Below are 122,146 nucleotides of genomic sequence, written 5' to 3' on the forward strand. Positions count from 1 at the left end.
GATTAATATGCGCGAGGGAGAGAGAGAGCAGGAGGACTGCGCTCGTGTTGTTTGAAGACGTGAGAGTGCGCGCGCGGCCGGGGCGCTCTCTCTCTCTCTCTGCTCGTTATAAGCCCTGTCAAGCGCAGCAGTCATTCTATTCTACATCACTCACCGACAGGGCCTGAAGTTAACTTTTTTGCCCACCAGCCACTGTGGCAGGTGGATATCAAAATTCACCTGCCACAGAGACTTTTTACCAGCCTTTTTTTTTTTTTTTTTTTTTGCCTCATAGCCTAAAGGTGAAAAACGGGAATTTCACAATATTGTTCTTTAACTTGTACACATTTAAGTGCTGTCAAGTTATTATCGAAATCAATATAAGTAATAATAACTCTTAGAATATATAAATTTAAAAAAAATATTTTTATTCATTGATTTTGACGCACACACGCACAACAGATCTATAACGTTAGACCTACCGCAGCTCGTATGTAAACAAATCACCCGCGGCTGTGTTGATGGCTGATTTAGTCACGTAGACAGCTAGGTCCTGACAGCTTTTATTTACAGCGTTCAGGAACCGTTAAGCAGAACTAAATTAATATTATTACTGGTAAAGTTACCGGGTAGGCCTACCGGACATTTTCTCACCGGTTCCCAACTCCCAACATGTACTACAGTTGCACACGCACACGCACACATCTGTGCAACTGTCATTGTTCTGGAGCCTACGTCAGCGTTACATTATCTCATCCCATCTCACCAACAGTTTAATACTCGCACATCCAAATGTAGTCAGAAAAGGGCCTCATCTTCTTTCTGATCGCATGAACGTTACGAAACAACAGTCGCTGTCATAAATCAGCCGCTCACGAACCTTGCCGTTGTCGCCAATTGACCACTTTGTATTAAAATGTCTTCTTTTACTTTTCTTTGACTCATCCTCATCTTTTTGTTGGTTGTTTGTTTCAGCTGGCCTTTTTACCCCAGTAATGTGCCGCCACATTATAGCTAAGGTCCAACGCAATGAAAATGAAAACGTAAAAAAAAAACCTAATGAATCACTCAATTCTCATTGGCTACCTGCCAATGTGGCAGGTAGATTGACAGTGTTACCCGCCAATAGCAAAATTCACCCGCATTTGGCAGGTGGTCGGGTGTTAATTTCAGGCCCTGCTCACCGATCAAAATAGGCTTTGGCGGGACAAAGCGGACGATTTGACGGTTTTAGAAGATTAACAACCCGAAACTAAAAAACAGACTAGAGTAGGCCAACTTTCTGGAGGTATACTGCCCCCATCTGGTATGGAATATGTGGATTTTGAATTGATTTTTTGACACAAGGCACCTTTAAAGGGAGTAGCTATAGTTCACCCAAAAATACGCGAGAGGCGTCAATGCTTACAGTACTCCTACATCTTACGTCATACATCGTGTAATACAAGAGTTACTCTTTTGGCGTCAGTCGACTTAAGTAGGCCGTCTGCCGGAAGCTAGTTATTTTAGTCTATAAAGTTTTAAATATGGATATTTTTCTTACACGAACACATCGCTTCAGAAGGCCTTTATTAACCCCCCGGAGTCGTGTGGATTACTTTTATCATGAATGGATGCACTTTATGGACTTCAAAACAGAAACGATCCATTCTGGCATTATAAAGCTTGGAAGAGCCAGGACATTTTTTTAATATAACTCAGATTGTATTCGTCTGAAAGAAGAATGTCATATACACCTAGGATGGCTTGAGGGTGAGTAAATCATGGGGTAATTTTCATTTTTGGGTGAACTATCCCTTTAAGAAAAACGCACAGAAAACTGAAGCGCACAGGAAAAACGGTATTGCGAGCACACACTTGACTGAAACGCAGAATAAAAGGAGTGTTGCAAATTAAACCACTTTATTTTTCTTTTGCAATTATTTTTGTTTGCGACTTTTTCTCTGAATACTTTATTCTTCTTTTATAATTCTTTCTTTTTGTTTGCAAAACAACAGTTTTTTGCTGAGTACTTTATTTTTCTTTTGTAAAACATATGCGGCATTATTTTGACTCCATATCCTACATCATTAAACTTTTAGTTTTACAAATCATCCTTAAAACTAAAGTAACATTAAAATTGGATAATATTTAGAGCTTTGAGGTGCAGAAAAAATGTGTGAAGCACTTAAAAGCCCTTGAAAAGTGCTTGAATTTCAGTCTCAAAGGGTTGTCCTGGTTTCCACGTCAGCGCTGTTTGATCTGATAGGCCTATCTATGGTTTATAATAGAATTCTGCACTGAACCTACGATTCAATAGGTGTCATCATCGTACAGTCTACATAATAGGTCGTACCCAAGATCCATATCGTACAATGTGATTTGTCAACACATTCTCATCCCAAGTCGTCATCTAACTGACACTTTTGACCATGCGTCAACATGCCGACGCACATGGTACCCTTTAAGCGTCAATATGAGACGCTCATCCTCGGGCGTCATCTAACTGACGTTTTTTGACCATGCGTCTAAATCCGACGCACATAGCACCCTTTAGCGTCAGTTAGATGACGCTTCCGTTATGGGTAGGTTTAGGTCTGGGGTAGGGTTAGGGTTAGACCACTGAAGGCGCGTCTTATATTGACGCTTAAAGGGTACCATGCGCGTTGGCATGTTGACGCATGGTCAAAAGCCAATAAGATGACGCCCGAGCATGAGCGTCTCATATTGACGCTTAAAGGGTACCATGTGCGTCGGCATGGTGACACATGGTCAAAAGCGTCAGTTAGCGTCAGTTATATGACGCCTTGGGATGAGAACGGGCTGACTACGCAGCAGTTCGCGCGAGTCTTCAAACGAGCAGCAGGTAACGTTAAAGCTAATACGGAAAATTACATTTATCCTACCATCACCATACTAGTCTAAAAGTTGCGGCAGCATGCGAGTTAATCTAAACTATAATAAAAGTATAACTCGATTTCAGACGCAAAGTGAGTGACAATGTCATTCGTTTTTATCCAAGGAATAAAAGTGCAAGGGGAAATTATGGAAGCTTGTTTCCGCCACTAAAAAAAAAAAAAAAATTGCGACTTTTTATCTCACAATTGCGAGATATGAAGTCAGAATTCAGAAGTCAGAGTTTACATCTCGCAATTCTGACTTTATAACACATAATTGCGAGTTTATGTCTCGAAATTCTGACATCTTTTCTCAGAATTGTGAGATATAAAGTCGCAACTGCGAGTTATCAGTCCAATTCTAAGGGGGAAAAAAGACTAACTTTTTTCCCCTCAGAATAGTTTATATCTCACAATTTTGACTTTATAACACGCAATTTCGACTTTATATCACGCAATTCTGACTTTATAACACGCAATTGCGACTTTATATCAATCAATTCTGACTTTACATCTCGCACTTCTGACTTTATATCTCGCAATTCTGACTTTATAACACGCAATTGCGACTTTATTTCACGCAATTCTGACTTTATAACACGCAATTGCGACTTTATATCACGCAATTCTGACTTTATAACCTGCAATTGCGACTTTATATCAATAAATTCTGACTTTATATCACGCAATTCTGACTTTATATCTCGCAATTCTGAGAAAAAAAGTCAGAATTGTGAGATAAAAAGTCGCAATTACCTTTTTTTATTTTTCATTCTGTGGCGGAAACAAGCTTCCATACATCTAGTTAAATGAAATCTTAAGTCCATGTCCAACTCTAAATGGTAAGGAACTTATATCTTTGATTTCATAGTAACGCTTTACAATAAGGTTCATTTGTTCACTCATGTATGAACTAACCATGAGCAACACATTTGTTACTGTATATCTTAGTTAATAATACAACTGTTAATTGTTTATTCATGTTATGTCACAGTCAGTGCATTAACTTATGATAACAAATTCAACTTTTGATTTGAATGTTTTAGTAAATGCTGAAATTAATATTAACTAAGATTAATAAATGCTGTAGAAGTGCAGTTCATTATTAGCTAATGTTAACTAATTTAACTAATGAAACCTTATTGTAAAGTGTTACTTGTTGGGGATTGCCCCACTGAATGCCGGTTCTTTAATGTTCGTAACCACTTCAGTACTCTGATCAGGGAGTAGGAGTCATCATATCTTTTCCACCTTTTATTTATGTGCAGGGTTTTACCATATAAACATATGAACTATGCATTGGAGGTAGTTTCTGCAATAAACAAGTAAACAGAAGTAAATAACTAAATGTTAAACATACATGCACACATACTGTTGTGATAAACAGTACATTACCAATTAAACTATTTCAACAGCTCTCTCAAAGTGTTTAGCAGAATAAGAAACAAGCAAACAGAATATAACAGAGCATATAAACAACTAAAGGTACATTATACAACGTCCTCGTTATGTTATTAAAGTATAATAAATATAGAATATCTTATACAGATGCATACATAGTTAAACGAAGTATGGCCAATATTAGCAGTGGGCAATTGATGTTGAAAAGACATCAAATTGATGTCAAAATCAACGTCAAGGAACAGGTCAAATATGCAAATCAAATTGACGTCAAAACCAATCCTTGACATTGATTTGATGTAAACTGAATGTCAAACATATTGACCTGCATATACATAAACCAATTTCAGTGTGGGTATTAACTTTCTCTTTTCATCTAATTACCACTGGAAGACATTTTCTTTTCAAACTGACCTTAAAATGATATACAATATCTTGATCAAGTCTTGACCAACTTTTGACGTCAAATTGATATCATGGTGCCCGCTGGGTTAAGCCACGATGCTAGCGGCACTTTCACGTGCGTTTCACATGTCAAACTAATATACATATAGTCGCGAAACACCCGCGACTTACAGGCTTAATGTTACAGATAATCTCAGCAGTATAAACATCAAGTATTACGAATATAAAGTCAGGAAATAAACTCACTTCGTCAATAACTTTTGTCCAGAGATACTGCACGGGTGGATAATTGCGTCATATTCTGACTGCTCCGTATGCAGGGTTCTAAATTAACTTTTTTGATCACCAGCCAACGTGGCTGGTAACTTTCTAAAGTTACCAGCCATTTAGAATTTCCACAAGCCACATTTTTTCCAGTGAAAATAAGAGAAATTATGAGTGCCACTGAATGCATTTGATCATTTTATTAACATTGTTGGCATGAAAAACACATATAAAGTACAATACAACACAGAAAGTGCAAACATTTCATTTCAAGTTTGGGATCTATCTATCTATCTATTAGGGATGTGCACGAATATTCGAATTTTCGATCTGTATACCGATATTTTTTCGCAGTTATAATTAAATGCACTGGGTGGAGCGTTTATCAAGTGGATTGTATTTGATCACATAATGTCGTTGTCTGCCTCGCGAAGTTTGGAATTACTTAGATGAAAATGATAGCCTATTACAAAATGGAATTACGTTTAATCAATTATTATTTAAACTGAGTTATCATAATATCACCACCACAATGAGAAATCACATGAAATCCAAAGAAACACCAGTCGACTGAGGAAGCAGCTGTCCATCACTGCATTACGACTGCAGGTCAGCAGCTGTACCCCGATATCTTCTGGTAGTAAAATGATTTTGAGACATATGCTTCCTTTAAGTTTCGTCGAGGGAGACAGGTTTAAGAACAGAAAAACGCACGCTGTTACTTCACTTTGCACACACACACACACTCACACACACGTGTCTCTGCAACGTATGTGTCAGCGCAGCGCGTTTTCTCACTCGAGCATGTGGATATTATGGTTTTTCTCAACATGAACGTGAAACAATATAAACACGATAATCATATGCTGACTCGATCATGTAGCTACGTTCTGTACGATAACTGCGCAGTCTGCTTTTCTTTTTTTCTTTTGCGTCTTTTCCCCGTTTGCGCTGCTTGAGCTTAAATGCTTTTGTTGTTAATATTTTTTGTTGTCTAATGTTTTCAACTAAAAGAAAACCTTAAGATATATAGTAAGCTTGTTGTGTATATTGCCTAATGTATAAGCTTGTTCAGAAATAATGACAAAAACCTTAAACTTAAAAAAAATAACGTATCTCTCGTTAAACGACATTTAAATTTAAACCCAGAAGTCTGTCCCAACCACCGCCGCATTTAGTTTAATCTTAACTTCTTACTTTACTTTACTAGCTCCCTCCTCTTTCAGTCTATGCTCCCTGCTCTGGCTCGTTCTTCATCTTCCTTGTGTTTTCTGGTGGACGGACGCGTTCGTTCGTTTCCAATTTCCATGATCATTTCTCGCGCTGGTTCTACGCGCAGCCAATGGGCGTATGAAACGCCATCACGTAGCATTACGGCACAGTGTTCATGGGAAATGTAGGAACGAAGTACTGCCAGGGGGATAAATGACCGAGAACAGAGCCTTATGCATCACCGGCCAAACTGGCTTGTAAGTTTTTATTAACACCCGCCAAAATGAATTTTAACCCGCATTTGGCGGGTTGGCGGGTGTTAATTTAGAACCCTGTCCGTATGCATAACTGAGAACGCGTCACTTACGCCAAAACAGCATCCAATAAAATTGCGCACTACGTACTTTCCACATGTATTAAGTATTCTACATAATACTTCCTTCAAGGATTCAAGGATATAGAATACAGTAGTAAATAATACTTAAAGACATAAATTGCAAAGAATTCACAACAGCCGCCCCCACATTTGAGCAGCAAATGTGCAATTTAGGAGAATTCTTTAAGAGTCTTTGTTGTCCTCTAAGGCTGGCAACAGAACAAGGCGAGCAACTGGCCTGGTGTACACCTTACCCTTGATAAGAACATCAGCTGTTCTCACACATCCATCTTTACTGACAACAATCTTAACCACTTTACCGATAGGCCACTGAGCTCTGGGAAGTTGTGGATCAACTATTAAGACTACTGAGTCTACTGTCAGAGTGTCTGATGGTTTGTGCCATTTCTGGCGTGTCTGGAGCGTAGGCAAGTAGTTCCTTGTAAATTGAGTCCAGAATTGGTCCACAAGATTTTGACAATGGCGCCATCTGCGCCGCCCCATTTCTCCTGAGGCATACGCCACCTGTGGAAGCGATGCATCCCGCCGCCCCATGAGGAGAAGGTTTGGTGTAATGGCGTCGAGGTCTGCAATGTCTGCTGAGACATATCCGAGGGGTTTCGAATTTAAAATGCCCTCTACCTCAACTAAGACAGTAGACAGGACATCTTCTGAGATGGACTGACTTCCAACTGCCACTTGGAGAGCAGCTTTAATGGAGCGGACCTCTCGCTCCCAGACGCCACCAAAATGAGGAGCATTAGGCGGATTGAACTTGAAGAGGATCTGGTAATTGGCTAACTGCTCTTTTAATTGGGAGTCCATAGCTGCAAAGGCTTCTCGCAGTTCTCGATTGGCACCACGGAAGTTTGTGCCACAATCTGACCTGATCTCCTTTGGTCTGCCACGTCTGGCTATGAATCGCCGAAGAGCAAGCAAAAAAGCATCCACATCCATGGAGTTGAGAAGCTCTATGTGGACAGCTCTTGTGGTGAGACATTTGAAAATGACACCCCAACGTTTCTCAATCCTTCTGCCTATTTTTACATGATAAGGGCCAAAACAGTCCACTCCTGTAGAATAAAATGGGGGAGAGAGAAGCCTGAGCCGCTCTGGTGGCAAATCTGCCATTCGTGGTACTTTAGGCTGAGCTCGCCATCGTTGACAGGATGAACAGTTAAGCTGGTGGTGTTTAATAGCTTGACGTCCCCGCAAGATCCAGTATTGCCTCCGTATTTCTGCATACACTCGTTCTGTACCTGGGTGCAACAAGCGCTCGTCGAAGTCTTTAATGAGAAGCTTTGTTGCTGGATGCTGCGGATCTAGCACTATCGGATGAATTTGCTCAACATTTGGGCTTTCCAGTCTCCTTAAACGTCCTCCAACTCTTAGTACATTAGTCACTGGATCCCATTCTGGAGCAAGACACATCAGTCGACTGTGGTTTGGTATAAGTTTTTGTGTTTTGAGGGCTGCTATTTCCTCAGGAAAACTCTGAGTTTGACACTCTCTCAATAGGACCAGTTCTGCTTCGTGATGATCAATGAGCTGGGTGTTTGTTGAATCATCTGTCGCTTTTTGACATGCTAGTCGAGTTGCCTCCACTAACTCTTTCCATGTGCTGAACTGAATGGCATGCGGAAGGGTTTGATCTGGTTGCGTAATGGTTAGGCAGCAGATAGTGAGACTCTTCAATTCAGGTAACCCTTCTGTCCTTGCCTGTTCAGGTCTCTTTGGCCAGTGTTCGGAACTCAGTTTTAGAAATGATGGTCCCTGACTCCACCGACCAGGCACAGTAAAACTTAAGAGAGGTTTACCTCTTGTGATATCGTCCGCTGGGTTCTGCTGCGTGTCCACGTACCGCCAAGCACTGTGCTCTGTCAACTCCTGTATTTCTGAGACTCGTGTTCCGACAAAGACTTTGAATCTACAAGAGTCTGACTGAAGCCACTCCAGCACAGTTGTAGAATCTGTCCAGAGAATTGTCTGCTGGATAGTGAGAGTGATCTCATCTTTCAAAAGTTTTACTAGCTGTGCTCCCGCTAATGCTGCACATAGTTCCAAGCGAGGCATGGACTGTTGCCTCTTGGGAGCAACTCGCGATCTAGCAATAACAAAGGAAGTATGGACGACATCTTCTTTGTACTCAACCAAGTAAGCTACTGCCCCATACGCCCTCTCGGACGCATCGCAAAACACATGGAGGTCATACTTCTGTTGTACATCATTAGGAACCGATGCGTAACAGCGAGGAATGGTTACGGCACTAAGATGCTGTAATTCACTTTCCCATGCGTTCCAGGCAGCACGAAGATCCGGAGGTAAGTTTGGGTCATCCCATTCTCTTTTTTTGGACCATAGCTGTTGAATGAGCACTTTTGCTCGTGTGGTGAAAGGCACAATGAACCCCAAGGGATCATACTGAGTTGCTAGCACTTGATAGGCTGTTCTCATGGTTAGTGCTGCATGTTCAATGGGACGATAGTGGTATCCTAATGTATCAGCAGCACAATTCCACCTGAGACCCAAAGTTGGCTCCATTGGATCAGTCCTGTTCTGCCCAAGCCATTGTTCTGCAGCCACAGACCTTGCTTCCGTGGGTAGATGCGATATCACTGATGGCTGGTTACTGGCCCATTGTCTGAGGTCAAATCCACCTTCTGACAGGAGATTGCGCAGTTGATTGCTTGTTAGCTTGGCCTCGGATGCGGTTGGAAAGCTTGCCAGATAGTTGTCCACATAAAAACTCTGTTGCACTGTTTGTAGAGCACCTGGGTAACTCTCTTGGTTATTCTGAGCATGCTGTTGTACAGCAAAAATGGCACAACATGGGCTGCTGGTTGTACCAAATGGCAAGACCTGCCATTCGTAAACGTCTGGGCAGTTCTCACAGTGTAAATCTCGCCAGATGAAGCGGAGTAGAGGTCTGTCCTCAGGCAACAGGCGAACCTGATGGAACATTCCACGAATGTCCGCACTTACAGCCACGTGGTGTTGTCTGAATCGCAAAAGGACCCCCAACAATGATGGGCCGAGTGCAGGCCCTGGCAGAAGCTGATCATCAGAGACAGACCTTGATACCTAAATGAGCAATTGAAGACCAGTCTTGGTTTATCATTGTGACACACCAGGTGGTGGGGAATGTACCAAGCTTCCTTTGACTTGGTAACTTCTTCAGGTTGGAGCATAGTAACATAGCCTGCCTTAATGAGCTTATTAATCTCACCAGAGTATAGAACAGCTTTCTCTGGGTCTCTCTGAAGTTTCCTCTCTGTGTTCCTCAGACTAGGCATAACTGATTGCATCGTGCTTATGGGTTTTGGAACACCTGGTCTGCGGAGCAGCGGGGTGGCATAACGTTGAACTTCTTCAACCTTAATCCTCTGCATTCGGCATTCAAGAAGTTTAATTGCCTCTTGATCTTCCTTGGATCGAACCACCAGTTTCTCATTCCGATAAGGCAGGACATCAAGTTGCCATAACTTCTCAACATTACGACAGAGCAAGTCATTGGGACAAGCAGTTGACACGAAAAGACACTGCTGCACTGAGTTGATGCTTGGTGTGCCCTCCTCGGCTCCTTGTAGGGCCCACCCCAGAGCTGTGTGCACTGCAACTGGACCACCTTTAGGTCCTTGGCGGACTGGCCTATCCGCTGTGAGAAGATGGACATTGTCTGATCCAATCAGTACCAGTGGACGCACGTTATGGAATGACTGTAACGGAAGCTCTCTGAGGTGAACATACCGTTTCTGAAGTCTCTCCACTGGATATGATTGCTCTACCAGGTCCAGACCCGAAGAACTGAAGGCCCCAAGTATCTGGAAGCGCCTCTTCGGTTCACTCTTTGGAGAGATTTCCAGGTTAACATTGGACCCGGAAAGGTGAGTGATATCGGATCTTACTGTGCGTAGAGCCAGTGTCTCAGGTTCACCCTCCAACTGAAGCTTGTGGACGGCCATTGGCAAGATCATGGTTCTCTGCGCTCCATCATCTAGTACAGCGTAAGTCTCCACTGACCTGAACTTGCTGTGTAGCAACACTGGAACCACTTTGAGAAGCACTCTGCAGGTCGCACTAGAAGGGGTGAGGTAAATGCGACTCTCTGATGTGCTTGATGTACTGTTTGTCGGATCATCACGGGCTATACGGTGAAGCACCTGGAGATGTATTCCACCACAGTCACTGCATGGCTTTTTAAGGTTGCATATATCAGGGACATGTAATCGAGCACATCGCCAGCATCGCTTTCCATCAGTAATCCATCTTTGTAGGTCAGCAACCGACTGCTCTCTGATGTTATCACAGCGAGTAATGTAGTGCTCTTTACTGTTACAAAAGAGGCAGTGTACCTTGAATGGTTTCTTCTGCTTGAGCTCTTTGGGACGCGTAGAAAGCATAGTTTCGGCGGGGGATGCACCGTGATAAACGACTAGACTTGGTCCCTTTGTTTTATATGGGGGTTTCTCTTTCCCGACTCCTGGGAGTTTCTCAAGCTGGTAGCGCTGTACTAACCGAATAGACAGTCTTTGCTGCTGTGCCTTGACTTGTAGCCATCCAGCGAAGTCCTGCAAATTATAAGGGTTAAGACTTATGGAGTTGAGCTTCCCCTGTTGTTGAAGGAACTCGATGAAGCCATCCCGTAGATACTTTGGCAGCTTGCTGAGTAGGCGGTCTACATGTGAGCAGCAATTAAGCTCCATCCCTCTGGGTCCTTCTAATGACAGCAGCATGCTGACCAGGAGATGAACTCGCAAAGCAAAGCTCTGAAAGCTGTGGTTATCATTGGGCTTGACATCTGATGATGTGAGGATGGCTGCTATCTCACTTTGAGCCAGTTGGTGTGGCTGACCATACTGTAATTGAAGTGCTTGCATAGCTGCGGAATATGGATATAAGTGATGCCGGCAAGACTGCGCGATCATCTGAGCTTCAGGCAGTTTAAGATGTTCCAACAGGACATGATATTTATATTTCTCTGTTAGTTCTGGGTAAGGCTCAAGCAAATTGTCCAATGCCAGCTTCATGTTAGCAAATTCCCTTTCACTGTCACATGTGAAGTCTGGAATTTTAGGTTTAGGGGGGCTATACAATGTCCGCTGAGGTATATTACCACCCGGTGGAGCTGCAGTCTGTGCTGGTATCAGCTGTGGAGGAGGAACAAATGCAGCAGGGCTCACTGAAGGGAGTAAACCAGGAATCATGTTTTGAGAGGGTAACGTTGACGTTCTCTGATAAGGAGGGCCATAACTGAATGAAGTAGATGCATTCACTGGCTGTATCTGCGAATGTGGTGCTGCAAGATAGCCGTAAGGTGTCATGGGATGCTGATAAACTGGTACTGGCGAAATCAGCTGCTGCTCAACGGGCTGGACTGATGGTGCAGCCTTATTCACTACAGTTTGTTCATGAAGGGGCAAAAATCTGGCAGAATGAGATGGAACTGGCTCAGATAGTGGTGGTAGTAACAGATGAGAGACTGGAGATACTGTACCAGAGGATATAGGAGAATACACTAAACCTGTAGTTCCTGATTGGTTTGGATGAAGTGGAGTGAATCCAAGGTTGCAACTCTCTACCTCTGCTCTAGGAACAGCACCTGTTCTATGTGACTTTTCCTCATGTCTCACTGATGTACATACAGTAGCCTGTTTGTCGACATGTAACACCATGTCATGTGAGCGTATAGGCGGAGGGCTTGATGAACCAGAAGGTGTCGGAGATGACTGTGGTGCTAATGTAATAGCCTGCTCTGGTTCATTGTCCTCATTTTCCTCTTCTTCTCTCAAGAATGATTTGATGTGTTCCATCATCACGTTTCGGCGGTGCTTACGTTTCTTAAGCCGCTCTAGTTTCATGAGAAGATCGTCCATTTCGAATGTCTCCTCTTTCTCCCTCTCATGCATGGATTCCATGAGTTTTGTCAATGAGTCCATACTCAGTACGTCCGCTTGACTCGGACTGGGCGTGTCTCGATGTCCACCTTGGCTGGAGGCTGCATCTGCTTGACTAGTATACACTGCGTCTGCTGCTCCTCTCTGCTCCTCTGACTCCCTCTGAACAGGACTGGAGGAAAGGGCAGGTCGGTGATGTAAGTCAAGGATGTAATCCTCAAGACGCTTGGGGGTTTGACGTCGACGTGACTGTCTCACTTGAACATCCGTATGGGGAAGTGATGCTGGTTTGTCATCTGATGACATTCTGAAGCAGTCAAGCTCCGGCTCGAAGGACCATTTGTTGGGGATTGCCCCACTGAATGCCGTTTCTTTAATGTTCGTAACCACTTCAGTACTCTGATCAGGGAGTAGGAGTCATCATATCTTTTCCACCTTTTATTTATGTGCAGGGTTTTACCATATAAACATATGAACTATGCATTGGAGGTAGTTTCTGCAATAAACAAGTAAACAGAAGTAAATAACTAAATGTTAAACATACATGCACACATACTGTTGTGATAAACAGTACATTACCAATTAAACAATTTCAACAGCTCTCTCAAAGTGTTTAGCAGAATAAGAAACAAGCAAACAGAATATAACAGAGCATATAAACAACTAAAGGTACATTATACAACGTCCTCGTTATGTTATTAAAGTATAATAAATATAGAATATCTTATACAGATGCATACATAGTTAAACGAAGTATGGCCAATATTAGCAAGATAAGCCACGATGCTAGCGGCACTTTCACGTGCGTTTCACATGTCAAACTAATATACATATAGTTGCGAAACACCCGCGACTTACAGGCTTAATGTTACAGATAATCTCATAAACATCCAGTATTACGAATATAAAGTCAGGAAATAAACTCACTTCGTCAATAACTTTTGTCCTGCACTCAGAGATACTGCACGGGTGGATAATTGCGTCATATTCTGACTGCTCCGTATGCATAACTGAGAACGCGTCACTTACGCCAAAACAGCATCCAATAAAATTGCGCACTACGTACTTTCCACATGTATTAAGTATTCTACATAATACTTCCTTCAAGGATTCAAGGATATAGAATACAGTAGTAAATAATACTTAAAGACATAAATTGCAAAGAATTCACAACATTACTGATTCATGATAGCTAACACTGTCTTTCATACATACATACATTAAATTTACAACATCAACAAAACTAAAAATTAATTTTCCATATTTACCTCCTTGATTCTCACTGTTTTGTTTGGTAAAGTAAATAATATTTAGTAATATTATCATCATTTCCCTATTTTCATTTGATGTGTTATACATTCTAATAATTGTATCAACATAATATTCTTAGAATGCCAAGGAAAGAAAAAGAAAGAAAGAAAGAAAGAAAAAATCAAGGAACTCTCTGATGCAGCCAAAGGAAGCATCCCTCTCACAAGTTGGCTGAAAAGAGAGAATAAAAATGCAGACTGTACTGTTAAATAAAATTTAAAAAAATTGAGGGCCCTTTTTGGTCCCTCCGCCCCTGCCCCTGAGGAGGTCTGTGCACGCCACTGCTCACATAACATACAAAGCTATGCACGAAATACCCCCTTCTTATATCTGTGACTTAGTCAACCTGTACGCGCCTTCCCGTTCCCTTCGGTCTACTGATTCTCTTCAGCACACTCCCTGTAGATTAAAATCTATGGGGGCGAGCGCTCTCTCTGTTGCTGCACGGTTATAGAATGCACTTCCTCTTATTGTTGGAGATGCTACATTAGCCAGTTTCAAGAAACTGTTAACTCATCATTTTAACATTGCTTATACTGTCATGATTACTGTGTTGTACGTACTGTAATGATTATTTTTGTATTACTCGTGTACTTCTGTATTTTATTTGTTTTTACTGTTTGTAGCGCTTTGGGTTTTAGAAAAGCGCATTATAAATAAAATGTTAATTCACAATCATTCTTTTAAATAGTAGCCTATATTATGCCTCACACGAAAAAAGTTAAATAATAATACAATGGCAAGCCATAGCATCCTGTCAGTAGTGCGTAAAATGTTTCGAAATAGTTGACTAACGATACTTTTCAGAAACTTCCATTATGCTTCGTGACTTTTTTTTATATGTTACTCCAGGCACTGAGTGGCTTTGTCCCAAAGATAAGTGGGTGATCTACGAAAAACGAAGCCTCACTTTCTTTTCAGTAATGCTTTGCCTGTGGTAATCTGGGAACCCAGACCGCTATTCTACGGGTTTAAGTTCGTCCATTTACAAACATTTTTTATCTAGCCTGTAGCCTATATTACATTATAAATTAACATTAAAATGTGAATTATCAGAAAACTAAACATATTTAGTAGGTACAGTATCTATCTATGTATCGTATCCATCTATCGAGATAGAATGAAAAATTAAAAAGCGCATACAAATGTTATAATTTATCATAGGTCATAATTATTTTTTATTAGTTAAGCAAGGTGCAAAGAAGAAAAAAGGTAAAAATAAATAGGCCTAAATAAAAACAACGTACAAAAAATAGGTTACCATGTAATATTTGTATATATTGCATTCATTCATGTTTAGGTTTCAGTATGAACATTTTCAACTAAAAAGACTTTTGTGGGCAGTCCTATTTTCAGAGGGAGGGGTTTGCCACCACTATATAAATGAGTCCGATATGGCAAAGTGGAAACACACAACCCCTGGCTCCGTCTTCAACAAGCATGTCTTCTCTGGGTCAAGCTCTTTCTCGAAGCAGGTTAAGTCGGCCTGATGCGTTTCAGGTGCAGAAATCTCACAGCCAGCCTCCTGAGGTGACTGTCCTGGTCATATACACCGGCGGAACCATTGGAATGATAAAGGGTGATGATGATGGAGGTAGGCTAGCGCTCACACACACCTGCCTGCATGAGGGTTCACATATGATATAACAATATTGTACACTAGGTAGTATATATTGTGTTATGTTGTTTGACACGTTTATGGGATTATTTGTTTGCTGATTAAGAGGGAGTCGTTTAAATGGTCGGTGCAAATATTAATGCATGGGTCTATGGAAAGTATAGCCTATCTTTAGGATGAACCTATAATGTAGGCTATTAACGCCATATGTGATACATTTCAAACCAATTGGCATCTGTATATGATGCTCTGCATCTCTAGTTCCAATTTAATTCCAATTTTCTGAGCATGTGCTATGACTTAACTAACCTGTACCAAGATTATTTTTCATTTATTACTGTATAACTAAAATATATTATATTTTACGCTTAACTTAAAGTGTTCATTCGTTCCACATTGCATTTGTACTCTAGTACCAGGCCTTCATTGTGGTATTCAGATGTATTGATATTTTTTTAACGAATGAAAAATAAAATAAAAAGCCAGCATTCCCATTTTTAATGTCGGGTCATAATGACCAGAAGTGTGAACTTTGAATTTTTATTTTATTTTACATAGCTACCTTTAGAACAACCGAATCAAGCCCAGTTTTTTTGTGTGCATGTGTATAGATAGATAATGTAGAAAAAGTGACAAAACGTTATGCAGCTGAGATGAAGGGAACCATGTATACGGAAAAGTCGATTGGGGTCATATAGACCCCAGGACCGATTGAGGGTTAAATTACAATTGTCAGTCTAATGATTTTAATGATTATCAATGGTAACATTTTTTTGTTTTATTTTTAAAATCTAAATAAACCATTTCTGCATCTTCGGTGGATGTATATTAAAATAATGTAGCCTATCATGACCACGTTTACATGCACAAGTACGCCAATAACTCGCCAATAATATTTTTAAATAACCTGTTGTCCGGGTTTACAAGCCCTTAAACAGTATTAATATGTCTTAAAATCAGATGGGTCTTAAATATTTTAGTCACATTATTTATTACCACTAAAATGTCTCCAGTCTGACAGACCCAATACAATCATTGGACAGATCGAAAAAAAATGTCTCCCCCAAATTATAGTGACTGCGTCATCAGAGAACTACAGTACAGGTGAAATGATGACATAAAGAATCGCATGCGCAGGGTAAGATTTGTGAAAGAGTACATGAGATTGCAAACGTAAAATAAATTTGCATGCGCAAGAGAAGATTTGTGAAGGTGTAAATCGCCCTTCAAGTGTAAGAAAAAATTATTTGCAGCATTAACTGTTATTCGTAAGTGTAATTCACGTGTTTTGAAGCTGCAGCTTCATGCTAACGCAAAATAAATAAGATCTGTATTCTTCAGACTTATTTCATTTTTCCGCGCTTACACTTTTGGCACGGTTTTTGCGCACAAATGCGGCCAAAAGCATTGCAGGCATGTGAACAGCAATTTGCAAGCAAAAACAACAGAGGCAGGAACTGCAAAACAGATTAATTGCGTAAAATCAAACTTTGTGTAAAAAAATAAACTGTTGCAAATGTCTAAATGACTTGTGTGCATGGGGTAAAAAAAAAGTTAATAACCCGATCTGGAGTGCGTTTCCCGAAAGCATCGTTATCCAACTATGATCGCAATTTCCATTGAACTCTATTGGTAACGACGGAACTTGCGACCATAGTTGGCTACGATGCTTTCGGGAAACGCACCCCTGGGCCGGGTTTCCCGATAACGATGTATCTTAAGAGCGCTCTCTACGTGCAAGGTTACGAACGCTCGCCGCAATTCCACGCACGTTTCACAAAAATGCGCTTAACATGAACGCGCGAGAACGCGTTCTACGTGCTACTTAAGCGTCGCTGTCCATTCGCGAAGTGCTGAAATATAACCTTATATGGAATCGTATTCTGAACGTTTAACCTAATAATTGTCATTTGTTGTGGATTCGAAATCAAGACAAGTATATGGATATAAAACACCTATACAGGCTGACAAAATTAAATGGCTGAACAAAAACAAAAAAACAAGAGAAGAGACCTTTCAAAAAGATAAAAATCAATGTCCTTTTAGAGGAGATAGAGGGAAACAAAGATTTTATTTTTAACAGATTTAAAGGACACCATATAAATAAGGAAAAACAAAACATCTGGAAGGACATCACATTGCAAATTAACAGCAACCGTGTTCAAAGATCAGGGAAGGAGGTCCGCAAGAAATGCCCAATACATGGCTGGTTTTCGTGCACGCAAGTCATTGACAGATTTTTTTTAATTCATCCCTATTTTGCCCGGTCTTTAAAGCATATTTCCCAGATTAGCCTACTTAATTTAAGTTTTTGGTTCATTCGTTTAATTTAGATGTGTATTTCTATTTTTTTCTTCCCTTTTTAATTATTTCATTTATTCATTTAAACAAACACGAGTAGTCTACAACAAAGTGTACAATAAAGTACAATCAAAACCTATATATTATACTTACGTTGCAGTGTAATCTGTTAAATCTAGATAAAAGTGTAATCTGCCGGTTGTCCTGCAGGTGACCTCATAACTCTGTCTTCTTACGATGCACTTGGGGATTTACGATTACTCCAGAGCACTCGTAGTTCTACGAAGATTTTCAAGTGCTACTTAAGTTACGATGCTTTTGGGAAACAGACCATAATATTAAGATCAGTCGTACGATCGTTTTTACGATCAACTTAGGCTTACGATGTTTTTGGGAAACGCAGCCCTGTACAGTTGCGTTTCTCTTTACCTGCGCTTCCAGTTTTGGCACGATTCTCTCACTCACTGAAGCTGCGTCCCAATGTGCATACTATGCCCTAAATAGTATTGAAAAGGATGGATAGTATGCACATTGGGACGCAGCTTGAGTTTTGCAAGCGCGAAGAGGAGGGCGGGTCCACTTTCATCATGTAGCCAATCAAATTCTCGCTGACACTCGATTTACTCTGATCTGATTGGTTCAATGAACACGCCATTCACCAGAACACATCTTTATCTTTATTTGGCTCAGAAATGTTCTCATTGCCGAAATAGTACGTTTAATGCACACATGTTAAATAAATAAATAAACGATAAATAAATAAATCATGATTGCTTAATAGGCTGTTCACCATTAGGCTGACTATATGAGCCAAAACTGAATTTCGAGCTTGTGTGTAAGTTTCTGTGTATTCGGTTCATGTATTCAGCTCATCAGGCCATATCAGTTTGTAATCTTGATGCTGCTGAATGTAGGCGTAGTATCTGCACTACTGTCTACTGATCAGGGGGGATTCCAGAATTAATTATTATAATTTTACTAAAATGAGTTAAAATAATATTTTTTCCCTTTAACATGTATTTTAAAGGGGTGGTTTATTATGATTTCACTTTTCTAACTTTAGCTAGTGTGTAATGTTGTTTGAGCATAAACAACATCTGCAAAGTTACAACTCTCAAAGTTCAAAGCAAAGGGAGATATTTGCTTTTAAAGAAATCGTTTTTTAATGACTACAACAAACGGCTGGTAGGAACTTTTGTTTTTATTTTTTTATGCAGTAATAATAACAAAAACAAATTAGGACAATAATAAACAATACACAGTACAAAGGGTTACATTACATAAACATAAATAACATTAAACTAGCTTAAATGATTGACACCATTTCAGAGTCTTACATGCAGTGGAGTTTTTAGAGTTCTTCAAAGAATTTAGATACATATCACAATCTTTCTTAAAAATGAAAAAAAGGTGTTTTCTTTGAAAATTTACACTTGTGAATATAAAATTTGGCAAGAAAAAGTAGCAAGTTAAGAACAAATTTAAAATGAAAGGGGTCTAATTTCAGAGTCACCAAAAAACTCTTTTTTTTTGGCTTATACAGAAGTTTAAAGATAGATAACTTTTAACAAAATTTGAGAAGTCAACCCAAAAGATTTTGCAATACACAAATTAATAATTGTCTCATCAAACTGATGACAAAAGGAGCACAAGGGGGAAATACTATTATTAGATTTAGCAAATTTATAATTAACTGGGTAGCAATTGTGAATAATTTTAATAGAGACTTTTTAATAGAGAAATTTTTTTTTTGCTGAAGGAGCCAGAAGTTCTCCCATACTATATCATCAAATGTATTATTCCAAAAGCTTACACAAGCAGTAAAGAAATCTGATCTCTGTTAAGAATTGAGTGAATTTTCTTGTTTGACAGGCTGCTGAGAAGACATTGATCAGCAAATAGATTAGTGTTGTCAGAAATAGGTGGAGAGCATAAAGGACCTTTAGGGCCAGGTGTAACTAAAGGTTTCACACAATCAGGAATTACACCAAAAACAATGGCATATTCTCTCTTGGGGGGACTGGAAAAGAGAATTCTTGCATAAAGTGTTCATAAGAGAGCAAGACACCCCTTTCATCCAAAAGTTGACTCACTAAAAGTATATTTTTATCAAACCAATTTAAAAAAAAGAGAGATTTATTTTTATATTTAATATTTTGATTGTTCCAAATAAAATAGCTATGTGGAGAAAAATTATAATTATATATTAGGGACCAGCATATTAAAGCCTGTTTATGAAAACTAAAGAGTTACCATAGTTGCAGTGCAACAAAAAATACAAATCTCCAACTGAACTGAAAATATAATTTGGGATAATATTCCAAAAATATGTATAGGGTTGTTCAAAAAATATTTTATCCACTTAATATTGAAAGAATTATTAAGAGTGGAAAAGTCCAATAAGTCAAAACCACCCATTGTCCGATCAGTTATCATAACACTTTTTTTAATTAAATGACTTTTAGATTTCCAAACAAAGTTAACTATCATTTTGTCCAGCATTCTACAAATCTCCACAGAAACATCCAGAGCCATTGCAGATAACCCGAGATGAGCCATTGCAGATAACCCGAGATAACCCATCTGCTTTGGAAAGCAACACTACCGGTTATAGACAGATCACGCTGTAACCAAGAATTAAATTTGCGTTGAATAGACAGAATAAGAGGTTCAAAGTTCAGTTTTGATCTTTTTTTCTGATCTTTACATATAATTATACCCAAGTATTTAACTTCTGATTTGACTGGAATGTCACAGACTTTAACATCAGTGGAATGTTTAATAGATACAAGTTTACATTTGTGAATATTAAGAACTAAAGCAGAAGCAAATGAAAAGAGATCAATTAAATTTAAAGCTACAGAAACTTGATCTTTATTTTTCAAAAACAGAGTTGTGTCATCAGCCGATTGGCTTATTAATATTGATCGGTTTGCAAGAGAGATACCTTTCAAATTACTACTTTGAATGTGGATGGCTAATAATTGCATAGGAAGCAGAAAAAGATACGGCGATATTGGGCAGCCTTGACGGATGCCTATGCCTATTAAATCTATGAGTACCATGCTGTAATTTAATTGAAGCATTGGCGTTATTGTACAAAGTTTGAATTGCATTGATAAAGTTGGGGCCAAAACCAAAAATATTCAAAGATTTAAGAATAAAAGGAAACTCAACGGAATCAAAAGCTTTATAAAAATCAAGAAAAAACAAGAAACCGTCATCAAGGATCAGATCCGAGTAATCTAAAATATCAAGAACAAGTCTAATATTTGAGATAAGTCTGTCTTTCATGAAACCTGACTGAAAGTGATCAATTATATTATCTAAAACACATTTAATTCTTTTAGCAAAAATCATGGCTAGTATTTTGTAATCATTATTTAACAAGCTTATAGGTCGCCAATTTTCAAGTTGAGTGGGGTCCTTTTGAGGCTTAGGGATCAGATTTATAACACCCTGGGCCCTATTTTAACGATCTGAAACGCAAATATCAAGCGCGAAGCGCAAGTAACTTTGTGGGCGGGTCTTGGGCGCTGTTGCTATTTTACCGGCGGGATAAATGACTCTTGCGCCCGACGCAAGTTTAAAAGGGGTTGGTCTGAAATAGCTTCATTATTCATAGGTGTGGTTTGGGCGTAACGTGAAATAAACCAATCAGAGCGTCATCCAACATACCCTTTAAGAGCAGGTGCGCATGTTGCATGGCGGATTGCTATTATAACGGCGGATTTACCAAGCGCGCGCCAGGAGCGGTTCACAGCCGAGGAGACCGACGTTCTTGTCAGGACCGTGAAAGACAGAGAAGTGACGTTGTATGGGGATGGGAGAAACCCACCCAAATCAGCGTCGGTTAAAACAGGCGTGGGAGGGAAAAAAACTACATTTTTTTTACATCTTCATGGACACCACAATGATTTCCCTCATGTGTTAATATTTTTCCTTGTTATAATGTATGATTTGCAAAAATAAAAACTCCTGCATCTGTGTTGATGAGAGAATCAAAGTGTATGCGCGTTGTGCACCCGCTACATTATGGCCAAGCATGCGCGCTTAAAATAGCATTATGAACAACGCGCCACTGACTTTAGACTAGGGGCCCTATCTTGCACTCAGCGCAATTGACTTTGTACACCGACGCATGTATCATTCCTATTTTGCACCCGCGCAAAGCGGACTTTTCCCTCCACAGACATACATCGGTTAACTAAGAAAAACACTTGCGCTCGCGGGGGCGGTTCAGCGCAAAGAGGAGGCGTGTTCCGGCGCAAACCTTCCATCATGCTATTTTGCTGTTCTATAAAACAATTGCGCCACTGACCAGAAAAAACCTAGTCTAAAGTCAGTGGCGCGTTGCGCATATATTCATATGCTATTTTAAGGGCGCGTGCTTGGTCATAATCAATGTAGCGTGTGCACAACGCGCATACACTTTGATTCTCCATCTACACAGAAGCAGCAATTTTCATTTTTGCAAATCATACATTATTACGATAGATAGATAGATAGATAGATAGATAGATAGATAGATAGATAGATAGATAGATAGATAGATAGATAGACAGTTTATTATAAAAGCATACATCTAGCTTACACATTAACCCAAATTACCATACGCCTGTTTAACCGAAGTTAATTTGGGTGTGTTTCTCCATCCCCAATGTCACTTCTCTGTGTTTTACGTCACTGACGAGAACGTCGGTCTCCTCGGCTGTGAACCGCGCCTGGCAAATCCGCCGTAATAATAGGAATCCGCTATAGAACAAGCGCGCCTGCTCTTAAAGGGAATGTGAGATGACGCTCTGATTGGTTTATTTCACGTTACGCCCAAACCACACCTATGAATAATGAAGCTACTTCAGACCAACCCCTTTTAGATTTGCGCCAGGCGCAAGAGGCATTTATCACGCCGGAAAATAGCAACAGCGCCGGGATCCGCCCACAAAGTCACTTGCGCTTTGCGCTTTGACACTTGCGTTTCAGATCGTGCGCTGGGTGCAAGATAGGGCCCTAGGTTTTTTTCTGGTCAGTGGCGCAATTGTTTTCTGGAACTGCAAAATAGTACTAGGGAATGTTTAAGCCGGCCGAAACACGCCTCCTTTTTGCGCCGACCCGCCCAGGGAGCGCAAGTTCATTTCCTAGTTTACCGACGTGCGTCTGTGGAGGGAAAAGCCCGCTTTGCGCGGGTGCAAAATAGGAATGATACATGCGTCAGTGTACAAAGTCATTTGCTCCGGGTGCAACATAGGGCCCCTGAGTCATAGAGCTTGGGAGAGTTCCCTTATGTAGGCTTTCTAAATACACTTGGAGAAGAAATGGAGAAAGAATATTTGAGAATTTCTTATAAAACTCTGTGGTCAGACCATTCCAGGAGATTTATTAGGTATCAGCTTATCGATTGCCTCAGAAATATCTTTAATTTGAGTAGGAGATTCACACAAACTTTTGCCAATATCATCAATTTTGGAAATACGGTCTGAGTCAAGAGAATTAAAAAATAAGTCTAAATTTTGTTGAGTGTCTAGAACGATAAAGATTTTTTATAAAATTCTTCACAACAATTAGAATGTCTTGTCACAAGAAATGTCTTTATGATCTTTTGAAACCACTCCATTTATGTTAAGACTATTTATAGAATTGAGATGATGTAGTATCCTCAGTACTAATAAATAAACAGCAGACATCGAGGTAGCTTATCTGGGAGTTTACTGAACACCAGGCATCAATACAAACAGTGCCAGCCAGTACAACACATGAGCCTGCAGATTCTTCCTCGGCTATATACCCCATACTCCTTTGACTGAGCTACTACTGCCACCTAGTGTACAATTCTAATATGAGAAAGATAACTCTCCCCATCTACCACATTCCTTCCCCCTTAAGCTATTGCCTTCGTCCAAACTCCCAACATCACCCTACCCCAAATCACTTTAACATGTGCTAGTCATAATTTAACTCTAACACCTTTTTTTTTTTTTTTTTTAACACTCATAGTCCTTCAAATAACTTGGTTTTGAAACAGTTCTCAGCGACCGGCGTACCAGTGCAATCGAGGCTAGTGACTGCCTTGGAGTACCTGGAGGTTGAAAGTCCATCACTACTGGTTTGGCCTTTTCTGAAACAGGTTTTCCCACACTCTGAGTATTTGTCTCTGGAACACCGCAGGTTTCCTCGGGAATGGATGTCTCTGATGCTGCAACAGCTGCCGCTGAAGATTCAGACAACCCCAAGGGTTCCATAATCTTTGGTTCCATAATCTTTGGTTCCATCCAGTCCTTATCCTCAGAACTGGCCAATATCTGGTCGACATGTCTGCGCACAATGTTGCCCCCTCCTAACATGACCTTATAAGAGACAGGACCTGTTATCTTGATAATGAACCCGGGAATCCACTTAGGTCCATGACTGAAATTCCTTGTGATCACTGCATCTCCCTCCTGGAAACTTCTCCCGGAACCTTGCTTGTCATGATGTTTCTTTTGAAAGCTCTGTTGCCGTTCCACCCTCCTTCTGCGGTCCGGATGAATAAAGTCTAATGTCGATCTCAACTTCCTGCCTTGTAACATTTCAGCAGGCGACAGCCCCGTAGTGGACTGTGGTGTAATGCGGTAACTAAACAACACCCTTGATACTTTAGTGGCTACGCTTCCCTCTCCTGCCTTCTTCATCATCGCCTTGAATGTCTGGACTGCGCGTTCAGAACAACCATTAGAGGAAGCATGATAAGGAGCAGAAGTGATGTGTTCGATCCCATTCTTCTGCATGAACTCTCGGAATTCTGTACTCACAAAACATGAGCCGTTATCGGACACCATTGTCTCCGGTATTCCTTGATTGCTAAAGCTCTTCCTTAGACATTCAATCGTGCTGGCTGAAGTTGAGGTATTTACAGGGTACACATCCATCCGTTTGGAATGCGCATCCATCAGCACCAAAAACATGTGTCCCATAAAAGGTCCTGCATAATCAACATGTAATCTTTGCCAGGGTTTGCTCGGCCACTCCCAGGGATGAAGAGGTGCGGGAGCTGGAGAATTACGATGTTCTTGGCATGCTACACATCGTTTAACGACCGCTTCAATGTCTGCATCTAACTTTGGCCACCAGAAGTAGCTTCGTGCTAATGCCTTCATTCTAGTGATGCCGATGTGACCGTGATGTAGCTGCTGTATCAAGGCGTTCCGGCCTGGCGGCGGCACCACTGCCCGTGAGCCCCACAGTACACATCCACCTTGCACACTTAACTCTGTTTTCCTCACAGCATATGGTTGGAAAACTGGGTTCCCGTCTGGTGGCGGCCAACCATGTTGGACGAATTGCGCCACTCTGGACAACACCGGATCTCTGCTTGTCCATCTGCTCATTTCTGCTGCTGAGACGAGGGTCACATTCTCCAACATCAGCATTCGCTCCTCCTGCTCTTTCTTGACAGGCGGCTGAGGTAGAGGAAGTCGACTCAACGCATCCGCATTGCCATGATGTTTTCCGGGCTTGTAAACAATCTCGTACTCATACGCTCTCAAGGCAACAGCCCAACGTTGTATACGAGGTGAAGCCATTTGAGGCACAGCCTTCATCTCATTAAAAAGAGCCAGTAGCGGTTTGTGGTCCGTGCAAATGACAAACCTTCTTCCATATAAATATTTGTGGAAACGCTGAATGCCAAATATCACCGCCAGACCTTCTTTGTCCAGTTGGGCGTAGTTTAATTCAGCTGACGTTAATGTCCTAGACAGGAAGCTGATTGGTCGTTCCTGCCCATTTGGCATGCGATGCGACAGCACCACACCCACCCCATAAGGAGAAGCATCGCAGGCTAGGATCAGATCTTTTTGGCTGTCATAATGTACTAACACATCAGACGACAGCATGAGTCGCTTGGACTCCTCAAAAGCGTGCTCCTGTTCGCCCTTCCATTTCCAAGTGGTTTCTTTCCTTAATAATTCATGTAAAGGCGACAACAATGTTGACAGGTGTGGCAGGAACCTGTTGTAATAGTTAAGCAGTCCTAGGTACGCTCTCAGTTCTGTGACATTAGTCGGTGCCGGTGCTTCTTGTATTGCCCTGACCTTATGTGGCAAAGGATGAAGTCCAGCTGCGTCTACCTTATGACCAAGGAACTCTGCTTCCTGTTCCATGAACACACATTTGTTGCGCTTCAAGCGAAGACCAGCTTCCTGGAGTCGTGTTAACACCTGGTTCAGCGTTGCAAGGTGACCCTTGTCACTCTGGCCCGTCAGCAAAATGTCGTCCAGATAGACGGCCACATTCGGGATGCCGGCCAACAGACTCTCCATCATTCGTTGGAATATGGCTGGACTGGAGGAAACACCAAATGGAAGACGATTCACCTGAAACAGACCCTTGTGCGTATTAATAGTGACATATGGCTTAGATGTCTCATCAAGTATATCTCTTGCTGATATGCATGGCTCAGATCCAGTTTACTGAACCTTTTTCCTCCTGACAACTTCTCAAATAAGTCCTCCAATTTCGGTATTGGATACTGCTCAAGCTTCGATACCTGGTTGACAGTGAGCTTATAGTCACCACAAATACGCACAGAATTATCAGCTTTTAACACAGGCACAATCGGTGCTGCCCACTCTGAGAACTTCACTGGCTCAATAACCCCCTGGTTTGTGAGTCTTTCTAACTCCACCTCCACCTTTTTCCTCATGGCATAGGGCACGGCCCGGGGTTTATAGAACTTTGGACTCACCCCTTCTGTAATGTAAATTTTTGCTGGTGGACCCCTCCAAGTACCCAGTTCCTCCTTGAACACATCTTCATTTTTCCGTAGCACATACTGCAATGTTAACTCTTGCTGCTCCATCTTATTTATACTGACACAGTTAATTCCCAGCTCCTTTATCCATGCCCTACCTAACAGGTTTGGACCTGGCCCGGTTACCACCACTACTGGTAGCTGTTTGACTTGGTCTTGGAACCTCACAGTCACCCTTGCCGCTCCTAGTGTTGGTACTTTTTCGCCCGTATAAGTTTTCAACGTCATTGAGCAGTCGTGCAACTCTTGGGTGTCCCCCACGGTCCATAACTTGTCATATTCAGCCTTTGACAAAATCGTCACGCTACAGCCAGTATCCACTTCGAATTCCACAATGTTCTCATTTATGTTAAGCTGCGCCGTAATGGGATCGATTTTCGTTAACTTTGGTTCTGTTATATTGTACATCGTAAATACATCTTCATCACTCGTGACATTCTCCACAGATTCACTTATGTGATGCGCCGACTGATTTTTATCGTTTCTAAACCTTCCAGACTGCTTGTGCTTCCCTCTTCCCTCCCCCTTAAGCCACTGGTCCGCCAGAGGCGAGGATTTGCACACTCTCTTCAAATGTCCCTTTTTACCACAGCCATGGCACTTTTCATTGACAAAACGACAGTCTCTTGCCATATGTTCCCCCCCACACCGGTAACATGTCAATGGTGTTGCTTTTCCTTGCCATTTATGGTTTGACTCCACATTATGCACTAGCAGTTGATTACTAACATTACTCCCGACACCCTCCACCATTTTCAATTGCAAATCACGGACATCCCTATTTGCTGTCTCAATGGCCAGTGCTACTTTCAACGCTTTTTCAAATGTGAGCTCAGGCTCCGCCAACAATCTCCTCTGCATGCGATCGTCCGCTATGCCACACACGAGCCTGTCGCGTAGCATCTCTTTTAACTTATCGCCATAGTTGCAATATTGCGCGAGCTCTCGCAGCACTGCCACGTACTCCATCACCGTTTCATTCACGGCTCTAGTCCGCGAATTAAACTTAAATCTTTGGACTATTTCACTGGGCTTTGGGTTATAATGCGACTGCAGCAGGTCCGTCAAATCTTTATATGATTTTTCACCAGGCCTGTTCGGGCTCAATAAGTTCCTCATTAAACTGTATGTCCGACTGCCAACAGAGCTCAACAATATTGCCCTCTTTTTTTCCTCATCCTCAATCCCATTCGCCACGAAAAAATGTCCCAATACCTCGACGTATTCCTCCCAAGTTTGGGTCTGACTGTCAAAAGCAGTAAGTGTTCCTACCATCGCCGTAGCCATCTCTACGTTTGGGTTAGCGTTAGCTGCCTCGTCAATCCACTTCCGTCAAATTTCCGCGTGATTGACTCACAAGCTTCTTCCGAGCTCAACCGCCATCCTCGTCGCCAAATGTAGTATCCTCAGTACTAATAATAGACAGCAGACATCGAGGTAGCTTTATCTGGGAAGTTTACTGAACACCGGACATCCATACAAACAGTGCCAGCCAGTACAACACATAAGCCTGCAGATTCTTCCTCGGCTATATACCCCATACTCCTTTGACTTAGCTACTACTGCCACCTAGTGTACAATTCTAATATGACAAAGATAACTCTCCCCACATCTACCACAAAAACATTAATGCCTAAATAATATATTTTTATAAAACAATTGTAGGCTATACAGGTCTATATAATTTACCTTATAAATATAATTTCATTTAATTTTAAAATTCATCCATATAATATTGTCTCAATGGTTTAATATGTTATATTCAAGTAATGATTAATAAAAAATAGTTTTTTAAATGGGCTCAGTTCTCTCCGCATTGGATTGTGGGAAATAGTGCTTCAGCAAGTGTACATCGAATGTACACTCGAATTCAGAGAGGATTGTGGGTAAAAGTAGTGAATGAATGTAGGGAATGATGTTGTTCACTCAGAATTCGGACACCACTACAAAATGGCTGACACCCGATATAGTGCACTATATAGTGGATAGGGAGCGGTTTCAGACACAGCTACTGTCTCCTCGTTTTCTCTCCTGTGTTACAGGTGGGTAAATGTATAAAAACACTTTAAAGTTGAATGTAACCATGCTGAAATGTGTTTAGAGAATAAGTGAATTGTTTTAGAGAAGTGATGCTCGTCAGAGGTTGTTTTTGAGTTTGATTTAAGCAAGAGAGAAAAGCTCGACCGATAGCGGCCTACTGAAAACGCACATGTAACGTTTGCGAGCGCGTCAGTTAAAAATATACATTTTTCCATATACAAATGCATGATGATATGGGAGGAAAAACGATGTATAAAATGTTTGTAAAAATTGTAAATAAAGGCAAACTAAGTGGGCGGACTGACACTCCTTGGAGAGCTCATCTAGGGCTTGACAATTAAGTCAGACCGGTGTGGAGAGCTCAGGGCCGGCCCGAGGCATAAGCGAACTAAGCGGCTGCTTGGGGCCCCCTCAATCGAGTTTTTTTTAAAAAAATCTTTTTTTTAGATGACTTAAACAAGTGACATAAATGAATGAATGAATATGACTGACTGAATGAATTATTCAAGACAAGAAAATTCTGATTTCATGATCAATATACCTACAACTGCTGCTGTGTCTGCCAGCGTTTAAATCATGCGCATAATCTAGACACCTCGCGCGTGCATAGACAATTCGTGCGCAACTGCGCATAGTCACGGTATAGACCTTATTCGCAAACACCGGAAGTAGCTAACCGCGGCCATATTGTTGACATGACATCTGTCCTGCTGCCCCTAACCGCGCGCAGATTTGAGTTGAGGGGAGCAGTAGCCTGGCTTCATCTCGTCGGTATCAAGAGAAGATAATGCTATTATTTGATGTGGGTCCACACCAATCAAGCTTAAGTAAAGATCCGTCCTTATTGCCACCCGTAACTTATCCGGATATTTATAACGATCTCGTTCATACAGTAGGCTATCCGCACAAACTACAATGCACCTCAACAAGGCAACATAATGAACGACACTCGTCTCATTCGTGGAGGTGAAAAAACAAATTCTTTGTGACATGCAAGATTTGTTGTATTAAAATGTAAATGCAAAAGAAAAGGCATGAGAGTCGGTTGTTTTTGTCAATTTTAAGTTTTCATTTAAAATGTTTGCGATTTTAATATAAGTACATGGTTACATATATTTACCACTTGCTTGAGCAACTTATATAGAAGTAATGCATGGAATAATTGGCTTACGTTGTTGAAATAGTGAGTATGTGTTAAAATAAAAATAGTGAGTACCAGGGTGTTTGTGGTACAGCCGCGGATCAGTTACGCACTGCAAACGCAGCATAAAGTATTGCGCGTCCTGCTTCTGTACTGTATACACACCGCACACGCATTGCACACGGATTATGTGTGAAACCTGTGGTAAAATGATGGGAACAGACTTTTCTATGGGGAGTTGGCTAAAAGTTTAGCCAATTTATCCTAGCTAGTCTCTCCTGCGCTGGCTCAACTCTGTCTCCTTCCCTTCACGCTTTCTGACAGTCGGTAACTTATCGCAATCATAAAAACTAACTCCGGGGTTCTTATTGCTGTTGTTAGAACAGCCGTGTATTACACAACACACCATCACGCTGTTTAAAAATAAAAAATACAGTGATAATACCATGGATAATACCGACGCTGCCTCGCTTGTCAATTGACAGACTGACAGTTGCCGTGGTTTCTATGTCAACAATATGGCCGCCGCAAACATTGATGACGCAGATCGAATAACATCTATTGGTTTAAGTTGGAGAAAACAGCCGCAGGGGAACTTAACCTTCTGCGTTTAAGGGTAGCAGTTTGAATAAATAATAAACATAGCAGTCTGAACTCTTCTCCACTTTATTATACCACATATCAGATCACTTACTCCAAAAACCCGCGACACTCCAGTACCAAGTGCGCGCGACCCATTCCTATCTACGGCATGCCCCGAGGGGAAAAATACATTGCATACACACATACAACGAGCGCCAGTACAACCGGTATTATAGTAACAGACTTTGTTGTTATTATAATAATAATAAAAAAGATTGAGGACAGTTACACTGTAGTGAGACAGTATAGACAGTATTGAAAAAGAATAATATTTGTACAGTGTTCAACAATAATTGTCATTGTTGAACCCTTGCTCTTTTTATGTTTCTGATTTCTCAGTTTTGTCATTATTTTAGCAAATAATTTATTTTATATATTTTGAGACAGTTTGTTTTAAGAAGTTTCAAAGAGTTAGTAAAAGAGTAAAGTAAAAGTTAAAACTTTTTTATTTAATTAGGCATTTATTTTTTATTAAGTATTTATTTTGTATTAATACATAACCTCACTGTATTAATTTATAATGTATCATTATTGCGTAACATTTGTTTCAATAATCGTCAAGCACAGGTGACTCCGCATAGTGGGAGGGGGCCCCCAAATCAAATTCTGCTTAGGGCCCCTAAAAGGCTCGGGCCGGCTCTGGGAGAGCTATATACAAACCACCATTGACCAAAAGGGTAGGGGACCTACAGTGGAGAATCCTACACGGTATTGTGGCTGTCAATGCTTTTATTTCCGTTATTAATCCTAATGTAAGTGAGGATTGCCCTTTTTGTTTGCAGAGGGAAACAGTTTATCATTGTTTTCTGGATTGTAGTAGATTGTGCTATTTTTTTCAGATGTTACAACAAATGTTTATGTCGTTTGGAGAGAATTTTTCTAAGAGTTTATTTATTATTGGTTTTAGTTACAGTCAGAAATGGAGAGTTAAATGTCAACTGTACCTCAGTTGACATCTAACATCTACCTCAGCAGAAGAAATAAGATTGACGAGTGCTTAGATTTCGATATAAACACCGTTTTTGTTAGAATGGTGAAAGTTAGATTGAAAGTTGATTTTGATTTTTACAGTACTACAAATAATGTAGAGGAGTTCATAAACATTTGGTGTTTAAAGAATGTTTTATGTTCTGTTGTGGACAATGGTTTGTGTTTTGGGACTCTTTTGAGTTAAGAATCAAAAACATGCTAAATTACTTAGTTTTTCCTGTGTTTTGGAAATAGAGTTTTTTTGTGTTGTAGAGAACTCCGTTATGAGAAAATAAAGAAGTTTTGAAATCTCAAAAAAAAAAAAAAAAATCTCACGTCATATTTTTATGGTTATACCTGGCCATACATTTGCACTTCATAGGGCAGATCAGAGTTAAACGCTTCTCTTTTAGTGGAAATAAAAAATACATTATCATGTGAAATATTGTAAGTATTTGTGGGTTCTATTAATTATATTTTCAAAATGCTCCTCCTCTCATGAACACTGAGTGAAGAAAAGAAACTACATGTTTGTAATGACGTGAAGTTGAGATGAACAAGATTTCAGTTCATATAATAGTGTAAAAATACATTCTGTATATTACAAAATGTTTTAAAATTACATTCATTTAGACAGTCAGTACAGTTGTAAAATCAAGAAATCAATGTCATTCACACTTTATACTGTGTTTTTTATGTTAATTTTATGTTTATTGTTTCAGCATATAACATGTTTAGTAAAGTGAATTAAATGTGTTCACATTTTCATATAAACACACTGACACTGGCACTGAGGGTTTGAATATTGAGTTTAATATTGAGAAATGAAACAGTTTTCAATAGTTCCTCTACTTTGCAGCTCATTTTGTGTCTGTTATTATATTATATCAGACAGACTATTTTCCACATGCGGTTGGAAGTTTTCCGAAGGGTTCCAGAGGGTGACTCTTGGATTTAGGGTACTGGACTCCTTTCACAGTTAGACATTTGTCAATGTCTTCATTCACTACACACACCACCATATGAACGTACTCATCTATTCCGACCTTCACCTGGAGAGAGAGAGAGAGAGAGAGAGAGAGAGAGAGAGAGAGAGAGAGAGAGAGAGAGAGAGAGAGAGAGAGAGAGAGAGACTTGAATTTTAAGTTATCTCTTCCATGTAAAAGCCTGTTCACATAAACACATTCATTTTCCATGACAGCAATCATATTTCTACGAGTTCTGCTACAGTGAGCATTGCGTGTCCAGCAACGCTACAAAGTTGAGAAGTTTTCTCTTATACAAATGCAGAGAAACTTTGTACTTGATTCACTTAACCTTTTCAGAGAGGACTGAAAAATTACTGGACACATCACATCCGTTTAGGACACACTGTCACAGTTGGCTTGTTGATACAGGAAACATACAAATTGTGCCAGAAGTATTCCATAAAAAAATCCATAAAACCCCCCAAAAATACTAATTTACCTTGACCAGATAGTGTCCACCACACTTTGGCTCAGACCTAAAGGTTTTAGGAATGAAAACATCAAAATGGACTCCAGTCTTCTTCTCTATGTCTGCCTTCATCTGAATAAACAAATGCACATTTCATATTCATCTATATTATTACTTTAAAAAGATTTCGTTTATTGGTGTACTGAGGTAAGTCTGTCATTCAGATATCAGAAAACTCATGTGAAATGTTTTGTGACTTTAATGGAAAAGTAAAACAGTTCTTTAAAAAATAACAAATAATTTCGCCAACACATTTTACAGCATCAAACTAGATCATTTTACTAGGCTGTGTTTGAAACAAACACAAAAACTGCATTTACTACAAGAGTGATTTTTAGTCTCCTACCTTAATGCACATGTTCTCCACCTCGTCAGTGGCAAACGCCTCTGTGCTCCATCCTTCAGCGATTTCTGCAGTCATTGTGCTGGTGATCAAAGCTGGATAATAAACAGTATTATCAGGCAGTCTGTCTCTCAGATTGATTCTGATCCTCTATTTATACTGCCAAAATCTCATGATGTCAGTCGTTATTGTACTTCCATGTAATTCCATAAAAGAGACTGAATGAATGAGGAGTGTCACTCTGGGGGTGTTGTGTAATATTCAGAAAAACTGTTCTTTCTTCTGTGGAACAGAAAAGAAGATATTCTGAAGAACATTGGGAACCAGTTGAACCAATATTGGTGCCCAGAGTCACACAACTTTGAAACAACATGAGTGCGACAGAATTGTTATTTTTGAATGAACTATCCCTTTCAAATTGACTCACAAAAGCATCATGTTTTTCTTTATTTAGTTAACAAAATACAGAGCAATGTTTAACAGTTTAGAGAATCTGAGATAGCATGTTTTCTATTTGAATATTTTGTAAAATGTAATGTATTCCTGTGATAAAAGCTGAAAGCGCAGCATCATTACACCAGTCTTCAAAGAATTGATGAATACAAAAATAAAGCAAACTTAAAAGAATCAGTATCTTCTACAGATCTAACATTTATAGAGTAAGAAATAAAATCATTAAAAACTGTTTGTTTGTTTTTTTGTTTTTTTTGTACAGATATAGTTTGTGTGCGGATCATCTGATCATGATCTCCTGAAAGTGCGTATCTATACGACGAATGTTATTTCTCGTGTCATTTACACGCCAAACATTTTTTGATACGCAGTTTTTGCGTGCATATGATATACGCACTTTATGGCGGATATGTGTCAAAACGTTTTTGTTTTGTTTTTCTGGAAAAACGAGAAAACCTATATAGCCTATATAAGATGTATTCATTCAATTTGGTTTTAGGCCTAAACGGTAAATTATCAAACGTCTTAGCAAACTTGCTGTTTTCCCCCAAGCTATACTGCAGTTTTCTCAATTGCTTTGGCACATTTGTCGAAACAGTCCTAATATTCTCTAAACTGTGAGTTTATTTGTCACAACGGTTTGCTGAACATCAGAACTCTATCGCATGTGTGCAGAACGCAGTAACACACAGTTGTCCTCACAGGTTACAGCACTGCAGTGTGTGTGACATTTAAGGGCCCTGCACACACACTATTATTAAAGATACATATAACATTATTATATTTTTATTTCTATGAATGCTGCGTTCGTCACGGTCAATGATTCACACTGATATACTGTGCAGGTTTGTTTAATTTGTACATTGATTATATATTCTACGGTAACAACAACATGTCTGTGTGTAAACAATTTCTATAAAATAAAGTGATGACAATGAGATGAAATGGAGCTATAAGGTTCAGAGTGTGTTTCCCGCACATCATTATGACGGTGAGACTCAAACACTCCTTTAAAACAAGCTTTTCCAGTAAAAAGCTTTTCCCAACAATTTCCATTTCAGATAAATACTGTTCTTTTGAACTGTCAAAGAATCCTGGAAAAAAAATGTACACACTGTTTTCAACATTGATAATAATCATAAATGCTTATTGATCAGCATATTAGAATGATCTCTAAAGCATCTGAAACATTTCGCAAATTATAACATCTTATACTCTTAAAAATAAAGCGTCATAATGTGTTTTTTTTTACTGTAATGCCAGAAAGAAGAACTATTTTTGTTCAGTCAAGAACCTTTTTTTCGAGTGAAGAAATTTAAAAAAAAATCTAAAGCACATTTTCAACTATAAATAACTTTGTGTTAATAGAAAGGTTCGTGGATGTTAAAGTTTCTTCATCAATCATCGATGACAATAATGAACCTTTATTTTTAAGAGTGTCGCTCTCCTGTTGACAGAGATCAAGAAAACCAGATTTGTATTTAATAATGTCATTTAAGCGACGAGACCAACACGATCTCACGAAAGTGCGTAGTATATCTGGCTGCGCTTGATGTTTCATCAGGCTACAGTTTGAAATCCACCAGTCGTGACTGTACATGTCAACCGGTAAATGCAATTCCAAAGAAACATATTAAACTGAAGATAGGCTACTGGGATATTGAAAACCGGAATTCTCATAAACAGCCTTTAACTCACAGGCTTTGCAGGTTTTTTTTTTTTTTTTTTAAATACAATTTGGGACTTTATGTTTTAGGAACATTTTGTTCCAATCTTCAAGCAGATCCTTGAAAAAGTAAAAAAGATTAAAGAAAAAAGATTAATAATTTCCTAACAATATTCAACACCTCTAAAAACATTGCTCAACATATTTTATGTTTTAAATAATATTTTTAAGTTCAACACATTTCACCACAGCAAACACCGAGACAGTAAATAAATAATAACAAAATCAAGTATGACAATAATATAAATATAAATATATTATATATAAATATATAAAAATTAAAAACAAAAAATTACAGGAAAAAATTTAAACAATTGTATGCCAACCTTTAAGAGAGGGTGACATCACTAATTCAAGATATCAAAATATTTTTACTAATAGTTAACAAGTAAAACACTTTTTAATTTACATCGGACTTTAAATGACAATATTTGACTCCTTTATTATGACAGTCTCATAAACAACAGGTGTATCCATACTTGCCAACCGTGAGACCTTGAGGGGGAGGGGAGATATTCAAAAGGAACAGGGGGGGGGTTGGCTCGGCAAAAGTGCGCATCAAGGGCGCAAATCGACCACTTCGGGGCGCTCGCGAGCACCCTTCTGAGATCTAAAAATGATAAATGGGACACACTGCGGTCTCACGGACTTAACGGACATGCGCACGCGGCAGCCATTGTAAGTCCGCAAGACCGAAAGTGCTCATGAAGTGTGCGATTTGGGACTGGGCCATCGCCGCGCTTGACTTCGAGGTGTAACTTTTATTATTGTTCGGTCTGAAACGGCGCCCAGTGACGGATGGTGTAGCAATATTGTTGTCCGGGTGGAAATCGGGAGAAATTCGGGAGAAAGGTCGGTCCGGGAGATTTTCGGGAGGGGCTTTGAAATTCGGGAGTCTCCCGGAAAAATCGGGAGGGTTGGCATGTATGGGTGTATCTCATGTTGCATTTGAAGAAGAGAATGAAGGGAATTTATAAGGTGTGATCACGACGTGACAGTTTTCCGTTATGGACGCGACCGCTCTGAAGCGGCACTAAAAAACTGTTTTAAAACTTTCACAGAGACCTCAAACAGAAGACACAAAGCCTTTCTTTAAAGTGAATTTCGATTTGTAATAATTGTATCTTAATTTTAATCGATGTTTCATCAACCGATTGCCTGTAGGCTAATCAGTACATGGACGCGCCGGCGCGATATAACTTGCATTGCTCGTGAACTGGAGCCAGTCTCATAAATGAACCGAAACTCAGAAATATATAGAAAGCTTGAAATGTCTACGTTTAAACAACATCGAAAAACAATTCAAAATGAAAAGAAACAGATAACTCTCTCTTATAGCCTAATCCGTATAAAGTGCATTAGCCTACTCCATAGGCGCGTTCACAATACTGCGAAGTGGCGAGTCAGCATCGTCAACTTCATCTTTTCAGTCAAGAATGACACAGAAAACACTAGTTTATTAATAAACAATTAAAATGTCTATATTTGACACATTCGTTACTTTTGCCAGTTCTTTGTGGCAAGCTTTCTGAGTCCGCCAACTAATCGAATATCGTGACTCCCTATTTTGTACCAGGCAATTTATGGTTGTTCAATAAAGGTAAAAAAGAACAAAAGAAAAGAAGCAACTGTGCCTAATATTATTGTATAGCCTAGTATTTATTTTACTGTCTATATAGTAGCCTACAGCGCGTAAGGTGTATTTCTATGGCAGAATTACAGCGCCACATACTGGTCTGGGATGTATACTACATCGTTTTGAGTCGGTTTCCGCCGCCGTGTTTACGGACTTTTTTTTTTGAACGAGGGAAAAAAAACATCGGATAGGGTAAGCTCTGGCTTCGTGTGGATGTGGCCTTAATCTATTGTACTTTTACCTGTTTTAGTGGTTGTTGCAAGCAGGACGAGGCCGAAAGCCGTGAGAACAGGCGATGCTGGTGGCGTGATTGATAATGAGCATCAGCTGCAAACCGCACTGTGTCTCACGGAGGAGTTTATCTATTAACAACTTTAATTATAAAATAAACAAACACAAAATTAAAGTAAAAAGGGGAAGCCCTTCACAGAAAGACTGCTGCACACAAATAAACAAAACATAAAATAAATAGTCCAGGCCTGGTCCTCTCTCGTGCTTCACTGTTGTCTCTCCTCCTTCTATGGTACTGTAACTCCTGAGTGTGACTCCAGGCCGGTGGGGTGCACAGGTGACGCTCATAAACAATCATGGCAACGGCCTCGTCCCGTTCTCTCATGGCCCTCGCCTAGTCCTTCTTGCCACAGTTATATTAATAGATTATGAAAAAACATTTGATTGAACATTTGATATAATTGTATCATATATTTTTTCAACTATTTTAAAATTATATACTTTGTATAAAAACACTTGTATTTAATTATTTTAAATTATATTATTTCTACGATAACAAATGTAGACATGGTTTTATGATTACATAGTGTTCTCTCACCCCGTAGCATGGCGTGCGACATGTAAAAAGACGGTATCAGTCATTGTATGCAGTCATGTGTGACGATCACAAAAGTATTGAAATTGTATTCAAAATTATTGGTTTTATTTTGAATATTGTGTTATTTTGGAAAAAGAAACATTCAGAAGGGTTTTATTCTAATGTGATTCCTTTAAAAGAAAAAGAGAGAAGTGTGCAAGGCTACTCCTGACCGTTAGGGGCAGAGTCGAGCGATGGGTGTTAAGCTGTGTGAGTCGTGAGTTTTTCATTACTTCAGAGAGCTTGAACTTGACACACTGTGTAGCTGTGTCCGAAACCGGTCACTCGTTCACTCATTCACTAATCCCTATATAGTGAATGGCAGTTGAGTGCACTATATCTGCAAGGAGTGAACGAAATGAAGTGGGTGAATTCGGACACTGACGTTTACACTGTGCGTCAGAGAGCTGGAGCTGTCGCAGAAAAGCCTTCGTCACACGTACTGATAAAACTCCTTTTTATCTTATGTTACTTACTTAATAAAATAATATTAACAACAATAACAATCATAATGACTTTATTTTATATACCTCAGTGCCAGCTTTGTAGTTTCATCGACTGAAATTGTAACTCTCACGCTCACAGATGACGTGGTCGTCGAGCGTCCTCAGGCGACCGTTATTATATTCGAATCAATACGCTTTCCTACAGATGATTAACGGATATTTTTAAATCATCCACCAAATGATCATCTCTCCCTTTACAGTTTAACGAGTTAACAACAATGCCACAAATGATCAAAACACCTGGCTGTTAGTAAAACATTAAATTGTGTTAATGCCTAAATAATATATTTTTATAAAACAATTGTAGGCTATACAGGTCTATATAATTTACCTTATAAATATAATTTCATTTAATTTTAAAATTCATCCATATAATATTGTCTCAATGGTTTAATATGTTATATTCAAGTAATGATTAATAAAAAATAGTTTTTTAAATGGGCTCAGTTCTCTCCGCATTGGATTGTGGGAAATAGTGCTTCAGCAAGTGTACATCGAATGTACACTCGAATTCAGAGAGGATTGTGGGTAAAAGTAGTGAATGAATGTAGGGAATGATGTTGTTCACTCAGAATTCGGACACCACTACAAAATGGCTGACACCCGATATAGTGCACTATATAGTGGATAGGGAGCGGTTTCAGACACAGCTACTGTCTCCTCGTTTTCTCTCCTGTGTTACAGGTGGGTAAATGTATAAAAACACTTTAAAGTTGAATGTAACCATGCTGAAATGTGTTTAGAGAATAAGTGAATTGTTTTAGAGAAGTGATGCTCGTCAGAGGTTGTTTTTGAGTTTGATTTAAGCAAGAGAGAAAAGCTCGACCGATAGCGGCCTACTGAAAACGCACATGTAACGTTTGCGAGCGCGTCAGTTAAAAATATACATTTTTCCATATACAAATGCATGATGATATGGGAGGAAAAACGATGTATAAAATGTTTGTAAAAATTGTAAATAAAGGCAAACTAAGTGGGCGGACTGACACTCCTTGGAGAGCTCATCTAGGGCTTGACAATGAAGTCAGACCGGTGTGGAGAGCTCAGGGCCGGCCCGAGGCATAAGCGAACTAAGCGGCTGCTTGGGGCCCCCTCAATCGAGTTTTTTTTAAAAAAATCTTTTTTTTAGATGACTTAAACAAGTGACATAAATGAATGAATGAATATGACTGACTGAATGAATTATTCAAGACAAGAAAATTCTGATTTCATGATCAATATACCTACAACTGCTGCTGTGTCTGCCAGCGTTTAAATCATGCGCATAATCTAGACACCTCGCGCGTGCATAGACAATTCGTGCGCAACTGCGCATAGTCACGGTATTGGTTTAAGTTGGAGAAAACAGCCGCAGGGGAACTTAACCTTCTGCGTTTAAGGGTAGCAGTTTGAATAAATAATAAACATAGCAGTCTGAACTCTTCTCCACTTTATTATACCACATATCAGATCACTTACTCCAAAAACCCGCGACACTCCAGTACCAAGTGCGCGCGACCCATTCCTATCTACGGCATGCCCCGAGGGGAAAAATACATTGCATACACACATACAACGAGCGCCAGTACAACCGGTATTATAGTAACAGACTTTGTTGTTATTATAATAATAATAAAAAAGATTGAGGACAGTTACACTGTAGTGAGACAGTATAGACAGTATTGAAAAAGAATAATATTTGTACAGTGTTCAACAATAATTGTCATTGTTGAACCCTTGCTCTTTTTATGTTTCTGATTTCTCAGTTTTGTCATTATTTTAGCAAATAATTTATTTTATATATTTTGAGACAGTTTGTTTTAAGAAGTTTCAAAGAGTTAGTAAAAGAGTAAAGTAAAAGTTAAAACTTTTTTATTTAATTAGGCATTTATTTTTTATTAAGTATTTATTTTGTATTAATACATAACCTCACTGTATTAATTTATAATGTATCATTATTGCGTAACATTTGTTTCAATAATCGTCAAGCACAGGTGACTCCGCATAGTGGGAGGGGGCCCCCAAATCAAATTCTGCTTAGGGCCCCTAAAAGGCTCGGGCCGGCTCTGGGAGAGCTATATACAAACCACCATTGACCAAAAGGGTAGGGGACCTACAGTGGAGAATCCTACACGGTATTGTGGCTGTCAATGCTTTTATTTCCGTTATTAATCCTAATGTAAGTGAGGATTGCCCTTTTTGTTTGCAGAGGGAAACAGTTTATCATTGTTTTCTGGATTGTAGTAGATTGTGCTATTTTTTTCAGATGTTACAACAAATGTTTATGTCGTTTGGAGAGAATTTTTCTAAGAGTTTATTTATTATTGGTTTTAGTTACAGTCAGAAATGGAGAGTTAAATGTCAACTGTACCTCAGTTGACATCTAACATCTACCTCAGCAGAAGAAATAAGATTGACGAGTGCTTAGATTTCGATATAAACACCGTTTTTGTTAGAATGGTGAAAGTTAGATTGAAAGTTGATTTTGATTTTTACAGTACTACAAATAATGTAGAGGAGTTCATAAACATTTGGTGTTTAAAGAATGTTTTATGTTCTGTTGTGGACAATGGTTTGTGTTTTGGGACTCTTTTGAGTTAAGAATCAAAAACATGCTAAATTACTTAGTTTTTCCTGTGTTTTGGAAATAGAGTTTTTTTGTGTTGTAGAGAACTCCGTTATGAGAAAATAAAGAAGTTTTGAAATCTCAAAAAAAAAAAAAAAAAATCTCACGTCATATTTTTATGGTTATACCTGGCCATACATTTGCACTTCATAGGGCAGATCAGAGTTAAACGCTTCTCTTTTAGTGGAAATAAAAAATACATTATCATGTGAAATATTGTAAGTATTTGTGGGTTCTATTAATTATATTTTCAAAATGCTCCTCCTCTCATGAACACTGAGTGAAGAAAAGAAACTACATGTTTGTAATGACGTGAAGTTGAGATGAACAAGATTTCAGTTCATATAATAGTGTAAAAATACATTCTGTATATTACAAAATGTTTTAAAATTACATTCATTTAGACAGTCAGTATAGTTGTAAAATCAAGAAATCAATGTCATTCACACTTTATACTGTGTTTTTTATGTTAATTTTATGTTTATTGTTTCAGCATATAACATGTTTAGTAAAGTGAATTAAATGTGTTCACATTTTCATATAAACACACTGACACTGGCACTGAGGGTTTGAATATTGAGTTTAATATTGAGAAATGAAACAGTTTTCAATAGTTCCTCTACTTTGCAGCTCATTTTGTGTCTGTTATTATATTATATCAGACAGACTATTTTCCACATGCGGTTGGAAGTTTTCCGAAGGGTTCCAGAGGGTGACTCTTGGATTTAGGGTACTGGACTCCTTTCACAGTTAGACATTTGTCAATGTCTTCATTCACTACACACACCACCATATGAACGTACTCATCTATTCCGACCTTCACCTGGGAGAGAGAGAGAGAGAGAGAGAGAGAGAGAGAGAGAGAGAGAGAGAGAGAGAGAGAGAGAGAGAGACTTGAATTTTAAGTTATCTCTTCCATGTAAAAGCCTGTTCACATAAACACATTCATTTTCCATGACAGCAATCATATTTCTACGAGTTCTGCTACAGTGAGCATTGCGTGTCCAGCAACGCTACAAAGTTGAGAAGTTTTCTCTTATACAAATGCAGAGAAACTTTGTACTTGATTCACTTAACCTTTTCAGAGAGGACTGAAAAATTACTGGACACATCACATCCGTTTAGGACACACTGTCACAGTTGGCTTGTTGATACAGGAAACATACAAATTGTGCCAGAAGTATTCCATAAAAAAATCCATAAAACCCCCCAAAAATACTAATTTACCTTGACCAGATAGTGTCCACCACACTTTGGCTCAGACCTAAAGGTTTTAGGAATGAAAACATCAAAATGGACTCCAGTCTTCTTCTCTATGTCTGCCTTCATCTGAATAAACAAATGCACATTTCATATTCATCTATATTATTACTTTAAAAAGATTTCGTTTATTGGTGTACTGAGGTAAGTCTGTCATTCAGATATCAGAAAACTCATGTGAAATGTTTTGTGACTTTAATGGAAAAGTAAAACAGTTCTTTAAAAAATAACAAATAATTTCGCCAACACATTTTACAGCATCAAACTAGATCATTTTACTAGGCTGTGTTTGAAACAAACACAAAAACTGCATTTACTACAAGAGTGATTTTTAGTCTCCTACCTTAATGCACATGTTCTCCACCTCGTCAGTGGCAAACGCCTCTGTGCTCCATCCTTCAGCGATTTCTGCAGTCATTGTGCTGGTGATCAAAGCTGGATAATAAACAGTATTATCAGGCAGTCTGTCTCTCAGATTGATTCTGATCCTCTATTTATACTGCCAAAATCTCATGATGTCAGTCGTTATTGTACTTCCATGTAATTCCATAAAAGAGACTGAATGAATGAGGAGTGTCACTCTGGGGGTGTTGTGTAATATTCAGAAAAACTGTTCTTTCTTCTGTGGAACAGAAAAGAAGATATTCTGAAGAACATTGGGAACCAGTTGAACCAATATTGGTGCCCAGAGTCACACAACTTTGAAACAACATGAGTGCGACAGAATTGTTATTTTTGAATGAACTATCCCTTTCAAATTGACTCACAAAAGCATCATGTTTTTCTTTATTTAGTTAACAAAATACAGAGCAATGTTTAACAGTTTAGAGAATCTGAGATAGCATGTTTTCTATTTGAATATTTTGTAAAATGTAATGTATTCCTGTGATAAAAGCTGAAAGCGCAGCATCATTACACCAGTCTTCAAAGAATTGATGAATACAAAAATAAAGCAAACTTAAAAGAATCAGTATCTTCTACAGATCTAACATTTATAGAGTAAGAAATAAAATCATTAAAAACTGTTTGTTTGTTTTTTTGTTTTTTTGTACAGATATAGTTTGTGTGCGGATCATCTGATCATGATCTCCTGAAAGTGCGTATCTATACGACGAATGTTATTTCTCGTGTCATTTACACGCCAAACATTTTTTGATACGCAGTTTTTGCGTGCATATGATATACGCACTTTATGGCGGATATGTGTCAAAACGTTTTTGTTTTGTTTTTCTGGAAAAACGAGAAAACCTATATAGCCTATATAAGATGTATTCATTCAATTTGGTTTTAGGCCTAAACGGTAAATTATCAAACGTCTTAGCAAACTTGCTGTTTTCCCCCAAGCTATACTGCAGTTTTCTCAATTGCTTTGGCACATTTGTCGAAACAGTCCTAATATTCTCTAAACTGTGAGTTTATTTGTCACAACGGTTTGCTGAACATCAGAACTCTATCGCATGTGTGCAGAACGCAGTAACACACAGTTGTCCTCACAGGTTACAGCACTGCAGTGTGTGTGACATTTAAGGGCCCTGCACACACACTATTATTAAAGATACATATAACATTATTATATTTTTATTTCTATGAATGCTGCGTTCGTCACGGTCAATGATTCACACTGATATACTGTGCAGGTTTGTTTAATTTGTACATTGATTATATATTCTACGGTAACAACAACATGTCTGTGTGTAAACAATTTCTATAAAATAAAGTGATGACAATGAGATGAAATGGAGCTATAAGGTTCAGAGTGTGTTTCCCGCACATCATTATGACGGTGAGACTCAAACACTCCTTTAAAACAAGCTTTTCCAGTAAAAAGCTTTTCCCAACAATTTCCATTTCAGATAAATACTGTTCTTTTGAACTGTCAAAGAATCCTGGAAAAAAAATGTACACACTGTTTTCAACATTGATAATAATCATAAATGCTTATTGATCAGCATATTAGAATGATCTCTAAAGCATCTGAAACATTTCGCAAATTATAACATCTTATACTCTTAAAAATAAAGCGTCATAATGTGTTTTTTTTTACTGTAATGCCAGAAAGAAGAACTATTTTTGTTCAGTCAAGAACCTTTTTTTCGAGTGAAGAAATTTTAAAAAAAAATCTAAAGCACATTTTCAACTATAAATAACTTTGTGTTAATAGAAAGGTTCGTGGATGTTAAAGTTTCTTCATCAATCATCGATGACAATAATGAACCTTTATTTTTAAGAGTGTCGCTCTCCTGTTGACAGAGATCAAGAAAACCAGATTTGTATTTAATAATGTCATTTAAGCGACGAGACCAACACGATCTCACGAAAGTGCGTAGTATATCTGGCTGCGCTTGATGTTTCATCAGGCTACAGTTTGAAATCCACCAGTCGTGACTGTACATGTCAACCGGTAAATGCAATTCCAAAGAAACATATTAAACTGAAGATAGGCTACTGGGATATTGAAAACCGGAATTCTCATAAACAGCCTTTAACTCACAGGCTTTGCAGGTTTTTTTTTTTTTTTTTTAAATACAATTTGGGACTTTATGTTTTAGGAACATTTTGTTCCAATCTTCAAGCAGATCCTTGAAAAAGTAAAAAAGATTAAAGAAAAAAGATTAATAATTTCCTAACAATATTCAACACCTCTAAAAACATTGCTCAACATATTTTATGTTTTAAATAATATTTTTAAGTTCAACACATTTCACCACAGCAAACACCGAGACAGTAAATAAATAATAACAAAATCAAGTATGACAATAATATAAATATAAATATATTATATATAAATATATAAAAATTAAAAACAAAAAATTACAGGAAAAAATTTAAACAATTGTATGCCAACCTTTAAGAGAGGGTGACATCACTAATTCAAGATATCAAAATATTTTTACTAATAGTTAACAAGTAAAACACTTTTTAATTTACATCGGACTTTAAATGACAATATTTGACTCCTTTATTATGACAGTCTCATAAACAACAGGTGTATCCATACTTGCCAACCGTGAGACCTTGAGGGGGAGGGGAGATATTCAAAAGGAACAGGGGGGGGGTTGGCTCGGCAAAAGTGCGCATCAAGGGCGCAAATCGACCACTTCGGGGCGCTCGCGAGCACCCTTCTGAGATCTAAAAATGATAAATGGGACACACTGCGGTCTCACGGACTTAACGGACATGCGCACGCGGCAGCCATTGTAAGTCCGCAAGACCGAAAGTGCTCATGAAGTGTGCGATTTGGGACTGGGCCATCGCCGCGCTTGACTTCGAGGTGTAACTTTTATTATTGTTCGGTCTGAAACGGCGCCCAGTGACGGATGGTGTAGCAATATTGTTGTCCGGGTGGAAATCGGGAGAAATTCGGGAGAAAGGTCGGTCCGGGAGATTTTCGGGAGGGGCTTTGAAATTCGGGAGTCTCCCGGAAAAATCGGGAGGGTTGGCATGTATGGGTGTATCTCATGTTGCATTTGAAGAAGAGAATGAAGGGAATTTATAAGGTGTGATCACGACGTGACAGTTTTCCGTTATGGACGCGACCGCTCTGAAGCGGCACTAAAAAACTGTTTTAAAACTTTCACAGAGACCTCAAACAGAAGACACAAAGCCTTTCTTTAAAGTGAATTTCGATTTGTAATAATTGTATCTTAATTTTAATCGATGTTTCATCAACCGATTGCCTGTAGGCTAATCAGTACATGGACGCGCCGGCGCGATATAACTTGCATTGCTCGTGAACTGGAGCCAGTCTCATAAATGAACCGAAACTCAGAAATATATAGAAAGCTTGAAATGTCTACGTTTAAACAACATCGAAAAACAATTCAAAATGAAAAGAAACAGATAACTCTCTCTTATAGCCTAATCCGTATAAAGTGCATTAGCCTACTCCATAGGCGCGTTCACAATACTGCGAAGTGGCGAGTCAGCATCGTCAACTTCATCTTTTCAGTCAAGAATGACACAGAAAACACTAGTTTATTAATAAACAATTAAAATGTCTATATTTGACACATTCGTTACTTTTGCCAGTTCTTTGTGGCAAGCTTTCTGAGTCCGCCAACTAATCGAATATCGTGACTCCCTATTTTGTACCAGGCAATTTATGGTTGTTCAATAAAGGTAAAAAAGAACAAAAGAAAAGAAGCAACTGTGCCTAATATTATTGTATAGCCTAGTATTTATTTTACTGTCTATATAGTAGCCTACAGCGCGTAAGGTGTATTTCTATGGCAGAATTACAGCGCCACATACTGGTCTGGGATGTATACTACATCGTTTTGAGTCGGTTTCCGCCGCCGTGTTTACGGACTTTTTTTTTTGAACGAGGGAAAAAAAACATCGGATAGGGTAAGCTCTGGCTTCGTGTGGATGTGGCCTTAATCTATTGTACTTTTACCTGTTTTAGTGGTTGTTGCAAGCAGGACGAGGCCGAAAGCCGTGAGAACAGGCGATGCTGGTGGCGTGATTGATAATGAGCATCAGCTGCAAACCGCACTGTGTCTCACGGAGGAGTTTATCTATTAACAACTTTAATTATAAAATAAACAAACACAAAATTAAAGTAAAAAGGGGAAGCCCTTCACAGAAAGACTGCTGCACACAAATAAACAAAACATAAAATAAATAGTCCAGGCCTGGTCCTCTCTCGTGCTTCACTGTTGTCTCTCCTCCTTCTATGGTACTGTAACTCCTGAGTGTGACTCCAGGCCGGTGGGGTGCACAGGTGACGCTCATAAACAATCATGGCAACGGCCTCGTCACGTTCTCTCATGGCCCTCGCCTAGTCCTTCTTGCCACAGTTATATTAATAGATTATGAAAAAACATTTGATTGAACATTTGATATAATTGTATCATATATTTTTTCAACTATTTTAAAATTATATACTTTGTATAAAAACACTTGTATTTAATTATTTTAAATTATATTATTTCTACGATAACAAATGTAGACATGGTTTTATGATTACATAGTGTTCTCTCACCCCGTAGCATGGCGTGCGACATGTAAAAAGACGGTATCAGTCATTGTATGCAGTCATGTGTGACGATCACAAAAGTATTGAAATTGTATTCAAAATTATTGGTTTTATTTTGAATATTGTGTTATTTTGGAAAAAGAAACATTCAGAAGGGTTTTATTCTAATGTGATTCCTTTAAAAGAAAAAGAGAGAAGTGTGCAAGGCTACTCCTGACCGTTAGGGGCAGAGTCGAGCGATGGGTGTTAAGCTGTGTGAGTCGTGAGTTTTTCATTACTTCAGAGAGCTTGAACTTGACACACTGTGTAGCTGTGTCCGAAACCGGTCACTCGTTCACTCATTCACTAATCCCTATATAGTGAATGGCAGTTGAGTGCACTATATCTGCAAGGAGTGAACGAAATGAAGTGGGTGAATTCGGACACTGACGTTTACACTGTGCGTCAGAGAGCTGGAGCTGTCGCAGAAAAGCCTTCGTCACACGTACTGATAAAACTCCTTTTTATCTTATGTTACTTACTTAATAAAATAATATTAACAACAATAACAATCATAATGACTTTATTTTATATACCTCAGTGCCAGCTTTGTAGTTTCATCGACTGAAATTGTAACTCTCACGCTCACAGATGACGTGGTCGTCGAGCGTCCTCAGGCGACCGTTATTATATTCGAATCAATACGCTTTCCTACAGATGATTAACGGATATTTTTAAATCATCCACCAAATGATCATCTCTCCCTTTACAGTTTAACGAGTTAACAACAATGCCACAAATGATCAAAACACCTGGCTGTTAGTAAAACATTAAATTGTGTTAATGCCTAAATAATATATTTTTATAAAACAATTGTAGGCTATACAGGTCTATATAATTTACCTTATAAATATAATTTCATTTAATTTTAAAATTCATCCATATAATATTGTCTCAATGGTTTAATATGTTATATTCAAGTAATGATTAATAAAAAATAGTTTTTTAAATGGGCTCAGTTCTCTCCGCATTGGATTGTGGGAAATAGTGCTTCAGCAAGTGTACATCGAATGTACACTCGAATTCAGAGAGGATTGTGGGTAAAAGTAGTGAATGAATGTAGGGAATGATTTAGGCCCTGTCCCAAATGGCACACTTCATATGCACTTTCGGTCTTGTGGACTTACAATGGCTGCCGCGTGCGCGTGTCCGTTAAGTCCGTGAGACCGTAGTGTGTCCCATTTGTCATTTTTAGATCTCAGAAGGGTGCTCGCGAGCGCCCCCTCTGCGGTCGATTTGCGCCCTTGATGCGCACTTTTGCCGAGCCCGCGCTGATGCGGACTCCACAGCAGACTTCTTCCCGACATTCAAAGCGGCGTTACGTCGCGAAAGTGCGGACTCAGAGGAAGACCGCGAGTGCTTAGGGTTCCATTTGGGACAGGGCAGTTGTTCACTCAGAATTCGGACACCACTACAAAATGGCTGACACCCGATATAGTGCACTATATAGTGGATAGGGAGCGGTTTCAGACACAGCTACTGTCTCCTCGTTTTCTCTCCTGTGTTACAGGTGGGTAAATGTATAAAAACACTTTAAAGTTGAATGTAACCATGCTGAAATGTGTTTAGAGAATAAGTGAATTGTTTTAGAGAAGTGATGCTCGTCAGAGGTTGTTTTTGAGTTTGATTTAAGCAAGAGAGAAAAGCTCGACCGATAGCGGCCTACTGAAAACGCACATGTAACGTTTGCGAGCGCGTCAGTTAAAAATATACATTTTTCCATATACAAATGCATGATGATATGGGAGGAAAAACGATGTATAAAATGTTTGTAAAAATTGTAAATAAAGGCAAACTAAGTGGGCGGACTGACACTCCTTGGAGAGCTCATCTAGGGCTTGACAATGAAGTCAGACCGGTGTGGAGAGCTCAGGGCCGGCCCGAGGCATAAGCGAACTAAGCGGCTGCTTGGGGCCCCCTCAATCGAGTTTTTTTTAAAAAAATCTTTTTTTTAGATGACTTAAACAAGTGACATAAATGAATGAATGAATATGACTGACTGAATGAATTATTCAAGACAAGAACATTCTGATTTCATGATCAATATACCTACAACTGCTGCTGTGTCTGCCAGCGTTTAAATCATGCGCATAATCTAGACACCTCGCGCGTGCATAGACAATTCGTGCGCAACTGCGCATAGTCACGGTATTGGTTTAAGTTGGAGAAAACAGCCGCAGGGGAACTTAACCTTCTGCGTTTAAGGGTAGCAGTTTGAATAAATAATAAACATAGCAGTCTGAACTCTTCTCCACTTTATTATACCACATATCAGATCACTTACTCCAAAAACCCGCGACACTCCAGTACCAAGTGCGCGCGACCCATTCCTATCTACGGCATGCCCCGAGGGGAAAAATACATTGCATACACACATACAACGAGCGCCAGTACAACCGGTATTATAGTAACAGACTTTGTTGTTATTATAATAATAATAAAAAAGATTGAGGACAGTTACACTGTAGTGAGACAGTATAGACAGTATTGAAAAAGAATAATATTTGTACAGTGTTCAACAATAATTGTCATTGTTGAACCCTTGCTCTTTTTATGTTTCTGATTTCTCAGTTTTGTCATTATTTTAGCAAATAATTTATTTTATATATTTTGAGACAGTTTGTTTTAAGAAGTTTCAAAGAGTTAGTAAAAGAGTAAAGTAAAAGTTAAAACTTTTTTATTTAATTAGGCATTTATTTTTTATTAAGTATTTATTTTGTATTAATACATAACCTCACTGTATTAATTTATAATGTATCATTATTGCGTAACATTTGTTTCAATAATCGTCAAGCACAGGTGACTCCGCATAGTGGGAGGGGGCCCCCAAATCAAATTCTGCTTAGGGCCCCTAAAAGGCTCGGGCCGGCTCTGGGAGAGCTATATACAAACCACCATTGACCAAAAGGGTAGGGGACCTACAGTGGAGAATCCTACACGGTATTGTGGCTGTCAATGCTTTTATTTCCGTTATTAATCCTAATGTAAGTGAGGATTGCCCTTTTTGTTTGCAGAGGGAAACAGTTTATCATTGTTTTCTGGATTGTAGTAGATTGTGCTATTTTTTTCAGATGTTACAACAAATGTTTATGTCGTTTGGAGAGAATTTTTCTAAGAGTTTATTTATTATTGGTTTTAGTTACAGTCAGAAATGGAGAGTTAAATGTCAACTGTACCTCAGTTGACATCTAACATCTACCTCAGCAGAAGAAATAAGATTGACGAGTGCTTAGATTTCGATATAAACACCGTTTTTGTTAGAATGGTGAAAGTTAGATTGAAAGTTGATTTTGATTTTTACAGTACTACAAATAATGTAGAGGAGTTCATAAACATTTGGTGTTTAAAGAATGTTTTATGTTCTGTTGTGGACAATGGTTTGTGTTTTGGGACTCTTTTGAGTTAAGAATCAAAAACATGCTAAATTACTTAGTTTTTCCTGTGTTTTGGAAATAGAGTTTTTTTGTGTTGTAGAGAACTCCGTTATGAGAAAATAAAGAAGTTTTGAAATCTCAAAAAAAAAAAAAAAAAATCTCACGTCATATTTTTATGGTTATACCTGGCCATACATTTGCACTTCATAGGGCAGATCAGAGTTAAACGCTTCTCTTTTAGTGGAAATAAAAAATACATTATCATGTGAAATATTGTAAGTATTTGTGGGTTCTATTAATTATATTTTCAAAATGCTCCTCCTCTCATGAACACTGAGTGAAGAAAAGAAACTACATGTTTGTAATGACGTGAAGTTGAGATGAACAAGATTTCAGTTCATATAATAGTGTAAAAATACATTCTGTATATTACAAAATGTTTTAAAATTACATTCATTTAGACAGTCAGTACAGTTGTAAAATCAAGAAATCAATGTCATTCACACTTTATACTGTGTTTTTTATGTTAATTTTATGTTTATTGTTTCAGCATATAACATGTTTAGTAAAGTGAATTAAATGTTCACATTTTCATATAAACACACTGACACTGGCACTGAGGGTTTGAATATTGAGTTTAATATTGAGAAATGAAACAGTTTTCAATAGTTCCTCTACTTTGCAGCTCATTTTGTGTCTGTTATTATATTATATCAGACAGACTATTTTCCACATGCGGTTGGAAGTTTTCCGAAGGGTTCCAGAGGGTGACTCTTGGATTTAGGGTACTGGACTCCTTTCACAGTTAGACATTTGTCAATGTCTTCATTCACTACACACACCACCATATGAACGTACTCATCTATTCCGACCTTCACCTGGGAGAGAGAGAGAGAGAGAGAGAGAGAGAGAGAGAGAGAGAGAGAGAGAGAGAGAGAGAGAGAGAGAGAGAGAGAGAGAGAGAGAGAGAGAGAGAGAGAGAGAGAGAGAGAGAGAGAGAGAGAGAGAGAGAGAGACTTGAATTTTAAGTTATCTCTTCCATGTAAAAGCCTGTTCACATAAACACATTCATTTTCCATGACAGCAATCATATTTCTACGAGTTCTGCTACAGTGAGCATTGCGTGTCCAGCAACGCTACAAAGTTGAGAAGTTTTCTCTTATACAAATGCAGAGAAACTTTGTACTTGATTCACTTAACCTTTTCAGAGAGGACTGAAAAATTACTGGACACATCACATCCGTTTAGGACACACTGTCACAGTTGGCTTGTTGATACAGGAAACATACAAATTGTGCCAGAAGTATTCCATAAAAAAATCCATAAAACCCCCCAAAAATACTAATTTACCTTGACCAGATAGTGTCCACCACACTTTGGCTCAGACCTAAAGGTTTTAGGAATGAAAACATCAAAATGGACTCCAGTCTTCTTCTCTATGTCTGCCTTCATCTGAATAAACAAATGCACATTTCATATTCATCTATATTATTACTTTAAAAAGATTTCGTTTATTGGTGTACTGAGGTAAGTCTGTCATTCAGATATCAGAAAACTCATGTGAAATGTTTTGTGACTTTAATGGAAAAGTAAAACAGTTATTTAAAAAATAACAAATAATTTCGCCAACACATTTTACAGCATCAAACTAGATCATTTTACTAGGCTGTGTTTGAAACAAACACAAAAACTGCATTTACTACAAGAGTGATTTTTAGTCTCCTACCTTAATGCACATGTTCTCCACCTCGTCAGTGGCAAACGCCTCTGTGCTCCATCCTTCAGCGATTTCTGCAGTCATTGTGCTGGTGATCAAAGCTGGATAATAAACAGTATTATCAGGCAGTCTGTCTCTCAGATTGATTCTGATCCTCTATTTATACTGCCAAAATCTCATGATGTCAGTCGTTATTGTACTTCCATGTAATTCCATAAAAGAGACTGAATGAATGAGGAGTGTCACTCTGGGGGTGTTGTGTAATATTCAGAAAAACTGTTCTTTCTTCTGTGGAACAGAAAAGAAGATATTCTGAAGAACATTGGGAACCAGTTGAACCAATATTGGTGCCCAGAGTCACACAACTTTGAAACAACATGAGTGCGACAGAATTGTTATTTTTGAATGAACTATCCCTTTCAAATTGACTCACAAAAGCATCATGTTTTTCTTTATTTAGTTAACAAAATACAGAGCAATGTTTAACAGTTTAGAGAATCTGAGATAGCATGTTTTCTATTTGAATATTTTGTAAAATGTAATGTATTCCTGTGATAAAAGCTGAAAGCGCAGCATCATTACACCAGTCTTCAAAGAATTGATGAATACAAAAATAAAGCAAACTTAAAAGAATCAGTATCTTCTACAGATCTAACATTTATAGAGTAAGAAATAAAATCATTAAAAACTGTTTGTTTGTTTTTTTGTTTTTTTGTACAGATATAGTTTGTGTGCGGATCATCTGATCATGATCTCCTGAAAGTGCGTATCTATACGACGAATGTTATTTCTCGTGTCATTTACACGCCAAACATTTTTTGATACGCAGTTTTTGCGTGCATATGATATACGCACTTTATGGCGGATATGTGTCAAAACGTTTTTGTTTTGTTTTTCTGGAAAAACGAGAAAACCTATATAGCCTATATAAGATGTATTCATTCAATTTGGTTTTAGGCCTAAACGGTAAATTATCAAACGTCTTAGCAAACTTGCTGTTTTCCCCCAAGCTATACTGCAGTTTTCTCAATTGCTTTGGCACATTTGTCGAAACAGTCCTAATATTCTCTAAACTGTGAGTTTATTTGTCACAACGGTTTGCTGAACATCAGAACTCTATCGCATGTGTGCAGAACGCAGTAACACACAGTTGTCCTCACAGGTTACAGCACTGCAGTGTGTGTGACATTTAAGGGCCCTGCACACACACTATTATTAAAGATACATATAACATTATTATATTTTTATTTCTATGAATGCTGCGTTCGTCACGGTCAATGATTCACACTGATATACTGTGCAGGTTTGTTTAATTTGTACATTGATTATATATTCTACGGTAACAACAACATGTCTGTGTGTAAACAATTTCTATAAAATAAAGTGATGACAATGAGATGAAATGGAGCTATAAGGTTCAGAGTGTGTTTCCCGCACATCATTATGACGGTGAGACTCAAACACTCCTTTAAAACAAGCTTTTCCAGTAAAAAGCTTTTCCCAACAATTTCCATTTCAGATAAATACTGTTCTTTTGAACTGTCAAAGAATCCTGGAAAAAAAATGTACACACTGTTTTCAACATTGATAATAATCATAAATGCTTATTGATCAGCATATTAGAATGATCTCTAAAGCATCTGAAACATTTCGCAAATTATAACATCTTATACTCTTAAAAATAAAGCGTCATAATGTGTTTTTTTTTACTGTAATGCCAGAAAGAAGAACTATTTTTGTTCAGTCAAGAACCTTTTTTTCGAGTGAAGAAATTTTAAAAAAAAATCTAAAGCACATTTTCAACTATAAATAACTTTGTGTTAATAGAAAGGTTCGTGGATGTTAAAGTTTCTTCATCAATCATCGATGACAATAATGAACCTTTATTTTTAAGAGTGTCGCTCTCCTGTTGACAGAGATCAAGAAAACCAGATTTGTATTTAATAATGTCATTTAAGCGACGAGACCAACACGATCTCACGAAAGTGCGTAGTATATCTGGCTGCGCTTGATGTTTCATCAGGCTACAGTTTGAAATCCACCAGTCGTGACTGTACATGTCAACCGGTAAATGCAATTCCAAAGAAACATATTAAACTGAAGATAGGCTACTGGGATATTGAAAACCGGAATTCTCATAAACAGCCTTTAACTCACAGGCTTTGCAGGTTTTTTTTTTTTTTTTTTAAATACAATTTGGGACTTTATGTTTTAGGAACATTTTGTTCCAATCTTCAAGCAGATCCTTGAAAAAGTAAAAAAGATTAAAGAAAAAAGATTAATAATTTCCTAACAATATTCAACACCTCTAAAAACATTGCTCAACATATTTTATGTTTTAAATAATATTTTTAAGTTCAACACATTTCACCACAGCAAACACCGAGACAGTAAATAAATAATAACAAAATCAAGTATGACAATAATATAAATATAAATATATTATATATAAATATATAAAAATTAAAAACAAAAAATTACAGGAAAAAATTTAAACAATTGTATGCCAACCTTTAAGAGAGGGTGACATCACTAATTCAAGATATCAAAATATTTTTACTAATAGTTAACAAGTAAAACACTTTTTAATTTACATCGGACTTTAAATGACAATATTTGACTCCTTTATTATGACAGTCTCATAAACAACAGGTGTATCCATACTTGCCAACCGTGAGACCTTGAGGGGGAGGGGAGATATTCAAAAGGAACAGGGGGGGGGTTGGCTCGGCAAAAGTGCGCATCAAGGGCGCAAATCGACCACTTCGGGGCGCTCGCGAGCACCCTTCTGAGATCTAAAAATGATAAATGGGACACACTGCGGTCTCACGGACTTAACGGACATGCGCACGCGGCAGCCATTGTAAGTCCGCAAGACCGAAAGTGCTCATGAAGTGTGCGATTTGGGACTGGGCCATCGCCGCGCTTGACTTCGAGGTGTAACTTTTATTATTGTTCGGTCTGAAACGGCGCCCAGTGACGGATGGTGTAGCAATATTGTTGTCCGGGTGGAAATCGGGAGAAATTCGGGAGAAAGGTCGGTCCGGGAGATTTTCGGGAGGGGCTTTGAAATTCGGGAGTCTCCCGGAAAAATCGGGAGGGTTGGCATGTATGGGTGTATCTCATGTTGCATTTGAAGAAGAGAATGAAGGGAATTTATAAGGTGTGATCACGACGTGACAGTTTTCCGTTATGGACGCGACCGCTCTGAAGCGGCACTAAAAAACTGTTTTAAAACTTTCACAGAGACCTCAAACAGAAGACACAAAGCCTTTCTTTAAAGTGAATTTCGATTTGTAATAATTGTATCTTAATTTTAATCGATGTTTCATCAACCGATTGCCTGTAGGCTAATCAGTACATGGACGCGCCGGCGCGATATAACTTGCATTGCTCGTGAACTGGAGCCAGTCTCATAAATGAACCGAAACTCAGAAATATATAGAAAGCTTGAAATGTCTACGTTTAAACAACATCGAAAAACAATTCAAAATGAAAAGAAACAGATAACTCTCTCTTATAGCCTAATCCGTATAAAGTGCATTAGCCTACTCCATAGGCGCGTTCACAATACTGCGAAGTGGCGAGTCAGCATCGTCAACTTCATCTTTTCAGTCAAGAATGACACAGAAAACACTAGTTTATTAATAAACAATTAAAATGTCTATATTTGACACATTCGTTACTTTTGCCAGTTCTTTGTGGCAAGCTTTCTGAGTCCGCCAACTAATCGAATATCGTGACTCCCTATTTTGTACCAGGCAATTTATGGTTGTTCAATAAAGGTAAAAAAGAACAAAAGAAAAGAAGCAACTGTGCCTAATATTATTGTATAGCCTAGTATTTATTTTACTGTCTATATAGTAGCCTACAGCGCGTAAGGTGTATTTCTATGGCAGAATTACAGCGCCACATACTGGTCTGGGATGTATACTACATCGTTTTGAGTCGGTTTCCGCCGCCGTGTTTACGGACTTTTTTTTTTGAACGAGGGAAAAAAAACATCGGATAGGGTAAGCTCTGGCTTCGTGTGGATGTGGCCTTAATCTATTGTACTTTTACCTGTTTTAGTGGTTGTTGCAAGCAGGACGAGGCCGAAAGCCGTGAGAACAGGCGATGCTGGTGGCGTGATTGATAATGAGCATCAGCTGCAAACCGCACTGTGTCTCACGGAGGAGTTTATCTATTAACAACTTTAATTATAAAATAAACAAACACAAAATTAAAGTAAAAAGGGGAAGCCCTTCACAGAAAGACTGCTGCACACAAATAAACAAAACATAAAATAAATAGTCCAGGCCTGGTCCTCTCTCGTGCTTCACTGTTGTCTCTCCTCCTTCTATGGTACTGTAACTCCTGAGTGTGACTCCAGGCCGGTGGGGTGCACAGGTGACGCTCATAAACAATCATGGCAACGGCCTCGTCCCGTTCTCTCATGGCCCTCGCCTAGTCCTTCTTGCCACAGTTATATTAATAGATTATGAAAAAACATTTGATTGAACATTTGATATAATTGTATCATATATTTTTTCAACTATTTTAAAATTATATACTTTGTATAAAAACACTTGTATTTAATTATTTTAAATTATATTATTTCTACGATAACAAATGTAGACATGGTTTTATGATTACATAGTGTTCTCTCACCCCGTAGCATGGCGTGCGACATGTAAAAAGACGGTATCAGTCATTGTATGCAGTCATGTGTGACGATCACAAAAGTATTGAAATTGTATTCAAAATTATTGGTTTTATTTTGAATATTGTGTTATTTTGGAAAAAGAAACATTCAGAAGGGTTTTATTCTAATGTGATTCCTTTAAAAGAAAAAGAGAGAAGTGTGCAAGGCTACTCCTGACCGTTAGGGGCAGAGTCGAGCGATGGGTGTTAAGCTGTGTGAGTCGTGAGTTTTTCATTACTTCAGAGAGCTTGAACTTGACACACTGTGTAGCTGTGTCCGAAACCGGTCACTCGTTCACTCATTCACTAATCCCTATATAGTGAATGGCAGTTGAGTGCACTATATCTGCAAGGAGTGAACGAAATGAAGTGGGTGAATTCGGACACTGACGTTTACACTGTGCGTCAGAGAGCTGGAGCTGTCGCAGAAAAGCCTTCGTCACACGTACTGATAAAACTCCTTTTATCTTATGTTACTTACTTAATAAAATAATATTAACAACAATAACAATCATAATGACTTTATTTTATATACTCAGTGCCAGCTTTGTAGTTTCATCGACTGAAATTGTAACTCTCACGCTCACAGATGACGTGGTCGTCGAGCGTCCTCAGGCGACCGTTATTATATTCGAATCAATACGCTTTCCTACAGATGATTAACGGATATTTTTAAATCATCCACCAAATGATCATCTCTCCCTTTACAGTTTAACGAGTTAACAACAATGCCACAAATGATCAAAACACCTGGCTGTTAGTAAAACATTAAATTGTGTTAATGCCTAAATAATATATTTTTATAAAACAATTGTAGGCTATACAGGTCTATATAATTTACCTTATAAATATAATTTCATTTAATTTTAAAATTCATCCATATAATATTGTCTCAATGGTTTAATATGTTATATTCAAGTAATGATTAATAAAAAATAGTTTTTTAAATGGGCTCAGTTCTCTCCGCATTGGATTGTGGGAAATAGTGCTTCAGCAAGTGTACATCGAATGTACACTCGAATTCAGAGAGGATTGTGGGTAAAAGTAGTGAATGAATGTAGGGAATGATGTTGTTCACTCAGAATTCGGACACCACTACAAAATGGCTGACACCCGATATAGTGCACTATATAGTGGATAGGGAGCGGTTTCAGACACAGCTACTGTCTCCTCGTTTTCTCTCCTGTGTTACAGGTGGGTAAATGTATAAAAACACTTTAAAGTTGAATGTAACCATGCTGAAATGTGTTTAGAGAATAAGTGAATTGTTTTAGAGAAGTGATGCTCGTCAGAGGTTGTTTTTGAGTTTGATTTAAGCAAGAAAGAAAAGCTCGACCGATTAGCGGCCTACTGAAAACGCACATGTAACGTTTGCGCGCGCGTCAGTTAAAAATATACATTTTTCCATATACAAATGCACATGAAGGTATTTTATAAGCTTTAAAGGTGAATAAGTATTGTTTAACGTACTATATGTGTGTTTGAAGATTGATTGATAATAGTTAATGTGTTAAATAAGGTTTAAAGTTATATTTGAAGTATATTAATAATTCTGAGAGTGATTTGCAGCATCGTATTAATGTAATACTGGTAAAATACTGTGAATGGAAATGATTAATCATTTAAGAGAAGTAATTAATCATTTAAGAGAAGTAATTGAAGTATATTACTTTGGTTTTTGTATTTCTTTTTTGATGAATAGTAGTGTGAAATATAAAAATACAGAGTCAGAGAACATGAATGTGAAATTGAAAAGTTAATTTTATTGCAGATTGTGAATTGACATGAACATTGAAAGTCATTATAATGTTAAGACGACATTGAAAATATGATATGTGAAGCATAATGTGACTCTGAGAAACAGAGATTTGTTTTAATGAACATATTGTGAATAAATTACTTCAGAGAGCTTGAACTTGACACACTGTCTCCTCGTTTTCTCTCCTGTGTTACAGGAGAATAATCTGTCCCTCACGGGTGCCGACGCCACGGTACCCGTTTCACATGCATGTTTACAACTCCAAAGCTTCTTCAAAAATCACACCAAAAACTAATGCAGCACAAGAGTTATTTCACACATCACAATGTACACACATTCTAATATAGCTATATTTAGATCAGGTCTCAAATCTATTTGAAAAATATATACACAAATATATTTGAAACTCCACATACTTTTCAGATAATAATAGTTCACTAACAGTGATTGTGATGAACATAAGTTCACTATCAGTGTTATTGAATAAATAGTGAATTGTCACAAATTAGAGTCCATTTTAATAAGCGGGTGACAGAGACCTCTGATTGTGAGATGAACATATTACACACTTAATTGGATTCACACACTCAATTGACCTTGAAACACCAAACCATCAAATCAACCATTCTTTAAGTCCTGCAACTTCACCTCTAAATCGTCTTTATTATGTGTATACTGTAAGGACTGGGCGAAGGGTGAATCTGAATAACTAAAGAAGTCCTTGCTAAAATCCCAAAGCCTTCAGACCCAAAAAGCCTGAAAGTAAATTAACACCCCCCCACACACACATACACCCACATTCCCTTAAACCAGGGGTTCTCAAAGTTTTGATAGGTGAGGGCCAATTTAGGAACCCAACATTGAACTGAGGGCCGCCAAAGTGGCGGGGGAGAAAACGAAGAAAAAAAAAACTGAAAAGAAAATCCCATTTGAAATTATTTTAATGACCAGGTTGCATCTCTACAGTTTACATTAGTTGCAATAAACACATTTTAATTCATAACTGAGGCTAAACCTGGCAAAACTTGTGAAAATTTTAGGGGGGAGAGAAAGAAACTTTTAAAATAGAAGCTTACCAAACAAGTCATCATCATCATTCATTTCTATCATTGCTTGTCAGTCGCGTTTTCCATTATTGCAGATTTGCATATTATTATCTATCTTTTTTAACCCGTAACTGAAAAACGAAAAATGAACGGTTGTTGTCTTTTTAAAACGCAAAGTTGAACAAAATTTTTATTTGAACTGGCTTCACCAACTGCTGCGCGAAAAAAGTAAATATCGACAGACTTTTTCAGATTTTTGTTTAAATTACTTTTGGCCCCTTTATTAAACATTTTAAATATTCACAAATTAATATGGAAAACATGTCGATTTTACTGGTTTTCTAAGGCCAAATTAGAACCTGGAATTTATATTTTTCCCGCAGTGATGAATGAGAAGAGCCATATAGCCTGTACGTGTCTGATCTAGCCTGATTTATGTGAGTTATAGGCTAATGATAATAAATGCGTCTGAAAAAACAGCGAGGCATTTTAATTGTTTATTAATAAACTATTGTTTTCTAAGTGTCGGCTAAAAACATATCTCCATCTCCGCTGTTAAGCAGATGCGCTTTTAGAGAGAAATCCACCTTTCATACGGATTACATAATCAGGTATTTGCTTTCGATTCGAGTTTGTTTGTTTAAAAGTGCACATTTTAAGCTTTAGCCTACATAGGCTATATTTTGTTTCAGTTCTCGCGCTCCAGTTCACGGAGATCATGAAAGCGCGTAGTAGCCTAGGCTACTGATTGTTTTATTTTATTTTACAAAAGCACGTTTTCTTGTTATGAGTTTACACAAATAAAAGTAGTTGCGAATAATGCATTATTATTTTCTGTATGACCAGAAATGATAGACTAGTTTAAGTTGTTTCCACTGTTGATAGGAAAATGCAAGTGTTCGCGCCCGCGAACATTTTGAAAGGTAATGGAAACGCGGCCATTAATAAGCTTGACTTTGTTAAGATTATTATTAAGTCACATTGAATATTGATTACTTGGTCAACATACCCTTTTAAATTGCAATGGGATTTGTGGTGCTGGTTTCGGTTGGCCACGATTCCTATTCCTGTGTAGACAACCACTGTTCCTGGTGGCCTTGGGAGTGAGGTCAAGTGCGATCGGTCGGTCGGACCATGTAATTACCGCTTATGCCTATGGATGCCGCTAAACACCACTAAACGGAGATATTCATTTTTTCAAAGCAATAGTTTTAACAGTTTTACAGATGTTATCGCGGGCCGCCAGAAATGTTTCGGCGGGCCGCCAATGGCCCGCGGGCCGCACTTTGAGAACCTATGCCTTAAACCAAGCTAACACGGTGTCAGCTTACAAGTTTACGACCTCAAAGGAATGTGCAGGGACTGAGTCCTGGGGGAGAAATGAAACCTTTGTACTCCTATATGTATATATATATATATATATCTCCTATGCATAACCATGCGATACATGTATCTAATCTCACGTTACGATTTGTCTTTTATGTGTGCGTGTTCGTCCATGTTACATTGGAAAGACTATGAAGTTATCATTATGCATTTTACATATAACTGTCTATTCCCAGAATTGTTATAAATCGTTCTTGGTCTTGTTTTAATTCTCAGAATCGGATGTGTGGCATATTTAGTCTTGGTACTGTGAAAAGGACTGTATACTGATATGTCAGTGGCAACAACACATTAGTGGCCAACAGCATCTTTCATAAGTTTCTTCACCAGCTAACACCCCCACCCCAGCGTGCACACGCCACGAACACTCTAGAGACAAAGGGCCATAAAACCAGAACTCCCGCCTGTGAGTCCGACCTTCTGATTGGCTGAGCCAACACGAAGAGGTTGTAACTCCCCCGAGACTATAAAAGGATCTTCCCTTCCTCCTCTCCGGCCCTCTTGTGTTCTCTCGATTTCCCGACATCACGTAACGTCCATATCTCCCCTACGGGGGGATTTATCGTTTCTTTTGTTTCTCTTGTTAAAGTTTGCCTACTTTGTTCAGCTTCCCGAAAAGGAAGTGAACTTAGCCGAACTTTCCCTGGAAAATTCACCTCACAGACTTTAACCCTTTCAAACAAGCGCGCACGCAGGACCACGCGAGCCATGGAGCGCGCACACGTACAACACAGGACCTCCTCTTGCGCACGCGGCCGAGAAGGGTCGCGTGCAGGAATGCAGCATCACAGAGAACGAGACAATTTGCAAGTATACATGTTCATCAAAGCTTCTAAGAAGCTTACCATGTTTTTCCATGTTGTCCAAAAAGGGATAGACTGTTCAGGTGAATTGTTCCTACTCTGTGATCTTTCGAGATTCTGCCGAACTCCTCTCAATCTCTCTCTCTCTGATCAATCTCTCTCTCTCTCTCTCCAACTCACTTACGCGTATCCACTGTCTAAACGCCCTGCGTCGTCTTAGTTTGTGTTTTAATGTTTGTAAATACATGTATCATTGTAACGTAGTAAATGTATAAGTAGTTTTGCCATTATTAAATGCAATATATATTAAAAGTCTTATACTCATTGTTGACTGAATCCCTGCTCATAAACTAGTCAATGAAATGTTGATCAAAAGCTACACGCTTTACATAATTGAAGATACCTAAAAAGGGTATTTGTTTATAGAGCGGGAAAACTAATTATTGTGGCCACAGAATTACTTTTCATAAACTCTATAACTAAATTGAGCTAATTAATTTTGCCTGTCTTGTAAAACGTGGTCCGTGTAATTAACTGCAATTAATTTGTGGTTAATTGCAGGGATGCACATGCATGCATTTCGGTAAAATTACAAAGGCTTCCCTCGATGGGAGATTTATTAACATGTAAGACCGATCTAATCCAAACATGTATGAATAATTATTAATTATCAATTATTGATTATGATATGCAAATTCCCCACGGATTAGATCCGCCCAGAGTCTTTACATGAATGGTGGAGAATGCGGGCATTTCAAACTTGTTTATGAGCTATCAGTTTCAATCTAATGTGTATATTGTTATTTAATAATGTTTATGTAATATTCAATATTACATGCGCGCCTCGAGGAGTGAGCGAACGCAATGCGAACTCACTGGCTGACTGATTAAAGGCAAAAGCCGTCTCAGTTCAGCAAACCTAAAAAGTAAACTGCAGTTTCATAGTATTAAATTTGTCTTACAAAAGACGAATAAACCTCTTTTGAATTATGACATTTTTAATGTTAAACTCCTTTTGACCGAACGACGTTCTTCGGAAAAAGTGAAGACAAGAGTTAGTGAAACGATGCTCTTTCACTATTCTTAAAAGGCCTGATATTATAATCGTTTGATCAACGATAAACTCCTGGTTAAAAACATTGACTTAGCTACTCAATTGTAAAACCTAAAGCATACTAAATCATAAGTGCTATTTGATTATGCCTATGGGAGCAGAAAGCAGACGAACAATTCCTGTTTTCTTTTGCACAGCGCAGCGAAGAAATCCTGCCAAATGTGTTTGTAAAATATAGCACCGGAAAGAAATCCGTCGAGATTTAAAATTCCGTAATATTCGTGATTATTCAGCAGGGAGGGGGTAACGCTCCACGCCCTCTAAATAAATCACAGGGGAGCAGGCGGGTGTAATTCTGCTGCCAAACACTAGGGCGCAGCCTTGAGTACTTTGCAGCATCAAATTACCACAGTGTCCTGGCTTTACCCCGGGTGAGCGCAATAGCGCCATCGTGTGGACACTAACAGCTAGGTCATCCTTTCCTCAAAATTCTCTTAGAAAAATCCTACTTTCTTACTGAATTTTGAGTTTCTCTAACTTTCAATGCATGTGCAATTTACAGCCTCGTTTTAATAACATGATTTTCCTTGCCTTGACTGTGTGCACTTGTTTTGAATCTGGTGCATACCACATTTGAACTTAAAATTCAAAATTAAGTCTTGGCAGCTTCTGATGACCACTTAGAGGGAAAGCGCCCCCTTGTGGCCTCCCCTTTGCTAAGTCATCATCACCTAACATCTCTGTTCTGAATGGCTCTCTCCTAGTTGGTTTTATTTTGGTTACTACCACCGACACCTCACTGTAGTCGTGATCGTAATCAAATATAAGGCCAACCTTTAATTTCCTACACTTCTTCAAATTTGGTTTGAAGCAAACAAATTTCAAGGTTAATTTGAATTAAGTCTCTCATTTCCCGTCGGGAATTGTTTTGTGGCTCTATTTCTATATTTCCTTTTCAAATTATTTTTAATAATTTTGATTTGGTTTTATTACAACTGTATCCTTACTAATCTAGAGGTTACCCAACACCTATGCATTTGCTCAATTTGAATTGTGTTTAAATCAGTTTGAATACAATTCAAATCAAGCTCCACATCCATAGTGGTCCAAACCCGCTACTACGGCTGGCTTCCTCCTGTGCTCTTCATTGCTGCACTTTATCCCTTTCCGGAATGGAGGCTAGGTTATTCTGATAATTAACATTGTCATAATTCCCTTTTTGTTTATACCATAATTTTTAGTAAAGCCATTGCCTTTGATTTTTCTACCAAAATAGACACTCAATTTTGATTTAGATAAAGGAGCTTTAATTCACATTGAAGTACACTTGTTCTTCATCCTTTTTTGTGTTTGCAAGTAGAAATCTCTCTCGTGCCGTGGTGATTTGACAGTCATCTCTGCTTGGGGTCCGGCAGGCTGGTTCATCTGATCTGCGTCACCAGCGATGACTGAGCGCGGGTCTCGGACTTTCCTGTATCTTTCCGTTGGTGCGCCCCGCAACACGACATCACCAATCTGGCACCGCCGGTTGTGTTCAAGGTCAAGTTGCTGGAGAGGGCGCACCTCGGTACAGATGCACCGAAAGGCCCGGGACACTGCTGTCATGTGTTGGGGGCGACAGAGGGACCAACCACGATGCTGACTCCAACCAGAATGACCCCATTTCACCCCAGGCAAACTAGAAAGGTATTAAACCCATACACTTAGTATTGGCCACAGAATCTAGAGATTCCCCTGGTCATTGAAGTGTTTGGCTCCCTCCTCTCCAAGCCACAAACTGCAGGCTTAGGCCTCCTCTTCCCTTGTAACACTTCCTGTGTCACTATTAATGCCATTTCATCACAGACCTTCTCATCCTTGTTAGATGCATGTTACTTCAAACCTTGCTATCTTGCCATTGCTCTTTTCAGTCCACCTAGAGACAGAACCTATCTGAGACACCAAGGAAAGCTGAAGAATAGTTTGACAATCAAGTCGTTAGCATCGACAGGTGACCCCTAAGCTAGCGCCCTGTCTAAAATCTTCATTACGACCCACGATGACCTAACCAAATTGTCCCACCAAACGGTTTAACTGTCTGCATCAGTTAACCAAAAGTTTCATACAAGGCTTAGCCTGTATTATAGCTCGTTAGACGTAGTCGAACTTGCATTGGTCTCTCTGTGTGTGTTGTGTTCCTCTCGCCCACAGTAAAGCCAGTATGTTCCGGTCCTACAGTCCCACAACCCGCTGGGACAACCTGGAGAAATGGCTGAGAGCCACGACACCTCCATTCCTGCCCCAGGTCGCCAGTGACTCAGAGCCCCGAGCCAAGAGCAGCTGGACTCAGACGTGGACAAGCTTGACAGCGCCCAAACTAAGCCAAAGCTTCCACGACACGACCAGGCCAGACACGTCAAAACCTCACTTGCCAGCTCATCGCACAAGCACGCCTTCACGAATGGAGCTGCATCGCCCTGGAGCACGAAGTTGCAACGCTAAGGATGCAAGCCGAGGATGACAACGACCCCGAGCTACAGAAGGAAGTACAAAGACTTCAAACTGCCCTGTCTATCTTCTACACAGACTGAAGAGAATAGTCAGAGAAAAGAACCAGAAACGAGAAACTCCGACAAGGCGAAGACTCTTGCAAAGAGCAGAGACTGAACTGAAAGAGACTCGAAAGCCACGTCCTGCGAAAGAAACGCGCAAGAGGCCCGTGCGACCATCCACAATCTCGTCCAGCAGAGACAAGATCCCGAACACGAACTTGACCCACAGAGTTGCAACACTCTTATAGACTGCAGCATGAACGGGAAAGGGGAAACACACACCACAAGTTCCCCCTGACCGGCCTGCACGTTTCAGCCAACACACAAGAGCTGAAAAAGGGGGTGGAAAAGCCCGCCTTCCACAGCATCTCTGACAATCTACAAGACATTGACTTTTCACCTGCGGTCTCCAACCGGTGAACACATGACACCGACACCCAGCAGGACAGACCCAGGAGGGCCTGTGCTATCACCACCAGGCTCCGAACGAGTTCGCTGTGGAACTTACAACGAACCTGTAACTGAGGAGGACGCCAGTTTCAAGAAACTTTTCCTCCAAAACCCGTCAGTCACCATAGTTCTCCTGCCCCCACGCAATGCCCACTCAACGATGCGCGAAGGCCCACTCAGTAAGAATTCCTAAAACCCCAAATTATTCTGAACTGCAAATCCAGAAGACACACTGCACGAACGCCGTGCAAGACTCTGCTAAAAGGTCCTTGATCAACATCGGACGTAGAACTTTTAAAAGTAGATGAAAATGTGTGCTCAAAGAGTTGCGAGACTCTGCTTTTGTAGAATTAGAATTTTACTAAGTTAAAGGAATCTTAGATAGACATGTAAGCCTCAACGGCCGACAGACTATGCACGACTCTTTTGAAACTAACAGTTTCTAGATGTTGTTTAAATCGGCACCGTTAAACATTAGGTTTCGTGACAGTGCAGAGTTACAGAACACACCAGCTCCAAATAGGGCATACCTTACCCTGATGACAGAGTGTAGTAAAATCACCCGAGTTGTAAACTACTGTTAACCCACAGGCGTGCACTTGATCATCGCGATCCAACTAAAACACAACGTGCAATACGCATTTTGATCGCTGGCTTGTCTAAATGCAGATAAAACGAATAGCTGAAATTGACGTCTCTACTTTAAGTAAAAAAAAAAAAAAGCCTTAGATTCCCAACTGGTATCAGGAACTTCAGCATTAAAGCGTAAGTCTGTGTAACAAAGGTACCCTCTCAGCAGCTTGTAATCTGTACCGATATCTATTCTGCTTTGGTTATAAAGAAATCCAAATCGCGGTATAACTAAACCTGTTTCTGACAAAGAAAGCTCAGGACAGAGTTAAATGTATGTAGACCTGGGTGACGCTCCCCTTTATACAAAGTAAAGGCCTTAATTTTATTGGTAGATTGTTGTAATTCACCTAAATTTTAGCTGCATCTACAAGCAGAAAGCCACTAAACGATCAAAACAAGCAACTCGCGGAAAAGTCAGCATTCATGCATGAGAGAGACGTAACTATATATGCTTAGACAAGCTTTGACTTAGCAGCGAATCTATTTCTTTACTCTGTAAACAAATAGAAAAGACAAGCTTTGACTTGCAGCAAATCTATTTCCTTACTCTGTAAACAAATAAGTAGACGTGTAGAGTAAAGAACAGAGTTCCATGAGAAAATTAGCAAATGCCAAAATACATTTGCGTTTTACTTAATGCAACCAAGTTCTTGAAAACCATAAAGTATAGGCGCCTCCTTTTAACCCGTTAAAACGTGCATGATTCATGTAAAATACACAGGCATTCTTCAGGTACTGTTGAATTGCTCTGACACGCTCTGGCTCCCATGACAATAACTTGTCACAGGAAGTGTTAACTCTTAATGTCCCTTTTGTAAACAAACCAGCCTGGGTGGCTAAGCTAACCTAGCCTAGCATCAAGCTAACTTAGGCTAAGCTAAACTAACCCATCACTAAGCTAACTTAGGCTAAGCTAACCTAGCTTAGCATCAAGCTAACTTAGGCTAAGCGAACCTAACCTAGCTCCCATCCAACGTAGGCTAAGCTGAATAACCTCCACAGTTAGCAGTTAGCATCATTTACTTGAACCCTTAATCACCGCTTGTGTTCCACAGTGCAAAGTATTCTAGAATACTTTCCTCAACACCAGTTAGGGTTTCTAATTATTCATTTTCCGTGTTTGCAATTCTTATTAGCTAAAGTTTACCTTCACTGGGTTAGGAATACTCCTTGCTAACCGTTGAAGACTAACTTCGCAGATGCCCTGTTAATTAACCTTAAGTTTAACTACATGTAAACTGCGTAACTAGCTACAGAAGATTTCATATAACCATAGGAATTTTCATCGGCATGTTAACTAAACCTTTGGAGGGACACACACGATGTGGTTTTGAACATACAACCGCTACAACCCACTATAGAGTGTTGATCAAAGCAAATCCAAAGTTTAGTCACTAATGCCACTGATTATTCTCGACTTCAGATCATTCCCGTGTTTTGATCATTTTATTTCCTTTTGCTTGAATTTTTATTTTATTTTTTCTCGTTAATTATTTCATTCCTTTGACCTTGATAATAATAGCAAGCAGCTATTCCCTTGTCTATTAAGTCATCTATATGATTTAATTTCTTTGCCTCTCTTGTCCGAGTGTGGTTCCATTTCCCATAGGGCCCAGAAAGGAAACAGACACCCTTATTTGTTATTTTGGCTTAATTTCAACCAGTGCACTCATTTTGTGACCCTTTAACACAAATAATTTCGACAAGTTACTAGGGCACTACTAGGGCACTACTAGAGTTCTGAGGATCGACAATAAGCAGAATTTAAATAAGAAAGCTGTCCTTTTCCCTATTATCGCTCACTTTGTCGAGCCATAGTGAACCACCAGCTAAGTCCAGAGAAATAATCTAGTCATAAGAACCACCTTACGTCATTTATTTCATCTCGGCTATGTCCTTTCCAGGAAATACCCTCGGACCACAAGACTTAGACCTAACATTCACAGCTAAGATTAGGACACAAGAGACACTTAGCTTTATGCTAAATACTTAACGAACCTATTAAGCAGTAGTTCTGAAGCTTTAGTAGTTTAGGGCCACGCATTAGTCACTCACAACAAGTGTGCCAGAATGCCACAAAGCCCCTGCTTAACCCGAGCCCAACCTTCCAAGGAACCACTGCCACAAACAACGGCATGGCTCCAAAAGGATTTAACAAAGCTAACCAGAAAAGCCACGACATGCAGACAAGACTGTCATTTGCAAACTGTCTAACCAACCTGACTGCATGAAACAGATTCTGCTTGATATGGATTACGTCCAGTCGTGAGCCGCACAGCTTCCTAGATCGTCAAACAAAGACTGTCAAAATGGACTATCAGCTGTTGCAATACGCTTTGATCGCTTAACTCCCTGATCCAGAATCAGACCAAGGGTTATCACCGCCGTGGACATCAAGCAAGCCCGACTTGAAACTCCACCGACTTCGACAAACCACCAGGTATGGAAAGGATGCCAATTTCAGAACTTTGGTCCTTCAAAACCTGCATCCCACAGTGAGTTATTCCGTAAGCACCCTGGCCTGTCCCCGTAGTATGTCTACCAAGCTACGAGACTGGGCCCACAAAGCTCACATTAAGCAAAGACTTTGTCCGAAAAGACTGTGTAAAAAAACCCTCAAACTAACCTGTCTCCGAGCACGACTCAGAGCCGCCTCTACAGGGCACCCCACACATCACAAAAACCTTCACTGAGAGTTAAACCGTTCCAGGCCAGCAAAGGGCAACACAACAGTCATGATGCTCATCTAACGCGCCAGAGCAAGAGCTCTGAAACGTTCTGAAAGCCAGCCGGCGACCCAGAACGAGCCGCACCCCCATCACCAAGAGACTCAAGCCCAACCAGCCCGGATCGGTACCCCTCTCAACACGCCACTGGTAAGCACAAGTCTGAGCACACATCAGACAACAACAGTGCAGCCACGTCAGAGACACCCAGAACACTGCTCGTCAGCATCAGACCACAGAGCTTACTGTCACATCACAAAGTGACAGCATCAAGCAGACACCACCGCTGACAGCTGCACAACCTGAGCATGACAGTCCGGTGTCCCACACAAGACCGGCCCTAACCGCTCAACAATCACAACACCAGCCCAGACGCCAAGACTTCTGGGAAGCCTAATCAAAAAGGGGGTGGCACGACAACTCTACCTAGCCACCACCAGAGACAATGATTTGAGCCTTGCAGGCCTGCCAGACACTAGCTCAAACATCACGTTAATGTCAGCCCAACTCTTTGAAAGACTCTAAGAAGCTAAGAGTCAAGAACGAACTCTCAAATCCCAAACATGTGAGCTGAAGGTGCAATCCTACAGCCAAAACAACATCTGGCTCAAAACAGGTAGCTCCCATTCACCCAACAATTGGCCTTTTGTGCCCGACACACCCACTCCTGATCGGACAAGATCTGTTAGATCGCTTTGAGCCTTTAATAAACTTCAAGCAACTTAATGTCGGTGCTCAAGTTCAAGAACCCATCCCCCTCCAGTCACACAGGTCATGAGAACCTGACTGGCAGGTCACAGAGGTTACAAGAACTCCCGCAGCCAGCCATGAAGGCACATCCTCAGCACCAAATGTAAATGTGAACTTGCTACCCTGCACCTTCCAGCTTACCAAAGACTTGACAAACCAATGGACACTATGAGAAACCACCTCTCATACCCCTCCAACCGCCCACGACCGCAGTATGCACCCACCGACAACCTGTGCCCCAGACACCTGCAGTCACCTTGCACATGCTGCGTGCACAAGACAACATTCTGCGTTCTGCACCTGATGCCACCACTGCGCAAAAGCTTGTGGTGCCACAGTGCAAAAGGGGGGTCAGGCCAATGTATGCCCACGCACCATGTGCTGCACACCGCAGCACCAGAGACACTTGCAAGACACCGAAGCAAGTGGCATACCGGCGTCCTAACCAAGGACAACACCTGCCAAAATTTTTCCTCCCTTTCTCTCTCTCTCTCCCTTTCACTTTACCAGGATGCTGTTGGTGTTCGCCGTCCGGTGCCTTCAGCCAACCAGAGGGCCGCCGCAATCGGACATCATCTCACCAGGACCGGCATCAGGCATCGTCCGAAGGGAACAACCAGGACTCCTCTTCTGCCGGACTCACACTCAGAGAGTGTATGTTCGTCACGACCCTCGCAACGTCTACAGAGCACACTACCCCAGTGCAACAACACAACACAGCTGAGCAAGTGCCCGATGGACAGAGGACTCCCTCACTCACGCTGAGGCCGATGTCGAACACATGCTCAACCAGCTTGAGAAAATGACTGTTAAGTGCCACAACCACCACTCCCAACGGCTTCTAGGAGCTTCCCTCGAAGCCGCCACTGCCGTCGGAACTCTGTTTAACACTGGTATGTCCAGTATCAATGCAGTGGACCTAGTCACCGTGAGGTGGCATGTAGCAGAAATTCAGACTGAGATCCCACAGATAAAGAGCCACTCACAACACAGAGTGCGTCCCTGCAAGACCATCGACAAGACACTAAAGGGAACTGTGGCAATCTTCAACATTCAGCGTTCTGCTGACCCTGACAGTGAACTCCATGAAACAGCTGTTTACTGTCTTCTAGAATGACTTTGCTCAAACTCAGCTGGTAACAGCCCTGATGACAGACATGCTGCGGGAGGTGAACTCCTCCACTGACAGCCTAACCATGGGGGCTGCACAGCGCAGCACCCGGACATCGCAGCAAGTGGCATATCGGCATCCTCAAAAGGCATCAGACTGTCCCAGCCGACAGCCGCTGAAATCTTTCCTCCCTTTTTCTCTCTCTCCCCTGTCTCTGTTACAGGATGCTGCTGTGGACGTCTTCCTGTGCCTCCAGCCAACCAGAGGACAGCTGCAGTCATCACCAGGTCCGACATCTAGCAGCATATGGTCGACTGTCACACAAGCAGAGCTAGATGGACACACAAGCCGCTGCTGTCAGAACGCAGTCAAACACCGGCATGTCCAGCAACAAAACGAACTGAAATCCCACAGCAAAAAGGTAACTCACAACACAGAGTGCCTCCTCACAGACCATCAAGAAATTGAAAGGAGCCGTGACAGATCCACAACGCTCACAGCATTCTACGGAACCAGACAAGTGAACTCCAGCGAGACAACTGTTCACTGCCTGCCAGAATGATTTTGCTAAAATTCAGCATCAAGCAGCCTTTGCTCCGAGACCCGAGCTACCCTGCTGCGACCGAACTTGAGTCAAGTCCCATCCTTTACGAAACCCACGATTTCACCCTGATTCCAGAACTGGAATTATGAACTGTGAAAGGGGGGGGGGGGGGGGGGGGGGTGCCCAGCTGAACTGAACTTGTTTTCAGCGACATAGCTCTCCTAGCTGTGTTTCAACTGCACACCTGCTGCTGCACTGCACTGCACAACTGCATCACCTGTTGTCCAATCCTGGACTGCAGCTGATTCTGCGCTGGGGTACCCCTACAGTAATCAACCACGCCCTGACACTTGACATTCACACTCCACAAGAGACTCAACAAACGCAAACCTCAGCTGCCACTGCCGTCAGAACTCTGTTTAACACTTGTATGCCCAGCATGAATGCAGTGAACGTGAGGCGGCATGTAGCCGAAAATTCAGACTGAGATTCCACAGATAAAAGAGTAACTCACAACACAGAGTGCGTCCCTGCAAGACAAGACGCTAAAGGGAACTGTGGTAATCTTCAACATTCAGCGTTCTGCTGACCCTGACAGTAAACCCCATGAAACAGCTGTTTACTGTCTTCTAGAATGACTTTGCTCAAACTCAGCTGGTAACAGCCCTGATGACAGCCTAGCCATGGGTAGAATTCCACTGCACCTGATACCCTTAAGCCTCGTGAAAACGTGCTGGCTTCCGCCATCACCACGCCAGCTGACTTTCTGCAAATACACCTCGCCTACTCTCTGGGTAGTGCCACCCCACTTTTCTCCTGAACTTACCCATCATGACCGAGCCGAATCCACCGGCTCAAGAACATTGTCAATGGCTGATTTTGAAAAGTAACACTCACATCAAGATCCGCACACCGGACGTGGTTGCCTTCCACGACAGCGACCCAAAGCTGTCCATAGCTCCTAATCCGCACGTGTGCACATTGATCAAAGACACTCACTATCTCTGCCCTAACAAACTTTTCCTCAGAGACAACACTGACGGAATCTGCGGGCTGCAGATCAGCGACACACGCTGCCCTGCTAAAGCCAAGCCTGGCACCCAAGTCACCGAGACCCAAGCCGAGATTGTAGGTGACAGGTGGCCTGTCAACACTCCTGTGCGCACCGCCGCACTCACGTACGACCGGAATGACACTGCCACCCGTGTCACCTTGCTCAACCCGAGCAGGTGAATCCAAGTACCAAAAGGTGCTACCCTCCACCATGACGACCTGGCATCGTACCCTCTTCCAAGTGAAGAGTACCAGTCAGAACTGGAAATCCCATCCTTCTTCAAGGACCACGACTTCACCCTAGATCCTGAACTGGAACTGCGAGATGCAAGCATCTACAGCCGAGCTTACGGGACCCTCAGGAAGAGGGTACCACACTGGAGGCTGCATCAAACCTCATCAAGCTGAGCCCTCAGCACTAACAGCCACCTGCTACCCGACCATCACGATTCACCTGTCATCCGTCCATTGTTATGATTGTCGTCCGATGATGTCCACACAGGGACATCATCTGACGAAAAGGGGGACTGTAAGGACTGGGCGAAGGGTGAATCTGAATAACTAAAGAAGTCCTTGCTAAAATCCCAAAGCCTTCAGACCCAAAAAGCCTGAAAGTAAATTAACACCCCCACACACACACATACACCCACATTCCCTTAAACCAAGCTAACACGGTGTCAGCTTACAAGTTTACGACCTCAAAGGAATGTGCAGGGACTGAGTCCTGGGGGAGAAATGAAACCTTTGTACTCCTATATGTATATATATATATATATCTCCTATGCATAACCATGCGATACATGTATCTAATCTCACGTTACGATTTGTCTTTTATGTGTGCGTGTTCGTCCATGTTACATTGGAAAGACTATGAAGTTATCATTATGCATTTTACATATAACTGTCTATTCCCAGAATTGTTATAAATCGTTCTTGGTCTTGTTTTAATTCTCAGAATCGGATGTGTGGCATATTTAGTCTTGGTACTGTGAAAAGGACTGTATACTGATATGTCAGTGGCAACAACACATTAGTGGCCAACAGCATCTTTCATAAGTTTCTTCACCAGCTAACACCCCCACCCCAGCGTGCACACGCCACGAACACTCTAGAGACAAAGGGCCATAAAACCAGAACTCCCGCCTGTGAGTCCGACCTTCTGATTGGCTGAGCCAACACGAAGAGGTTGTAACTCCCCCGAGACTATAAAAGGATCTTCCCTTCCTCCTCTCCGGCCCTCTTGTGTTCTCTCGATTTCCCGACATCACGTAACGTCCATATCTCCCCTACGGGGGGATTTATCGTTTCTTTTGTTTCTCTTGTTAAAGTTTGCCTACTTTGTTCAGCTTCCCGAAAAGGAAGTGAACTTAGCCGAACTTTCCCTGGAAAATTCACCTCACAGACTTTAACCCTTTCAAACAAGCGCGCACGCAGGACCACGCGAGCCATGGAGCGCGCACACGTACAACACAGGACCTCCTCTTGCGCACGCGGCCGAGAAGGGTCGCGTGCAGGAATGCAGCATCACAGAGAACGAGACAATTTGCAAGTATACATGTTCATCAAAGCTTCTAAGAAGCTTACCATGTTTTTCCATGTTGTCCAAAAAGGGATAGACTGTTCAGGTGAATTGTTCCTACTCTGTGATCTTTCGAGATTCTGCCGAACTCCTCTCAATCTCTCTCTCTCTGATCAATCTCTCTCTCTCTCTCTCCAACTCACTTACGCGTATCCACTGTCTAAACGCCCTGCGTCGTCTTAGTTTGTGTTTTAATGTTTGTAAATACATGTATCATTGTAACGTAGTAAATGTATAAGTAGTTTTGCCATTATTAAATGCAATATATATTAAAAGTCTTATACTCATTGTTGACTGAATCCCTGCTCATAAACTAGTCAATGAAATGTCGATCAAAAGCTACACGCTTTACATAATTGAAGATACCTAAAAAGGGTATTTGTTTATAGAGCAGGAAAACTAATTATTGTGGCCACAGAATTACTTTTCATAAACTCTATAACTAAATTGAGCTAATTAATTTTGCCTGTCTTGTAAAACGTGGTCCGTGTAATTAACTGCAATTAATTTGTGGTTAATTGCAGGGATGCACATGCATGCATTTCGGTAAAATTACAAAGGCTTCCCTCGATGGGAGATTTATTAACATGTAAGACCGATCTAATCCAAACATGTATGAATAATTATTAATTATCAATTATTGATTATGATATGCAAATTCCCCACGGATTAGATCCGCCCAGAGTCTTTACTATACATATTTGACATATTACTTATCAAACAGCTTTGACCCGTACTGAAGGATAAATTATATCTATTTTTTTTTTTTTTGAAAAATAGAATTTTATTGATAGAAAATGTTAGAAAATTATAATTTTCTATTAAATGACAAATTATTAGGAAGAAACAGGATAAAATACATAATTTGATGATAAAATTTCAGCTCATAATAATGTTGAGCTCAAGACATGAGCTGATCATTGAATGTTTTCAAACTCTACAACTATGAGAGATTCTCAAACTCTCCTGATCATTGAGTCTCTACAAAGACTAAATGTGACACGAGTTTGATCCACATCTTCAACTCATTTGTAATGAAGTGTGTTTAAAAGATGACCTCTGACCTGACCCTCAGTTACCATAGTAACAGAGCAAGCAGTTGCTAATAAACTATTTCCTGTGAGTAATAAACTAAATGTTCCTCCATGTGGCGCTCAGGGACTCAAAGACAAATCTCCTGTCTAGCCGCATTCAAATGTCTTAATAACACAATATAAGTAAGTCTGTGGTGTGTCTCGTTTAGACCGAAGTCAATGTGTGTGAGTTTCAATATACACACTGAAATTAAGATTTGAAGAGAGAAAGAGTTTACAGCTGTGTGAGTTAAAGAGAGAGATAATGTGAGTTTCTTTCACTCAACTGTGTCTCAGTTGTTTCTCACAGGAAGCGGTTTAATCTCACACAGAGACACTGAACCACCTAAATGAACCCCAAATCCAGCATAGAGAGGTTCGGTGAATGTGCTGTTGAATGTGTGTAAGTGTGTGAGTGTGTGTGTTTTAGAGACGCTGTAGAAGGACAGAGTGCCGGCCGGCCAGTCCAGATACACTCCTACTCTGTTAGAGGGATGTGAATGGGCAGATATACTCTCATTATTGTGTCTGACAGTGAAACTGTTAATAAAACAGTTCAGACTCCAGGACTTTTCATTGAGTCCAAACCCACAGTCATCACTGTGTCCTCTCCTGCAGATTCCTTTATACGTCACTGATATATCAGCCCACTTGCTCCATTCAGTCTCCCAGTAACAGCGTCCAGTCAGACTCTCTCTACACAGAACCTGAGGCCATTCATCAAATCTCTCTGGACGATCAGGAAACGGCTGCTCCTCTTCCACACGTGTCATTTTACTGTTCCTCTCAGACAGAGCGAGACGAGTGTTTGCCGTGTTTAAATCCAGGGTGAGATCACATGCATCTGAACACAAGAAGAGAGATTATAACTTTTATAACGCAACAAAACAACGATTAAGACTAAGTGTGTGACCTACATTTCTTTAGTCCTTTTGTAGTTCTGAACTTTCCGCCATGATCCAGACTATGAAAACAAGATGTCACAGTCAATTTACATAATAATGATTTTATATAAAAAAATAAAAGTGGGAATTACATTGAAAATTATTCTATCATCTCAATGCTCATGTAAGACTGAACTGAACTTATAATGAACATGTTAATAATGACTTAAATTTTGCTCTGTTCGTCACACAAAGTTATCGCATATCTTTAGAAGACCTGGAATATACACTCTGAAAACTGCTGGGTTGTTTCAACCCAACTTTGGGTCAAATATGGACAAACCAAGTCGTTGGGTTAAATTTTTAAATTACATTTTTAACACAAGGTTTGGGTTTGTCAATATTTGACCCAAAATTAGGTTAAAACAACCCAGCATTTTTTAGAGTGTAGTGAACTATATCTCCAAACTCAGGTCGATGTCTCTTCTGATGAGGATCATTTGAGATCCTCTGTTTGTCTTCCAGCATTTGATATAGTTCCTGATTCACAGCCTTTATCATTAGATAAGACCCTGAAGCCTTAAGCTACAGACTCACCTTTACATTCACTGATCATTTGTGTCTTTATCCTTTCATTTGTGCAAGTGTATTAATCAATAACTGATATTAATCTTCTAACTGATCTGCTTTATTCAGCATCATGAGGTCAATTCTTCATCATTCCTTCTCATTTAGACTGATCTCTGTCTGTATCTTGGATCTGTTTTTGCTTCATGTCTCTGACAGCAATGAGAATTTACTTTCTAGAGCAACAACAAGCTTTGAATTTATGTTTTGTGATCAGAGACATGAGTGTGTTTCTCAGATGCTGCTGCTATGAGTCACAAGCAGCTGTTGATCTTCTGAATCAAGATCATCTTCAGTCACAGAGTTCAAGACACGTCCTTATTTTACTCTGCAGTATATATGTGTGCAGGGATCATGTACAGAGTTTCCAATGACTTTATAATGCACACATGTCCAAACACACATGACAGGATGATTGTTAGTGTTGAACATACTTGAGTTTGTCCAGTCTGTAGTTTGGATCAGAGAGCAGATTGACTAATGATTGTCCTGGGTGATTGTAGCTCAGATCCAGCTCTCTCAGGTGTGAGGGGTTTGAACTCAGAGCTGAAGCCAGAAAACAACAGCCTCTCTCTGTCACCATACAACCAGACAATCTAAACACACACACACACACACACACACAGTCAAATATATTTGATCAGTTTTAGTGTCTTGAAAGTAAAAAAAAAACATTTGGCAATGTAGTTTAATTTGGATATGGGGAAAATTACCAAATCAGCTGTCTTTACACAGTTAAGGTGGAACAAGCTACATGTACATCTGGCATGGCATTTGTTTATGTACAAAGACTGTTTAATGCTGCTCAAATGTGGCATAAATGTATTTATTATTAATAACTGAATAATGCTATGAAATGAATTTAATTTTAAATACAAAGTATATGAATTATGAATAAATTATCAAAAAGCACAATCATGACAATTTAAGATGACAGCTAGATTTAATTTAATCATGACAACTACACTCACCGGCCACTTTATTAGGTACCCTATGCTAGTAACGGGTTGGAACCCCTTTTGCCTTCAGAACTGCCTCAATTCTTCGTGGCATAGATTCAACAAGGTGCTGGAAGCATTCCTCAGGGAGTTTGGTCCATATTGACATGATGGCATCACACAGTTGCCGCAGATTTGTCGGCTGCACATCCATGATGCGAATCTCCCGTTCCACCACATCCCGAAGATGCTCTATTGGGTTGAGATCTGGTGACTGTGGAGGCCATTTTAGTACAGTGAACTCATTGTCATGTTCAAGAAACCAATTTGAAATGATTAGAGCTTTGTGACATGGTGGAAGTAGCCATGGACAATGATCCAAGATGGCGCCGAGGCAGGGCGCCGTAGCAAGAGCTCTCATTTGTGCTGTTTGTTTTATGTTTGTTTTTATCTTTGATGCACTTGCCACTTTAAGCTATGGCCGCGAGAAACTTTTGAGGATTCGCGAGGAAGTGTGTGGACTCTCATATGTTAATATTGATCTGAGGTGTGCCGATTTTGAAGCGTGCCCCATTCGAGGCAAGCGAGGCCAGGAGTCGGGACACGGAGGTCGCGAGCACAGTGAAAAGGCCGGGAGCAGGCGTCGCTACACTCGCCGCTCATCTGAGCCCCTGAGTGGGGGTATCAGCACAGGCGACCAACGGCGGAGGCGCAGACACCGTGGGAAGCGAGGGGGGCTGCTTGTGAGGCTGTCAGTCGCGGATCCCGTTGCCGTCTATCTACTTGGCAAACGTCCAATCACTGCCGAACAAGACGGACGACCTGTTGAGCCGCATTAAGATCCAGCGCGAGGCCCGGGACTGCTCCGTGTTCTGTCTGACGGAGACGTGGCTGCACAGTGGCGTACCAGACTCTTCTTTCCAGCCGCCGGGCTTCTCCGTTCACCGTTTGGACAGGGTGAAAGAGCGCACCGGGAAATCGAAGGGTGGAGGTGTGTGTTTTTTAATTAACAAACTTTGGTGCACGGATTGTGTCATCGTGAACAAAACCTGCAACGCTAACTTGGAATGTCTTATTTTAAAATGCCGCCCCTTTTATCTCCCACGGGAGTTTTCGGTAATGCTCCTGTGTGGTGTTTACATACATCCGCGGGTGGACATTTCGGTTGCCTTGCGGGAGCTAAGTGATATTGTACACAAATTTGAGAACTCCTATGCTAATGCTGTGGTCATAGTAGCCGGTGATTTTAATAAGAGTAACTTCAAAACTGTTTTTCCTAACTACTATCAGCATGTTAAACAACCAACTAGAGGAGCACATATCCTGGATCACTGTTACAGTAATGTAAAATCTGCTTATAAATCTAGTCTCAGACCAGCCTTTGGAAAATCAGATCATTCCTCTGTGTTACTTCTTCCTGTATATATACAAAGGAGTAAACAACTAAAACCTTCATCATGTACTGTTCAGTGCTGGACGAAGGAGAGTGAAATGACATTACAGGGATGTTTTGATGCTACTGATTGGTCTGTGTTCCATTCAGACATAAATATAAACCGTATGTATGTACGTGTACGCGTATGTATGTGTGTGTATAAATATAAATATAAATATAAACCGGCTGGTTGAAGCGAGCACACAGGAAGAAACCGGCTCAACACGTAGGCTATAGAACCTAGCGAACGTGTTAGGTGTCGCCCAACCCGCAGCTCTACAGATATCTGTCAGCGAGGCGCCGTGTGCTAGCGCCCAAGAAGAAGCGACACCCCTAGTGGAGTGGGCTCTCAACCCGGGCGGACAAGGCACGCCTTGGGCTTCGTAAGCCAAGGCGATGGCATCCACTATCCAGTGGGCCATCCTCTGCTTGGAGACAGCCTTTCCCTTCTGCTGGCCTCCGTAACAGACGAAGAGCTGATCTGAGGTCCTGAGGCTTTGCGTTCTGTCCACGTACAAACGCAGAGCGCGGACGGGACAGAGAAAAGCCAGGGCTGGGTCTGCCTCCTCCAAAGGCAGCGCTTGCAGGTTCACCACCTGGTCCCGGAAGGGAGTGGTAGGAACCTTGGGCACGTATCCGGGCCGGGGTCTCAGGATCACGTGAGAGTTATCCGGGCCGAATTCCAGGCACGATTCGTCGACCGAAAATGCATGTAGGTCCCCTACCCTCTTGATAGAGGCCAATGCAACCAGGAGAACTGTCTTACAGGACAAGATTTTTAACTCAGCTGATTGCAGAGGCTCAAAGGGTGGACTCTGAAGAGCCGAAAGGACCAGAGACAAATCCCAAGAGGGTATAGAGAGTGGGCGAGGAGGATTCAGTCTCCTCGCTCCCCTCAGGAACCTAACGATCAGGTCGTGCTTCCCCAAGGACTTACCATCAACAGCATCGTGATGAGCGGCAATAGCGGCCACGTACACTTTAAGGGTGGAGGGAGACAGCCTTCGCTCCAACCCATCTTGCAGGAAGGAAAGCACGGCTCTGATCGAGCATGATCGGGGGTTCTCCTCGTGAGAAGAACACCATTCAACGAATAGGTTCCACTTCAATGCATAGAGGCGCCTCGTAGAGGGGGCTCTAGCGGAAGTGATGGTGTCAACTACCGCTGGGGGTAGGTCACCTAGAACCTCCGCGTCCCGTCCAGGGACCAGACATGAAGCTTCCAGAGGTCTGGACGCGGGTGCCACAGGGTGCCCCGTCTCTGAGAGAGCAGGTCCTCTCTCAGAGGGATGGGCCAGGGAGGGGCTGTCGCGAGGAGCACTAGTTCCGGGAACCAGGTCCGGTTGGGCCAATACGGCGCAACTAACAAGACCTGCTCCTCGTCCTCTCTGACTTTGCACAAAGTCTGTGCCAGAAGGCTCACTGGGGGAAACGCATACTTGCGAAGACCCCGGGGCCAGCTGTGTGCCAGAGCATCCGTGCCGAGGGTCCCCTCGGTCAGGGAATAGAACAACTGGCAGTGAGACGTGTCCGGGGCGGCAAACAGATCTATCTGTGCGGTCCCGAAGCGCCTGAAGATCAGCTGGACCACCTGGGGATGGAGTCGCCATTCTCCCGGTAGCACCTGCTGCCGTGAGAGCTCGTCGGCTGCACGGTTGAGCAGGCCCGGAATGTAAACGGCACGAAGCGACCTCAGATGCTTCTGACTCCAAAGGAGGAGATGGCGGGCGAGTTGTGACATGCGGCGGGAGCGTAGACCACCCTGACGGTTGATGTACGCAACAGTCGCAGTGTTGTCCGTACGGACCAGTACATGCTTGCCTTGTAGCGACGTTTTGAAGCGGCCCAGCGCAAGATGTACTGCTAACAACTCGAGGCAGTTGATGTGCCAATGCAGTTGAGGCCCCGTCCACAGACCTGAAGCTGCATGCCCGTTGTACGTGGCCCCCCAGCCGGTGGTAGAGGCATCCGTGGAGACCACAGAGTGCCTGGACACTTGTTCTAGGGGAACACCTGCCCGCAGGAACGAAGGGTCCGACCACAAGCTGAGAGTTTGGCGACAGTGCGGGGTTACTGGAACCCGGCACGAACCGCTCTGCCACGCCCATCTCGGGACTCGATCGTGAAGCCAGTGTTGGAGCGGTCTCATATGAAGCAATCCGAGCGGCGTTACCGCGGCTGCAGATGCCATATGCCCCAGGAGCCTCTGAAACAGTTTCAGTGGTGCCGCTGTTCTGCGTCTGAGCGTACTCACGCAGTTCAACACTGACTGGACGCGGGCCTCAGTGAGACGCGCTGTCATGTTGATCGAGTCCAACTCCATACCGAGAAAAGAGATCCTCTGCCCGGGGGTGAGTTTGCTCTTCTCCCAGTTGACCCGAAGCCCTAGGTGGCTGAGGTGACTGAGCACCAAATCCCTGTGTTCGCACAACTGCTCTCTCGACTGGGCGAGAATAAGCCAGTCGTCGAGATAGTTGAGAATGCGAACACCACGCTCGCACATGGGAGCAATGGCCGCCTCCGCAACTTTCGTGAAGACGCGGGGCGACAGGGCCAGCCCGAAGGGTAAGACTTTGTACTGATATGCCCGTCCCTCGAACGCAAAGCGAAGAAACGGTCTGTGTCGAGGGAGAATCGAGACATGAAAGTACGCGTCCTTCAGGTCGATCGCTGCAAACCAATCTTGGGGACGGATGCATTTGAAAATGCGTTTCTGCGTAAGCATCTTGAATGGTAGCCTGTGAAGGGACCGATTCAGGACGCGCAGGTCCAAGATTGGCCGTAACCCACCTCCTTTCTTGGGTACAATGAAGTACGGGCTGTAGAAGCCGGTCTTCATATCGGCTGGAGGGACCGGCTCGATTGCGTCCTTCGCCAGTAGGACTGCAATCTCCGCTCTGAGAACAGGGGCACTGTCCGCCAGAACACGGGTGAACAGGATGCCCCTGAAAACAGGGGGGCGCCGGGCGAACTGAATCGCATAGCCGAGTCTGACAGTACGGATGAGCCAGCGAGACGGACTGGGAAGCGTTAGCCAAGCTCCCAGAGACCGAGCAAGCGGGACCAACGGCACCACAGACGTACCCGGAGTGGGGCAGCGTGACGGAATGCAGGGACCCGACTCGGGCGGCATAGCGGCCCGGAGTGGGGTCTGAACGTGTGGTGCAAGACGTACCTGCTTCCGTCGGAGGGCAGAGTGAGTGTGCGGAGGCGATAGTGCGTCCAGGACACAGCCACTGCTGCCCGCTGGCGATGGAAGAGGGGCTCGGGAGTGACAAGGCATAGCGTCGTCGACTGCCAAGCGCGCCCTCTTGGGGCCCAGAGGTTTCAGAAATTGCTCTTTCTTTGAAAAGGTGGGTACCACTGACCCGTGGGTCAGTGGCGGAACAAAAAGAAAAGGAAACAAAGGATTCTCCACCCGGCCCTCCACCGGGGGAAGGAGTGGCACGTCCGCCATCTCCTGAAGAGCAACTTGATCCACCTCTGGGCCGCCCGTCTCAGGGATGCTTGCACCGGCACTTGCCTCCTGGCTTGGCAGCGGCCTGGACGGGCGGGGTCGACTTCCTGCGGCTTGCTGCACGCTGAGGCCTGGATGATGGCTGCTGCTGGGGCCTAGCGGGAGCGGAGGACGCCGCAGGAGGCCGACCTCGGCGACGAGTAGACGGAGGAGCTGCGGCCGGCGGGCGGGGGGTAGCAGCAGAGGTCCGCCGGGGCAGGATGTGTCGGATGGCCTCCGTCTGCTTCTGTGCGGCCGAGAACTGCTGGGCAAAGCTCTCGACCGCGTCGCCGAACAACCCAACCTGGGAGAGAGGGGCATCCAGGAACCGGTACTTATCGGTGTCCCTCATGTCCGCCAGGTTGAGCCAAAGGTGGCGCTCCTGGACCACCAAGGTGGACATCGCCTGACCGACTGAACGTGCGGTTTCCTTCGTCGCCCGGAGGGCGAGGTCGGTTGCCACACGGAGCTCCCGGAAGAGCTCTGGGTCAGAACCACCCTCGTTCATGTCCATGAGCGCCTGGGCCTGGTGGACCTGCAAGAGCGCCATGGCATGAAGAGCGGAAGCAGCCTGTCCACAGGCCTTGTAAGCCCTCGCCGTTAGACCGGACGAGAACTTACAGGCCTTGGACGGGAGGCGTGGGTCACCCCGCCAGGAGGAGGCGGACGCCGGACACAACTGCATCGCGACAGCCCGCTCCACTGGGGGGATCCCCACATACCCCTTAGCTGCCCCGCCGTCGAGGGTGGCGAGGGGAGAGGAGCCACTAGGACGGCTTCGGGCACTATACGGTGCCTTCCACGTCTTAGAAAGCTCCTCATGCACCTCCGGAAAGAAAGGTACCGGGGCGGCGCACTGAGAACCAGCACGGCCCGCCCCGAGAAACCAATCGTCCAGCCGAGAAGGTTCGGGACGTGGTGGAGGATTCCACGCAAGCCCGACCTTCTCGGCGGCCCGGGAAAGCATAGCGGCCCACTCTGGATCCGGCTCGGACAACGCTACACACCCCGAAGGGGGCAACGCAGCCGAGTCGTCATCTCCATCGGGGCATAGGCGAGGGGACTGCACCTCCCTTGAGGTAAGCGAGTCTCGATCTAAGTGCTGTGATAGTCATATTCCCGCAATGGGAACATGAACTATCCACAAAAGCTGCTTCAGCGTGCCGAATGCCCAAACACGAGATGCAGCTATTGTGGCCATCTGCTGGCGCCAGGGAACGACTGCATCCAGAAACGCACAAGCGGAATGACATCTTGAAAAAGACGCAGGGTCCGCTTGTGTTGCTCTTTTAGTAAAAATAAAAAAGGAAATTGCTCTCACAGTGCTGAGGCGCCCAGGGGTAGCCACTGTGTGGACACACACACACACACACACACAAACAAAAGTGCTGTGGGAACAGCAGTTGAGAGCTGCACTGCTCGCGGCCACCGCTGATCGCGCCGTCACACCAACACTGGAACAGAGATCTTCCTCGAGTCTTCAAAGGCGTTGAATCTCAGACACACAGTCACAGGAAACTCGCGCTCCGAAATGAAAGACGGTGGGTGCTCGCGCCGCTTCCTGTTTTATACCCGCGCTGCGGGGCGGGGGCGCGTGACGCGTGCACGCACGCCAACGTTCATTGGCTTGTTCTTAGATACTCGAAGTTGATAGGGCTCCCTGAAGTGATCCCCTAACGTCGTCACGTCGACGTCACGTCGAACGTGAGCGACTGAAGGGGAACCTGCAAAACCTGTGATTATGTGAGTTAAAGGCTGTTTATGAGAATTCCTGTTTTCAATATCTCAGTATCTTCAGTTTAATATTTTTCTTTGGAGTTGCATTTACCGGTTGACATGTACAGTCACGACTGATGGATTTCAAACTGTATCTGGAAACTGGATCTAATGAAGCGCAGCCCACACAAAATACGTTGAGAGATATATGTCAAAACGTTTTTGTTTTGTTTTTCCTGAAAAACGAGAAAACCTATATAGCCTATATATAAGATGTATTCTATTCACTCACTTTGGTTTTAGGCCTAAACGGTAAATTATCAAAAGTCTTAGCAAGAAACTTGCTGTTTTCCCCCAAACTACTGCAGTTTTTTCAATTGCTTTGGCACATTTGTCGAAACAGTCCTAATATTCTTTAAACTGTGAGTTCTATTTTCACAACGGTTTGCTGAACATCAGAACTCTATCGCATAGCTCTATCACTCTCTATCAGAACACAGTAACACACAGTTGTCCTCACAGGTTACAGCACTGCAGTGTGTGTGTCATAAGGGCCCTGCACACACAATATTATTAAAGATACATATAATACATACAATTTTTATTTTATCACACTGATAATACTGTGCAGGTTTGTTTAATTTGTGCATTGATTATTTATTCTACGGTAACAACAACATATGTGTGTGTAAACAGTTTCTATAAAATGAAGTGATGACAATGAAATTAAATGAAGCTATAAGGTTCAGAGTGTGTTTCCCGCACATCATTATGACGGTGAGACTTAAATACTCACAGTTTTGAGAAGAGCACTGCTTTAAACCAAGCTTTTCCAGTAAAAAGCTTTTCCCAACAATTTCTATTTCAGATAAATGCTGTTCTTTTGAACTTTCAAAGAATAAAAGAATCCTGGAAAAAAAAATGTACACACTGTTTTCAACATTGATAATACTCAACAATGCTTATTAGCATATTAGATTTCAGATATTAGAATATTAGAATGATTTCTGAAGCATCTGAAACATTTCTCAAATTATAACATCTTGTAGGCCTACTACGGCCTAATAAAGCTTCATAATTTTTTTGTAACGGCACTATATTGTTCAGTCAACAGTTTTAAAAATAAACTTCTTTTAGAGTGAAGAACATTTTAAAAAAATCTAAAGAACATGTTCCACTATAAATAACTTTTTGTTAATAGAAAGGTTCATGGATGTTAAAGTTTCTTCATGAATCATCGATGCCAATAATGAACCTTTATTTTTAAGAGTGTCGCGCTCCTTTTGACAGAGATCATGAAAACCAGATTTGTATTTGATAATGACATTTAAGCGACGAGACCAACACGATCTCACGAAAGTGCGTAACTATACAACGAATGTTATTTCTCGTGCCATTTATACGCCAAAAATGTTTTTTTTTTTTTTTTTGCGTGCATATGCTACGCACTGAAAACGCTTGGTTAGGATTAGGGGTGCGGAGTGCGTGCGTATTACACGCCATAAAGTGCGTATCATGCACGCAAAAACTGCGTATCAAAACTATTTTTGGCGTGTAAATGGCACGAGAAATAACATTCGTCGTATAGATACGCACTTTAAGGAGATCATGATCAGATGATCCGCACACATACTGTATCTGTACAAAAAAAAAGCAGTTTTTAATGTTTTTATTTCTTACTCTATATATGTATGATCTGTAGAAGATACTGATTCTTTTAAGTTTGCTTTATTTTATTTATCAGTTCTTTGAAGACTGGTGTAGCCTAATGATGCTGCACTTTCAGCTTTTATCACAGGAATAAATTACATTTTACAAAATATTCAAATAGAAAACGTTATCTCAGATTCTCTAAACTGTTAAACATTGCTCTGTATTTTGTTAACTAAATAAAGAAAACCATGATGCTTTTGTGGGTCAATTTGAAAGGGATAGTTCATTCAAAAATAACAAATCTATGCACTCATGTTGTTTCAAAGTTGTGTGACTCTGGGCACCAATATTGGGTCAACTGGTTCCCAATGTTCTTCAGAATATCTTCTCTTCTGTTCCACAGAAAAAAGAACAGTTTTTCTGAATATTACACAACACCCCAAAGTGACACTCCTCATTCATTCAGTCTCTTTTATGTGATGACATGGAATTACAATGACGACTGACGTCATGAGATTTTGGCAGCATAAATAGTGGATCAGAATCAATCTGTGAGACAGACTGCCTGATAATAGCCTACCGTTTATTATCCAGCTTTGATCACCAGCACAATGACTGCAGCAATCGCTGAAGGATGGAGCACAGAGGCGTCTGCCACTGAGGAGGTGGAGAACATGTGCATTAAGGTAGGAGACTGAAAATCACTCTTGTAGTAAATGCAGTTTTTATTCAAACACAGCCTGATCTAGTTTGATGCTGTAAAATGTGTTGGCGAAATTATTTGTTATTTTTTAAAGAACTTTTTTACTTTGTTTTACTTTTCACTTAAAGTCACAAAACATTTCACATGAGTTTTCGGATATCTGAATGATAGACGTACCTCACTAGACCAATAAACGAAATCTATTTAAAGTAATAATATAGATATAAAATGTGCATTTGTTTATTCAGATGAAGGCAGACACAGAGAAGAAGGCTGGAGTCCATTTTGATGTTTTCATTCCTAAAACCTTTAGGTCTGAGCCAAAGTGTGGTGGACACTATCTGGTCAAGGTAAATGAGTATTTTTTGGGGTTTTTATGGATTTTTTATGGAATACTTCTGGCACAATTTGTATGTTTCCTATATCAACAAGCCAACTGTGACAGTGTGTCCTAAACGGATGTGATGTGTCCAGTAATTTTTCAGTCCTCTCTGAAAAGGTTAAGTGAATCAAGTATAAAGTTTCTCTGCATTTGTATAAGAGAAAACTTCTCAACTTTGTAGCATTGCTGGACACTCAAATTTACTCTGCAATGGTCACTGTAGCAGAACTCGTAGAAATATGATTGTTGTCATGGAAAATGAATGTGTTTAGGTCTTTATGTGAACAGGCTTTTACATGGAAGAGATCACTTAAAATTCAAGTGTGAAAATCTCTCTCTCTCTCTCTCTCTCTCTCTCTCTCTCTCTCTCTCTCTCTCTCTCTCTCTCTCTCTCTCTCTCTCTCTCTCTCTCTCTCTCTCTCTCTCTCTCTCAGGTGAAGGTCGGAGTAGATGAGTACGTTCATATTAAGGTGTGTGGAGGAGTGTTTAAAGACATTGACAAATGTCTAACTCTGAAAGAAGTCCAGTACCCTAAATCCAAAAGTCACCCTCTGGAACCCTTCGGAAAACATTCAACCGCATGCGGAAAATAGTCTGTCTGATATAATAACAGACAAAAAATGAGCTGCCAAGTATAGAGGAACTATTGAAAACTGTTTCATTCCTCAATATTAAACTCAATATTCAAACCCTCAGTGCCTGTGTCAGTGTGTTTATATGAAGATGTGAACACCACATTGAATTCACTTTACTAAACATGTTTTATGCTGAAACAATAAACATAAAAAAATGAACATAAAAAAACAGTATAACGTGTGAATGACATTGATTTCTTAATTTTAAGACTGTACTGACTGTCTAAATGAATGTAATTGTAAAACATTTTGTATACAGAATGTATTTTTAATATTTAATTTAATTAATAAAACCCACAAATACTTACAATATTTCACATGATATTATATTTTTTATTTCCACTAAAAGAGAAGCGTTTAGCTCTGATCTGCCCTAGGAAGTGCAAATTTATGGCCAGGTATAACCATACAAATATGATATGTATTTTTATCTTACTGCATGACAGAGAGAGAGAGAGAATTGAATTTAAATACACATTTTATTACAATCAAAAATAAAACATTATTTCATTAGGCCTACATCATTCTACATTTTATAAAACAAAAAACAAAACCACACAAAAACAACAACAACTCTAAACTGCTATTCATACATAACATCATAAAAATACTCCTTTTACTGCAAACAAATAGCAAAAATTAGTGTCCCTTCATGAACAGAACATAATACCTCTCCACTACACCATTTCATTTCAAACAATGACAAATCATTCATAGCCTTGAAAAAATTTAAATCTGTGATTATTCTGGACTTGATCAGATTGGAAAAAAAACACCATTACATCTTGTCCAGAAATGTTTTCGATCTTATTCTTCCTACTCACATATTGCCATTTTTGATTGGCCAAAAACAAAACTTAACGACTGACACTCAGAAGCCTTTCTCTTTACATATTTAAACCCACAAATAAACATTTGCATAGAGAATTTTTCATTAAAAGTCTTAAAAAAAGACTCTACAACAATAAATAATGGTCTCAATCTATCACAAAACATAAAAGCATGAAAAATGGTTTCTCTCTGCAAGCAAAAAGGACAATCAGAACTAATCTCTGGGTTTATTACAGAAATAAAAGCATTCACAGCTATGACTCCATGTAAGATTCTCCACTGCATGTCACCCGCTCTCTTAGGTAACGGTGGCTTATATAGTGCTCTCCATTGTGGTCTAAAATCTCTACTAAGCCCAATGACATTACGCCAAGGTGTATCACTCCTGTTATGTAGAACTTTTCTGTTAAACACTTTCACACAATTTTTATACACATCTTTCACATTAAATGAACCAGCACTGAAACAGACATCTTTCTTCTCCAAAAAAGGACATTCATACTCATCCATTTTAGGTGACAGGCTTAAAATATGGAAAGGGTCATCCTCCTTTGGCTTTATGACACCTCTACAAAAGTCTTTGATGGTTTTCAACTCCTCTTCTTCAAGAACTGACCTCCACTTCATTAAAAGTTGCTGAACCAACCTTAAAGGGGTCATATAATGCCATTTTTGTACAAGCTAATATGATTCTTTAGGGTCTAAATTAAAAGTTTGTAATATACTTTAATTAAAAATTCTCATTAGTATTGTAAGAAAACACTTATTTTACCTGGTAAAAAACAGCTCTGTTTTCAGCACGCCGTTTCAGTGTATATGACTTTAAATGATAATGAGCTTTGCTCACCCCGCCTCTCTGTTCTGTGCGTACACCGTTTGTAACACAATAACACAATAACCATAACGCGTTGTTCAGTATAAACGTGGGATTATGAATTATATTGAGAACGTCATACATTGAAAACATGCCGTAATGTACCCTGAGTGTAAACCTTAGACGCATTCATTGTGAAGCGTGCAGCTAGCGATTTACAAGGGTTAATATAAATATTAATATAAAGTTTAATAAAACGTTACACTCACTTCGGTTCTTCTGGAGGTTCAGCAGGAACAGGAGCAGCTTCTTAGCAAAACCAGCTTTATACTGATCCTCGTTTATAAAGCAGTCTGGTGTGTGAAATGATTCGCGCAAACATGAGAGCATTGACGTTGCTCGTGGGGAATATTCCCTTCGAAAACAAACTCAGCCACTGCGTCTTCAGCGGTTCGGATTTAGGAACATTAAAATGACTGTGTTCGTTATTACACCCAAGAACAGAACACCACAATCGCTTAGACGCCATTCTGCTCATAGACAGTGCTCCAGCATATCAACAATGACTGCGCCGGACACTGCAGAACTTTTGGCCACCAGGGTGTACTCGACCTGAAATTTTCACGTCTAGTGCCCCTAGAGGCCACAAGCGCCGCAGCATTGTCGCAAAAGTCAACAAACAGTCAACCGGTCAACCTCCCGTGTATGTGTGTGCAGACGGCATTTGATTTGTATGTTGGAGAAAGTTAATCGATTCACTACTGACCAAAATAATAATATAAATATAAGATTAATAATATAAATCCTATAAAGAAAACAAATTGAATAAAAGTAGCTGTGGTGGCGATTTTATGATATTCATTGATCTTTAGTAAAATATAGATGATTCAAAGAATGTCACATGTGTGTCTCTCACTTGTAGTGAGAGAAGATTCTGTTTATGTACCTGGGGAGGCAGAAGGGGGAGACACTCCAGAGAACAGACGAACAAGGACCTCTGACCTAGATGTCAGAAGGCCATTTGGTGCAGGGGGGCTTAGTGGGCCAACTAGTGACGCCTATGGAAAACTACTGGGAAGAAGGCCTTGAAACTAGGATAAAAGCTGGTTCAGTCTGTCCGAGGGTGTGTCACTCTTCTGCACAGGGTAACAACTGTGTATTAGACTGCTCCTATTCTTGCAAGAATAAATACTTCTATTTTTATAATTTGACTCTGAGTGTCTCTTACGCAGTGATGTTTGTTTGATGAATTATTGCCACAACAGTTTTGGTGTCAGAAGTGATATTCCTTGACGTGCCTCCTGGACCTGAGATCGGACGGTGTTTGGCCACCTGGACTGAGTAAGTTCCAGCTCTACCTCGTAAACTTGAGAGAGAGGGGCCGACCGATATCAGGGCCGGGAGAATCGACCACTGGAATCTAAAGAACCCGCAAGTGGCATGAAACAACGTCTCTGGTAAGGGTCATTTAAATTCGGTTTAATTGGGGGAAGAGTGAAACTGAACCATATTGGCTGAGAGCTGTTTTTCTGTGGTACATAATCTGAGATTAATTGAGATCTATATAGATCAAAAGAATTTCAAACAGATACGAGAGAAAATAATCTGAGATTAATTGAGGTCTGTAACAGGTCAAGAGATTTCAAGCAGATAAATAATCTGGGATTAATTGAGAACTGTGACAGATCAAGAGATTTCAAACAGATAGGCAACCTGGAAATGAGTTGTTCCACGGACGGAGCAAATTGTTTTTAGGTGCTGAGGCTAATTAGGGGGAACCAGAATTTTTTTTGGAAACCATAATTAGGAGGGCACTAATAGTGCAACCCGACCGATTTGGGTTAAAAGAAAAGAATCGGATTTGCTGGGGACGCCCAACAGATTAAAGAAAACGCGCGTTGAAGAGAAATCCACAGAGAACAGAGAAGCAGCCAATATGGGGAAGTCTCAAGGTAAGCATGCAAAATTTGATACACCGGTTTTCTATCAAATGAGAAAATTATGGGGGAAAATTTATGTTTTAGATATTGGAAAAACTGAGAAAATACCATGGCACAAGAAGGACTGAAAGTAGTGCGAGAATCAGTTGAACAGGGCAGTGAGAAACAAAAAGGTTGTTATGGCTGTGGTCAACGTGTGTAAGCAATGTGGACAAACAATGGATTGTTGTCTTAAAGGGGCAGGTAAAAAAGTCGAACTGCCGAGAGAAATAAGGTTTTTACTTCTTCATCCAGTAAATGGATGCATGACATTAGATGTCTAGAGAACTTGAATTTATATGATAAGGATTGAAGTAGCAAGCAGCAATAAGGCTGTCTGTGTGGAATAGAGGGAACTGTAGGTGAGACACTTGATGAAATAGAGGAACTGGGGAAAAAACAAGGAGGTTGGTGTGTGAGATATGTTTGTGTTGGGATTGTATGTAAACAATCATGTACTGGTTAGATAATGAAGGAACTGGCATGTTTGAGAAAAGAAAGGAGAGGATACAGAAGGAACTGGGCATGTAGGGAAAGATTGAGAAGAAATATAGTAGAAAACTATGTGATGAAAATAAAATGTCTGACAGAATTTATGGAAGTCAAATTAACTGTTTAAATGATATGAAAAGTCAGTTTTAGAATAAAATAAGGCATTGTATGATTGACAGGGATTAACATGATATGAAGAATGTTTTGAGCAAAATGGGGAACAATTCTATATTTTTAATGGTAAAATAAAGATTGAAATGATGTTTAGTTTTAGTTTGACAATCATTGTGTTTTGAACCTAAAGGGTCTATAATGGGGTAGTGAAAGGAATGGATTTACCATCCATCTTCGTTTATTATAAAAGGAATTGGGAATTATAGTTTTATAAAAAACGAATGCGTATATCCTGGTATTTGTGATTGTAGACAATGTCTGTATCTAATATCTGAGGAGTGACTGAGGGTCCAGCTATGCTGGGAGTACAGCAACAGTGTTTGCTTATTCAGCCCGGCTTCACGGATGTCAGATATGTACTTGTTCTGTAATTAGTGTTGTTGATGATAATACCAAATTAGTAAGGTGTAAAGACAGCTATGTCCAAAGATTCTGGAAGCTCACAGTGATCAAATAGTCAAGGTGTCTGATGCTGTAGTTGAGGCTGACACATGAACCCACCAGATGACAGAGAGTGTCTTGATTGTGGTCAGTAACTGTAAATGCCCACCGAGAAGGTTTAAAAAATGTGATAGTGACACATTTCTGATAATAATGTGGGTTTGAAAGTAGATCAGTGTTTAAATGACGACATTAACATTTTGTCTGAGAAATAAGAGATAAAAAAAAACAAGGTTAAAAGATTGAAGTCTTAAAGTGAATCCTTTTGAAGAAAAGATCTATAATAGTAATTTTTATAGGTGAATTGATGAATACAGTTTGATGCAAAATGAATGACTCCAACAAATGTGAGTTGCAAAACATGTAAAGGTAACTAAAAGGATGATTGTTTTAATTAAACATTTTAAAAAGGGTTTAGATTATATAGAGAGACTAATCTCACAGATGATTTATAATAATTGCAACAGATGCATCAAGCAGAGAGTGCTAGCCTCGAAAAAGTTAGTGTGAATCCTAAATGGAGATTGATAATCTCCTAGAGAAAACATTGAAGTCAGGTGTGGAAACCATGGTAATTAAGAACCTGACAACTAAAATTGAGATGAAATTTGAAACGTTACTAAGAACTAGAATAATTATTTTTATGTAAGAACAAATAAGCAGAAGCAGTAGGATAATGGATTAACAGTTGTTAAATGTAAAATGTGTTTTGTTAGTGTTTTGACCATGAAAAGAACAGAGCTGATGTTTTAGTTTTTAAAAGATAAGCTTGTGATTTGGCTGAAACAGTTTGCTTATCTGGATTTGGTGTGTGTGCTGTGCCTGAAAGTGCCAGTGCGACAGAGACTCAATCTGAGTGGAAATTTGTAATGTCTTAATTCCCTGATGTGTGGGCAAAAGACAAATATAAATAATATGTTTATTTGAAACCGTATGTCATTTCTGGCAAAGATGCCTTAAGCTGGGATAGAGTTAAAAGATGGTAGATAAAAGTTTGATGTTAGAAGTATATGAGAGAGCAGTGTACCAGTCCTGAATGTCTCAGAGTCTCTCTCAGTCAGTGTTTCAGTTGAGAATCATAGACACAGAGATGTTAAAAGAAAGCATTGCCATTTAGAGGGCAATTTGTATTTTAAATGTTTTAAAAGTAAAACTGAAGGACTTTAAAGAAGTCTCTAAAATAATAATGCAGATCTTAAACGATAGAAGTGACATTTTAGTTTATTTTAGGACCAGTAACTTCTTTGTCTGATCTTAGTCCCCACCATGAAACAGAGGCAGGGCCGATGGCTCCGGCTACAGATGAAGTACACTGAATGTACGGTTGTGATCTAAATTCCCTGAGTATAGTGTAAGCAGCTAGGTTTCTGCTTTTAAGATGGTTAATGGATTTAAGTGATTAAATACTGTTGTTATTTACCTGTCTCCCTGAACACTATTAGGCAATCGGAATGGCTCTGGTGACTCTTGAACGTGCTTTTCTAAGCTCCAGAAAACAGCTGAGTTCTGTTGAAGCAAACAGTCTGTGATGGGAAAGAGCGGTCACCAGTGGGCACGAGTGACCATCTCTATGACGGGTAAGACCTTCTTTGGCCAGACAGGGGGCAACCTAAGCCAGAGTGGATCACGTAAAGTCATTGGGCAACTCCTGAATGGAGGTGTGTTATGTGAGACAGGTATGAGGGTTGAGCAGGAGCTGTGAGGCCAGCAGCGTCCTTATGCCGTTAAGGGGAGATGACGCGGTGACGAGTTACGGCACTGTCTCCCCAATAAAGCAAAGCTCCTCTATATATACCACTCGCCAGAAGAAACCGCATTAGTTGTATGGCTTGTTTTTATTGTGACAAGCGTCTGCAAATATGCCAGGGGAAAACACCCTGATGGAGATTATAGATAAAGGGCTAACAGAAATGGGCTTTGAAGGGCCAGCTGAGACCAGGAGGGGATTGCCATTAGTTGTTGTGGAGACAGTAGCAAAACTTTTATGTACTGGTTGCCTTATGGGCAAGGAAAATTATAGTGTTGATTTTGAACTAATATGTTATAACATAGTTTTAACTTCTGAAGGTCGTTAGACATGGTGGTGGCTAAAGATGAAGACAGCTTTTGATTTGAGAAAAGTCTGGATAAAGTTTAATGGTAAAAGGTTCTTGTTATGAATTTAAGATTACATTCCGTCTAAATTACAGGAGGCTGTGGGAAAGATTATTTATTTATAGTGAGAGAGACTGCTTGAGTGGAGGAAGGGATGGTAACTGTGTCTGTCTTTCTGTTATCGGCCTGCTAAAGCAAGCTGAAGTAAAATAATGATAATGAAACAAAACAACCCAGCTGACTTTGTTAAATTCAAATGAATAATGAACAAGACATGCTTTGAAACTGGTTTAGAGACCATGTAAAATTAGGTAAAGGCTACAAGAAAATGTGAAGTTTAAAATCTTATTTAAAATTTAAATATTTTAGCAATAATATAAAGAAAAGCAAACATTGAAAATGAGCAGTTAACATATGTGTGTCTAGTGTGAGTGTGTGTGATGGTGACAGCACTTTATATCTTGTATGTATTAGTTTGGGGTAATAATATTCCGCCTGAATAGTGAGTATATTGTGTCATTAACCATCTGGAATGAGTTTATCATTACAGATGGGTTAAGGCAAATGACAAATTTTAAAGAAGGCGACAATTCTGAGTGGATCTGATGAAAAGATGATAAAGAACATGGGACAAGCTTTAAGTTGATTGGCCATCAAGCTCCGTCTGGTAGTAATACTTTAGTCATACATGATGTAGATTTGAAGATCAGTTTAAGTATTGATGTAATTTGTAAATCGTAGATCGCCGTCCGTCATGGGTTGAGATAAACGAAAAGGTTATAGATTTGACGGCAACAACAAAGCGACACATTGGCTAAGTCAATTTCGAATTATCAAGAGAGCCCTTAACATTTATGATTATTGTGAACAAAGGGGGAGAAATGATTGACTGACATTGACCAAGTCTGTACAGCACGACCTGACCTGATAGAAACAATTGATGACTTTGGAAATGTTTGTAGATGACTGACTTGAGAGACCAAATACAGGCCTGAAAGCAGGATTCGCTGTGAGACTCAGGGCCGTTGCCCTTCAAATACTTCGATAAGAAGAGGAGTTTGGGCTTTACGTGTAGAATGTAATATTTTGTTTCAGAGGCAGAGAAAGATGTCTGGAGGAAATTTGGCTGAAGGACAACGTTTGGGTTAGTGTTGATGGCAAACTTTATAAAAAACACTATGTTAAATGTTATGTTAAATTGATGCTCGAGTTGTGTCGTGCATCAAGAGGGAGATGGTATAACAATTGCCAAATATGGTTTATTAAGGGGTTCACATTTGCTGAATAAATGTTGGGAGAACACTAGGGGTAATTGGATAAAAGCCCTGAAAGAAGCCATTTTTCTGCCTAACAAAATTGATGTCTGTGAGTGTGCCGCACACACCAATAACAAAGATTGTTTCAACAGGAAACGCCAGGGCATCGAAGGCCACGGGAGAACAGTAGACAAAAGAAACTACGTACTTTACTATCTGACAATAACCTCGAAATTTGTTTCTCTTTACAGAGAGCATGCAGGATTGGGAGACAGGGCAGAATGTGCCTAATAAAATAATAGCTATGGATGAATTTGACTAACTATCCTGGCCGGGGTTATTACTGTGGCGGAAAGGTGCCACACCTGCGCAGCGCATAACTTAAGATTTTTCCTTTTGCAGAATGTCAGGATGGATTGCAGCAAACAGAACTGATTCTGTTCCAAATGTATAAATATTGTGCTGTGGACATGAGCAAAGTGGGTTGAGTGTTTTCCAGGGGAAAGAGGAACCCTGTGCTATTGAGCAAGGAATTACTCTGTGATAATATGTTTCAGGTTGTTAATTCCACAGGTCACACCAAAAGGGACGAGCGGCTAGACAAGCAGTCACTAACAAAATACTTAAGGTCTCCATTCACAGGTGAAAGCAGGCAAGAAATGGTTCACTCCAGAGGGGGTGCGGTCGTGATCTAAGGGAAAACCTTGTAAGGATCAGAAAATGGTTGGAGAATGTGACACCTGGGTCCAAGCCTCTCACCTTAGACAACTCCAACAGGCCTCAACCATCCAATAGAGCATAAAGTGAGGTTTAAAGAAGACGGTGCTAGAAACTGTCTGCCTCACCTCCGGGGGAAGACCATTGCAACGGCACGCAAAGTGTCAACATGGTGAAGACGGAACGTCCGTGGGGGCGAACGAGATGATCAACACACCTGGAGGAACCAGCTGATGGTTTAAGTTTAACAGAAGAATCTGTTTTTGTGATGATTTGGATGATTTTGTTTGATTGAATCGAACTAGGTATTGATTTGATTGTAAATTTAGAAAATCTATTGATTGATGTGTCCGTACTAGAGATATTAGAGTTAATTTTGAACAACTAATTTGGTTAGAGGAATGGATAAAATTATAAGACTTATCTGGTTAGATTTGTTAAACAGTGCGTTCAATAGAGCTTACTAAATTGAATTAGAAGTGAATAAAATATGGAGATGGGCGTAGATTAATGGAAAAGGCTTAATGATAGGAGTTAGGATCGTGTGTGCTATTCTGATAACTTTGTTATTCATGGGTGAAAATGATTACAGAGACAGGTGAAAACCTGCTGTCTGTTCAATTGGATACAGGATATGTGTTAAATGTATGTTCTGTTTGTTTTTCTTCTATTTGTTTATTTTCTGAGAAAGATTAAGGGCAAAAGATTTAAAGAAGGTTACAAACAGCGGTCATCCGTGTTACGAGGTGGCGTACAAGGACAGGGTTTGAAACTGAGGGATTTTTATTACATTTTTATCTGTTTGTTTTCTTACTGTGTTATACCTATTTATTCCTTACTGATGTGACTGAGGGTCTGCTTGCAGGAGCGCAGGAACAGTGAGTCCTCGTTCAGCCCGGCACAGTAAAAATGTTTACTTGCTTGCTAAATAATTATGGGGCTTTCCCCCACAAAAACAGCCTTATGCTTCTTCATTCTAAACTTTTTCTTCACAGGTTCGAGGAGAGTGATTTGTATGTAATGACTTGAACTTGCATTTATTATTACTATTATTACAATGTTTGATTAATCAGTTATCAGAGTCTTTTTGTTTATTATTGTGATTATGGGTAATCAGAATGATAAAAAGTGGGGAGTTGTGGTGGCGATTTTATGATATTCATTGATCTTTAGTAAAATATAGATGATTCAAAGAATGTCACATGTGTGTCTCTCACTTGTAGTGAGAGAAGATTCTGTTTATGTACCTGGGGAGGCAGAAGGGGGAGACACTCCAGAGAACAGACGAACAAGGACCTCTGACCTAGATGTCAGAAGGCCATTTGGTGCAGGGGGGCTTAGTGGCCCAACTAGTGACGCCTATGGAAAACTACTGGGAAGAAGGCCTTGAAACTAGGATAAAAGCTGGTTCAGTCTGTCCGAGGGTGTGTCACTCTTCTGCACAGGGTAACAACTGTGTATTAGACTGCTCCTATTCTTGCAAGAATAAATACTTCTATTTTTATAATTTGACTCTGAGTGTCTCTTACGCAGTGATGTTTGTTTGATGAATTATTGCCACAACATAGCATACGCAGAAAACAATGTCTGATCAGGTAAGTCGCATTGACGAGGGTTGCCCAATCCTGCTCCTGCCGATCGTCTGTCCTGCTCAGTTCATCTCCAACCCTAATCAAACACACCTGAAGCCAGGGGCGATTCTAGGATTTTCATTTTAGGGGGGCTCAGCCCCCAATGAGGGTATGAAAAAAAAAAGTTTGTTTATGGTCTAATGCTCATTATTAACTAGTTACATTCATTCATCCAGTAACATGCATATGGCATGCAGGGTTTTATAATCACTGAGGTGCCGAATGTGAGGTATAGGGGGGTTGGGGGGCATGCTCCCCCGAGAAAATTTTGATTTCTCTGATCTACATAATGTGCATTTTAAGATGTTTTGAAGGCCAAAAAAATTGGATAACAATAGCTTTAAAACCATGTGCGGGCAGCTGTTTTTTTTTCTCACCTCATCAGCTTCACACTCTTTTTCTCTTTGTTTTTATCTTGCTCTGTCTCTTCCCCTCCTAAAGCTGAGCTTTGACTGATATAGGCTTTTCATTTTTGTCTGTCAGTGAAGAAAGTAAACATAGGGTCAACTGATTTGTACTAATTTATGAATCATTTTCTCAGACAAAGCTACCAAATCTAGGTAACTAAGTTTATTAAATTCATTCACAATATGTACACATTCATTATTGATCATCTAGGCCTAATACAGGGCCGTAGACAGGGCTTTATAATCAAAGAGGTCATAAATTTGAAGTTGTTATGGGGTTAAACATTTTTATTTCTCTGATATGTGCATTTCAGGTCGTTTGAAGGCCAAAAAAGGATAAGAAATAGATTTAAAACCTGCTCTCTCCTCATCTCCATCACTCTGTCTTTTCCTCTCAGTCTCCTGATCTTGCTCTGTCTCTTCCCCTCCTAGCTGAACTTCTTTAATTTACTGAAGGCTACAAATTGTATTATATTAATTCTCAACATGTACACATGCATTATTAATCTTGTGCCTATGAAAACGGCTTTGTTAATGTTTCTTGTCCCCTCACAATGACATAAACACGTTATATAGGCCTATTTTCAGCTTTAAATGGCGAAATTAGACAAAAGTGTATTAGTTTTCTAATTATTTTTGTCATTCTTTTAACATTTATGACCTAAAAAACTGTCAAATATAAATTGTTTAGTTTAGCTACTTACATTTTCTTAACTCGCACCTGACCGTAAACTGAAGAGTCAGTCGTTCTGCTCAAATTGGCGCTCAGCAGCGTCTGTGAACATAAAGCCCGCCTACTTTGATTTGATTGGTCATGTCAAATATTCTGACATTGACGAGCAATGAAATACCAATGAGGCTCAGATGAACACACACATGGCACACACACACACATACACACACACACACACACACCCTGTCCTCTATTTCTGACGTGCAGAGCGCTTGCTGCGGATTGAAGATGAAGAACACTCTGAATCTGATTATAACAAGACTGAAGCGAATACGAATGTGTGTAGCCTACACTTAATCACAAATGTTTAGGGGGGCTAGGCAGAAGTTTAAAAAGGGCCTAGTGACGCTCTCACTCTGCGTGTGTTTCGCGCTGGATGACGGTCGTGCTGAGCGGTGCCGCCCGGTATAGAGATCGCTAAGACATGTGACCAACTGGGCGGCAACGTCATCAGAACGCAAAGAATTATGGGTATGTTTGGCCAGTTTACATGGGCTGGCATAGCAGGCTTGCTTTCTGGCATGAAAAAAATAAAACAGTAGTGTGAAAAACATATTATAATCCTACAAAATGTAGCGGGCTAAAGATAACATTGTTGGACCATACCGCCTAAAACTAAATCCTAATGCAAAGACGAAATATGAGGAGAAAATAAAGGAAATCAAGGGACTGGATCCTTATGAGCGTCAGGAGACGTCAACCTGTTGCTCAACTTCCAGCACCCATATACAACTAACATTACATGATATTAAATGTTAGTGCATGCATACACACACGAAGTTTTCAGTAACTTCAAGTCGCAAGTTTAAGCACCACACTCCTCGCTCTCTCTCTCTCATCTATCTGCATGCAGTCAGAATTCATGTCAAGATTGCAATCCTGGAGTGTGTGTGTGTGTGTGTGCCCGCGAGAGAGAGAGGCGCGGGCGCGATCTTTTTTTCAGTCTATGGATCGAACTGTGTGTGTGTGTGTGTGTGTGTGTGTTTGAGAGAGAGAGAGAGAGAGAGAGAGAGAGACGCGATCGAACAGTGGAAACATAAAAACATACTCCGTCATTTTGTTCATAACAGGACATAATTCAAACAGAACTGCAAAGTGTTTACTTATATTTGTGTACACTCGCAATAAAACACAACATTGTGCTTTTGTCACACTTTAAACTCTGCTGCTATCCATGCCATTCGTCGCCTTTTTGTCACCTCTGAAACATGGCTTGTAAGTTACTATTATTTTTACACGCTGGAAAACGACAAAAGGATTTTCCGTTCTTAAGCTTTATGCCACTTCTATCGTGAGAACGACTACTGCAGTTTACAACACAGCAGGTAGACGGAATCTTGTACACTGCGTTCTTCCCTCCATGCAATCAAGTCTGGCGCCTTCTGTTTGTGCCGCGGATCCCCAAAATGCTTTGCGTTCACCACTGGTAATACGTCACTGGTGACGTCACATTAGCAATCTCTATAGAGGAGAAGTAGAAAAAGAGAAGAGGACAAACCATTTGCTAAGCGGGGATGTTTTCATTTTCATCCTTAACACATACATTTTAAACCACAAACTACGGAGTATGTTTTGGACATTATTTAACCTTGTCAAAGACGAACACATTTTTTTGAATAACAATATTTCTTACTCCAAGTTTTAGGGGTGCTGAGCTCCTTTTTAGGGGTGCTGAAGCACCCCTAAAAAGGGGCTAGCCTCGCCCATGCCTGAAGCAAACAATTAACGTCTTTAGGATCTCTTTGCAATGGGTTGGAGATGAAATCGAGTAGCCTAGTCGGGAAATCGTGTAACAAAACTGATATAACTCACTACATATTTCCGTTATTTGTAGTCTTCAGTTTGTTTGTTTTTTACACAAATACAAACATACATGAGCTGAAAGGAGAAAAAAAACTCTCCCTTTTTCTTTTTTTGGTCTCCTCTGACAAAATCTTTGCTTTCTTCGCTTTCTTCCGAGTAGCTGTTGATTCAGCCATGACAACAACATACAGACGCCGGCAATCAAACGCGAGATGAGCTCTCACGTTAGAATTTGAGGAAGTTGGGGTGGTGGGGGAAGTGACGTATGCCGTAAAGCGGTCGAATTTTGTAGTTCTTTTTGCGCACGGTTTCCTAACCGAAACTACATAGTGCTAGTAAAAGCGATACAGACACCTTCAGGCTTCGGCAGACATGTCATTCAACCTATTGTAAGTCCATTTACCATCTCAATGGGTTTTGGTAATATATTATAAAGGTTGAAAAGTTCCACAGTGTGCCTTTAAATCTGTTTGGTGAAGCTGCGCTTGACAGCAGCGAGCGGGAGAGTCTCAATATTCAGTCAGCAGTCACAACTTTTCTTTTAGACAGCATACGCTCCGTCTTGACACGGGATTGTGATTGCAAATACTGTAATGCCAATCGGCTGAGGGTGGGTACCGATGATGGTGAAATACATTTTTACTGAAACTGTAATCATAGCCGCGACCCGCGAGAATGATTGACAGGACGATTGTAACGATGCGGGAAGAATGAAGCGAAAAGTGAATCCAATTGCAAGCACATTTATTCATAAAACAAACAAAAGAAACTCAGACCAGGAACACGGACACAGCAACCATTACAACAATAAGATCTCACAAGGACTGAACTAAAACACAGGGCTTAAATACAGAGGACCGGGTGAGTGAAACAAGACACAGCTGGGCAAATTAACGAACACAGGTGGAAAACATGAACACAAACGAGGAGCGGGAAAACTAGACAGGACTAAACCAAATACACAATAATGGGGGGAACACAAGACAGGAACAAGACATGAACCCACACCGTGACATAGCCCTCCCCCTATGGGCGGCTCCCGACGCCCATTAAAAAAAAAAGTTCAGGAGGGAGGTGAAGTGGTCTTGGGGGAGGGATGGAGGGCCAGGTCCACGCAGGGAACAGGACCAGGACCTTGCAATGGCGGGCATGGGCCATGGAACGTGGGCGGAGCAGGACGCGCAGGCGGCGGCCACGGCGGTGAAGACCCCTCGGGCGGCCACGGCGGTGAAGACCCCTCGGGCGGCCACGGCGGTGAAGACCCCTCGGGCGGCCACGGCGGTGAAGACCCCTCGGGCGGCCACGGCGGTGAAGACCCCTCGGGCGGCCACGGCAACAGACAACACACACACTGGCTCGGGAACAGACAACACACTCACTGGCTCGGGAACAGACAACACACTCACTGGCTCGGGAACAGACAACACACTCACTGGCTCGGGCTCAGGAACAGACAACACACTCACTGGCTCGGGCTCAGGAACAGACAACACACTCACTGGCTCGGGCTCAGGAACAGACAACACACTCACTGACTCGGGAACAGACAACACACTCACTGGCTCGGGAACAGACAACACACTCACTGGCTCGGGCTCAGGAACAGACAACACACTCACTGGCTCGGGAACAGACAACACACTCACTGGCTCGGGAACAGACAACACACACACTGGTTCGGGAACAGACAACACACACACTGGCTCGGGAACAGACATCACACACACTGGCTCGGGGACAGACATCACACACACTGGCTCGGGAACAGACAACACAGACTCTGGCTCGAGAACAGGAACAGACAACACACTCATTAGCTCGGGAACAGACATCACACACACTGGTTCGGGGACAGACATCACACACACTGGCTCGGGAACAGACAACACACTCACTGACTCGGGAACAGACATCACACACACTGGTTCGGGGACAGACATCACACACACTGGCTCGGGAACCGACAACACAGACTCTGGCTCGGGAACAGGAACAGACAACACACACACTGGCTCAGGAGAAGTGACGTGAACAGTCTCCGGATCAGACATCTTGTCCGTAGACCCTGGCTCTGAGGAAGTGACGTGGACAGTCTCTGGCTGTGCAGACGTGACGTGGACAGTCTCTGGCTGGGCAGACGTGACGTGGACAGTCTCTGGCTGGGCAGACGTGACGTGGACAGTCTCTGGCTGGGCAGACGTGACGTGGACAGTCTCTGGCTGGGCAGACGTGACGTGGACAGTCTCTGGCTGGGCAGACGTGACGTGGACAGTCTCTGGCTGGGCAGGCGTGACGTGGACAGTCTCTGGCTGGGCAGGCGTGACGTGGACAGTCTCTGGCTGGGCAGGCGTGACGTGGACAGTCTCTGGCTGGGCAGGCGTGACGTGGACAGTCTCTGGCTGGGCAGGCGTGACGTGGACAGTCTCTGGCTGGGCAGGCGTGACGTGGACAGTCTCTGGCTGGGCAGGCGTGACGTGGACCGTCTCTGGCTGGGCAGGCGTGACGTGGACCGTCTCTGGCTGGGCAGGCGTGACGTGGACCGTCTCTGGCTGGGCAGGCGTGACGTGGACCGTCTCTGGCTGGGCAGGCGTGACGTGGACCGTCTCTGGCTGGGCAGGCGTGACGTGGACAGTCTCTGGCTGGGCAGGCGTGACGTGGACAGTCTCTGGCTGGGCAGGCGTGACGTGGACAGTCTCTGGCTGGGCAGGCGTGACGTGGACAGTCTCTGGCTGGGCAGGCGTGACGTGGACAGTCTCTGGCTGGGCAGGCGTGACGTGGACAGTCTCTGGCTGGGCAGGCGTGACGTGGACAGTCTCTGGCTGGGCAGGCGTGACGTGGACAGTCTCTGGCTGGGCAGGCGTGACGTGGACAGTCTCTGGCTGGGCAGGCGTGACGTGGACAGTCTCTGGCTGGGCAGGCGTGACGTGGACAGTCTCTGGCTGGGCAGGCGTGACGTGGACAGTCTCTGGCAGGGCAGGCGTGACGTGGACAGTCTCTGGCTGGGCAGGCGTGACGTGGACAGTCTCTGGCTGGGCAGGCGTGACGTGGACAGTCTCTGGCTGGGCAGGCGTGACGTGGACAGTCTCTGGCTGGGCAGGCGTGACGTGGACAGTCTCTGGCTGGGCAGGCGTGACGTGGACAGTCTCTGGCTGGGCAGGCGTGACGTGGACAGTCTCTGGCTGGGCAGGCGTGACGTGGACAGTCTCTGGCTGGGCAGGCGTGACGTGGACAGTCTCTGGCTGGGCAGGCGTGACGTGGACAGTCTCTGGCTGGGCAGGCGTGACGTGGACAGTCTCTGGCTGGGCAGGCGTGACGTGGACAGTCTCTGGCTGGGCAGGCGTGACGTGGACAGTCTCTGGCTGGGCAGGCGTGACGTGGACAGTCTCTGGCTGGGCAGGCGTGACGTGGACAGTCTCTGGCTGGGCAGGCGTGACGTGGACAGTCTCTGGCTGGGCAGGCGTGACGTGGACAGTCTCTGGCTGGGCAGGCGTGACGTGGACAGTCTCTGGCTGGGCAGGCATGACGTGGACAGTCTCTGGCTGGGCAGGCGTGACGTGGACAGTCTCTGGCTGGGCAGGCGTGACGTGGACAGTCTCTGGCTGGGCAGGCGTGACGTGGACAGTCTCTGGCTGGGCAGACGTGACGTGGACAGTCTCTGGCTGGGCAGACGTGACGTGGACAGTCTCTGGCTGGGCAGACGGGACGTGGACAGTCTCTGGCTGAGCAGACGGGACGTGGACAGTCTCTGGCTGTGCAGACGGGACGTGGACAGTCTCTGGCTGAGCAGGCCTGACGTGAACAACCTCTTGCTCGGCAGGCGTGGAGTCGGCCATCTTGTCTGAAAACATAGGCTCAAAAAGAGGAAGAGGATCAGGCTCAGGATCAGGCTCAGGATCAGGATCGGCAGAAGTGACGTAAAGCTCAGTGTCTGGATCGGCAGAAGTGACGTGAAGCTCAGTCTCTGGATCGGCAGAAGTGACGTGAAGCTCTGGCTGGACGTGGCTGACGTGAAGCTCTGGCTGGACGTGGCTGACGTGAAGCTCCGGCTGGACGTGGCTGACGTGAAGCTCCGGCTGGACGTGGCTGACGTGAAGCTCCGGCTGGACGTGGCTGACGTGAAGCTCCGGCTGGACGTGGCTGACGTGAAGCTCCGGCTGGACGTGGCTGACGTGAAGCTCCGGCTGGACGTGGCTGACGTGAAGCTCCGGCTGGACGTGGCTGACGTGAAGCTCCGGCTGGACGTGGCTGACGTGAAGCTCCGGCTGGACGGTCTCCGGCTGGACGGTCTCCGGCTGGACGGTCTCCGGCTGGACGGTCTCCGGCTGGACTGTGAGCTGGCAGGTTGCTTCATCAGCCAAGCCCACAGTAAATGCCGAACCGCTCAGAAAAAGGGCTAGGTCGACATACTGCTCAATAGACCCATTTGGGTCATGCAGTGGCATCAGTTAGCTGAGCGGCTCAGAAAGACCTCCAAGAAAAAATATCATTAGGCACAAATCATCCATACCAGACAGGTGAGCCAGCTCCAAAAAAGTCCCTCACGTAGTACTCAATCGGTCGGTCTCCTTGGCGGAGACATAACAGTTGTGCTGCTGGACTCATTTGTGGTGAGATCTTCTGTAACGATGCGGGAAGAATGAAGCGAAAAGTGAATCCAATTGCAAGCACATTTATTCATAAAACAAACAAAAGAAACTCAGACCAGGAACACGGACACAGCAACCATTACAACAATAAGATCTCACAAGGACTGAACTAAAACACAGGGCTTAAATACAGAGGACCGGGTGAGTGAAACAAGACACAGCTGGGCAAATTAACGAACACAGGTGGAAAACATGAACACAAACGAGGAGCGGGAAAACTAGACAGGACTAAATCAAATACACAATAATGGGGGGAACACAAGACAGACAGGAACAAGACATGAACCCACACCGTGACAACGATAGAGGCAATTAAAAGCGCAATAACGTCAGTTAAAAACACAATTAAAAAAGTGTTTAATATATTTATATTGTTTTATATATGTTTTATGTTTTATTGTTTTTGTTGTTTTTAATCAAATAATTGTGAACCACAAACCAAGCCTTCGTTTTAAAGAGCGATTTATAAATATATTTTATTTATTTGTTATAATATGGGTATTTTATGTCACCCGTCTTAGTTTGATTATATTATACGCGAGTTGTTTTTTATTATTGTACTATTTTATTGTTGTTTTTTAATTAACAATATATCATAACAATTTTTACTTTTAGGTAGCCAACTGTTTTTTTGAAAATTCTACTAAACTAACGTCACTCATAAATCATGAAATTTCACACATCGACAATCTCTTGAGTTTTATTAAAAATCTTTAACTTTTAGGTAGCAAAATATTTTAATTCTGTCACTTACACTAAGGTTAGATTTCATTGAAGGTAAATTGGAGCGGCCACACTGAGCTGCGCATAACGCGTATCGAGACAGAGGCTGTCCGGTTAACTCTGTGGCGATGCATGTGCAAAACAAATTTAACTAATCATAAAGTCAATCAGGATACATAACACAGCCTACTATAGGCCTACACTACCCCTAAAAAAACGACTTTACATATAAAAAAAGAAATATGACACAAACACAAGGTTAGGTTATAGGCCAATAAAAATAATACATTCATAAATTATTTTATGGTTAACATATTACTGTCTTAAGTGAACTCATTGATAGTTATAAACGCAAGTAATAATAATAATAATAATCATTGTTATTACTACATTTAGGCTACATATTTAGATATACATATAAGACGCTTTTATCCAAAAAAGGAACAAAGCAATTCGTCAAATGTCAGTCATACAGGTTAGACAATAATAATACATGGCTAAGATTATCACAAATAAACACACGATTTTGACGCATATCCAAGTGTTTGTGCGCAAAAAAATAATAATAATATTGACGTATTTTCAGATTTTGTTTATGACTTTTTGCCCCTTTATTAAACATTTAAAATATTCGCAAATTAATATGGAAAAAAATTCGATTTTACTTTCTAAAATCAAATTAGAACCTGGAAATTATATTTTTTCCCGCAGTGCTAAATGAGAAGAGCCATGTCTCCGGAACCATACAGAGAGATGATTAATCATAATAAATATGTCTGAAAAATAACGAGGGATTTTTATTGTTTATTAAAGCTGCAGTCCGTAGCTTTTCCTCTTTGTCGCCATCTCTGTTTGAAGTCTGCAATTGCAGTCATTCGCGGAATTATTAATTTTACGTGAGTTGTACATCGGCATGAAACAGCGCGGATGAACACAATGTTGTGAGGAGAGTGCGCGTCGCGGCTGTCGTTCACAGCGCCGGTGTGGATACTGGCATTCAGAATCACACATTCTACTTTCTGGAAGTACAGGATGACCAACATAAGAATTTTCACCGGAAAATGTCATCTGAACAAGTAAGTAACATTCACTTTTGTTCAGATCAACTACGGGGAAAATGCATTGATTGCACTGCAGTAAATCGCGCTGATTAAATCTAACGATCGCTTATCATGTCGAACCGTGCAAATTATACTTTGTTCTCAAATTGTTAATGTTAACAACATCAGCTTTGCGTGACTATATTTAATGTGTTTTATGGTTACCTGTAGTTCAGAATTCATATTCTCCATAATAGCTAAACGAGAAAGGCACAACAAAGGAAACTCCACAACTGTGTGAATTAAGGAAACAATTGTGGTACTATTACACGATTGAACTATTGAAATGTCTTACTTGTCCAGCAGAAAAAAAGCGTCTCTTCTTCCGTTTTGAACCCCTTCAAAACAGGGAGTTCACGCACCAAACGCACTGCCTTCCTTGTGTTCACATGAGACGGTTGCTGTCTTTCTCTAGCCACTTTAAATCCGAAGTACGAAGTCTTTTGGGTTTTATAACTGGTGAATCTCCAGTTGACACTGATGATTGTCGTTTGGATCTTTCTGGATCCGCCATAAGTTCAATTATGTAAAGTGCTGCGAGAAAAGGCATCTCTACTCTCCCCAACGTCAACATCTTCACGCGCAGTATAGCTAGCCGAAACTCCTTCTTTATGTGTACGGATGTGACGTAATGACGCAAAGACATGCTCGAATTTCCCGCGGAAATCCACCAGTACCACTGGAAATAAAATCATTATTACAAGCTAACCGTTTTGAATCGAGCTACGGCAAGCAGATAGTTTTGAATAGCCTACTGGCTGAATATGTTTTTTTTTAAATAATTATTTTGGATTATTTTTAACTTGAAAAAAGTTACGGACAGCAGCTTTAATAAACTGTTTAAATTAGTGTCGGCTAAACATAATATCTCCATCTCCGCTGTAACGTTTTCTTGTTATTGTGAGTTTACACAAATAAAAGTAGTTGCGAATGATGTATTATTTTTTTCTGTATGACCAGAAATGATCGATTATTTTAAGTTGTTTCCAGTGTTGATAGGGAAATACAAGTGTTTGCGCGGGCGCCTCCGTGCCATGCAGTGCACACTCCGCACACACACTTGGATATGCGTCACAAACTTGTGTTTATTTGTGATAATCTTTGCCCTGTATTATTATTGTCTAACTTGTATTATGACTGACATTTGACGAATTGCTTTGTTCTTTGTTCTTTTTTTTCTTTTCTTTTTTTTTTTGATAAAGGCGTCTTCTAAATAGGCCTATATAGCCTAAATGTAATAAAAAATAATGATAATTATTATTATTTGCGTTTATTACCACGGGCGTAATTTCCTGTGTTTGTTTTTATTTAGGCTTATGCTGTATTATAATTACACCGGGTCACCAACTAAGGACAGATTGAAATCACTGTAAATTAACATCCTTCTTGACTCTTCAACCGAGTGTAATGGTATTTAAGAAGCCTTTAACGAGGGTGATCCAAAATGGCGCTCTGATCAGTCACGTTTTGAGGAGCTCTGCAAACTCAGCTGTTTATTTTTGATTTGTAATGCAGTAAGAAAGGCTCTTGAACTCATAATTTGTACCAGATCATGTTTAACTAGTTGTTGCATTGGCTGTTAAAATGGGAAAATCTGAGAAAAGAAAAAGTAGGAATGGGCCTCAAGCTCCTGTTAATGCTAACAAAACGGTTAATGAGACAAGTCAAGCCCGCCAAGAACTTCTGATGGACAACATGCATGACTACATGAACCACGACACTGACACCGCAGAATTCATGCTGTGTGAGGAAGAATTTCCCTGTCTTCCAGAAACCCCATGTAAGTCCCCTGCCATCAAACAACGCAAGACCGAGAGTGCTGACACAACTGCCATCCTCTCACAACTCGGGGAGCTTTCGAGGCTGATTAATAATCGTTCGGATGCTTTGGAAAAGATGGTAGGGGAAAACTCACTTGTGATCGCTAGCATGAAAGAAACGATTAATGAAAATACCAGGCAGATTTCTGGAGTGAAAGATGTTATTGACTTTATGAGTGCCGAAGTAAAAGATTTGAAAGTCAAAATCGGCGCGACTGAGTCACTAGCCAAAAGAGTCGAGTTTAACTCGCATGAACAGGAGAAACGGCTTCTGCACCTTGAGGCTTACTCACGTCGATGGAGTCTCAGAGTTCATGGAGTACCTGAAAGTGAACGAGAAGATGTCCGAAATAAGGTCATCGACGTTTGCCAGCACCTTCTGCCAGACGCGAAAGAGAAACTCCCGGATGCCGTGGACACCGTTCATCGCCTGGGTCGCAAACGGATGAACGACAGCAAGCCCAGAGGAATCATCGTCCAGTTTACCTCCCGTTTTCAACGCGATGCGGTCTGGCGTGCCATGGAAAAGGCGAGAAAAGAGAACAAGCGAGCACACTTTGTGGGTGGAAGAGCTTTTGTAGAGGGATCTGAAATATTCCCTCCTGACTAATGGGTTTCTCGTTTATTATTACCGTCTTTTGACTTTATTGCTTCCATCCTCTTGACTGGTTGGTACTCTTCGAAGTTCTGGACTATCATCAGTCTGCCAAGAAGTCATATAACTGACGTCTTGGGACGTCTTTTGACCATACGTCAATATCCGCCTTTTTAGGGTACCCTTAAACGTCGGTTTATGACGATCCTGGGACGTCATACAACTGACGCTTTACCATTAACGTCAGTTAGGTGACGGGGTAGGTTTAGGGGTAGGTTTAGGTCTGGGGTAGAGTTAGGATCCGATAACGTCATCTAACCGACGTTTAAGGGTACCCTAAAAAGGCGGATATTGACGTGTGGTCAAAAGACGTCCCAAGACGTCAGTTATATGACTTCTTGGGATGAGACTGTGTTACAACCGAAGAGTGAAGACACTCGTTTGGCGGTACTACAACCCTGATTGTGTAAGACATTTAAAATGCTGCCTTTTCACGTGGTTTAAATAGTTCTATGATAGAACGTGTTACAGTTTTATATATATAGAGACGATCTAGCTTCAGACATTCTGTTTTGTCTGGCTTGCATAATACAATATAGTCTCATAATGACCTAATCGATCTGGTTTTATACTAGTATGTTCTCAAATTTCATTTAAAGTATTACTTAATTGGAATTTCATACTGTATTTCAGTATCTTTATTTGAGTTGCGGTTCTCATCCAAACGCTCATTTCTTGACCGTTTAAAGTTCTTTACAACAAGTTACTTGTTTTGCTTATCTAGGTCTTTTCAATTTATTTTTTTATTTTTTCTCTTTCTCTTCAATTATTTTTTTTTTTACTTCATGTCATTATCTGTTGTTTCTTTAAATGCTAGAGGGCTAAGAAATTTTACTAAGCGAAAGGCTATTTTCTTATATCTCAAACAATTCAAATCAGATTTTTGTTTCCTCCAATGTCACTCAACTGTAGATGATCTTAATTTCTGGAGGTCACAATGGGGACTGGACTTATGGATGTCTCATGGTACAACACATTCAGCCGGTGTATGCATCTTAAAAAATCAGTTTAAAGGGAAGGTGTTACTTAGTGTAAGTGACTTAGGTGGACGTTATATCTGTCTCGTTACTGAAACTTCAAACTTGACGTGTATTCTTGTTTGTGTTTATGGCTATAACCAGCAAAAAGAAAATGAAGCCTTTATTAGTCGTTTAGAGCAGCGGTTCCCAAACTTTTTTTCCTGCGCACCCCCTTCTATGTCCCAACCGGGTTGGCGCACCCCCAATCCCCACTTCAAAAAAAAAAATGCAACAAAGCTTTTTTTATCGCCCTATAAAGACTCATGTTTAATCATGCGCTAATAACCAGAACACGCATGACAATAACAACATCAACAAAGTTTCAATATAATGCAACAAAGCTACGCACAAGCTTCCACTTTTAACCCTTTCACATGTAAGTTTAAAATATTTTAACTGACCCCTCAGTGTGAGTTTTTCAAGGCGACCGTTATTTAGAACGTGTCACTTTAATGTTTCCATGGTGACGCGTCATTCCTTGTCACGTGACACAGCGCAACCACAACACAGCGCTGAATGAATGTTCTGCTTTTATGTCATTTTTCCTTTTTTATCAAAAATATTCACAAATGTATTAGCTATAGAATGAAACACTGATATTCCGATTGTCAAATATGTGCAAGTGGATGTGTTTTATTGTTCAAACACCTTCATGACGATCGTTAGTTTGTGCCACAGTTCAGAGAATCGGATCTGTTGGATTTACAACACGTGACGTCAATTCCTCCACTTATCACGAAATACATGAAAGTAAGTGGCCGGTGAACTGGGATAAGAATAGGGTAAAATGTGAAGCTACGTATACAATGTGTATCTGATATGAATAAAACGTGTCGTCTTATTATAATGAAAAGGATTAATATTGCCGCTTCCATAGAAATCAGCTAAATCAAAATCATTGTTTTGCTAGTACTTATGTGTATTTAAATGTCTGAAACCTAAAATAAACATTATGTGGTTGAAAACACTCAATGGTTGTGATATATGACAGCACTGGCTCAGCGCCAGCCAACGCGCAAAAGCACATTTGTCACGTTAACGGCTGCAGTGCAGAGCAGTGCGATGAAGACAGCAGCTGTTTTCAACGTTTCTATCAAAAACTAATAAATTATAGTTTTTTTATTTAAAATAAAAGCGATTACAAAGGAAATGTTTACTGTTCATGGTTTTTATTTTATTGTATGGAAAAATCCCACTTACAAAACAGACCGCCATTACATTTTTCCTCTCGCGCACCCCCTGGTGGCAGCTCGCGTACCCCTGGGGGTGCGCGCACCACACTTTGGGAATCCCTGGTTTAGAGGAACATGTGTTAAAATTATTAACTAAATATCCAAATTCCATGCTTATTTTTGGTGGAGATTTTAATGTTGCCTTAGATGGCAGCGTAGACAGATGGCCTCCAAAACTCCCTGACAATACTAGTTTATATTTGAGAATGTTTATGCAAAGATTCTCTTTGGTTGATAGTTGGAGAGTGTTACATCCCTCTCAAAAGATGTTCACATGGAGTAATAACTCTCTCTCCTCCCAGTCCCGAATTGACATGTGGCTTATCTCTAAAGAATTATGCAATACCTCTACTGACATTTTGCCTTCACCATTTTCTGACCACAAGAGTATCTTCATTCGTACCCATTTTCTTGCCTCTGATAATGTGCACGGATTCTCTACTTACTGGAAACTTAACAACTCCATTCTGTCCTACAGTGAAGTAGAAGATGAAATTAATAAGATAATTCACAAAAATTGGAATAAAGCAAGAGAGGAGAATAGTTACAGCAGCAACTGGGAATTTACTAAATATGAAATTGGCAAATATCTTAGGAAATTTAGTACTGATTTGGCAAAAAAGAAAAAAACCGATGAAAATTCCGTTGTATGCAAAATCACCAATCTTTTATCTAAAAATGTGGATGATTTACTTGATTGTGAAAAAGCAGAATTAGTTGACTTACAGTGCAAATTAGACAACATATATAAACATAAAGCTGAAGGGGCATTTATTAGATCACGCAGAAAATGGATTGAAGAGGGTGAAAAAAACTCTGCGTATTTTTTCAGATTGGAAAGACAGCAAGCTAAAAACAACCAAATTCAAAAACTAATGATTAACGGTAATATTAGTGATGACCCTAAAAGTATCTCAAAGTTTTGTGCCAAATTTTACAGTGATTTGTATACTTCTAAATTGTCCAAAAAACATATGAATGATTTCTTTGAATCATTACCTAATATAAACCAGTTAAGTGATTTAGATAAAAACTTTTGTGACTCCTCTATTACATTGAAGGAGATAGAAGAAGCTATTAACTGTTTAAAAGCCAACAAATCTCCCGGAACAGACGGACTCAGCTCAGAATTTTATAAGCTATTTAATCGTAGTATAGCACAATTCTTGTTAAAGGTGTATGAGGAAAGTATTGAAAAAGCATTACTTCCAGCCACATTATGTCAAGGTTTAATAACTCTTATACCAAAATTAAATAAAGACCCCCTCCTAATAGACAATTGGCGTCCAATTACACTATTAAATAATGATTATAAAATAATAGCTGCAGTCCTAGCAAAAAGATTAAAATATGTTCTGAACCAACGCATTCTCATCCCAAAGCGTAATATATTGACTCTTTTGCCAAAGCGTCTATATCCAACGCACATGGCACCCTTTAGCGTCAATATAACACGCTTCGGTTTTGGGTAGGTTTAGGTCTGGGGTAGTGTTAGGGTTAGACCACTAGGAGGCGCCATATATCTGCGTCTCATATGACGCTAAAGGGTGCCATGTGGGTTGGATATAGACGCTTTGGCAAAAGAGTCAGTATATTACGCCTTGGGATGAGAACGGGATAATTGACGAAACCCAGTCAGGATTTATGCAAAAAAGACACATTTCTAATAATATACGGTTAGTACTAGATATGTTAGACTATTCAGAATTAATTGACAGTGATGGCTTCATTTTCTTTTTAGATTATTACAAAGCCTTCGACACATTGGAACACGAATTTTTATTTCAGGCTCTTCGAAAAACTGGCTTTGGGGACTCCTTTTGCAGGATGGTCCAAATGCTTTACATAAATGGAAACAGCTCAATTAAGCTCAGTAATGGTACTTCACCTCGATTCTTCTTAAAACGAGGAGTTAGACAAGGATGTCCAGTTTCCCCTTACCTATTCCTGATTGCAACACAATTCCTTAGCATACATATTAATGGTAGTTCTTTAAAGGGAATCACAATTGGCAACACAAAGATAAAAATGAGTCAATTAGCGGACGATACAGCTTTATTCTTGAATCCTTCTTAAGTCCTTTTCTGAAGCCTCTGGATTAAATCTAAATTTTAATAAATGTGAATTGCTACCCATTAAAAAGTGCTCTCTTACATCAATTGAGGATATTACTGTTAAAAATAGAGTAACATATTTAGGTATACAAATTACTAAAGATGAATGTAGGTGTTCAGAAAACTTCAAACCTATTATTACCAAGACTAAAAAAAAAAATGTAATTGCTGGTTACAAAGGGATCTGTCCTTAAAAGGCAGAACACTGCTTACTAAGGCAGAGGGTCTGTCCCGTTTGGCCTATGCAGCTCAGTCTCTTTTTGTGGATAAGCCCACTTCTAAATTAGTTAATGAGGTTTTAATAAAATTCTTATGGAAAAATAAGTCTCATTATATGAGAAAATCAGTCATATTAAACTCTTATAATAATGGTGGTCTGAATTTTATTGATTTTGATTCCCTCAACAATACATTTAAAATTAATTGGCTGAATCAGTACCTAACCAAACCATCTTCTATTTGGAATGTTTTTCCTCAACTTGTTTTTTCACAACTTGGTGGCATTAATTTTCTCTTAATGTGTAATTATGATATTTCCAAACTCCCTATCAAACTCTCCAACTTTCATCGTCAGGTTCTTTTAGCATGGGCTCTAATTTATAAACACAACTTCTCACCACAGAGATGTTTTATTTGGAACAATAAGAACATCTTATTCAAGAATAAGTCTCTATTTTATGATAATTGGTTCAGTAATGGTTTATTTTTAGTGGAGCAGTTATTTAATAAGCAAGGTCTTTTGTTGAGATATTCAGAATTTCTTTCCGAATACCAAATACCAATAACCCCAAAAGAATTTGCTACAGTAATGGGAGCTATTCCCTCTGGTTTATGTATGCTTTTTAAAAACTGTAATTACTCCTCCCCAGTATCTACTGCATCCTTTCCTAAACCTTGTGATACTTCTGTTGGTCAAATCTGTTTTTCTGAGTCGAAAGCTAAAAACTATAAAATAAGATCTTTATTTCTTAAGGATTTGATTTCTGTTCCACCTGTTGTTTCCTTTTGGAATAATTTGTTTGTTAACCTTAATTGGAAAAAAATCTGGTCTTTACAGCAGAAATTCTTTCTCACAAATAAAGTGAAAGAAATTTCCTTCAAGCTCATACACAGGTTCTATCCTGTTAAGAGATTTTTACAAAGATTTAAATCTGACATTGAGCTAACATGCTCTTTTTGTTTAAATTCTGATGAAACAGTGGTTCACTTATTTTGGCCGTGTCCCCACACTCAGAAGCTTTGGAAGGATATTGATGTATTTATCAAGTATAAGATTTGGCCAGGCTTCTCAATACATATGAGAAACATTATATTTGGGTATTTTGACTCAGACCCCACAAATGAAAATATCTGTTTTGTTATTAATTTAATTCTTTTCATAAGCAAATTTTACATTCACAAATGCAAATTTTCAAACTGTAAACCTGTCTTCTCTGTCTTCTTAAAAGAAATTAAAAATTATCTAAATATGATTTCAGTATCCACTAACAAGAAAGCTGAAAGGACTGTAAGAATCTGCACTGCCTTTGATCTCTTCATGTGAACATTTGTATGTGATGTAATGGCCCTACTTCCCCTTTTTTATTTTTATTTTATTTCTTTATTTTATATGTATGATTTTTCTTTTTTGTTGTTGTCTCCTTTATTATTGTTTTGGATGATATTATGTGATGTACGTATGCTTTCTTTTTTTTTTTGTATGTTCTTGTTCTCAGCATTAAAAAAAAAAAAAAAAAAAAAAAAAGAAGCCTTTAACATTATGTGCTCAACATTAAATCTGTAACATGTAGCCAACATTAAGAATAGGGTTGTGCCGGTGAGGAAATTTTCCCATGGATTAGTAAACTTATATGACAACACCAGTGTAATTTGTTAATCTCTTCTGTAGATTTTGATCTTTATAAGTTGTTATAATATATTGTTGATTAAAAAACAACAATAAAATAGTACAATAATATTATAATCAAACTAATAAGACGGGTGACATAAAATACCCATATTATAACAAATAAATAAAATATGTTTGGAAATCGCTCTTTAAAACGAAGGCTTGGTTTGTGGTTCACAATTATTTGATTAAAAACAACAAAAACAATAAAACAAACAAAGTCACTTATATTAAACACTTTTTAATTGTGTTTTTAACTGACGTTATTGCGCTTTTAATTGCCTCCGCTATCGACCTGTCAATCATTCTCGCGGGTCGCGGCTATGATTACAGTTTCAGTAAAAATGTATTTCACCATCATCGGTACCCACCCTCAGCCGATTGGCATTACAGTATTTGCAATCACAATCCCGTGTCAAAACGGAGCTGTCTAAAAGAAAAGTTCTGACTGCTGACTGAACATTGGTATTTGTATTTGTATTTGTATTTATTTATTTATTTGAACATGTAAATAAGAACAAATTAAAATCAATCAAAAAAACTAATAATAGAAAAACAAAACAAATGAACAACAAAGTAAAGAACTCCATACTTTCAAAAACTTAAAGACTTCTATTTACATGCACAAAAGGAGGTAGGAAGAAGTAAAACTTATATACTCCTACCCCTATATCATTACTACCATATTTAACGAGATAACTGCATTGGTCAGAGCCTATCCCGCTTAACTCAGCACAGCTAAATAACACGGGCTGGTGGCAGACTAATATTTAATATTTCTGATGTAAAGATTTCTGTGAAACGGTAAAGTTGCACAGAAGAACCGTTTAAGAATCGGTAGCGATAGTAGAGGACTATTATTTTGTTGAACAGACCTGGGCCGGGTTTCCCGATAACGATGTATCTTAGCTCTTAAGAGCGCTCTCTACGTGCAAGGTTACGAACGCTCGCCGCAATTCCACGCGCGTTTCCCAAAAATGCACTTAACATGAACGCGCGAGAACGCGTTCTACGTGCTACTTAAGCGTCGCTGTCCATTCGCGAAGTGCTGAAATATAACCTTATATGGAATCGTATTCTGAACATTTAACCTAATAATCGTCATTTGTTGTGGATTAGAAATCAAGACAAGTCTAGCCTATATAAAGTAGATACAGGCGGAGGCACTGACAAAATGGCTGAAAAAAAAAAAAAAAAAAAGAAGATAACTTTCAAAAAGATAAAAATTAATGTAATTTTAGAGGAGAGGAGATAGAGCGAAACAAAGATTTTATTTTTAACAGATTTAAAGGACACCATACAAATAAGGAAAAAACAAAACATCTGGGAGGACATTGCAAAGTAACTGCAACCGTGTTCAAAGATCAGGGAAGGAGGTCCGCAAGAAATGCCCAATACATGGCTGGTTTTCGTGCACGTCAGCAAGTCATTGACAGATATTTTTGAATTCATCCCTATTTTGCCCAGTCTTTAAAGCATATTTCCCACATTACTTCTTTTATGATTTTTTTTGTTCATTCGTTTAATTTAGATGTGTATTTCTATTTTTTTAAATATTTTTGTATTTCCATTTTTAATTATTTCATTTATAAATTCATTTAAACAAAACACGAGTACAATAAAGTGTACAATAAAGTACAATCAAAACCTTATATTATACTCACGTTGCAGTGTAATCTGTTAAATCTATAGATAAAAAGTGTAATCTGCCGGTTGTCCTGCAGGAGACCTCATAAATCTGTCTTCTTACGATGCACTTGGGGATGTACGATTACTCCAGAGCACTCGTAGTTCTACGAAGATTTTCAAGTGCTACTTAAGTTACGATGCTTTTGGGAAACAGACCATAATATTAAGATCAGTCGTACGAGCGTTTTTACGATCAACTTAGGCTTACGATGCTTTTGGGAAACGCACCCCTGAGCGACGACTGATGACGTCACATGCTCAGATTTGCTTGACCAATCGGCGGAAGGGGGCGTCTCAGGACCGCCCACATGTAGAAAACGAATTTTAAAGTCATTTATTCGTTTTTGCCTGTGAACTAAAAAACGAAAAATCAAGCCGAAATCTCGTTTTTCGTTTTTTTGAAAAAACGAAAAAACAAATAAGGAATTATCCCATATTATACTTTCTCTGCCAACACCGACACCTTCCCACGCACGCAATTGGATGGTCCGTGTACGTTTTGATAGTTTGTTTTTTCGTTTGAACCACAAAACAAAATAACGAGAAACCACCTTTTTTTCGTTTATCGTTTCAAACCAAAAACAAAGAAACGGTAAAAAAAGAGCCGTTCTCCCGTTTTTGGTTCTGAATCCAAAAACGAAAAATGACAAAACCAAAATCAAATAACGGTCCGATTTTGTTTTTTTGAAATTCCTTTTTCCATTTTTCCGTTTGAAGATCTACATTAAAACAATAGACTGGTTGGCCACGTGACCCGGAAGTAATAGTAAATATGGCCTATCAAAATAAAAGCCAAGCTTTAAGAACGGTCATAATATGTAATATAAAACATGACAAGTGTGTAGCCTAAATAACTAAAATAATCCTATTTTTATTATTATTGGCTTCTGTAGATGGACATCAGACTTTTTTCAAGCTATTGTTATCCAATTGTTTGGCCTTCAAACACCTTTCATAATACACGGGTCAAGCGGGCCAAGTAGCCCAATAAAAAAAATTTCATTCAATCGAGGGTGGATGACAGATAAATCATTATAATCAAATGTGGTGAGTTTAATAAAGACATGGAACTCTCATCACGGTAAAACGCAATGAACGCGCGTCACACATTTACTTTCCTTTTCAACAACTGTCCTCAGGGAAAGCAATCAAAGAAAACGTATCAGTGCTTGAAATTATAACGCTTGTCCGGGACACGTGTGTGTTTTGTGTTTGTTTTAAGGGAAAAGTGATATAAAATATAATATAAAAAATAACCAGGGAATCACCGAAAACGCGAGGAAGATTCTGTTTTATTTCATTTAATGTAAGTCGCGATTAGTTGATAATAGCCCTACCTAATGAACGGATGGTAACAAAGTTGCGCTGTTGAGGCTCGCCCAGTTATTTATAACATATTAATTATAGTTAAGAAACAATATAGGGTAGGCATACTAAATAATGTCATTTGAGCCTATAGTGTCTTATTATTTTAATTGAATGTAGGCTACTATTGGTAAAATGTAAGAATTTTAAAAGAAATTTAGAGCATACATTTAATAAAATTAGGGGGGAAATGCCCTTTATAAAGGTACAAAAATTATTCCGATAAGAGTGTTTTCAAAAAGTGATGTAATGAAACATTAACAATTTAAGTTTGAAGGGAGTAAAGCCTCCGCTTATAGGAAATGTAATTTTGCCTAAAGAAGAACTTTTAATTTAAATAAATGTTAATTTTAAATCAGCCTACTTCAGTGTGAAATGTTAGCCTACATATCATGCTTAACACTGAGAATTTGAAAAATTGTAATAATGATGATCAGATGCAAATAGCCTCTAAATCAAAGAATGGGTGGTTGGCGGCTGGATTATTTATTTTTAACAACAGATTCGAGTGACTCAAAGTGCACCAGATTAATGAATTTATCTTTAAAATGTAAAAAAAATTCTCCCGTGGGGCATGCCCCCGGACCCCCCTATAGTGTTTTGGTTCCACAGTCGCCTTGCTTTTGGCTTGCTTAGTTGGGGATATTTAATATTTAATATTCAACAATATTATTGAACTGTGTTGTACTACTTTCATGTTATCACTGTGAAGCTGCTTTGATGCAATCTGTATTGTGAAAAGCGCTATATAAATAAATGTGACTTGACTTGACTTGACTTGTTAGGATTTTACCACCTCCGCCTCATTTTAAATTGGGGACCTATGCCCATTTGTACGTCGCTAACTCACTTAGCTGGGTTTGATTGTTGGCAATTTGTCATGATCTTGGATAGTTTGGTTCTTCGACGCTCTTCCTGGGCTTGCTCTCATAGCAGCAGGTGCGCAATCTTAAACCTGCTCGCGAGCTTGCTTATTTCATGTTAACAGGATTAGACTGCGGCTTCATAAACGGAGCTGACACGGGAAGTCCAGTGCAGCGCTAGTATACTTTCTGAGAGATTTTTTTTCTTCCTTATGACTCGTGAGGTTGTCGTTTACATTATTAATTTGTTGGAAACGCACTAATTTTAGACTCATCGGAGTCGGGCTTTAACAAAAGCACAAACTGTTTGCATAAATGTGATCCATAACTCATGGCAAAATATTTGTACATTAAGTTTTCACTTTCGCAGGTGAAAGCAATTCATTATTAATCAAGATTTAACAGTTAAAATGACTATACCAGCCATTTGGATTAGGCCTTAATTTAATACAGCAAAAAATATTTGACTGTAGGCTACTAAGATCGTTTATTTTCTTTATTATTTCTCATGCTTTTTCATGGTTGCTTTTATAAACAGAACATATTTAACAGTGCCTTTTTAAAAGAGACTAATAAGGCTAAGTATAGGCTAAAAATTGCCATTATGTAGAATATTTTTGTACTTCACTTTTATTTGTTCCCATGTTCTAGTGTGGTGACTGACATTAGCTACAATGAACAAATAATGCAATTATTAAAATACAAAAATATAAACTAATAAGTTCTAAAAACATCTAACATGGCCACTTCTAACGGATTTAAATTGTCTGCTACTTTTTGCCAGCCCTCTCCGGCTTTTGCAGACTTTAAGGTGTTTCCTGGCGTTTTGTATTAAACATTAAAATTCCGCATAAACTTCGACAGCTCTTGCTCTGATGCGGAGAAAAACTGCGCGCTCTCTGGCCACGCTGAACAGCCAATAGCAGCGTTGCTGATCAATTTCTACTATCGATACATATCCCTTTTTAAACCAGCGCATGAATATTGATTTTAAACTTCGTTGGATTATTAGAGGACTGAGAACCTTCACATATGTCGTTTTTGATTGTATTATTAACAAACTACTATCACTATTAGTCTATTACTAGCCTGTTCAATACATATATTAACACTGTATAACGTGAGCGAGGTAACAGCGTGTCCTTGGGCTTTTTGAAAATAGATATGATGCGTTAGGATAAAATTATATTTGAGGACCAACACAAGTTTTATGAGGGTGTCAATCGAATGGCAAAGACGAGATAGGGACTGATATTTTGATGGCGGAACAGCGGAATCCCAATCTCCCTCATTATTAGGCCTACGCATGACGTCACGTGGGAATTCACGTTGACAAGTATTCATTCAATCGCTGTCAGTTCGCTGTCCATTACGGTGGAAACAACAAATATACATTTAATTATGTAATATAGCGCTAACAGTAACTCTGCTCACACAAAAAGTTCTTAGGTTAACCTATATACCAACTGTATTGAGCCAAACAATGCGCTCATTAAACGTGACTGGTGATGTCTGGATAGGCACGATATTAAATAGCTGTAATAAACTATAATACTAATACTGTTGCTAACATATTTATTCTGGTCCAGGTTTATAAGCCTATTTATTAATTGATTTTTCTTCTTCTTCTAACGTTACTCTGGTATAAGGTTAGTGCTGCATATTATGACCGTTCTAAAAGCTTGGCTTTTATTTTGATAGGCCATATTTACTATTACTTCCGGGTCACGTGGCCAACCTGTCTATGTTTTAATGTAGATCTTCAAACGGAAAAATGGAAAAAGGAATTTC

General features: G+C 40.5%; 4 protein-coding genes, 2 long non-coding RNA genes and 1 pseudogene across 6 annotated transcripts; 2 read left to right on the forward strand and 5 right to left on the reverse strand.

Annotated features, from left to right (window-relative positions):
• Positions 1–23,618: 23,618 nt before the first annotated feature.
• Positions 23,619–27,955, reverse strand: LOC130075793 (uncharacterized protein K02A2.6-like; annotated as a pseudogene).
• Positions 27,956–32,091: 4,136 nt separating this feature from the next.
• On the reverse strand, positions 32,092–33,220 carry LOC130075782 (cystatin-B-like). Its single transcript, XM_056240550.1, has 3 exons — positions 33,061–33,220; positions 32,685–32,786; positions 32,092–32,269 (listed from the first exon to the last, which is right to left on the reverse strand). Exons 1-3 carry the CDS (start codon positions 33,133–33,135, stop codon positions 32,114–32,116), a joined length of 333 nt encoding a protein of 110 aa, XP_056096525.1. The 5' UTR covers positions 33,136–33,220; the 3' UTR covers positions 32,092–32,113.
• Positions 33,221–41,496: 8,276 nt separating this feature from the next.
• On the reverse strand, positions 41,497–42,615 carry LOC130075780 (cystatin-B-like). The gene is made up of 3 exons (XM_056240547.1): positions 42,455–42,615; positions 42,079–42,180; positions 41,497–41,674 (listed from the first exon to the last, which is right to left on the reverse strand). Exons 1-3 carry the CDS (start codon positions 42,527–42,529, stop codon positions 41,519–41,521), a joined length of 333 nt encoding a protein of 110 aa, XP_056096522.1. The 5' UTR covers positions 42,530–42,615; the 3' UTR covers positions 41,497–41,518.
• An 8,587-nt stretch (positions 42,616–51,202) lies between these two features.
• Positions 51,203–52,389, reverse strand: LOC130075781 (cystatin-B-like). Its single transcript, XM_056240548.1, has 3 exons — positions 52,229–52,389; positions 51,853–51,954; positions 51,203–51,380 (listed from the first exon to the last, which is right to left on the reverse strand). Exons 1-3 carry the CDS (start codon positions 52,301–52,303, stop codon positions 51,225–51,227), a joined length of 333 nt encoding a protein of 110 aa, XP_056096523.1. The 5' UTR covers positions 52,304–52,389; the 3' UTR covers positions 51,203–51,224.
• Positions 52,390–65,552: 13,163 nt separating this feature from the next.
• LOC130075783 (uncharacterized) lies at positions 65,553–66,775 on the forward strand. The gene is made up of 2 exons (XR_008805575.1): positions 65,553–66,176; positions 66,258–66,775. It is a non-coding gene; the product is annotated as an uncharacterized LOC130075783 (long non-coding RNA).
• Positions 66,776–75,551: 8,776 nt separating this feature from the next.
• Positions 75,552–83,747, reverse strand: LOC130075794 (uncharacterized). Its single transcript, XM_056240559.1, has 5 exons — positions 83,085–83,747; positions 82,460–82,530; positions 77,346–77,507; positions 76,318–76,364; positions 75,552–76,244 (listed from the first exon to the last, which is right to left on the reverse strand). The coding sequence occupies exons 1-5, from the start codon at positions 83,745–83,747 to the stop codon at positions 75,694–75,696; spliced, it is 1,494 nt and encodes a 497-aa protein (XP_056096534.1). The 3' UTR covers positions 75,552–75,693.
• Positions 83,748–86,707: 2,960 nt separating this feature from the next.
• Positions 86,708–87,712, forward strand: LOC130075786 (uncharacterized). Its single transcript, XR_008805576.1, has 3 exons — positions 86,708–86,835; positions 87,101–87,202; positions 87,669–87,712. It is a non-coding gene; the product is annotated as an uncharacterized LOC130075786 (long non-coding RNA).
• Positions 87,713–122,146: the final 34,434 nt, after the last annotated feature.

Source organism: Rhinichthys klamathensis, unplaced genomic scaffold (assembly GCF_029890125.1).
Source record: "Rhinichthys klamathensis goyatoka isolate OS25496 unplaced genomic scaffold, OSU_Roscu_1.1 h1tg000603l_1, whole genome shotgun sequence".
Taxonomy (NCBI): Eukaryota; Metazoa; Chordata; class Actinopteri; order Cypriniformes; family Leuciscidae; genus Rhinichthys; species Rhinichthys klamathensis.

Excerpts from the sequence above, each read along its gene's own strand:
- LOC130075794 (XM_056240559.1), bottom strand. The coding sequence starts at position 83,747 with ATGCTTTCCCGGGCCGCCGAGAAGGTCGGGCTTGCGTGGAATCCTCCA. Across the intron at positions 82,531-83,084 it reads TGGATGCCCCTCTCTCCCAG|CGGGCAGCAGTGGCTGTGTC; the intron begins GTTGGGTTGTTC and ends TTCCATCGCCAG. Across the intron at positions 76,245-76,317 it reads TACAAAAGGACTAAAGAAAT|ATGCATGTGATCTCACCCTG; the intron begins GTAGGTCACACA and ends TCTTGTGTTCAG.
- LOC130075782 (XM_056240550.1), bottom strand. The coding sequence starts at position 33,135 with ATGACTGCAGAAATCGCTGAAGGATGGAGCACAGAGGCGTTTGCCACT. Across the intron at positions 32,787-33,060 it reads TGGAGAACATGTGCATTAAG|ATGAAGGCAGACATAGAGAA; the intron begins GTAGGAGACTAA and ends TTGTTTATTCAG. Across the intron at positions 32,270-32,684 it reads GTGGACACTATCTGGTCAAG|GTGAAGGTCGGAATAGATGA; the intron begins GTAAATTAGTAT and ends CTCTCTCTCCAG.
- LOC130075781 (XM_056240548.1), bottom strand. The coding sequence starts at position 52,303 with ATGACTGCAGAAATCGCTGAAGGATGGAGCACAGAGGCGTTTGCCACT. Across the intron at positions 51,955-52,228 it reads TGGAGAACATGTGCATTAAG|ATGAAGGCAGACATAGAGAA; the intron begins GTAGGAGACTAA and ends TTGTTTATTCAG. Across the intron at positions 51,381-51,852 it reads GTGGACACTATCTGGTCAAG|GTGAAGGTCGGAATAGATGA; the intron begins GTAAATTAGTAT and ends TCTCTCTCCCAG.
- LOC130075780 (XM_056240547.1), bottom strand. The coding sequence starts at position 42,529 with ATGACTGCAGAAATCGCTGAAGGATGGAGCACAGAGGCGTTTGCCACT. Across the intron at positions 42,181-42,454 it reads TGGAGAACATGTGCATTAAG|ATGAAGGCAGACATAGAGAA; the intron begins GTAGGAGACTAA and ends TTGTTTATTCAG. Across the intron at positions 41,675-42,078 it reads GTGGACACTATCTGGTCAAG|GTGAAGGTCGGAATAGATGA; the intron begins GTAAATTAGTAT and ends TCTCTCTCCCAG.